Below are 140,103 nucleotides of genomic sequence, written 5' to 3'. Positions count from 1 at the left end.
CCTTTCCTTAGTCCTTGCTGTCCTCTCCCCACCGGCCACGCTCGGTCCCTGGCCTCGCCCCAGCCACGCCGAGCAGGCGAGCCTCCTGGACAAGCCCAGCATTTCTTCGCTGCTCCCCACCTCTCAGCTCTGTCCTGCCTGCCCTGCCTGCCTTCCCTCTCCTGACATCTCCAGTGGACGCTCTCCTTTCCGCAGGCTCTGCCTGTAGCAGCGGCCCCGGGCCCCCGATCTCTGACCTGGCCAACACAGCCTGCGCTTAGAGCTGTTGGTCCATGGCCTGGCTGCCTCTGGACAGGGCCACCCTCTCCTGAATGGTCCTCAACCTGCCACTCTCAGCTTTTTGTCATGCAGAGTGGCCCTCTGCTGTCTTAATAGTCCTACCTACCTGCACGTGGCAGCTGCCACCTTGGGCAGACGCAGACCCAAGCCTGACCCACGTGTGGCACCTCTGTCTCTCCTCCCCTGTGCTTCCGGCCCGGTCTCAGTCGTGCCCTCACCCCACCTTCCCCCAGGCCCCCCGAGGAAGTCCTGTGGGCAGTGAGCAGCCCCTCCTGGCAGCCAGGTGCCGGGAGGCCACGGACCACGTCCAGGACACGTGAAGAGGCCCCTCTAGCAAGGAGGCGAGGGCCCTGGCAGACCCCAGGGTGTGGGCCACAGGACGGCCCTGGGGAAGGAAGAGCACTGTGCTGCTGGTGCCCTTGCCCGCAGCTCCCTAGAGGATGGTCACAGCTGCGCGGCCCCTGCTGGGCCCTGACTGCCCCCTTTCCCTCACAGACGGCGTGCTTTCGAGAAGAGCGCGACGTGCTGGTGAACGGTGACTGCCAGTGGATCACGGCCCTCCACTATGCCTTCCAGGACGAGAACTACCTGGTACGCAGCCTGCGGGGCCTTACCGCATGGTGTTTGATCCTTCGCACTGTCATTAACAAGTGCATAAATCCTGTGCAGTGCACACTTCTTTAACCCTGGGTTTGACTGGATAAAACTGACGAGTTCGTTTTATGTATTTAGTTATTTTATCTTTTATTTATTTTTAATTAATTAATTTAATTTATTTTTAATTTTATTGACAAGGTGATGTACAGAGGGGGTACAGTTACATAATAAGGTAGTGAGTACATTTCTTGTCATATTTATTACACCCTCCCTCATTTTTCTTTCCCTTCCCTAGTTCAGGTAAGCATATATACAATATCCAGTGTATCAAAGTCACAAGCAGTAACCATATGGGGTATGCCTGACGAGTTCATTTTAATGTACCCGCAGGTAGAGTTTTTGTTTGTTTTGTGGGTCCTGGGGCTTGAACTTGGGGCCTGGGGTGCTGTCCCTGAACTGTTCAGTTCAAGGCTAGCGCTGTACCATAGAGCCACTTCCAGTTTTCTGGTGGTTAATTGGAGATAAGAGTTTCATAGACTTTTCTTGCCCAGGCTGGCTTTGAATCATGATCCTCGGCTCACAGCCTTCTGAGTAGCTACGATTACAGGCGTGAGCCACTGGTGCAGGTAGAGTTTTTATCAAGACTTGTGCAAGTGTGTGCATTGTGCAAACTCAGAGCCTCGCACGCTAGGCAAGCACTCTCACACTTGGGCCGACCTGGCCCAGCCCTGTGGTTCTGAGACAGATGAAGTGTCAGCCACCATGCCCAACTTGTATGGTGCGTTTCTCTAATCACTAGATTGTTGGATTACTTTGTTCTCTGGAGGTATAGCATTTAAACACACTGGAATTTGAACTTCTTGCTAACTCAAGCTGCATTTCCAGAGGCCCTAGATGGGTTGTGGTGTTTATGAGCATTTTTAGGGCGGGGCTGTGGCGCCCAGGGGATGTCTCTGTGGCTTCACTGCTGTGTACCCGCGAGGTCCCTGGCCCCCGCACGGCCACACGCCCGCTGAGGTCCTGGCCCACTGTGGTCGTGGCCCACTGCCCTGGCGTGAATGACAGCAGCCTGGCCACGGTCTGTGCCCGGGATGCCTGCCACTGGCTGGCACTCTCAGGTCCTGGCACACCGTGCCCTAGGGCCATGTGTGCCCTCTCCAGTTCCTCTGCGTAGAGCGGAAGGCCCCGCGCAGGGCACCCGCCATCGCGGGTCTGCGGAGAGTGGAAGGCCCCGCGCAGGGCACCCGCCATCGCGGGTCTGCGGAGAGTGGAAGGCCCCGCGCAGGGCACCCGCCATCGCGGGTCTGCGGAGAGTGGAAGGCCCCGCGCAGGGCACCCGCCATCGCGGGTCTGCGGTAGAGCGGAAGGCCCCGCGCAGGGCACCCGCCATCGCGGGTCTGCGGTTCCTCCCTCTGCGGAGAGCGGAAGGCCCCGCGCAGGGCACCCGCCATCGCGGGTCTGCGGAGAGCGGAAGGCCCCGCGCAGGGCACCCGCCATCGCGGGTCTGCGGAGAGCGGAAGGCCCCGCGCAGGGCACCCGCCATCGCGGGTCTGCGGAGAGCGGAAGGCCCCGCGCAGGGCACCCGCCATCGCGGGTCTGCGGAGAGCGGAAGGCCCCGCGCAGGGCACCCGCCATCGCGGGTCTGCGGAGAGTGGAAGGCCCCGCGCAGGGCACCCGCCATCGCGGGTCTGCGGAGAGTGGAAGGCCCCGCGCAGGGCACCCGCCATCGCGGGTCTGCGGAGAGTGGAAGGCCCCGCGCAGGGCACCCGCCATCGCGGGTCTGCGGAGAGTGGAAGGCCCCGCGCAGGGCACCCGCCATCGCGGGTCTGCGGAGAGCGGAAGGCCCCGCGCAGGGCACCCGCCATCGCGGGTCTGCGGAGAGTGGAAGGCCCCGCGCAGGGCACCCGCCATCGCGGGTCTGCTCAGAGGAAGATGGGGAGTTTGGGGTTTTATTTCAATTTTCCCCCTAAATCAGCAGAGTGCTTGTGTATGGAGCGTGAGTGGGCACTACCAAGTGTACTTACTCTACATTCTGAGCCGTCAGTGAGGGAGTAGCAGACGCCATCTTGAGTAGCCCAGTGAAAAACTCCGAGTGCTGAGCTTGGTGGTGTGTGGTGTGCTTGGGCACAGATGGTGCTCGGCCCTCCTCTCGTGAGGTGGCCTAGAGCTGATGGGGTGCACAGCCTGTATTCTTTACGGACGTCCCTTCTCTGCCACATGCATAACTTAAGACGCTGCATGCGCGTGTGGTGACTCATTCCTGTAATCCCAGCTACTTAGTTCAGTCAGCTCAGACACAAAGCTAGTGCCGTCTTTGTCTCAGTCGGTCAGCTGGGGAGCCATAGGCAGGAAGATCACGGTCTGAAGCCGCCTAAGTCTGGGCACTGCAAGGCTGTACCTGAAAACAAGGCTGGGGACATGGCTCAAGTGGTGGAGTGCCTGCCTAGCAAACACGAGCCCCGGAATTCATACCCCAGCATTACCCCCGCCCCAATTCTGTGAGGCGAAGCCATGGTGGCACAGAGCAACTGAGCAAGCGCAGACCTGGATTTGCATCGCGGAAGCCCGGCTTTCACTGCGTGTCTCGTCTGCTCTCTCCCAACTCCAGTACTTGGTCATGGATTACTATGTTGGTGGCGATTTGCTGACCCTGCTCAGCAAGTTCGAAGACAAGCTTCCGGAAGACATGGCACGGTTCTACATTGGGGAGATGGTGCTGGCCATTGACTCGATCCACCAGCTTCATTACGTGCACAGGTGTGTCTTCTCACATGCTTCCGACGTCCAGTGATGGGAGCGCAGGGTCCAGGCTGCCCAGGCCTGCGCCGGCCAGTCCTGATGGCGGGTGATGGAGCGCCTGGCCGCCTGGGGCCACCCATTGCCCTGTGCCCCCTGCTGGACTGTCCCCCACTTCCGCCCCTCTGTTCCCCTTCACCCCAGGCCCCTCTCTGCAGGAGGCTGCCCCCCCCCCCCCGCCCCATCCTCAAAACACATGGAGTCTGGCTGTCTTCTTTGTCTCAGGTTTTGGGCAGCGGTGAAGGGAACTAGTTTACTTGTATCTTTGTCAAAGATTTGACAACATTTATATATATATATAGTTTTTAAATTAACTTTTTGTGGCATTGAAGTTTGAAGCCGGGATTTTGTCTGGAGTTCCTCTGCTGCCCTCGTTCTTTCTCGCATCACTTGTGTTTCACACCGGCTCTTGTAGTTTGGTCCGGGACTGGCCTTGGAGCACAGTCCTCCCTCCCCCCGTGGTCCCCGTTGGTAGGGTCACTGGGTGGTCAGTGCGGTGTTGGACATCACATGGAGTCGTGGCACTTCTCAGGTTGGCTGTGACATCTAGGGTGTCATGATTTCCTGCGCTTGCCATTGGATGTCAGTGTCCCCCAGTACCAGGAGCAGACAGGCAGCCTGAGGCTGACTTCAGCTGTCCCTCGCCTTCTCCTTCGTCTCTGCCTTCTTAGGCTCATGAAATAGGATTAAGTCAGAAGTTGGGGGTGTGACAACAGAGGCACACTTTTCCCTGGCGGCCCCAGGGCTCGGGAAGGGGCTCCCTTGGGCTCCCCAGGTGCTGTGTGGAGACGGCTCACTTGCGGTTTACTCTGCTCACCCACAGAGACATCAAACCCGACAACGTCCTTCTGGACGTGAATGGTCACATCCGCCTGGCTGACTTCGGGTCGTGCTTGAAGATGAGCGATGATGGAACTGTAGGTATTTTTGTTGCGGATTTGTCTTGGGTAGATAGACAGGGCTGACGTCACACATTCCTTTTGAGGTATAATAAGGGCACCAAGTTTATTAATGTGGATTAAGAATTCACTTAGGAGATAACTAGAAATGTTTTTGAAGTTGAAAGGGGTTATTTATTTATGCCAGTCCTGGGGCTTGAACTCAGGGCCTGAGCACTGTCCTTGGCTTCTTTTTTGCTCAAGGCTAGCACTCTGCCACTTGAGCCACAGTGCCACGTCCAGCCTTTTCTATATATGTGGTGCTGAGGAATCGAACCCAGGGCTTCATGTGTACGAGATGAGCACTTTACTACTAGCCCACATTGCCAGCCCCGGGTGTTTTTGTTTTTGTGTGGACGTAGTCATGTCTAGGCCCCCCTCAGCCTTGAGGCAGCTGTAAGTGCTGCAGCAAGTGAGGCCAGCTCCTTCGCAGGAGCACCCCCTGGGCGGCCACCCCCCGGCCTGTGTCCTTGCTGTGCTCAGGCACATCGCTCCCCTCCAGTTGGACTTGCTCTCGTGTGTTCCAAGTCTCGAAGTCGGCCTCTGTGAGCTCCGGCTGTCCCTCCTTGCAGGACCCGGTGGCCTGGCAGTGTGGACTTGATCTCCCTGTGAGCTCACACTCCAGGTCCTCCTGCCTGAGCCTTCTGAGTGCTGGGATGGCGGGAGTGTGCCCTCACACCGCTGAGTCCTTAGGTCCTTCTGTCCTGTGTGGCCACCGCGTTTATCCCATGGTGCATTCCTTTTCTGCGGCGGCGGCGGTGGCTGAGGTCTGCGCTGGGGGTGCTCAGAGCCTCCTTCCCCCCTCCTCCCTCAGGTGCAGTCGTCCGTGGCAGTGGGCACCCCCTGACTACATCTCGCCGGAGATCTTGCAGGCCATGGAGGATGGCATGGGCAGATACGGGCCCGAGTGTGACTGGTGGTCGCTGGGGGTGTGCGTGTACGAGATGCTCTACGGAGAGACGCCCTTCTACGCGGAGTCGCTGGTGGAGACCTACGGGAAGATCATGAACCATGAGGTGAGCCGCCGAGGCTGTTCACGCCCGCCTCTGTGGGGGGGGGGGGGCGGTCGGGCGGACACGGACGGGGTTTGGGCCTGGCGGGGCAGATGGGACGGCAGGCCCTAGGGAGAGCGGGGCCTGAGAGGACCCGAGCCCGGAGACCAGACTCCGTGGAGACGTGACGTGGGCTTGTGGACACGGGAGGAGCCGGGCGGGGCTGTGGGGGTCCAGATTCACCCGTGGATGCCGCTGCGGTCCTCAGGTCTGTCCCCAGCCTTCCTCAGTCCAGTGCTTTCCTCTTCCCATTTTTCACCGAGGTTGCCCATCCTCATCCCCTCCCCCCCCTTTCTTGTGCCAGCTCTGGGGCTCGAACTCAGGGCTTGGAGCACTGTCTGTGAAGTTTATAGCTCAAGGCCAGCATTCTACCACTTCAGCCACAGCTCCACTTTGGCTTTTTGATAATTCACTGGAGATACGAGTGTCACAGACTTTCCTGTTGATGCTGCCTTTGAACCATGATCCTCAGATCTCGACTTCCCTGAGTTGCTAGGATTATAGGCATGAGCCACCAACACCCAGCCTATTTTTCCCTTTTCTATTTTTTTTCTTTTTTTTTAATTCTCCATAACCAAGTATTCCTCCCTCCCTCCCCCCTCCCTCCCTTTCATCGCTGGCTTTGGTTCACATTTAGTAATAATCATGGATAATAAAGACATCGGGACTTGAACCTTAGCTGACCACATCTTCTCATATGCTTATTTTTTACCCAGGAGCGATTTCAGTTCCCCTCCCACGTCACAGATGTCTCTGAGGAAGCGAAAGATCTCATTCAGAGACTGATCTGCAGTAGGGAGCGCCGGCTAGGGCAGAACGGAATAGAGGACTTCAAAAAGCACGCCTTCTTTGAAGGTCTGAATTGGGAAAATATCCGAAACCTGGAGGCACCTTACATTCCCGACGTGAGCAGTCCCTCGGACACGTCCAACTTCGACGTGGACGACGACGTGCTGAGAAACATCGTACGTGCCACGTTCTCCTCAGTGTCCCCTCTTCGCAGGCCGAGTCACCAGCGGGGTCAGGAGGGAGGCGCTCCTTAGCAGGTCCCTACGTTGAAAAACTATCCTGACTTTTGAACTGTGAATTCTTTGTGAGGCAGTGTACCTTTTACAGCAGCCTTCAGCTTGGACTCTAGTGTTGCTTCCCCCGCCCCTCCCTTTTTTTCTATATACGTGGTGCTGGGGAATCAAACCCAGAGCTTCATGTATAGGAGGCAAGCACTCTTGCCACTAGGCCATATTCCCAGTCCGCCCCCCACCTCCTTTTTTTTTTGTCAGTCATGTGGGGCTTGAACTCAGGGACTGGGCACTGTCCTTGAGCTTTTAGCTCAAGGCTAGCACTGTACATCTTTGAGCTATAGCTCTGTTTCTGGTTTTTAGGTGGTCAATTGGAGATAAGAGTCCCCAGACCTTTTTTTGTCAGTTGTGGGGCTTGAACTCAGAGCCTGGGTGCTGTCTCTGAGCTATTTCATTCAAGGCTCGACCATGTGAGCCACAGTGCCACTTCCAGTTTTCTGGTGGCTAAATGGAGAAAAGAGTCACAGCCAAGTGCCAGTGGCTCATGCTGTAATCTCTTGCCACCTAGCTAAGATCTGAGGATCTTGGTTCAAAGCCAGCCCAGGCAGCAAAGTCCCCATGAGAGACTCTTATTTCCAATTAAGCAGTCAAAAACTACAAGTAGCTCGGTGACTTAAGTGGTAGGGCCACTAGCCTTGAACGCAAATAAACTCAGGGACAGCACCTAGGCCCTGAGTTCAAGCCCCATGAAAAACCCCCAAAAAAGTGTCACAGACTTTCCTACCTGGGCTGGCTTTGAACTGTAACCCTCAGATCTCAGTATCCTGAGTAGCGAAGATTACAGGAGTGAGCCACTAGCGCTTGGCTAGAGATAAGAGTCTCTTAGGCTTTTCCTGCCTGAGCTGGCCTTGAACTACGATCCTCAGATCTCAGCCGCCTGAGTAGTTAGTAGGATTACAGGCGTGAACCACCAGTGCCTGGTAATGCTGTTTTGATGTGGAACTTACTGGAAACCCTTTAGCTCCCCCCTCCCCCCTTCTACTTTTCCATGCAGTATCCTATGCTTGATTGTGTAAGAGCTTCTCTTGCCCTGTGGCTACTGTATAGATGTGGGAAGGCTTTAGTAATCTCATCAGGACCCCCCCCCCCCCCGCCACCCCCCCCCCACCCCCCCGCCTTTCGTTCCTGGGTGGTGTTGGGCCTTGGTTTCTGGCCACAGGCACAGGGGCTGTGTTCGTTTCTCTTTATATAGCAGGAGTTCAGATGGATGTTCTGAGTGTAAGGTCAAGGGTCCTGGCCCCCAGGCTTGTCTGGGCTCTGTCTGTCTGCCTTCCTGTGGTAAGCTACAAGATCTCCTTAGTCAAGACCAATTACATGGACACGCGCGCTCCGCGGTGACCTCGCCTCAGCTTCGTGGTCACGTTGTTGCCCATGCAGAAGCGTACTCTGGCCAGCATTCAGCAGCAGCTTACTGTAGATAAGGTTTTCAGAACTTTGCCACAGAGAGGATCTTTCTCTGGTAAAAGATAGAACCAAAGGGCTGGCTCAGTGGCAAAGCACTTGCCTACCAAGTGCAGTGTCCTTGGTTCAATCCCCAATACCAAATAAGAAAAGACACAAAACCCAAACTGAAAAGAAAAAGAAAGAAGCAAAAGTATTTCCCTGGGGATGCAGTATGGAAACCCTTTCTTTGCCGTCTGGGGCCCACCCTCCGCGAGTGCCGTGGGTGCACATTGTCTTTCTCGAGCACCACGCGTGAGCAGACGTCTTGCCCAGTTACAGCCCCCTGTCAACCTTGGAACAGCCAGGAGGTGGTGGCGGGAGGTGGGGGCGGTCGTTGGCGACAGTCATTCAAGGTCGTTTTAAGAGATTGGAGGGATAGAACACACAGTGAATGGCGGTATGTTAGTATGAGAAATTGGGTGGTAGTAGAGATACTCATTTGGTGAAACCTCAGTTTTTCTCACCTCAAACCAAGTCACACGTGTTTGAGGAAACCAAAGAATTGTATAAAATGTAGGAAGAAGGAATACGCAAAGCTTGAAAATCACCAGATCAAGTTTGGCATCACAATGACTGCATTTATCCTCTTTAGCCACAGAGTCCACGTGTGCTGGACTGATCCAGGAGTTAGAAATACAGCTCTTTTGGTGTGGGCTCCCCTGTAAACGACACCCCAGAAAACCTGCCGTGCCCTCCTGCTCCCCACTGAGGGAGTCTTCTTTTCTCCTCGCCTGTTTGGATATAGATGTCATTTGTGCCGTGTGTTCTCACGCAGGAAATATTACCTCCTGGTGCTCACACGGGCTTCTCCGGATTGCACCTGCCCTTCATCGGCTTCACGTTTACCACCGACAGGTGCGTCTGGGCCTGCCCTGCAGCAGTGCGTCCCTAGCACGTACGGCTGAAGGCCTCGCGCGTACCAGTGGGGCTGGGTGGTGTCGCTGAGAGGTTTCCTGTCCTTCAGAAACACACATACAGTTATGGCAGGCGTACTTCTCACTCACTGACCGTGTAATGATTGAGCTCGGACGCACCCTACACCTCAAACTCTTTCCCTGCAAAACCGAGGAGCCCCTGCACCCATTCAAGAATTAGGCAGTGGTGGAAGTGCCTCTGGCTTAAAGGGCAGGCGTGGCCACTGTTAGCTGTTCTGCTTGCCCAGGTCCCGCAGAGAGCAGGAAGATGAGCCCAGAAAGGTGACCCCCCGGTCCAGCCAGCGAACCGCAGAGCGCCTGATGACCTGCACTGCCGGGGCCTGGCCGGCGCTTCAGCCTGCCCACCGGCCCGGCCCACCAGGCCAGGGCCTCGCTTTGCTTTTCTAATCGAACTTCCCTCCCTAGACAGCGGGGCAGTTTGGGTCCATTCAGGCTCCCGGTGGTCCCTCCCGTCAGCCTTGGTCACGGTGGTCTTTTGCAAAGGCTGCCTCTCCCCCCGGGAGTCGCGGGGGGCGGCTCGTGAGCCTGCGGCTCTGCTCCACAGCTGTTTCTCTGACCGGGGCTCTCTGAAGAGCATGATGCAGTCAAACACTCTGACCAAAGACGAAGATGTGCAGCGGGATCTGGAGAACAGCCTGCAGATGGAGGCCTACGAGAGGCGGATCCGGAGGCTGGAGCAGGAGAAGCTGGAGCTGAGCCGCAAGCTGCAGGGTGAGTGGCCGGGCGGCTGCCCCAGGCTGCGCGCGCGTGGAAGGTGCGCCTGGCCGCCGCGCTCACGCGCGCTCTCCTCCAGAGTCCACCCAGACCGTGCAGTCCCTGCACGGTTCCACACGTGCCCTGGTCAGCGCAAGCCGCGACAAGGAAATCAAGAGGCTGAATGAAGAAATCGAGCGCCTGAAGAATAAAATGGCAGGTATGTGTGCGCAGATAGCCGCTCAGTCTGTGTTCTTGGCCATTAGTCTCTCCAAAGGGAAATTTCAGGCTAGGCACGGGGGTTCACACCTGTAATTCCAGTTACTCAGGAAAGCCAAGGCTCGAAGCCAGCTCCAGGGAGAAGGATTGTCGAACCCCATTTCAGTTGTTGGCTACAGTGGCATGCCCTTGTTACCCTAGCTATGGAGAAAGCACAAAGAGGAGGTTTGTGGTTCACTCTGGCCCACACGTAACTGAGACCCCGTCCCCAGGCAGGAAGAGCTGGGGCGTGACTGTGGAGGGGGCGGGCCCGTCCCTCTGGGCTGCACCGGCCCACTAGTATTGCAGGGGGAGGACTGAGCCCTTTCCCCGCCTTGCTTCGCTCTCATCATGGAGGGCTGTGCTCACCAGCTACGGCAGTCCCTATGCTTTCTTTTGTTCTCTCCCTTTTCCTCTGTCTAGCTCTAACAATTAACTTCGCCTTGTGTGTGTACGCGCATGTGTTTGTGTATTGGGTGTGCGTGTGTGTGTGTGCATATGCATGCCAGCCCAGCCATGGGACTTGAACTCAGGGCCTGGGCACTCTTCCTGAGCTTCTTTTTGCCCAAGGTTAGTGCTCTCCCAATTGAGCCATAGCTCCACTTCGGGCTTAATTTGGTAGTTTATTGGAGGAGATGAGAATCTCATAGACTTCCCTGCCTGGGCTGGCTTTGAACCCTGACTGTAAGAGCTCTGCCTCCTGAGCAGCTAGGATTCCCGGCGTAAGCCACTGGTGTATCTGGCTTTGAATGTGGCCTATGGCATCAAGAGCCAGGGCCACCGTGGCTAGAGGCCCAGCCCATTTCACCACCTTCCCTGTGGCTCTTGGTCCTGTGTCACCTTCCTGAAGACTCAGCTGCAGCCCTGCTCCCCACATGGCCCGCTCCCGCTGCACGGGTGTTTCCTGCTTCCCCTGGGGCCCCCGCCCTGATGGGAAAAGACCCAGATCAGCCCGCCCCGCCCCCGCCCGAGTGCACTCCCAGAGGGCCGCACTGTGCAGGCGGGCGTGTGTCCTCGGTGGGCAGAGCCCGGCGTGGGGGCCTGGCTGCTGCGGTGCGGGCGGCTTGTGTGGGACGGGTGGGCCCGGGCCTGAACGCAGGAGAAAGCCTCCGATCAGGTCACTTCCCGTTGGTAGCTAGCCCGAGACCTCAGCACTCCCAGGAAGGCGCTTTGTCTCTTCCAGACTCCAGCCGGCTGGAGCGGCCGCTGGAGGACCCTGCGACACTGCGCCAGGAGCACGAGGACTCTGCGCACCGGCTCAAGACCCTGGAGAAGCAGCACCGCCTGGTGCGCCAGGAAAAGGAGGACCTGCACAAGGTGGCGTGGGGCGGGCGGGGCGGGGCGGGGCCGCCACCAGCAGATGCTGGTCTGCGCCTGCGGGGTCCTGGCTGGCACCACCTGGTCTGTGCCTCAGCCCTGGGAGGGAGCCCCTGACAGCATCCAGTGACAGGACCAACTGGAGGCCAGCGCCCCAGGCCCTGGCTCCCCCAGCACCACCTCCCCCGCCCCCCAGCGCCCCAGGCCCTGGCTCCCCCAGCACCGTCCTCTCCCCCCTTCCCTTTCTGAAGGGGCTTGTTTAAGTTTTAGTCATTTCTTTTGGTCATTGAGTTTTCCTTGTTCTTTTCTGAGAACTTTGTATTTATATTCCCTTATGGAAGTGAAGAGACTAGGGGCTGGGAATGAGGCTCAGTGGTGGAGTGTTTGCCTCGCACGCATGAAGCCCTGGGTCCGACTCCTCAGCACCACATATACAGAAAAAGCCAGAAGTGAGGTGGCGCTGTGGCTTGAGTGGCAGAGTGCTTGAGCAAAAAGAAGCCAGGGACAGTGCTCAGGCCCTGAGTCCAAGGCCCAGGACTGGCAAAAAGAAAAGGAAAAGGTGAAGAGAGTTGGTTCAGGAGGAGTTGTGTTCCAGTGGGGCGGCCTCCCGCGCCTTTGCAGACTGACTTCCAGTGGGTGCAGCAGACAGCGTGCTCCACCCGACTGTGCTGGCACCGCGGTCACAGCCTCGTTTCCTAAGTGATTTCTGGTTGAACGCGTGGTGTGTGGTCAGTGGGTTCTCTGGAATGAGGGGTGCCCTCCCACCGTGATGATGTTTCTAGGTATAGCAGTCACTCCTGAGCTGGCCAGGAGGCCTGGAGCCTCTCTGTCCATGCTGCCTCTCCCTTCGTGTGGTGAGGAGGGGTGGGGGGTCCCGGGGTCTTCTGGTGTGGGCTTGGGGCACAGCATCCCGGCCCAGCGGATTGCGCTCAGGCTGTATGTGCGGCTGGAGGGCCAAGCAAGGGCTTCTTCCAAGAAGTTAGATTTTTAGCCAGGTGCTGGTGGCTCATACCTGTAATCCTAGCTACTCCGATCCGAAGATCTGAGGATTGTGGTTCAAAGCCAGCTCAGGCAGAAAAGTCCGTGATACTCTTGCCTCCATTTAACCACTGAAAAGCCAGAAGCGGAGCTTCCCAAGTGGTAGAGTGCCAGCCTTAAGCAGAAAGCCCCAGGACTGGCACCAAAAATAATAAAAGAAGGTGTGTTCTTTCTTAGCTTTATAATTATAATTTGTAACCAGCATTTCCATCATTTTTAGTGCATTCTCATTTTTGCAGATGTTCCCTGTCAGGGCTGGCTTTGAACAAATCTATCCTCAGATCTCAGCCTCCTGAGTAGCTAGGGTAACAGGCGTGAGCCACTGGCGCCCAACTCTACCGTCTTGTTGAGTGTTTCATATTCTTTAATTCTTCTATCCAGCAATTGGTGGAAGCGTCCGAACGGTTGAGATCCCAGACCAAAGAGCTGAAAGACGCGCACCAGCAGCGGAAGCGGGCCCTGCAGGAGTTCTCGGAGCTGAACGAGCGCATGGCGGAGCTCCGCTCCCAGAAGCAGAAGGTGTCCCGGCAGCTGCGGGACAAGGAGGAGGAGATGGAGGTGGCCATGCAGAAAATCGACTCCATGCGGCAGGACATCCGCAAGTCCGAGAAGTTCAGGAAAGAGGTACTGTCGTAGATGGGTGAGGATGGCTTTGGAAGCTGCTTGTGTTACGTAGATTCCTCTCAGTTCCACGGGAAGCTAAGTGTGTGAGTGTAAGTGTGCGAGCACTCACTTGGTGGATCAGAAGTGTGTGCTCTCGTGTCTTTCAGGTCAGCAGCTGGGTCATTTAGCGCAAAGGGTCTATTTGCTTTCTTCTACAGCTCATTTTGCCACTCGCATATTTGTAGTTGTAGCTGACTGAAACTGCTGAGAATGACAGCCCTGGCTTTGTGTCCTAGACAAAGGCAGCTGGCCTTTAGCAGGCTGCCACCTGCTGAGCCCGGCTCGTGGGTTCTGGATCCCGTCTCTTCTGTTGATGGGGTTGTAACTCGGATTTTAGAAAACAAACCACGTTCCACACGCAACAGGAGGCGGCTCGGTGGCAGAGCGCCTCCCGGCCACACAGCACTGAGCTGCCACTTGCTTTCCCAAGCCAGTGTCTTGAAATCCGTGTCCAGCTGTCCATCCTCCCAGGCCAGGGCCGGCTGGCCCTGCTTCGGTGTCTTGGCCTTCGGCGGGTGGCGCACGGGCCCCTTCCGGAGCCCCGCGCCCAGAGGGCGGCCGCGGGAGAGCCGAGGCGCCACCCCAAGCGGGCGTTGTGTCTTGGTAGCTGGAGTTGCAGCTCGAGGACGCCATCGCCGAGGCCTCCAAGGAGCGCAAGCTCCGGGAGCACAGCGACAGCTTCTGCAAGCAGATGGAGAGCGAGCTGGAAGCCCTCAAGGTGGGTGGCCCGGCCCTGCGCGGGCAGGGTGCTGCCGTGCACACTGCGAAGCCCAGCTCATGGCACTCGCGTGAAGCCTTTCGCTGTGTCCTCAGCGGACACCTTGGTTGCATCCCCATTTTCTAAAAGTGCCCAAGTTGTGGAGAAGCTCTAGCGCCGTCCTGCCACTGGGCACGGCAGAGGCAGCTGGGGGTCTGCTGCACCCCACCGGAGGGCAGGCCGGCGTCTGCTTTGCGGGCCCCCTCTGGAGGAGTGGCCCCCTGCCTGGGGTGTGGCGGGACTCCGAGGGGCTCCACACCGTGCAGGTGCTTCTGCCTGGCCCAGCCACTAGCCTCCCTGTCTGCGGGGCCTCTGTGCCGGACCCGTCCTCCCTCTGCCTGCCCCTCCGCGGTGCCGCCTCCTCACATGTGCCAGCCACGGGTGGCCTGTGGCCTTGAGTGTGCTACTACCCGCCCCACAGCTCCCCCACCCCCGCCCTCCCACCACTCCGCCACACCAGCCTTCTCATGCCCAGCAGGCCCCCCAATCCCCAGTCCCATACACGGTGCCTGTGTGCGCCCCGCATCCTGGAGCTTGCGTCTCCCTGGCCTGCCGTGTACCCGTACCATTGCCGCTCCCCTGGCTCGTGCTGCCGTATTACCAGCCGTCGCTGCTCCTGCGGTCTGCTTTCAGTGCCCATGAACTATCAGGGACTTGGAGTCACCCCAAGATACCAGAATGGCTCATGACCAAAGCCCAGAGAAGGTGGTGTTGGGTTAACGCATGGGGTGTGGCCGGGCGTGAGGTGGCCCATGGCGCCTGCTCCGCTGTGTCTGTAGATGAAGCAAGGTGGTCGTGGGCCCGGGGCCGCGTTGGAACACCAGCAGGAGCTCTCCAAGATCAAGTCGGAGCTGGAGAAGAAAGTGCTGTTCTATGAGGAGGAGCTGGTGCGGCGGGAGGCCTCGCATGTGCTGGAGGTGAAGAACGTGAGGAAGGAGGTGCACGACTCCGAAAGCCAGCAGGTGGCCCTGCAGAAGGAGGTCCTGGTGCTGAAAGACAAGCTGGAGAAGTCGCGGCGAGAGCGGTAGGTGCTGGCGAGCGGGACGCGGGGCGCACGGGGCCTGAGCGCCGGGAGCCCCGGGCCTCACCCCCTCTCGCTCGTCCCCCCCAGGCACAACGAGATGGAGGAGGCCGTGGGCACCGTAAAGGACAAGTACGAGCGGGAAAGGGCAATGCTCTTTGATGAGAACAAGAAACTATCTGCTGAGAACGAAAAGGTAATTTGAAATACCTGAGTTGTTACTGCGGGGAGAATTTGTCGCTTTTTACTCATGAGTCTTTGGTAGCTTTAGTTTTGTTTTAAATGTTTTTTTATCTTTTTTTTTTTTTTTGGTCAGTTGTGTGGCTTGAACTCATGTCCTGCGTTGCTGTTCCTGAGCTTTTTCAGCTCAAGGCTAGTCTACCCTGTTGGTCCACAGTGCCATTTTGGTTTTCTGGTGATTAATTGGAGATAAGAGTCTCACGGCGTTTTCCTGCCCAGGCTGGCTTCAAATCGCGATCCTCAGATCTCAGCCTCCTGAGTAATTAGAATTACAGGCGTGAGCCACCAGCACCCCTTTCTTTTTGGTCTTTTTTAAAAATGGGATGTTTTCATCCAGTGAGAAATGACTAATTAACTGAAGTGACTAGGTCTGTCACTGTAAGGGTTAGGTTTGAATTGAACTGTGACTTGAGTTACACCATCAGAAGTCCCTGTCTTACTTTGGAAAAACAATGACAAAAATCTCCAAACTTCGGTTTCAGTAGTGCCAGTTTACCAAGTGACTTGGTGCACTTGTTTACTTTCAGCTGTGTTCCTTTGTGGATAAGCTCACCGCCCAGAACAGACAGCTGGAGGACGAGCTGCAGGACGTGGCGTCCAAGAAGGAGTCGGTGGCGCACTGGGAGGCGCAGATCGCAGAGATCATTCAGTGGTAGGTGCCGGCCGCCCTGGGCAGTTCTTGCGGCTGTCCCTGTGGACCCCCTCAGGACTGAAGCCGACAGCACTTTCACGTGACCAAGGCGAGCCTCAGCCAGTGCTGGAGCCAGCTGCCATGGCCCCGCCTCCCAGGAGGGTCCTGCAGGGCGGTGGCTGCTCTCAGCATGGCTCTGCCTTAAGCCTGTGCTCCCACCTAGGGTCAGCGACGAGAAAGATGCCCGCGGCTACCTCCAGGCTCTGGCTTCCAAGATGACGGAAGAGCTGGAGGCGCTGAGGAATTCCAGCCTGGGATCCAGAACCCTGGTAGGCCTTTTCCCAATCCAGCGTTCCCACAACTAGCATCCCTAGTGGGTTTGTTCCCAACGTGAACGCGGTACCCATGGGCCACTTGGAATTCCAGTAGAGATAGATTGGGAGGTCAGTCCTACCGCTAGGAGCTTAACCAGGGACCACTGGACACAAGGCTCTCTTGTGGCTCAGGTAGCCACCCCGGGCTCTGCCATGGGAAGCTTTGTTCCCTGACTTGACTCTATAATGGGTAGAGAGTGAAAACGTCGCAAGTGTGCTCAAGGAAGGCTTTGAGGAAAAGCGCACGAGGACAGCCCTTGTGGACTCCAGGACCCTCAAGAGCTCCGTGAGAAAGTTGAAGAAAGAAGTTCTAGAGCTGCTTTGCAATCCCAAGAGTTGGGAGGCTCGGCTGTCTATACCCTGGGCTGTGTAGTGAGATCCTGCCATCAACCCAGTCAATCTGAATTCTGTAGTGTAGAAAAATGAAAAAGAATAGCACTTCCCAAATACAAAATGTAAAGTCGATCTGAGGCTTCAGTATAATCATAAAGGTGTTTAAGACTAGAAAAATATGAGCTGCTTATTTGCTCTCATTTTATGATAGAATAAGTAGCTTTTGATGTATTTTTAATATTTTAACCAACGTCAAAGGATCCCCTTTGGAAAGTCCGCCGGAGTCAGAAGCTGGACATGTCTGCGCGGCTGGAGCTGCAGTCTGCTCTGGAGGCTGAGATCCGGGCCAAGCAGCTTGTGCAGGAAGAGCTGAGGAAGGTCAAGGACACGAACCTCTCCTTTGAAAGGTACTTTGTCCTGTGGCCCGGGGCCCTGACCTGTCAGGCCTGGTAAGGGAGCGTGCAAAGGCAGAAGAGCTCAGAGGAGCAGCAAGGTCTGGCACTTAGTAGGTGCTTGGTGGGGGTTGGCTGGAAGAATGTACGAATGCGTCTGGCCTGTGGGGGAATGGATTAGCATTCTCTAGCATGTGACCGTGGCTCAGACCTATAACTAGCTACTCAGGAGAGTGAAATCGAAGGATCTAGGTCGGAACCCAGCCCAGCCCAGGCAGACAGGAGCTGGAGCTGTGGCACAAATAGTAGAGTGCTGGCTTTGAGTGAAAACACCAAGCAAGAGCACAGACCCTGAGTTAAATCCCCAGTACCAGCATACTACAAACACAAACACTGAAATAGTGGGGAGCTGAGTGTGGAGACACACTCCTGGAGCTTCAACTCTATAGATACAGAGGCAAGAAAACTCGGAGTTCAAGGTCAGCCTGGTCTTTATTTTTTGTATTACTGGCATGAATTATCTGTCTTTGGCTTGGTTTTTTAGTTGAACTGTCATGAATTCAATCCCATGTTTTCAAAATAGAAGACCTCAATAGAGTCAGATATCTCAAGTAATCTGTTAATCTGTTACCTTAATCTGGTGTGAGCCTCCAGCTTCCAGCCTACTTCTTGTTTGTTTGTTTTTGCCAGTCCTGGGGCTTGAACTCAGGGCCTGGGCACTGTTCCTGAGCAGCTCAAAGCTAGCACTCTACCACTTGAGCCACAGTTCCACTTGTGGCTTTTTTGGTATTTAATTGATGGTTAAAGTCTGAAGGATTTTCTTTCATGGTCCGACTTCAAACCCTGTTCCTCCGATCTCAGCCTCCTGAGTAGGTAGGATTACAGGCGTGAACCACTGGTACCTGGCGAGTCCTGACTTTTTTCTTCCATGCTTGCATATTACGATGATGTGGTTCATGACACACTTTCTGGAAAGCCCGGTGTGCCCTGAGCCCCCTGTCTACACCATGCCTTCTTCAGCACGTTTACACCCGTTCATCTTGCGTTTTAGTAAACTAAAGGATTCTGAAGCCAAAAACAGAGAATTAGTCGAAGAAATGGAAATTCTGAAGAAAAAGATGGAAGAAAAGTTCAGAGCAGACACTGGTAATTAAGGACTTGAATTATTGTGAATTATTGAGTAAGAGCCTTTTTGCGTGACTTTCTTTTCTGTTAGATAGGTAAAGCGCTTGGCTAATTTCAGAGTCCCCTGCGGCTGCGGACGTCTTCTGTCCAGCAGTGGAACTCAGTGTTTAACTTCCGTCTCTCCTGCAGGCCTCAAGCTTCCAGATTTCCAAGATTCCATCTTTGAGTATTTCAACACCGCACCTCTGGCACACGATCTGACGTTTAGAGTGAGTAATTAGTGGTTTTTTTTTTTAGCCATAAGAGTTTTCCTGGCCTGCCGGAGGGGCCACGGCAAGTAGCGAGTGCAGGTTTGGTGCTGTGCGGCCACCGTTTGCCGGGCTGTTCCGTGGGAAGCCAGGGACGCGCGTGGTGTTGGGATGTCAGTGCCTTCGGGGTGCGGAGTATTTGGTAACTGGAAAACGTGTCAGTGACAGCAGTCACGTTGGCGCTCGTGCCCCTCGGTGTCCTGCCCTCGGAGCGGGCAGGGTGGCTTGTCAGTGGCGGCCCGGACCTTGGCCCCGGCAGCCCCCGTGGGCAGGCGGTACCCGGGCCAGGCGCTGTCCTCCTCCCTGGCGGTGCGAGGCACGGCGCCCTCCGCCCGGGAGCCGGAAGGCTGACCGCCCGTTCTCAGCGGCCGCTTGGAGCAAGTCGGGAAGTGGTGCCGGTGGCTTCCTCGAGTCCCAGGGAGGGGCCGGCGCTGCCTTTTCAGCTTCACGTAGAAGGCCGTGGGCAGCAGGGGGCAGGGCACGTGCGCTACCGCAGCAGGCTCGCCCTCCCTCCCTGACACGCGTGTCCCGTTGGGAGAAAGGCAGTTCATGGCAGTGCTGAGCACACGTGTCCCTCCCTGCGTCCCCGCCACGTCCTGGGCGGCCCCAAGCCAGGCTTCTCCTGGATCAGATCTGCCAGGGGTTATCTGGGACAGCACCTCCTCCACGGCTCTGCAGGCTCCCCAGCTCCCCGCGGAGGCGGTGCTGCGGGTGAGGGGGTACCTGTGGCATCAAGCACGCTGAGGGAGAGCTGGGCGCTGCCCCTGCCCCCCTCTAGTTCAGCGGTGTCAGCCATTCTTGACCCACACCGCTCTGCCTTCGCTGCTCACAGTTACTGTCTTATCAGGTTGCGATCCTTGTGTTTGTCTTCAAATCCTCCGTATTGTTTCAAGAGACAATGCGAGAGCATGAGTTGCTCCGGCCCTTTGCGGAGCTCCCGCTCCCTGCAGCGCGGACCCCATCCGGGCCAGGAGGACTGATCGATCCCAAAGGCCCCGCGCTGGCCGCCGTTCAGCTCCGGGGCCCGCATTGTCCGGCAGCCTGGCTAGCAGCGGGGTGGCGAGTGCGCTGAGCCCTCACTGTGAAAGCAGGGGGGCCCCAGTGGGGCGGGAGGCCAGGCTACGAGGACTGCGGGGTCTCCTGCACTTCCTCCTGTTAGAGGGGGAGCTGGATGCAGCAGCAGCTCACGACCACTGTCTCCCCCCCCCAACTTCCTCTTCTGCGCCCTTCCTGCTAGTGCTTTGGGGGAAAGCGCCTGCAGACAGCACCCTAAAATTCCTCCCTTCACACCGTTTGATTGCTTAGCCAACTAGTGGGGTTCTGCTCGCCTGAAAGCACTCCGTTTCTCAGATCCTTGTTGGGGGGGACATTTTCCAGCGTTGCTAAGTCACCTGTTGACCATCTTGTCCTTGGTGAATCTGTTTAAACACTGCGGCTCAGTGGCGCTGCGGTCTCTTTCCTGCCAGCACGGGGCTCCTTACTCGTGCAGCCTGATGGAGCCCAGCTCTTGGGGGCTGGGACCTGACGTGGCCTGTGGGATTCTAGTGTGGAACCAGAGCAGGGTAGACAGGTGTCGGGGCCGGAGCCCAGCTCTGCCTCGTTGTGGTGTGTCAGCCGTCGGCGGGGAGGGGTGCAGGTGGCCCTGGGTCAGGTGGGAGGCTGTGGGGTGTCTTCAGAGCGCCAAGTCACGGCAGGGCCGCGAGCCCCGGGCCTAGCCCTCCCCCGGGGGTGTGGTGGCTGCCAGGGGCAGCTGAAGTGGCTTTGGCTGCCCGTTGCTGGTGCTCAGGAGTCTGAGGTCGGAGGATGGGGATGCGGATCGAAGCTAGCTTACGCAGGCACATCTCAGGGACCCTTAGCCCCAAACAGCCGACAAGAAGCGAGACGTGGAGGCGTGGCACAAGTAATAGAGCGCCAGCCTTGAGTGAAAAAGTCACGGGAAAGGGCAAGGCCCTGAGTTCAAGCCCCGGCTTCCGACTGAGGGTCGAAGGGGTTCACGTTTCCCAGTGTCTGCCTCGCGTGGCCAGAGGGCGAGGGTTCATGGCAGACGGTAACAGGCGACACTGTGCCTGCTGTGACAATAATGGCTTACCAGCCCCGCCCCCCCTTGTTCTCTGTCACACCCTTCCAGCACCCGGGGCCGAGGGCACAGGCACATGGTAGCTGAGAATGGCCTGGGGTCAGCACGGGACCGGGGCGCGGAATATGGTTGACCGCAGCCTTCAGGTACGGAATATTGTCCTTTTCCTCACACAGGGCCGCTCGGCTGGTGACCCGGAAGCACAAGCCTCGAAGCTGGAAGTGTCCTCTGCTTCCGTGGCTGCCAGCACAGAACAGCAGGAGGTGAGTGAGGCTGGTGCCCCGTGGGCGCCCGTGGGACACGCTGGCCCGCCCGCCCTGCCCCCCCCCCCCCCCCGTAGCCACACTGACCCCAGCTGGCATGCCCCCCCCCCCCCCAGATCCCCACCTCCTGTCCTCAGAATCCACCAGCACATCAGCCGGTGACGAGGCCGCGGCAGGCGTCCCCACAGTGTAGTCAGTTAAAAATGCGGGGTGTTGACGATTCCTGAAGTCTGGAGGGAGGCGAGCCCCAGGCGGGGCCTGACGGCTAAGAGCAGAGCTGGGGCTCACCTGTCCCGCTTGCCTCCCAGGACGTGGCTCGGGCCCCACAGAGGCCGCCCGCTCTGCCCCTGCCCAACACGCAGCCCCTCACCCTGTCTGGACCAAAGGTACGTGTCCGTTTCAAAGATCACTTTGCAGCGCCCAATTCCAGGTGCACGCCTGAGATCTGAGGACTGGGGTTTGAAACCGGCCGAGGGAGGAGGAAAGTCTGTGAGACTCATCTCCGGTTACCTCCCAAAAAGCTGCAAGTCAGCTGTAATGGTAGAGCCCTAGCCTTGAGCCCTGAGTTAAAGCTCTAGGACTGGCACCAAACAAACAAACAAGATAAGCTTTGTGTGAACAAGGTGTGGTGTTGAGTGTGCACACTGGGGCCTGTTCAGAATGGGGTGTGGCTGTGCTCGCCCAGAGCTGTGTGAGTGCAGCAGCCCTGTAACGTAAGCTGTCCATGCGCGGTCTCCGGCGGGCGTCCCTGTCTGTCTGGCCCTTTCCCGTGTTTATCACTAATTACCTGTCTGCTTGGCGGTGACCCTTTCCCCCAACACACACAGAATGACACAGGATGAGCAGCTAGACCCTTGTGCCTCCGTGTCTCCCGCCTGCGTTGTTTGCCAGCCTCTGGGGGGGGGGGGGGTCCTGGCTCTCTAGGCACTAATGCAGACAACGCTTTGCTGCTGTGTCCAGGCCCTGGGCTGTGCTCTGGGCAGTGCAGATTCAGCCTGCTGGAGCCAGGATGGACACAGGCGCGGATCTGGTCAGAGGAGCATGTGCTTTGGCTTTGGACTTGGGGTCTTGCTGAGCCAGGGGCCCGACTTGGGGTCTTGCTGAGCCAGGGGCCCCGAGGAGACCGTAGGTTGCCAACATCGGCTACTGAGACACAGCTCCAGCTCTGGGTGACACTGGAGCCTCCCTCTCCTCCCACCAAGGCCTTTGCACTCCGCGGTCTCCCTTGTCACCCTGCAGGGACTTCACAAACATTGTCTTTTTCTCCAGCCGGCCTCACCCCTCCCTCTCTACCGATCGGTCACACCTAAAGCCTCCCCTGGCTTTCGCGGTTACAAACTGGCCTGCACTGTGTGTTGGTCCCTTACCCAAGGCTGCTCCAGGTAGACTGGGCTCCCGGAGCCGGCGGGTGCTGGTGCCTGGGTGCCGAGTCTGCCCGGACAGGGCCCTGCTGACACTCGGTCCCGCGGTCCCCCAGCTGTGGGTGACGCGACTCACTGGCGGTAGGCAGCATGTGGCGACAGCCACTGCTCGGCCACCGCAGAGAAATGACACATTTCAAGATTCTGCCACAGTCCTTTATTAAGTTGATCACAAGCAGAAGCATCGCTTCTTGGTTCCTGGTCCAGATTGTGGGGGCGTGTGTGTGCGTGTGCGTGCGTGTGTGCGCGTGCGGTGTGTGTGCATGGTAGTCATGGGGCTTCAGTCCGGGCTTGTGCTCGCAGCCTTTCCAGTCATGGCTGGCGAGCCCTGCCTTTGGCCCAGCTTTTGTGCTGGTTGGTTGGCTGCCGCGTGCCGTGGACCTTGCGCCTTGGCCGGCCTCCGGCCTCCGGCCTCCGCCTGTGCGGAGCTGGGCGCACAGGCTGACGCGTCCTTCTTGCTCTCCGCAGCCCAGAGCTCACCAGTTCACCATCAAGTCCTTCTCCAGCCCCACGCAGTGCAGCCACTGCACCTCCCTGCTGGTGGGGCTCATCCGGCAGGGCTACGCCTGCGAGGGTGAGTGGTGCCCTGGGACTCACGGCTCTACCCGCAGGAGGCCTGCCCACCTCGGCACTGGGCGGGGCCCGGGCACTGGCCTTGAGCTTGAGCCACAGTGCCACTTCCGGCTTTCTCTGTGTATGTGGTGCTGAGGAATCGAACCCAGGGCCACATGGGTGCCGGGCAGGCACTCCACCGCTGAGCCCCATTCCCAGCCCTGTCACACGTGACCTGGTTGGCTCCTGGGACCGGCATACGTGTCCTGGTCTCCACAGCCCAGCCACCGCACAGGTGGTTGTGGGGCAGATTTGGAGACAGGCGTGTGTGGCTGAGGGCGTGCTCTGGATCACAGGAAGTGGGCCCTTAGGCGTGCCCTCCTCCTCTTTGTGAGGGCTGCGTGCGTGTCGAGGTGCAGCCCAGCAAGGGCCCTCTCCCATCCCTGGACGCCCAGGCTTTCCTCGTGGGCGTGGCGGCTGTGCTTGTGGGCAGCACGTTGTAAGCTGGCCTCTCTCTTGCAGTGTGTTCATTTGCCTGCCACGTGGCCTGCAAGGACAGTGCCCCCCAGGTGTGCCCCATCCCTCCGGAGCAGTCCAAGCGGCCCCTCGGCGTGGACGTGCAGAGAGGCATTGGCACAGCCTACAAAGGCTACGTCAAGGTAGGGGAGCGGGCAGCACTGCCCGCAGCCTGGAGGGGTCCTGTGGCGGTGTTGAGGTGGCTCTGGAGCGCGTCCTGGGGGTGATGCCCAGCTCCCCTGCTGCCTCGCACGGCCGGCAGCACCCAGAACCCGGGCCGCATTCCACCCGGGCGTCCCCTCTCCCCTGCCTCGTGGGCTTGGGATCCGACGCCGGCACTGGAGCGGGGGGCCCTCCTGTGCCTGTCCCACTGCCCGGCCGCCTCCCGGTGCCCCGCCTCTCCACGGCGTGCGCAGAACCCTCCCCTCCCCCAGCCTGGCCTCCCAAAGGGGAAGGCTGGTCCCGCCCACAGCTGGAGGTGGGCTGGGTGGGGTGGGGCTGGTCCCCCGCCCTGGAGACACTGCCACCGTGTGTGTGTGTGTGTGTGTGTGTGTGTGTGTGTGTGTGTGTGTGTGTGTGTGTGTCCATCCGTCCGCAGGTGCCCAAGCCCACAGGTGTGAAGAAGGGGTGGCAGCGGGCCTACGCCGTGGTGTGCGACTGCAAGCTCTTCCTGTACGACCTGCCCGAGGGCAAGGCCGCCCAGCCCGGAGTGGTCGCCAGTCAGGTCTTGGACCTCAGGTAGATTTTTTTTTTTTTTTCCCCCCCAGTCCTGGGCCTTGGACTCAGGGCCTGAGCACTGTCCCTGGCTTCTTTTTGCTCAAGGCTAGCACTCTGCCACTTGAGCCACAGCGCCACTTCTGGCCATTTTCTGTGTATGTGGTGCTGGGGAATGGAACCCAGGGCCTCATGTATACAAGGCAAGCACTCTTGCCACTAGGCCATATCCCCAGCCCTCAGGTAGATTTTTTTAAAAAACCTTATTGTCAAGGTGATGTACAGAGGGGTCGCAGTTCCCTGCGTAAGGTCGCGAGTGCATTCCTTGTCAAACTTGTTATCCCCTTCCTCGTTTTTCTCCCACCTTCTGTCCTCCCTCGGGTAGATTTTGTTCTGTGAGTTTTGCTTTACTTATGTAACCTGAGATAATGAGCGTGTAGATGAGCCCGGCCCAACCGAGCCATCGACGTTTACAGCTTCATCTCTTCATAAGTATTGTACTGGGCTGGGAAGGTGGCCTAGTGGTGGAGTGCTTGCCTAGCATGCATGAAGCCCTGGGTTCGAGTCCTCAGCACCATGGAAACAGGAAAAGCCGAAGTGGTGCTGTGGCTCAAGTGGTGGAGTGCCAGCCTTGAGCCTGAGTTCAGGCCCCAGGACCGGCAAAAAACTAAATAAGTATTGTACTGTTTTAGAAGTTAGTACTTAAATACGTCCTATAATGTTCTTGCTTTGAGTATCTCTGTGCAAAAGTTTTGGCAGAGAGGCATTGAACATAAAAATACATGCCCAACAATAAGACACAGTCACAGAAAGCCCCGGGAAACACGGCAGCCGGGGGGGGGGGTCTGTGCTTTTCCACAGAGCGCGCGCGCTCACCGTGACGGGCCCGCCGGCCACGCTGGCACCAGCTGCCCTTCCTGCCGCCCTCCACCTGCTGTCGGGGTCAGCGTGTCTGCCTGCCCCCAGGAGTTGAGGGACAGGCAGTCAGAGGGCATGCTGGGTCCGTGGCACACAAGGCGCGGCGGGCCTGCGCGCCTGGCCGGTGCTGCTCTGGCCCCTCGGGGACGTCCCCGAGCACGGGGCCCAGGGCCAGGGGCACCGGCCGGCCCCTCGCCACGCACGGGCGGGCCCGAGCCGGGGCACTGTCTGAGCCGGAAGTTGGTCTGCGCCAGGCACGGAACCCCGGGTTCTCGAGCACGTCTGCAGCACTGTCCTCGCGTGCTCTGCTCCTGCGCACACGTGGGCAGCGAGTGCCTGCCTGGCGGTGCCAAGGGAGGCGGGCGCAGTGCCCTCGGCCATCCCCGCCGTGGCCACAGCAGCTCAGGTGTCACGCGGGGCCGGGCGAGCCGAGGCTTGTTGCGGGAGGTCTGAGCGCGCGCTCTCTTGTCAGAGATGAAGAGTTTTCCGTGAGCTCCGTCCTGGCCTCAGACGTCATCCACGCCACTCGCCGAGACATTCCTTGCATATTCAGGGTAGGAGTTGCTCTGGTTCTTCCTTTAGTTTCCAGAGCCCGTTTTCCTAGTCGGGAGAGAAGCGCGCGGATTCAGTGGTTCCGAGCAGCTCCATGACAGCCACAGTGCCGGCAGAGGGGCGTCCGCTCTCGGCGCCTGCTCCAGCGGTGCTAGGCTTGGCCGGGCGCTCCCTAAGCCTCCTGCCTCCCCAGCCCCCCACCTTCACAGACGGGCGCTGCCTGCCTGGCTGGGAGGGCCCCTCCCCCTCCCCCTCCCCCTCCCCCCCACTTCACAGACAGAGGCCCCCTTCCTGGCTCGGAGGGCCCCTCCCGCAGGCCCTGGCCTCTTGCCAACCCCCGAGCCGTGGTGGTGGAGGGGCTTCCTGGCGGATCTCTCGTAAGCCGTCTGCTTTAGGAGCGCTCTGAGACCTCCTGACTGGGGGCCCCACGCAGGACCTAGTGCTGGGCGCTGTGGGGTTCTCAGGGTTGTGCGGCGCCTTCCACAGCCCCCCTGCCCACCCCTGGGAAGCCTGTTGCACACTAAGTCATCTCTTGGTACCAACCTTGAGCAAAAACGCCAGAGGAGAGCGTGAGGCCCTGAGTTCGAGCCCTAGCTGCAGCACATACACAGCACGAGCATCGGAGAAAGCAGTGTCAGATGGGCAGGGGTCCGGGGTCTGGAAGCAGATCGCGGGGAGGCCGGGCCGCGGCTGTGGTGACTGACCCTCTGCCGCTTCTCGTTTTCTCTCGTGAAGGTGACGGCCTCTCTCTTAGGTTCTCCCTGTAAGACCAGCTCGCTGCTCATCCTGACGGAGAATGAGAACGAGAAGAGGAAGTGGGTGGGGATTCTGGAGGGCCTGCAGGCCATCCTGCACAAGAACCGGCTCCGGAACCAGGTGGTGCACCTGCCGCAGGAGGCCTACGACAGCTCCCTGCCGCTCATCAAGGGCCTCCTGGCCGCCGCCATCGTGGGTACGTCCGCAGGGGCGCGTGCCACGCCGCCGGGAACCCGGCACGCGTCGCCACGGCCGTGCTGCCCGTCCCGAGGGCGTCCCAGGCGCCCAGCTGGCTCACAGCCCGTCCTTGTCGTCCCCAGATGGAGACAGAGTTGCTGTGGGCCTGGAAGAGGGACTGTACGTCATAGAGCTCGCTCGTGACGGTGAGTGGGGACAGCGAGCCCGGCCCTGCCTGCTGCCGCAGGTGAGCGAGCGTGGGGCTCAGTGACGGACGTCACCGGGGCGCCCGCAGACCGTCCACCGCGGAGCAGGTGTTCTGTGCACGCCCTTCCTGGTGCCTGGGCATGGCGGCTGCGTGGCGACGTGCCTGTGACCCCACGTGAGCCCCTCGTTAGGCCTGCAGGGCAGGGCAGGGTGGGGTTCTTGCAAGGGACGGCCCAGGCCCCCCCCCCCCACTGCAGCCCCAGGCACGGGCCCGAGGCCGGGACTGCCGAGGCCCGCACGTGAGGTGGGGGCCGGGAAGCTGAGGTCTTGGCTTCCTTGGAGGCCTGGGGCGTGGGGGAGGGGGGCCCGCAGGGGCTCGGTGAGGGACGTGAGGCGGCCCCGGCCTGCCGCGGGGGGGGGGGGGCTGCCTGTGGCAGGAGGAGAGCCCCGTCCCCCGCCTGGGCGGCCCGCGCCCCGCCGTCAGCCTCGTCCTCCTTGTCCAGTGATCGTCCGCGCCGCCGACTGTAAGAAGGTGCACCAGATCGAGCTCGCGCCCAAGGAGAAAATCGTCATCCTGCTGTGCGGCCGCAGCCGCCACGTGCACCTCTACCCCTGGGCCTGCCTGGACGGCGCCGAGGGCACCTTCGACATGAAGCTCCCCGAGACGAAGGGCTGCCAGCTCCTGACGACGGCCGCGCTGAGGAAGGGCGCGGCCACCTGCCTGCTGGTGGCCGTGAAGCGGCTGGTGCTGTGCTACGAGCTCCAGAGGACTAAGCCTTTCCATAGGAAGCTGAGCGAGCTGCAGGCTCCGGGGCACGTGCAGTGCATGGCCGTGTTCCAGGACAGGCTCTGTGTCGGCTACCCTTCTGGGTTCTCTCTGTTGAGCATCCAGGGGGACGGGCCGTCGCGCGACCTGGTAAATCCCACTGACCCCTCGCTCGCGTTCCTCTCGCAGCAGTCTTTCGATGCCCTTTGTGCTGTGGAGCTCCAAAGTGAGGAGTACCTGCTTTGCTTCAGCCACATGGGACTGTACGTGGACCCTCAAGGCCGGAGGTCACGCACGCAGGAGCTCATGTGGCCTGCGGCTCCCGTTGCCTGTAGTATGTATATGTTTTCTGTTGCTGCTCTACTTGGCAGTCGGCATGCGTTCTGTGTGCTTTGGTGTGTCTCCCGGTCACTTGCAGGACGACAGCAGCCGGTGCGCCGGTGCCTGGCGCGGGCGGACGCCGCCAGGAGAGCGGAGCCGGGGCCCTGGGCCTCGCCCTGCCCGCCACGGCTCCTCGTGCCCACCCTTGTGGCCCCGGGCACACCTGCTCCGCCACGGGGGCCCAGCGGCCACCGCCGCGCCCTGGACACACGGGGGCGCTGGAAGGAAGTTTTCCATCTGGGAAAGGCATTCCTGACAGCAGACCGACTTACCCCGCCGTGGGTGCGCGGTAGAGGCCCGTGGCCGGGGCCCGCGCCTCGTGTCTAGGTGGCGGCGCCACTGTGCGCCTGCAGGGTGGTTAGAGTGAGCGGCTGTGCGGAGCCAGGCTCATGTCTGCAGTCCTGGCTACTCGGGAAGCTGTGAGCTGAGGGTCGTGGTTCAAAGCCAGCCCCAGCAGCAACGTCTGTGAGACTCTTTATCTCCAGTTAACCACCAAAGGCCAGAAGTGGTGCTGTGGCTCAAGGAGTAGAGCGCTGGCCTTGAGCAAAAGAAGCTCAGGGACAGTGCCCAGGCCCTGAGTCCAAGGCCCACAACTGACCAAAAAAAAAAATCGTGACTGTGCAGATGGTGGCACTGAGAAAAGCTAGACCCCAGTTCTCACGGGGAGGGGTGAAGGTGGGTGGGTCAGGTCCCCCTGGTGTCTGTGCTGCCCACCGGCTCCCCACCATTTTCGAGGGCTTAGAACACCATGGACAGCCATCGGCGGCGAGGGTCGGGAGTGGCCCGTCTTCAGGCGTGCTGGGCTGCCTTTTGGGGGCCTTGCCCGGCGGGTGGTGTGCCCAGCGTTGTTGGGGCCACTCCCGCGCATGCCTTGAGGCAGAGTCGGGGTTCAGGGCCCACAGGAAGGGGACAGCCATTGCTCCGTGTCCCTTGTCCTGACGTCATCCCCCTCCCCTGCTCCCCCCCCCCCATTCTCCAGAGCTGCAGTTTCCTGCCCTGTTCCCAGTGGCCGAGGACGCGGCGCCCTGGGGGTCCTGACCGGGCTGCCTGCCTGGGCGCCTGGCCTTCCTGCCCTTGCTCTTTGTGGTCTTTCCCCTCTGCCCTGTGCACGACAGACGCCAGGGCAGCTCTGGAGCTGGCAAGGACCCGCAGTAACGTGGAAGCCGGTGCTGTCCCCAGGCGGGGCCCGGGCCCCGCGTGCCCTGCGGGGGGGCCGGCCAGGAATGCAGGCCCACACGCAGCGCCCCTAGGGTTCCTGGGTGGGGATTGGTCTTCCGAGTCCACTCGGGGCGGCCTTTGCCCGTGACACTCGAGCGGGGGCCGCCGGGGCTTGGTCCAGTTCTGCTTCGCACCTACAGGCTGGAGCCCACGTCCTTCCTCCAGGGAGCGCCCGCGCCCTGTGGTTGGGGTGTGCTTCCCTGTGGGTAGACGGGCATCAAGAGGCCCTGGGCCGTGCCGGGTGTGGCGGCAGGGCGGGGGCACGGGTGGCGGGGCGGGCCTGCGTGTCCCCGGCCTCGAGGGGCCGCGGGCGCCGGGGGAGCTCGCCGCGCTGAGCCCCCGTCCGCAGCCCGGGCCTGCGCGTGTGCGCAGCCAGCGCCCGCCGCCGCGCGGCCTCGCGAAGCCCCGCCCCGCTCTGGGCGCGCTGCGAGGGGGCCGGCCGCACCCGAGGGGGCCCGAGAGGCCTCCGGCCCGGAGGGAGCCCGGGCGCTTGGTGGGCCTGCTGGGGGAGGCCGTGCCAGGAGGGCATGGAGTCGGCACGAGAGGCGGTGCTGGGGGCGGGCACCCGGCCCCCCCTCACCGCCCGCCCCGCCCCCGCGCAGGCTGCAGCCCCTCCCACGTGACGGTGTACAGTGAGTACGGCGTGGACGTCTTCGACGTGTGCTCCATGGAGTGGGTGCAGACCATCGGCCTGCGCAGGGTAAGGAGGTGGGGTGCCCGGCGCCGCCCCGCCCCGCGCCCAGGGGCGCCCGCCCGCCCCGGCGCCCCCGCGCCCCGCGCCCCGCGCCCACGGCTCCTCTGGTTCCTGCAGATCCGGCCGCTCAACGCCGAGGGCAGCCTCAACCTGCTGGGCTGCGAGCCCGCCCGCCTCATCTACTTCCGGAGCCGGCCCCAGGGTGAGGGAGCGGACTGGGGGAGGGGCGGGGGGGGGAGGGTCCAGGCCCCTCATGCCCCTCTCCCCCGCCCTCCCTCCGCAGGCACAGTCCTCAACGTCCCCGACACCTCGGACGGCAGCAGGAAGCAGATGCTGCGCACACGGAGCAAAAGGCGCTTCGTGTTCAAGGTGCCCGAGGAGGAGCGGCTGCAGCAGCGGAGGTGAGGGCCGGGGAGGGGGGGCAGGGGGAGGGCAGGGCAGGGGAGGGGGGGAGGGCCGGGCCGGAGCCTCCCGCCTGAGCTGCGTCCCGTGCACAGAGAGATGCTCAGAGACCCGGAATTGAGATCCAAGATGATCTCCAACCCCACCAACTTCAACCACGTGGCGCACATGGGGCCGGGGGACGGGATGCAGGTGCTCATGGACTTGCCGCTGGTGCGTGCGGGGCCCCCGGGGGGGGGGATGGGGGAGGGCTGGCGGGGGGGGGGAGGGAGGGGGCGGCGCCCGTCCCCGTCCCCGGCTGGACCCGAGCGCGGGGCGCGGCCCCTTCCCCTGGGCGCTCGCGGGCGGCCCGGCCTCTGCAGGCCTCGGCTCTCCCCGCGGTTCCTCCAGGGGCGTCCTCGCCGCCCCGCCGGGGGCTGATCCGCCCGCCCCTCTCCCGTCAGAGCGCTGCGCCCCCGGCCCAGGAGGAGAGGCCCGGCCCCGGCGCCGCGCGGCCGCCCCCCGCCCGGAGCAAGCCCTACATCTCGTGGCCCTCCTCAGGTACTGGGGGGCGCCCCGGGAGCCCCCGCCCCCACCCCCCCCACCCCCGTCACCCTGAGCGCCCCCCGCCCTCGCCCCGCAGGCGCGCCCGAGCCCGGACTGCCGCTGCGCAGCGTCTCGGACCCCGACCAGGACTTCGACCGGGAGGTGCGGCTCGGCCCTGGGGGGGGCGGGGCGAGGGGGCGGGGGGAGGGCCACCTGCGGGGGGAGGGGACGGTGGCCAGGCGCGGCCTCGCCTCGTGGGAGGAGCCGCAGGGCTGGCGCCCGGTGGGGGCGGGGCGGCGCATGCGCCCCACTCCTGAGCCTTCCTGGGCCGGGCTGCGGCTCTCGGGGGGCGGCTTGCTTCTCGGGGGTCTCAGGCCTCCTGCAGGCTGGGGGAGCAGGGACTGTGGCGAAGCCTGCGAGCGGGTTTTCTTCTCTGGTTTGGGGTTGCATGGAGGTCGCTGGTCCCCTGGTGGGGACGACGCAGGATTGGACTGTGACTTGGTTCCCATCACCCTCGTGGAGAAACTTCCATCCCTCAGGCTCTGTGTGTTGCTGGGGCAGGACCAGGGGCTCACCCCTGGGCTGAGGACCCAGCACCAGGCCCACTTTGGGGGGGGGGCGGTGGGGCGTTGTCCATGGGGCCTGGGTGCTGTTCCTGAGCTCTTTGGCTCAAGGCCAGCGCCGGACCCCGTGAGCCACAGCCCCCCTCCAGTTCTTGGTGGTTCATTGGAGATTAGAGTCTCTTGGGGACCTTACTGCCCAGGCTGACTTTGAACCATGATCCCCACACCTCAGGCTCCTGAGTAGCTGGGATTTTACAGGTGTGCGCCTCCGGCCCCCGCTCTCCATGCCCGCTCCCTGGCTGGGTGGTTAGTGTCGTTCAGTAGGTCATCATTTCACATTCTTGGCAATGCTCTTTGACGTAAAAGTGTCTAATTTTGCTGAAACCCAACTTCTCTGGTTCCATTACTCATCCTTGAGGGCTGGCGCGGTGGCTCAAGTGATGAGCACTTACACAACACAAGACTTGGCGTTCAGAGCTGAAACCTTAGCACACCAAACACTGCACTGTTTTGTGGTTGTGCTTTTGAGGTGAGAACACAGGTTTACGCCTGTGTTTTCTTTCACCCGCGAGTTGTAAGCTTTTGGCTGTTGTGTGGATGTGTGCAGTGTGGAGCGGAGGATGGTGTCAGTCTCTGGATGTGATCTAGTTGTCCATCCTTCCTTCTGATGGCGGCGTTTGAATCAGGCAGAGCTTCATACCCGCTGGGCGGGCGGTCTGCCACCTCAGGCAGTTCTTTTTTAGCTTGGCTTTCCCGTGTGTTCCTGGGCTAGCCTGGACCACAAGCCTCCTGTCTGCACTTCCTCCATAGTTGGGATCACAAGGGTCATTCACAGCTGGCTTGTGGTTTTCGCTTGTCCTGTGGCTTGAACTCAAGGCACGGGTGTTGTCCTTGATCCTCTTTGCTCAAAGCTAACGCTTTACCACTTGAGGAGATAAGTGTCTCCGTGGACTTTGCTTTCTCCGGGCTGGCTTAGAACTCCATCTCAGCCTCCTGAGTAGCTAGGATTACAGGTGTGAGCCACCTCGTGTTTTTACCATACTGGAGTTTTGAACTCAGGGCCTTGTGCGTGCTAGGCTGATGCTCTGCTCCTTGAACCACGCCTCTGGTTGGCTAGTTTGTGTCGAGCTTCCTGTCCAAGCTGGCCTCAAGCTGTGACACTCCAGGTCGTAGCCTCTTGAGGCCCTGCTTGTATTTACAGGCCTGAGCCTCTGGTGCTCTCTGCTCCCCCCCAGCTTCTTTTTGATTGAGATGATCCCTTCCTCCCTCTGTTTCTCCCTTCCTGTGTCCCTGAGCGTAAGTCTGGCACTCTACCACTTGGGCTACGGCTTCCCTTCCAGTTTGGTTTTTTTGTAGTTTATTGGAGATGAGTCTCATGGACTCTTCCTGCTCAGGCTGGCTTTGAACTGCGATCCTCATATCTTAGTCTAAGATGACAGGCTTGAGTCACTGGTGCCCGGCACAGTGGAGGTGGTGTATTACTTTTTGTCCAAGGTGACCTTGAACTACAATCTTTCTTTTTTCTTGGTGCTGGTCTTGGCTTGAACTCACACCCTCAGTGCTATCCAGCTTTATTATATTTTATTTTATTTTTATTTTATTATTAACATATATTAATTAATATATATTAATATATAATATAATATTATATATATTATTTATATTTATTTTATTCTATTTTTCCCTTTACCACTTGAGCCACAGCTGCATGTATGGCTACTTGGAATTTACTGGAGATAAGAGTCTCACAGACCTTCCTGCCTGAGCTGGCGTCAAACCCTGATCCTCACGTCTCAGGCTCCTGAGTAGTTAGGATCCCAGGCGTGAGCCGCCAGTGGCCAGCCGAGTTCTCCATTCTTGGTCTGCATGTCAGTCCTTATATCAGTATCTTGTATTGGTTTGTAGTATCTTTTGAAGTAGTAAAGGTAGAACGTTTGTCCTTCAACTTTGTTTCTCATTGTTCTTTTCAACTACTGCATGAGCTGTTGACTCTCACAATGTAAAGACCATTTTTCTATTTCTTCAGAAGGCCTCTGGATTTTTGGTAGTAATTGGTTCTACTGAACCTGAACCCTATCTGGGAATAATGTCATCATCACAATATGAAGTCTTCCAACTTGCCAGTTCTTTTTATCTGTTTATTGTGTGTGCTGATATAGGGGCTTGAACTCAGAGCCTCAAGCTCTTGTTTATAGCCCATGCTCTACTGCTTGAGCCATACTTCTAGTTCTAGCTTTCTGCTGGTGTACTGGGTAGAAGAGTCTCAAGGATTTGTCTGGGGCTGGGAATACGGCCTAGTGGTAAAGCGCTCGCCTTGTATACATGAAGCCCTGGGTTCGATTCCTCAGCACTACATATATAGAAAACGGCCAGAAGTGGCGCTGTGGCTCAAGTGGCAGAGTGCTAGCCTTGAGCAAAAAGAAGCCAGGGACAGTGCTCAGGCCGTGAGTTCAAGACCACAGGACTGGGAAAAAATTTAAAAAAAAGGGTTTGTCTGTATGAGCTGGCTGAAGCTATCATCCTCAAATCTCAGCCTCCAGAAGTGCTGGGTTACAAGTGTGAGCCACTGTGCCTGGCTAAACCTGGTGTGTGTGTGGTGTGTGTACCAGTCCCGGGGCTTGAACTCAGGGCCTGGGCACTGTGCCTGAGTGTTGGTGGTCAAGACCGGTGCTCTACCCCTTAGCGTCGGCTCCATTTCCAGCTTCTTTGTAAGCGTCTCAGACTTTCCTGCCCAGGCGGTCTTCGAACCACAATCCAGGACCTCGGCCTCCTGAGTAGCTAGGGTTCCGGGCGTGAGACCCCGGCACTCCGCCGATCTTTGAATTTCTTTATGTGTGGCAGTGTACAAGTCTCTCACCTCTTTGGTTAGAATTGTTCCTGGTGTTGCTTCCACTTTCCTCAGAGGTTGTTCCTGTGCATTGGTCGTGAGCCGTGCCTCTGTGCTGAGCTCTGGGGGTTGGGGTTCTGTGGATTCTTTGGGGTTCTGCGCAGATCGGTGGGTTTGCTGGCTTTTCACCTTGGAAGCGTTTTCTAGACGGACTCGCAGGGTGGAGCTGAGCAGCAGGGAAGCAGTGGCCGTTGTCCGTCCCCTCAGCTGTGGGTTCGCATGCTTATGTTCCTGACCCACCTAGACGGGGATGCCAGCTGTGAGCCTTCCGGAAGCGCCCCCCCCCCCCCCCCGGGCCTCGCGGTGGCAGTGACGCGGGACTGCCAGTGGCTGGGCAGCTCGGCTGCCTCCGCGCGTGTTGAGTGCGGAGGGCGGTGGCGTGTGGGCGTCGCTGGGGCTGAGGGAGGACGCGCCGGCGCGGCGTGCCCTGGCGTGCCCTGGCGTGCCCCCGCGTGCCCCCGCGTGCCCCGCAGCCCGAGGGCCTGCTGCTCACGCGCTCCTCTGCGTTCCCAGCCTGACTCCGACTCCACCAAGCACTCGACCCCCTCGAACAGCTCCAACCCCAGCGGCCCGCCCAGCCCCAACTCGCCCCACCGCGGCCAGCTCCCGCTGGAGGGCGCCGAGCCGCCGGCCTGCGACGCCTAGGCCGCCGCCCGTGCCAAGACTGCGCCCCCGCGCCCGCGCCCGCGCCCCGGGCCCAGGATGTGTAGAGTCGTCTGTAGATATGGAGATGAAGAGAGTTTATTATAGTGCCGGCGCCCCACCCACCACGCCTTCCGTTTGCACATGAAGGACCGCGCACCTCTCCCTGCGACGGGCGTGCGGGCCCAGGCCCGGCCTCCGGGGCTCCCTCCCCTCCCGCCCCTTCCCCCGCCCGCTGGACACTGGACGGGACCCTCGGTGCGGCAGAGCCCAGGACAGCGACACCGTGTCCCCGCGAGCCCTGCGCCCTGAGGACCGCTCTCCCCACGCGCCTGCCGGGCGCCCTCCCCCCCTCCCCGCATGGAGCCCCTCAGTGCCCCCGTGTGTCACGTAGAGCCCCTCCCCCTCCCCCTGCCCCGCGGGCACCGGGTGGCCCTCGCCCCGGCGCCCTCCCGGGCGGCCGCTGGTTTCTGAGGCTCTGGTTTTTACTTTTTTAATGTAAGTCTGGGTCTTTGTAATTATTGAGTCGTGAGAACATTTTTGAGCAATTCACCTGTCAATAAAGCAGAAGATGGCGGTTTTAAACTTCCCTGCCTTGTCTGGCTGTGGCGTCCTGGCGGGGGCCAGGCCGGCTGCGGGGGGGGGGGGGGGGGGGGAGGGTCCCTCCGCGGGGCAGGAGGGCGACCCTGAGCCGCGGACGCCGAGGCCCCGGGCCCTGCTGGCCGGGAGGAGGCAGCGGGGCCCTGCACCCACGTTGGGGGGGGGGGCTGCGCGTGGGCCTCGCCGCTCACCGCCCGCCTGCACCCTGGGCGCCCCCGGCCCACCCGGGAGCCCTGCTGCTCCTTCAGCCGCCCGGCAGGCTGGGTAGGGCTGTCCGTGGCTGTAAGGCATGGAAAGGTCCTTCCAGAACGTGGGACTGTGGGAAGGTCAGGTGGGGTGTGGGGGCAGCAAAACAATGTCTGTGGGACTGGGGAAACTGAGTCCACGCCTGGCAAACCACAACAAGAAGAAGAAGGAGAAGAAGACAGCTCCAAAACTGCCCGGATTCCTACAGCCCCAGCGAAGGCCGGGGCTTCCTCTGCTCCTGAGACAGTGAGGAGGGGGCCCTTCCCCTCCCCAGCCCCCCCCCCACTCCTTTCTAACTAAATTCCTTTTTTTGGGGGGGGGGGGCCAGTCCTGGGCTTGGACTCAGGGCCTGAGCACTGTCCCTGGCTTCTTTTTGCTCAAGGCTAGCACTCTGCCACTTGAGCCACAGCGCCACTTCTGGCCGTTTTCTGTATATGTGGTGCTGAGGAATCGAACCCAGGGCTTCATGTATACAAGGTGAGCACTCTGCCACTAGGCCACATCCCCAGCCCCTCATTAAACCCTTGGATCGCTCTCTCCACTCAGCCGGTGCCAGCGCTGCGCCCTCTCCCACCTCCTCCGAGGCCGGGACCAGCGGCCTTGACCGAAGCATGGAGAGCAGCTCCGACCCGCCTCAGGCCCGGGACCCGAGGGCCCCGTGCACGAGCCCGGCACCGCGACGCAGGCAAGGGCAGCCCTCGGCGCCCCGGGCGCCCCACACCCCCAGTCCGCCGCACACGCGCACGCTTGCTTGACCTGAAGCTCGGACGCGGCTTCCTCAGTGCGCGGCGCGGACGCCTTGGCTGCAGGTGGCGGCCACGGCACAGTACCCGAGAAAGCACTCGCCTGCGTGGGCCCGCGAGCGCGAGTGGTCACCGGGGACTCAGACAGGAAAACCGAACAGCAAGACTCACACCAAGTTACCTTGCCAAAACTCAGTTCCGCAAACTGGTTCATTGTAAATGTTACTAAGAACAAATAGTTTGCTTTGAACAGTTTTGAATGAATGTGTTATTTGAATAAATACGTTGCTTTGGACATAAGGAATTAATAAGATTCCAGGGTCTTTTTTTTGTTTGTGTTTTGGTGCTAGTCCTGGGGCTTGAACTTAGAGCCTGGGTACTGTCCCTGAGCTTTTTTGTTCTTTTTTGCCTTAAACTTATTTACTGTTACTGTAAAGGTGACATACAGGAAGTTACAGTTACAAATGTCAGATAAAGAGTAACTTGTTCTTTATTTTTTTAATTCTGTCAAGGTGATACGCAGAGAGGTTAGTTACAGTTACTCACGTCAGATCATACGTTTCTTGGCGAACTTGTTAACTCTGTCCCTGCGCTTTCCAGCTGACTGCCCCACTTCCAGCCGGGGGGGGGGGGGGGTTCATGGACTTTCCTACCAGGGCTGGTCTTGAACCTTGATCCTCGGATCTCAGCCTCCTGAGTAGCTAGGATGTCAGGCTCTGTGTGTGTGTGTGTGCGAGCACACGCGTGCATGTGCAGACCCACGTGCTCGTTGCCAGCACAGGACTTGAACTCAGGGTCTCAAATACTTGGGGCTTGCTTGCTGTTGGCTTGCACTCTACTACTTGAAGCACGCCTCCACTGTGCCATTTTACTATTTAATTGGGCTGGCTTTGAACTGTGGTCCTCCAGGTCTCTGCCTACTGAGTATCTAGGATTACAGTTATGAGCCACAGGTGCCTAGTGACACTGCATTTTTACATATCAGTACATTAAATTTGAGTTTAGAAAATTCTGTAAAAATGTATCCATCTGGGCCCCAGTGGCTCCCGCCTGTCATCCTAGCGACTGAGGGGCTGAGAGCTGGGCATCGCGCTTCAAAGCCAGCCTGCGCGCGGAAGTCTGGCACTCCAGTGCCCAGTGAGCCGCCGGAAAACCAGAAGAGGCGCTGTGTGTGGCTCAAGTAGTAGAACCTTCGTCTTGAGCTGAAGAGCTCGGGGACAGCGCCTCGGCCCGAGTTCAAGCCCCACAACCACCACCACCAATAACAATAAGCCAGCCAGGAGGCAGGGTGAGAAGCAGGGAAGACCACGCAGTAACAGGAGCGGCTGAGATTCTGAAGGGAGACTGAGCTGGGCGCCATGGAAGAGACTGAGGCAGAAAAGCACAGAGCCCAAGCCTGGGAGAGCGCGGCGGGCTGCGCGGGGGCAAGACGGGCGCGGGCCCACCCAGGGGAGCAGCCTGGAGCCCAGCACAGGGACTCAGCCTGGAGCCCGGCACAGGGACTCAGCTCCAGAGGCGGGGGGGGGGGGGGGGGCGCGGCTCCCTTGGTCTCCAGGGCAGTGAAACACCACCACCCTTTCAAAACACCCTTTTGTTCAGTTCTGGGGTTTGAAATCCGGGCTCTGCCTGCTGGCCTGGCAGAAACCAGGGCGCCCTGCGGGGCTGCCCCTCTGGCGGCTGTGGGTAGGACAGGATCCCCTGACCAGCTCCTGCCCGCGGCCATCTCCTCCCGCCCCCCATACCCCCTCCCCCCCCCGCTCTGCGGGTGGACCAGCCTGGGCACTGTCGCTGAGCTCTCTGCTCAAGGCTGGCGCTCGGCCACTTTGAGCCACAGCGCCACTTCTGGTCTGTGGTGAGTTACTTGGAGAGAGGAATCTCACGGACTTTCCTGCCCAGGCTGGTTTCGAACTGCGATCCCCAGCTCTCAGCCTCCCGAGAAGCTAGGATTACAGGTGTGAGCCGCTGGTGCCCAATGCAAGACCCAGTGCCTGGTCTCAAGACGCCACCTTGAGTGCTTGCTGTTGGGACGGCGGGACAGTCCCGGCCTCCGGACACAGGCTGCCCTGCCCTCGTCATCACGTGTGAGCTGCTCACAAGAGTGGCTGGGGAGACACTACGGGGACTTCCACAGCCCTGCCGTCCACAGAGCCAGCTGGTAAGGAGCGCGGGGCAGAGGCTCGGGGCCCCACGGAGGCAGGAGCACCCAGCACCCAGCACCCGTGTGGTCGTGGTGACACACAGGCTGCTCAAAATGCCGGGCAGAGGCACCACTAGAGGCAGCTGGGACACCGGAGCCTTAGGAACCGACGTTAATTAAAAACCTTCCATGATTAAAAAGAGCAAAAGAGCTAGACTTCGCGACCACAGCGCCAGTTCTGCAGGCGATGCTTAAAGGACGCGACGGAAGTACAGGGACGAGAAATCCTGTCCAATGAGGTTAAACATTCTAGAAACAAAACAGAGCCGACCGGTCCTATCTCAAAGCAATGCTGGGCAGAAAAGTTCCTAACGCCCCAACAAAAACCAACAGAGACAGCGCTGGCGGCCGGCAATGGTCACACGCGGGAGGCCCTGCTGCCGCTCCTCAGCCCCGCATGCATGGAAAAGGCCGGAAAGTGGCGTAGCCGTAGCTGGAGTACAGAGAGGCTCAGGGAGGGGGCCCGGCCCCGAGGTCAGGCCTCAAACTGTCAATAAACAAATGATAGTGCCGACAGTGTGCTCAAATACAGACACCTAGCCTCCAAAGCCTGAGGCCCCGAGTTCAAACCCCAGTAACCATCCCTCCAAAAAGAACCAGGATGTTAAGTTAGATTAAAAATCAACCCTGAGGGGCTGGGCTCAAGGCTAGGGCTCCATCAGCTCACCACAGGGCCGCTTCGGGGAGCGTCTCCAGGACTTTCTAGCCCCACCTGGCTTTGGAACACTTCCGAAGCTCTCAGCCTCCTGACATCTAGGGTCACAGGAATGAGCTATGGATGTCAGGAATGAGCTACGGATGTCAGGAATGAGCTACGGACGTCCCACGATCCTAATTTAAGGCATTGTACAGAGGTGTTATCAGTAAGTCAGAGGATACAGCAAATTTGTTTTTGGACAATGTCAACCCCTTCCTCCCCCCCATCCAAGACAAAAAAGAACAAACCAAACCAAAAAGAGGTGGTGAGGGTGTTTATTTTTGCTTTGGGATTTGTTCTCTCTTTTGGGGGGAGGCAAAAGGGAGGCATGGAAAGGGAGGGACGGAGGATGAACAACTGCTATCACGCTATTCCGTGCACTCCACGCGGAAAATGACCTAACTTGTGGGCAGGGATGCAAAGGGGAAACTGAGAAACTGAGGGAAAGTGAAGTAATATACTCACTACCTGACTTAGGAAACAGTAATCCCTCTACACCACCCTAATCATAACAATAAAATTGCATTAAAAAAAAACAACCCTATGTTTCCATTTCCTGAGGCTTGTCTCCAAAGAGCCAGGCGCTCGAGGCTCACGCCTGTAACCCTAGCTACTCAGGAAGCTGAGATCTGAGGATCCTGGTTCAAAGCCAGTCAGGGAGGAAAGTCCGAGAGACTCTCACCTCCAACGAGCCACCGGGAAAGCCCAAGTGGCAGAGCGCTGGCCGCGAGCTGAAGGGCTCAGGGACCACGCCCAGGCCCAGAGTTCAAGCCCCACACTGCAGACCTCCCCCCCCCCCCCCCCCCGCCTAATCTGACCTCCCACAGGGGGGCCCTTGGCTGCTCTGCCTTAGGCCAGGCGGGCTTTGACCCCAGGCTTGAAATAAGCTGACCCCGCACGGCCTGAGAACTTGTGAATTAGCAACATGGATGTGACTAGTGAATGTGCTAAGACACCGCAGAGGGGCGGCGGGACGGCAGGTCCGTCCTCACACCAGGACCCTGGGTTTAGGTCCAGAGTGCGCGGGAACCCAGCGGGACGCCGGTGTGTCCGGCCAGACCCTGCAGGCAGCCAGCGCGGGGTCAGCACAGAAGGGGCCTGCGCGGGTGGCGGGGGGCAGGGGGTCCCCGGCCCGGGCCTGCGGACGGCCAGGGCTGCTGAGCACGAGGAGGCGGGCGCGGGGCGAGGAGCAGCTCCCGAGGGCGGCGCCCGCTCCTCCGGACAGAGGGGCGCAGAGCCAGCAGCCGCGTCCACGCCGGGCACGGAGGCCCTTTCTTGGCTCCCGGCTCCCAAGGCGCGCGGGGGGTTCGGGGCGCGGAGGCCGGGCGCCCCGGGGTGGGGCCCGCGGCGGTCAGGCCTCGGCCTCGGCCTGGGCGGCGAAGAGCGGGTTAGCGAAGTAGCTCTGGCGGGCGTCGATGTCCAGCTCCAGGGCCAGGGGGGGCGGCTGCGGGCAAGGACGAGGGTCAGGGGGCGCCGGCTGCCGGGGCGAGGCCCTGGGGCTCCCCCACCCCCCCCGCCCCCCCGCCCCTCACCAGCTCCGGGGAGGTCTCCTGGCCGAAGATGGGGTTGCGAAAGCCCAGGGGCAGCTCCGTGGGCGCGGACTCGGGGCCCTGGCGGCTCATCCACCTGGGGGCACGGGTGGAGGTGAGGGGGAGGCCGCGGGGGGGGGGAGAGGGGTCCCCCGCCGTCCCCGCCATACCTGAGCCGCCCCGCGCGGTGCAGCAGCAGCAGGGCCCCCAGCAGCACCAGCAGCACGGCGACCCCCACGCCGACCGCCAGCCCCGCGCGGGACCCCAGTCCTTCCGGTCCCGCGGAGTCGCCTCCTCCCACGGGCGCGCCCGAATGCCGCAGGGTCGCGGACAGGACCCCCAGGGCCTCACCTGCCGGCGGCCCCGCCCCGCTCAGCGGGCGTCCCGGGGGAGGGGGCGGGGCCTCGGCGTGACGGGGCGGGGCCAGTGCCAGGACGCAGGGGGCGGGGCAAGTCCCAGCCGGGGTCACGGCCCTCCGGGGGGCGTGGCCGGGGCATGGCCCGTCCAGGACAAGGGGCGTCCTGTCACGGCCGGGGTAGTGGGGCGGGGGCGGGTCCGCGGAGGGGCGGGTCCCGGCGGGGGGCGTGGCCGCGGAGGGGCGGGTCCCGACGGGGGCGTGGCCGCGGAGGGGCGGGTCCCCGCTCTCACCGTGCTCAGTCGCGTCGGCCACCAGGGCCCGGGCCAGGCGCTCCGCCCCGCCCGCCCCGTCCCGCGCCGTCTCCACCACCACCAGCTGGATCTCGGCGTCGGCGGTGCGGGCCTCGGGGGCGCGCGGCACCTTGGACGCCGCCACCTGCAGCCCCTGGTTCTCGGGCTGGGGAGGGGGGGGGGCGGGTTGGCGGGAGCGCGGGGGAGTGGGAGCGGCCTGGGTCGGGACGCCCCTCCCCGCGCCCCGCCCGCGCCCCGCCCGCGCCGTTACCAGGGCCAGGAAAAGGTCCTGCAGGCGGGCTCGGTACCGCTCCAGGTCAAAGGTGGGGCCGTGGGCCAAGGATACGATGGCTCCTGGGGCAGAGGGGCGGCGGGGTCAGCGGCGCGGTCAGCGGCAGGCGGGGCGGGGGGGGGGAGGGGGCGCGGGCGCTCACCGCACAGGTCGCAGCACTGGCCGAGGGGCCGCAGGGCGGAGTGGCAGGCGGCGGGTGGGCAGCGGCCGCCCACGGGCCGGAGCAGCGCGGCGCAGATCCACGGCAGCGCCTGGGGGCGGCTCGAGGTGAGCGGGGGCCCAAGGCGGGGATCCCGGCCCCCCCACGCACACCACGCAGGCCCCGCTCACCTCCGCGTTGCCGCAGACGCAGCCCGACCGGTCGGCGCAGGCCTCGGAGTCCAAGCTCAGCGCGCCCGGCCCGTGGAAGCGCAGGCGGCCCTCGCGCGACGCCAGGAAGGCCGCCAGGTCCCCGTCGCGCGTGAACGTCTGCGGGCCGGCACGGGGGTCTCCGCTGGGTGCTCAGGAGCACCGCGCGGACGGGGGAGGACCCGAACCCCAGCCCCGCTCACCTGACCGAGCGCGGAGAGGGTGCGGATGCGCGCGGGGCTGGCGCCCGGCCCGAGCTCCACGCGGAAGGAGGCATTGGGCGGGAACAGGACGTCGTCGTGGCGGCAGGGCACGCGCTCGGCATCCACAGAGAAGAGGCCTCGCGCCTCGTCCCGGGTGTGCCACGAGTGCGGGTCCAACCACGAGAAGCGGTCGGGGTTGCGGAAGAGCCAGGGGCCGCCTGCAGGTGCGGGTCCCGGTCGCTGAGGCCCCGCCCCCGGCCCGCCGAGGCCCACAGACTCCTTAGACACTGTTAGGCCCCGCCCACCGCTGCCCACGCCACGCCCTCCACACTGCTGGGCCCCGCCCCCGGCCCGCCGAGGCCCCGCCCCCGCCGCGCAGGCCGCGCTCTCAGGGGCTCCCGGGCCCCGGCCCCGCGTCTCACCCGCGTTACAGTCCGGGTGCGGGCCGTCGCCCGCCGCGCTAAAGCCCGCTCCGGAGGCCAGGACCAGCTCTCCATCCAGCGGCAGGAGCTGCGGAAGACGCGGACTGAGGCGGGCGGTGCCCCAGGCCCCCGGACTGAAGCGGGGACGGGAGCCAGGGGTGCGGGAGGCGCGGGCTGCTCCCGAGGCGGGCGCGTGCCGGGCCCGGGGCGCGAACTCGGGGCCCACGCTGGATCGACACGACCCCAAGCGCGGCGCCTTAGGTCTTGCGGCCCGCGTCCGAGCCCGCGCGGTCTCCGCCCGGCCACCTCGGCCCGGGGGCCGTCCGCCGTGAGCTCGTGGGGCGACAGGTGCGGGGTGAGGAGGGCCCGGGACGGGGGAGAGGGGCCCTCGTTCCCGCCGTTCCCGGAAACCAGCGGGGGGGGAGAAGGGGCGCCAGGGCCCGCCGAGCCTTCAGGGCGCACGAGGGCAGGGGTCGGGGCCCGCGGCGGGCACGTGCGGGCGGGCGGGGCCCAGGGCGCTTCCGGGACCGGCCGTCCCGGGTCTCCCCCCACCTCGCCCCGGCCGCCCCGGGCCCCCCAGCCCGCCCCAGGCCCGGCGCCCCTCCCTGCCCCGCCCCCCCCGCCCCAGGCCCTACCACTTGGGAGACGGCGTGACTCTCGCGCACCAGGACGGACGCGGCCTGCGGGAGACGCGGGTCAGCGCGCGAGGGGACCGCCGCCCCCGCCGCTCCCCCCCGCCGGCCCCGCCGCCCCCCCCCCGCCGGCCCCGCCGCCCCCCCCCCGCCCCCCCCCCCGCCGCCCCTGGCCCGGGACCCGGGCACCTTGTCCGCGGGGAACTGGACGGCGCCCCCCGCGCACGGAGTGCGGTTCTGGTTCCAGTTGGCGGCGGTCTCGAAGTCGGTGTTGGGGAGCCAGACTTTGTAGGCGGCCCGGGTGAGCGCTGAGGACGGGGCGCCTGAGTGCGGCCGGGGGGGGGGGGGGCGCCCATCCCGGCCCCGCCCGAGCGCGCGCGTCCCCCCTCCCCGGGACGGGGAAACCGAGGCAGGCTGAGGACCACGACCCTGTCCCCGCCGGCCGGGCTGGAGCCGGCCCCCCAAGCCCGCCTCCCTCCCCACCGGGGTCCCCGCCCGGGGCCCCCGCCCCCACGAGGGTCCCCACCCGGAGCCCCGGCCCGGGCCTACCGCAGAGCTGAAGCCACAGCAGGAGCCGGCCCGCAGCGCCCATCTCGCCCGCCCGCGCCGTCCGCGCCGCCTGGGAGACTTTGCCCGTGGGGCCACGAGACCCGGGCGGGGCGGGGCGGGGCCGGGGGGGAGGGGAGGAGGGAGGGGAGGGGCGGGCGGCGCGCTCTCGGCCTCGGCGCCAGGTGCGCCGGAAGGGCGTCGGGTCCGGCCACCGTGGGAGCCGGGGCGGCGGGTTCGGGGCTGGGGGGGTGGCAGCCCGACGCGGAGCGGGCCGGGCGGCTCCGGGGCGGGGGGTGGCCGGTGACGGGGGCTGGCGGGCGGGCCGCTGCCTCGAGCGGGGAGCGGGGGGGGCTCGTGGGGACGGGGTGGGTGAGCGCGGGGTGGGTGCGGGTCACGGCGGGAGGGGCCGTGGGGGGGGAGCGGGCTGGGGGCGCTGCGGGGGCCACGCGGGTAGGGGAGGTGGGGGCTTTCTTGTCCGCTTAGGCAGCAGGGAAGTGGAGGACGGAGGCCCGGGTAGGGAGGCAGGAAGCGAGCCGAAGGGGCTGCGGGCTACCGACGGGGCGGTGCACAGCCCGGGGGCGTGCGCCGCCCGCCATCCGCCTTTTTTGCATTCCCAGCTCCTTATCTGCAGGCCTCCCCGCCCTTCCCGTTTAGGGAGGCGCTAACCACTGGAGAACCCTAGTGTCTGTCTCTCTCTGTCCCTCTCTCCCTCCCTCCCTCTCTCCTCTCTGTCCCTCCTCTTTTTTTGCCAGTCCTGGGTCTTGAACTCAGGGCCTGAGCACTGTCCCTGGTTCTTCTTGCTCAAGGCTAGCACTCTGCCACTTGAGCCACAACACCACTTCTGGCGTTTTCTATATACGTGGTGCTGAGGAATCGAACCCAGGGCTTCATGTATAGGAGGCGAGTGCTCTACCACTGTGGGGAGCCGAGCTAGCAGCTAAATTCTTCCTGATCTCTGGCTGTGTTCAAGGACGTTCAAGGACATGGCTTAATGGAAAATCGGAAATGTTTTACTATGTCTGCCATGAGTCCATTCTTATGTTAACCAACCTCACCCTGTCTTAGCTATCATCGGGTATTGCTAACTCCAAGCCTTTTTGTGTTCTGGAATTTTAAGCCTATGCTGTTTCCTGGTTTTCTAACTGCATGTAAGCTGGGAGTTAAGAATAAACTTGGCTGCAGTCTGAGGTTCAACCCTATGGCTGCAGACCTCCCGGACCCCATCTTTGCCTCTTGTCTTTTTTCTCTTGCCTTATCTTTCCTTTTCCTTAATCCTCGCCGCCCTCAGTCAGGATTCGCGTTCACCGCTGGCTGGCTCGGCAGGCCGCTAGGCCATGTTCCCAGTCCTCTAGTCTCTTTTTTTGGTGCTGGTCCTGGGGCTTGGACTCAGGCCCTGAGCTTCTTTTGCTCAAGGCTGGCGCTCGACCACTGGAGCCACCGCGCCACTTCTGGCTTTTTGTGGTTAATTGGAGCTAAGTTTCTCAGACTTCTCCTGCCCACGCTGGGTTTGAACTAGGATCCTCAGATCTCAGCTCCGGAGTAGCTGGGATGCCAGGTGTGACTGAGGAAGCACAGCTCCAGGTACCTCTGCGCTCCGCAGTTCCGGGGCCAGGGCTGCTGGAAGGGCGCAGGAAGCCGCGACCCCGTGGTGTTGCTGTTCTCGCGCTCCCTGGTGGAGAGGCGGCGGTTTCATGGCCCGGGCAGTGGTTCTGAGGGCAGAGCCGCTGTGCGGGGCCGGGCAGGGGGGCAGGGGCTTCAGAACCTCCGGAGCAGCGCCGAGGGCCGGGCAGGGGGCGCGAGGGTGGATGGCTGCCCCGGCGGGATGGACCCTCCCTGTGCCGCGGCCCATTCCCCACGAGGCCGACAGGGCGCTGGGCGCGGGGGTGGGGGTGGGGGGAGGAGGCGGCAGCGAGGAGGCCGCCGCAGCCGCAGGGCGTGGGAATGGACACTGAATGCCCGCTGCCCGCGCGCTGGCGGAGGCGGAGGCCGAGCCCAGCGCGGGGCGCGGCCTCCTCGAGCGTCTGGTGTGTGGAGCGCGGGCACTCACGGTGGGGCTGCACGGGAAGGCCGGGCGCGGGGTCTCAGCAGTGTCCCCGGCTCGGCCTCCACACAGCTCCCTTCCAGCTGGAAGCGTGGCGCGGGACAGAGCCCGCGCTGGGGGGGGGGAGCAGATCCAGGAAGGGCTTCCGGGTCGGGGAGGGGAAGGAGGAAAGGAGCCCACGAGGGCGGATGGAGTCCGGCTCCTTGGCCTGCGTGGGGCCGAGCTGGTTACCCCTTTCCGGGGTGGAGAGGCTGTGTGGGGCCAGGCCCAGCGCCCCCTTCTGCTGCCCCTGGCCGCGGCAGGGCGCGGAGGGCTCAGGAAGACCGAGGGGCGCGGCGGCAGGAGCGGCGGAGGCCTGGGCTGGCTCGCCCCGCTTCTCCTCGGCCCGGCCCTGGGCGCAGGCACGGCCACGCTGTCACTAGGGGTAGAGCTAAGGGGAGCTTCCCAGTGGCGTGCTTCACCCGGGAGACCCCCCCCAAGTCCCAGACAGCCCCGGGGCTCCCCACTCCACGAGCCAGGCCACCAGGACGGCAGGAGCCCAGTGCCCTGGCCAGTGTGCTCGGGGAGGCACACCGGCCATGGCCGCCCCAGGCCTGGGAGGGGACAGCGGGGACTGGAGCCGCGCCCCACTGTGCTCGCCCCGCAGGCCAGCTCCCTCCCGGCCACGCTCACACCCAGCCCGGGGCGTCCCCGGGCTGGGACAGGGCCACCCTCTGCAGAACCTGGGCGCCGGGCTCAGGGCACCGCAGCCGCTCCCTCGGGCTGTGCCCGGCCGCCATCATGGGCCATGTAGGGCGGACCCGGTCCCAGGCGGCTCTGGCTCCCACGCCTGGGGATGAAGAGCACTTGTGGGGAGTTGCCCCCCCATCCGGGGCCTCCTGGGGGCTCAGCACATCTCTGGGTCTGGCCTTCAGCCTCGGGGGGTGGTTGTGGCTGAGCGGGTGCTGTGGTGGCTTCCAGTGGCCCCTCGGGGGAGCAGGACAGAGGTGGGCTGGGCACCCCAAAGGTCCCTCTGGGGAGATGGAGGCCAAGCCTGCGGGTGGCGCGGGCCTTACCCCACCCTGGCAGGGCAGCCATCTGCCATGGGGACGCGGGGCACAGCAGGAGCCTGCGCGGCACACGTGCCGGGAGGTCAGGGCTGCGCTGCTCCGGGTCACGGCACCCACGTGGCGGGAGGTCAGGGCTGCGCTGCTCCGGGTCACGGCGCCCACGTGGCGGGAGGTCAGGGCTGCGCTGCTCCACACCACGGCACCCACGTGGCGGGAGGTCAGGGCTGCGCTGCTCCACGCCACGGCGCCCACGTGGCGGGAGGTCAAGGCTGCGCTGCTCCACACCACGGCGCCCACGTGGCGGGAGGTCAGGGCTGCGCTGCTCCGTGTCACGGCGCCCACGTGGCGGGAGGTCAGGACTGCGCTGCTCCACGCCACGGCGCCCACGTGGTGGGAGGTCAGGGCTGCGCTGCTCCACGCCACGGCACCCACGTGGCGGGAGGTCAGGGCTGCGCTGCTCCGTGTCACGGCGCCCACGTGGCGGGAGGTCAGGGCTGCGCTGCTCCGTGTCACGGCGCCCAGCCGCCCAGCCCTGCAGGCGGCACCGGGAGCCAGAGGCCTCGCTCCCAACTCCAGCACCGATTGAGCAAAGAGGGGGGCGCCAGCCCCAAAGGGCAGCCAGGACTGGGGGGACCAAGAGCGAAAGCCTCTCCCCCAAGGCCCAGGTGACAGGAAGGCAAGCAATGAGGAACCGCAGTGGGACAGCAGCCGCCCCCACCTGTCCTCTTACTGAGAAGCCTGAGCTCTGAGGACCGTGGTTCTACGTCAGCCCAGGCTTCCAGGAAAGTCCATGGGGCTCTAACCGACCACCAAAAAGCCAGGGTGGCGGTGTGGCTCGCGTGGTAGAATGCTAGCCTTGAGCACAAGGGCAAAGGGACAAGAAGGAACAGGAAGCACCTAGGCCTTGAGTTCAAGCCCCAGGACTGGCACACACACACAGAAAAAGAAACCAAGATTCTTAATCAGATTTATTTTCTTCTAATAAGACAGTTTAGCATTTCAAAGTTTCGCATTCTACAATCTTACAAACTTTAGTTATTAGCATCGGAAACACAAAAACGTTGCAAGACCTCAAAACAAATAAATACCAAATAAAACCACACACAATATACAGTAAACAAAAGTATGGAACATAATAATGCTTCAGGAATCAGATATGTTGCTAACTCCTAGTAACAACGATTATTGCTGAGCAATAACTCACACCATCCTTGTTTTCTTAGAAGAGCAGAGGAACGCGGGACTTGAATCACTGGTCGCCATCACTTGGACTGTCAAGATGGGTCCTCGCAGCCAGCCTGCCACAGACGGCACTTGGTAAAACAGGCAGATTAAAAATACACAGTCAAATGAGAGATTGGCCTTCTTTGGTCTTTGTTTTTTGGGTAATAGAACTGAACGTAAGAGGTGTACCGTCAGAGAAAAGAATGCAACTCTAAACGTACCACAGTCTACACCGACTTGCACACTTCCTTCATCACAGAGGTTCTAGGTGTTTCTTACGGAAATCCTTGGCAATAAGGCCGGCTTTGGGGTTTCCAATTAAGTTTAGTTTGCTCTTGAAGGTTATCTTGTCTAAGGGGACGAAGGTAGAAAACCAACCACCGCTAGTTACAGGAGTGGCGCAGAGACTGAACCTTTCACAATGAGCTCACAAGACAGACTCCAGACACGGGGCGGCAGGGGGCGGGGGGCCGCTGTGCCCGGCCACGGGGCGCTCACCACGCCACTGCCCCCCGCAGGTGGCGCCTTGCCCACCGGCCTGGCACACCTCCACAAGTGGGTGGCACCTTGGGGCGCGCCCCAGCTTTGGGGACTGGCTGGGCCCCCGGAAGCCCCGCGGTCTCAGCACACAGCGCCAGCTGGGGTGGCAGTCAGGGCCAGGCCACCCGCGGACACCGACCTCAGTCGGCCCGCACCCTCGGGGACGCGCGCCACTCTGGGAGGAACACAAAGACACAATGCACACGGAAGACAGAACCATGATCTCGGGCCGGGGAGCGGGCTTGGGTGACAGGCTCCCCGTCCCCCGCGGAGGCCCGGGCGCCTGCAGCCTCGGGAGCCAAGATCTGGACGCGCCTCGCGCTCGGCCCGGCCCTCTCCACGCGCTGGCCGCCGCCCTCCGCAGCGCTTACCTGGGGCAGGGCCTCGACCGCGTGCGTGAGCCAGGCTCGCGACAGCCCCGGGCCGCAGTGTGGACGCGGAGGAAGGAGTGGGAGCCGGGACGGGGTCCACGCGCTGCCGCTCGCCCCAGGTGCCGGCTGCCGGGGCTGGGCCCTGCCCGCGCACAGGGCGAGGCCCGAATGGCAGACGCGGGGCGCGGGGACAGCAGGGCCATGGCCCCCGGGTGCAGCGGGCTGCCCGAGCGAAGCCGGGGCGGCAGGAACCCCAGTGGGCAGGGGCTGTGCGGGCCCTGGGGGAGGGCGCCCCGCAAGGGGGAGCCCCAGCTCCCCGGTGTCACAGGCCAAGGCAGGAACGGGGGCGGACAGAGGAAGGGGGCTCGGAGATGCCGCGGGCCAAGGTCCATCTTTGGCTGGTGTGGTGCCCAGGGCAGAGGCGGCTCGGGAGGGGGAGGGGAGGGGAGGGGGAGGGGCGAGACCAAGGCGCCAGCCCTCCCCTCCGCTCCCCGCCAGTCTGCCAGGGGCACGCAGCGGTGTGCCCAGGCTTGGTCCCAGGCTCCTAAGAGCTGGCGCGGGGGGGGGGGGGCTGCCCTGCACGCTGACTCACCGCGGTCCCTTACCTCCCCCCCCACTGCAGCGTCCCGCACTGGCCGCCCCCACGCGGAGCCCGGCCCTCCTTCCTCTCCCGCACCCCGGGCCTCTGGCCGGCGGAGACGGGCAGTTGCGCCCGCTCCCCTCAGAGCGAAAGCCTTAGCTTCTTCCCAAGCCGGCGGTTCCGCCGCTGCGATGGAAGCCGGCACGCAGACGCGCGCGCGCGGGCAGCCGAGGCCCGGCGGCTCCGGCGGGGCCGCCCCGCCCGCCCCGCCACACCCGCCACAGCGCGGGCACCGGAGCTCCACGCGGCCCGGCGCGGTCACCAGGTCCCACGGCGGGCGGCTGCCGGGACCGCCGCCACCCAGGCCCCGCATCCCCGGGAGACACCTCGGCTGAGTCCGGGGAGGGGAGGTGCCGGCCCCCGCAGTCGAGGGCAGAAGCCACGGGGCGTCCCGAGGCTGACCCCCCCCCCAGGCTGCATTCGGGGGGTCTTTCTCCATCCAGCCCCAGGGGAGAGTCAGGAGCCAGAGCCGTGGGGGGGGGGGCAGTGGACTGTGCAGCTTCTGCGCAAGTCCTTTCCCACGGGCGAGGGGAGCAGAGCCCGGGCCCAGCCCACAGCGTGCGGGAGAGCGGACGGACAGACGGACGGACAGACGGATGGATGGGCGGCAGCTGCGGAGCGGTGGGGTCACGGGGGTCACGGGGGCTGGGAACGGAGGAGGGGGCTCATGGAAGCGCGGGGACGAGCGTGCGAGGGGGGCACTTCCAGCAGGCACTGGGGCAAAGGCACACCCAGGATGGATGGCAGCACCAGAGACAAGATGGGCCACCGGGCACCAACCCAGCAGTCCCCGCGCGACCATGGGAGAGCCCGGAGACAGGCAGTCGGAGCGCGCAGCCCAGCTGGCCAACTGCGGGCGCGCCCTGTGGGCAGGGGCGCGGGTGCGGTGGTCTGCACACCTTGGTTTTGCCTAAGAAGCACCCGTCACGTGTAGCACCCGTCAGTGTAAGAGCACCATGGCGCCTGGTGCATAGAAGGGGCGCAGGGCAGGGCTCCGGGCTCCGCGGACCATCGGGCGGCACCGCTCCTCCGGGGTGGGGAGGCCCGAGCTGGGGCCGGCGACACCACTGGGTTCTGCTGGGTTGGGCTGGGTGGGGACGGGGAGGGGCGAGTGCTGCTCACACCAGCCCCCCTGGGTGGCCGGGGTGGAGGGGGGTGACGACGGTTAAGCGGTGAGGCCTGGGGGGGCGGGGGGTGGGGGGAGGGAGGGAGGCCGGGAAGCGATCGCGTCCGGAGCCCGGCCCGGCCGCAGGCGGGCCGCACACCCCCGCTCGGGAAGCAGCAGGTCACAACTAAGGCACATGGGCCGCGCCACCCTCGCAGCGCCGCCCGGCGGGCGACGCCGGCCCCCACCCGCCGCGGAGCTTGTTAGACATGGGGCAGAAGCTTAAAAACCTACAGGATTTTGTTTAGAACTCCAAAGTTCAACGAACGCCCTATTTTAGGGTGAAAACAATTATAAGTCTGCGAATGATGCACAGCATCCATGAGCAATGTCCCTTTCGTCTTGATTTTGAAGTAGTGTCATCAACTACGACAGAGAGTGAAGGTTTGCATTTCTAACGAGAAATAAGGACAGGTTGAATATTCTCTCTCCTATCACAAGTGATAACCAGTGTTTGATAGTTACATTTCCTTCCAAGATAGATCAGTCCTTCAACATTTTAAAATAAAATGTTTGCAGTAACAATTATTTATAGAACTTTAAATTAAAAAATGATTTCTGAATTTAGAGACTTAAAAAAAAACAAAGACCTGGGTATACTTCAAGGTCTTCTGACAAGCAAATTATTAAAATGGAGACCAGATGAGGCCTGAAAAATAGACAATATACTGTATTTGAAACAAGATTGCACTCTGAATTTTAGAATGAATATATCGGAACTGTGTTATTATTTCATAAATTCTCCTTTTACTTCACATGCTGACATGTCCAGCCATCCCCATGTGTGTTTTCTTTGTTTGATGTTCAAGTTTAAGGAAGAAAAATCATGTTTCTTTTGTTTAGCATATATGTTTTCCGCCTTAATGAACTAGAACTGTGGAAATGAAGATGAATCTTCTCTGACAGCAGTATTGATCTTGCTGAAGGGTGAGTGGTTCTTCAGAGTGGAGTGTGGCTGAGTCTAGTAGAAAACGCATCGGGGTCTGTGTTCACGTGTGGCGCCTCCCGCCGCCTCCTTCCCCTCAAGGTCCCTTTCCGAGAGAGCGCGAGGACCTCAGTGAAGACAGACCGGCTCCGCCCCCCAGAGGAGTTACCTTCCGCGAAATCCACCGCCCCGCTGCCGGTCAGGGGTCAGGCAGATCCGAAGTATCCACTATGACTTTAATAAAAATGGTATCATCTTTAATATACGTCCCGTTTTCCAGAACGGTTTGGGCCACGAAGACGGGGCAGCCGGAGGCAATGTTCATCTCCCCGGTGGGCTTCTTGAAGCTGCTGCTGTTGGGGTCCGGCTTGAAGGCGTCGCCCAGGTGGCGCCGGGAGGAGCCCTGATCCATCAGCATGAGCGTCACTTTCTGCTTAAACGGCCAAGGCAGCAAAGCGTCATATTCTCCACGCATAATGACAAAAAACAGCGACAGGTGAGTCCCTTTCCCCATCCCATCCCCGTTCAGGTAGACGCGGGCACACATTTTATAGCCAAAGTAGCCGGTGTAGAAGGGCTGGCTGTAGAGAGACAGGGTCTTCCCCATGACGGCCTCCTGCTTCCGGCGCTTATAATCCCGGATCTTCCAGATGAGCACGCCATTGTAGCTGGCGGTCTCCAGGACCTGGAAGCGAAGGTCCATGTCGGCCAGGCGGATGTCATGAACACTCAGCATCTGGTCATGCCTGCTCAGCTGGGACTCCAGCAAGCCTGCCGCCGGCGGGGACAGATGTGGTGATGAGACTCGTGAACATCAAAGGGGTTAGGAAAGCAAATCAGCACCATCAAGCCCCTCAGCAGCCACGCCCAAGCCACTGTGGCAGGGGGCTGCCCCTGGACATGACACCCAGCTCCTCCCTCCCCTGGGGAGCAGGCCACACCTGCTGAGGTGGCTGAGGTGGCACCCTCCCTCCGCGTGGACCGCCCGGGGCCCCGCGGTGGTCAGGCTCTCCGTGTGAGCTGTCACCTCCTCCATCCCCACCCTTCGTCTCAGGCCTGAACCCGACTCCATGTGCACCGCAGCACGCCCATTCCCCACGGGAGCCGTCCCAGCACCCATCCAGGCCCAGAGCTACAGGACACACCTGCTCTCAAGGGCGTAGCTGCTCACGCAGTGCCGCTCCGGCCCCGTCTGCTCGGGCCCCGACCTAAGGCTCCTCTGCCAGGCTGGGCGGAGCGCGGAGGAACCAATCACCAACTCCAAGGGCAAAGCCCTGCCGCCTGGGAGGCCGCAGAGGCCGCTCACCTGTGTTCCGCGCCGCCTGCCCCGCGCTCTTGTCCACGCTCTCCAGCTCCGTCACGCGGTTCTGCAGGGACTCCACGCTGCTCTTCATGCTGTCGGCTTCCTCCCAGTTCTGCCGGAAGGGGCGGATCTCCTTGTCCAGCTCTTTCAGTTTCTCCGCTTGGCTGTCAATGACTCGCTTCCAGACCAAAGGTGTTCAAAAGGCAAAAATCAGTCAGATTTCTCGGAAAACACTGTGCTGCCCGCCGCTAACCCCAGCCTGGACAGAGCCACGAAGGCCCGGTGTGGTTCCTGCGCGGCCAAGCCCCATCTCAAGATGAGAACCGTGAGGCGTGGCGCAGGACGCGGGGCTGGCGTCCGCTGTGTGCGGTCCCGCGAACGGGCTCGGCCTCGTGTGCGTGGAGATGGCGTCTCCACACCGGGAAACAAAATGCACGCTTCACACGCAGCCTCCCATTGGTACAGAGCAGAAGCGGAACCTCACCAAGCTTTCTCTGTCAAGAGCAAAAATGGTTTCTCTCCGGAAGTGCCTTGGTCCACCCCAGGCCCCGGCAGTGCTCCCGTCAGGACGCACCCTCAACACAGCAGGAAGCATCCAGAAGCTGGAGCCCAGCCGAGCTGCGCCAAGGAACAGCCGCTGCCCACAGGCTGGGGGCGCTGCTCCTCGCCGTCCCTTCTCTTGGAGCCAGCCAGCAGCACGAGGGTGGCCGGGGTGCTCCCGTGAGCTGGGGACAGAGCGCTCCTGGCGGCTGCCTGCGGGCGGGCCTTGGAGGCTCACGGGCAGGAAGCAGTGAGGAGGGCAGGGGTCGGCGCATGCGCTCTCACCGCCCGGCCTCCACCCTCGGGGTCCGCAGCGCAGCCAGTCAAGGAGACTGAGGTGTGTACCCGGACTCCGCTGTTTGCTGTTTTTACTCTTGTTTTTGTTTTGTAGTGATTACTGGGGATAGAACCCGGGGCCTCAGACATACTAGACCGCTGCTCTACCACCGAGCTTGACCACAGTCCCTTGAAAATGTGTTGAGACAGGACGTGAGCAGGCAGCTCTGGCTGGCCTGGAACACACAATCCTTTGCCTTATGGTATGACACCACGAATGGCTGGAGCTGTGTTTTTCTTTTAGGCAGCACTAGGATTTGAACTCAGGGCCTGGAGCTTGCTAGGCTGGTGTCTACCCTTTGAGTCACCTTCCAACTTTGCTCTTTGCTGGTATTTTAGAGATGGGGTTTAGCAAACTCTTCTGCTTAGGCTGCCTGGCTATAGCCACGTTGTTGATTAAAAGAAGACGATCTGGGATCCTCTTAAACACAACCCTTTCTGGGTCAGCCAAACTACACGCACTCTCCAACCTTTCTCCATGATCATTATATTTAGTTATTTATTTTTGCCAATTCTAGGGCGTGAAGTCAGGAACTCAGGGGCCTGGGCGCTGCTGTCCCTGAGCCTCTCTGTGCTCAAGGCTAGTGCTCTACTACTCCAGCCACAACACCACTTCCGGCTTTTCTGAACAGCTTGTATTGGAGAGCTCACATTTTATGGAGTTTTATTGGAGTCTCGTGCCAGGCACCAGTGGCTCACACCTGTAATATCCTAGCTACTCAGAGAGAGGGCTGAGACCTGAGGATCACAGTTTGAAGCCAGTCCAGGCAGAAAAAAAACAACCTTGTGAGACTCTGATCTCCAATTAGCCACTCAAAAACCAGAAGTGGCGCCGTGGTGAGTACTAGCCTTGAGCACTGAGGCTCAAGGACAGAGCATAGACCCTAGGTTCAAGCCCCACAACAGACAAGTCTCAAGGACCTTCCTTCCCGGGGTTGAATTGTGACCCTCATATCTCGGTCCCTCAGTAGCTAGGATGACAGGCATGAGCCACCAGCATCTGCCCGAACCCTCTCCTTTAACAATATCCTCAAATGCGCTCCTGTCTGCCAGTCTGAACATGAGGTCCTGAAGTCTGACCCCACTCCTCCTCCTACTGTTGGGAGTTTAGTGTCCATTAGTAGAGAATCAGCCAACAAAGGAGAGAACCCGGAGGCCACAGAGGGGTTCACACAAGGCAAGAGGGCAAGAGTCGTGCGTGTCCACACCTTAGAAGACACACAAGCCACAGTGAACTCCCATCACCAGGCACGCAGCCAGCCCCACAGGTTCCACAGGTAGAACTGAGCCTCACGTTTCCAACAGCACCAGCTGCCCAAGCCAGGCAGAGCCGCTACCAACCAGGGCCTCCTCGGGAGCTCTCTGCACCGGTCTGCCCCTGATTTCTGCACTCAAGGAAACTGTAAGCCATAAGTCTGGCGTGAGTCCGTTTGAACAAAAAAAATCTGGTCTTGGCCAGGTGCCAATGGCTCATGCCTGTGATCCCAGTTACTCAGGATGCCAAGATCTGAGGATCACAGTTCAAACCCAGCCTGGGCAGTAAAGTCTGTGGGATGCTTTTTTTGTTTTGTTGTTGGTTGTGGGGCTTGAACTCAGGGCCAGGGCTCTTTCGCTCAAGGCTAGCACTCAACCACTTTGAACCACAGTTTCACTTTTAGTTTTTGAGTGGTTAATTGGAGATAAGAGTCTCAAGGATGGGCTGGGGATATAGACTAGTGGCAAGAGTGCCTGCCTCGGATACACGAGGCCCTAGGTTCGATTCCCCAGCACCACATATACAGAAAACGGCCAGAAGCGGCGCTGTGGCTCAAGTGGCAGAGTGCTAGCCTTGAGCGGGAAGAAGCCAGGGACAGTGCTCGGGCCCTGAGTTCAAGGCCCAGGACTGGCCAAAAAAAAAAAAGAGTCTCAAGGACTTTCCTGCCTGGACCAGCTTGATCCTCAGATCTCAGCCTCGTGAATAGCCAGGATGACAGGCCCAGGCCACCAATGACCAGCAGCTGAGAGACTCTTATTTCTAATCACCAAAAAAGCTGGAAGTGGAGCTGTGCCTCAAGGGGTACAGCCAAAAAAAAGCTCAGGGACAGCACTCAGGTCCTGAGTTCAAGCCCCAGGGCCAGAAGAAAAATTAACTGAAGTAAGATCTGCCTGTGTCTCCTCTGTGTGCCTCTGGTTAACCTCCCGCTTTCTCACTGGTCCAGGGAAACTCAACCACGTTTCCCCCATCTTCACTTCTCTGGTTCCATGCCACTCGCTCTCACTTCCCTCATTCATTTGTTCAACTGCAAAAAGTTTTTTTAAAAATCACAGGCTGGGGCTGGGAATGTGACTTAGTGGTAGAGTGGTAGAGCGCTCGCCTAGCATGCATGAAGCCCTGGGTTCCATTCCTCAGCACCACACATACAGAAAAAGCCAGGAGTGGCGCTGTGGCTCAAGTGGTAGAGTGCTAGCCTTGAGCAAAAAAACAGCAGCCAGGGACAGACAGTGCTTAGCCCCAAGTCCAAGCCCCAGGACTGGCAAAAAATAAAACTAAAATAAATCACGGGCTGTAGAGTATGAAACTCTACTAAAAATCAGCATAAATGAAAACTTCTGATGGGAGAAGGGAGAAGAATGCATGGAAAATCTCAGGTTTTGGACAAGGGTTCGCTAAATCATTTTCCTAATTTTGCCATAAATGGCGATGTTATAAATCAATCTACTGCCTATTTATTCTCTGTCGTGACCTTTTATTTTAATTTTTTTTGTTAGTACTAGGGGCGTCTGAACTCAGGGCCTCACTCTTGCTTAGCGTGCACTTTGGGCTATACCTCCAGCCCAGCTTTGCCTTTTGCTGGCTATTTTGGCGATGGAGTCTGGTAAACTTTTCTTTCCAAGCTGGCTTCAAGTATGGTCTTCTGGGCCTCAGCCTCCTCTGTAACTAGGATTACAGGTGTGAACTACATTTGTGGACATTTTCATAGGTCATTTTCCACCAGTTAATTTCTTATCATCAGCCTGGCACAGTAACTCCACTGCTACAGCTGCCCCTCAAGCAGCATGGACAAGGTGGGGCCACATGCTGGACAGCTTCCTGCGGCAGGGCCTTGCCTAGCCAGCGACCTTCACCAGTGAGCCCCGAGCAGAACACCAGGGACTTACCAGGAAGCTCGTCGGTATTAGAGAAAATAGACTCTTGGAGCTTGATTCAATACTAATAACTTGCCATTTTTCTAATATAATCTCAAGTTTCATTGTGTGTTTTTTTTCCCTTTGCCTCTCTGGGCAACAACAGAATTTAATATAAATGTATTAATTTAACAAATCCCTACACGATTCGGGAAGCTATGAGTAATCTCCAATATGAAAACGGGAGGAAAGGCATTCTCAAAGATGCTACACCTGCATTATTAGAAACACTTAGAACCAGGGGCTGGGAATGTGGCCTAGAGGTAGAGTGCTTGCCTTGCATACATGAAGCCCTGGATTCGATTCCCCAGCACCACATACATAGAAAATGACCAAAAGTGGCGCTGTGGCTCAAGTGGCAGAGTGCTAGCCTTGAGCAAAAAGAAGCCAGGGATAGTGCTCAGGCCCTGAGTTCAAGCCCCAGGACTGGCAATAATAAAAAAAAGAAATACTTAGAACCAGGCACCAGTAGCTCATGCCTATATCCCAGCTACTGAGAGGCTGAGATCTGAGGATAGTGGTCAAAGCCTGGGCAGGAAAATCCATGAGACTCTTAGCTAGCCTTGCAGGGGCAGCACCCAGGCCCAGAGTTCAAGCCCCATCACACACACACACACACACACACACACACGTGCGCACACGCACGCACACAGGCTATTCTTAGAAGTATGTTCTTTCCTCACAATTTAGGGAAATGCACCATGACATGTCGGCCCTGAAGCCCCTTGGTAACGCGAGTGGGCTCTTCCCCGGATGGTGGTGGCCCGGGAGCCCCTGCAGCGGGGACCCCCACACAAGGCAGGCCCCTGTGCAGTGAGGTGTCTGAGCGCAACGACGGTGCCAACAGAATCTTCATCGCACCCATCTTTAAAGTCATCCTAGTTCACAAGGGCAAAGGTTTACTTGCTGGTTATTCTGGGGGTGCCCATGAATTACCGTGGTGAAACAAAGCCGGGGAAGCGTGGGTAAAACTCAGAATGAGCAGTTGGCTTCGTTTCACACTGGGAAGTGGAAGTGCATACAAAGATTCATGACCTATAGATCTTAAGTAATAATACAGTGACTTTTTTTCTCTATTGCGGTCCCGGGGACAGAACATGGATGGTCTTTCTTTGCCCATGCTAAGCATGTACTCTACCACCTGGCTACACCCCAGCCACAACAAATTGTCTTTTGGCCCAGCTCGGCCCCGTGCAGACTCAGATTGCCCCCAAGTCTTCATTTCAGCAGGACAGCAAAGGGAACACCGGGCTGGCCTCCAGGTCGGTCCAAGGCCAGCCAGTCCTCAGCTTCTACAGTGCTGAGGGGCCCCGAGGGAGGCACAGATAGCTCCACTGCCCTTTGACCCTGCTAGTCCTAGCTGCTTACCTGTAAATGAAGTATTTTGGATTCATTATTCCGCAACATTTCCTTTTGTCTCTCGATTTCAATTTCAAAGCTACATATCTGATTGTGCAAACTTTGTATGCTCTTGTTTTTTTCTACACTTTCATTCTGCAGCAAGGAAACCTGAAAAAGAGATTCTTCAATTAGCTTAGCAAATGTGGTTTTGAAACTGATTAAACAGCATGATAGCAAACATAACAAGACAAATCTTTTACTAGTTCACTGAAATTCAGGACGTCCTGTCAGCCATCTTGACAGGACAAATCCCTATAGGTGTGGTCTCTCAGATCTTCCTTATCAGACAAGCAGAGCACAAGAAGCAGTGGACACAAGTGCACAAGAGAGCTGCCTTTTAAGTGTTTGCTGAAAAAAAGATCTTTTACCAGAATAGCTTCCAAATCTTTATCAGGAAACATAACAAAAAGATATTTCACAATTTGCAGAACCACTGTGTAAGTGTAGTTGGAAAACAGGTTTCACAAAACCCTACTTGCACTTAACTTAGAATGGACCCTACTATTTTATATTTATTTGGTTTAACTTTAAAAACTGCTGGTCTCTGAAGGGCATTGTGCAAGGTGAAGCAGACCAGACGCAGGAGGAAACTCCTCACCATTTCAATGATGTGTGCAGTCTAAAAGTCTGCCAGAAATAGCGTGAGAAGGGTAGTTGGAGGTGCTGGTCAAAGGCACGAGATTTCATCAGACAGAGAATGTGTTTTTGAGGTCTATTGCACACAGTGACCATTGTTAATAGTATCGCATATTCCAAAGTTGTCAGGAGCAGATTTTAAATGTTTATATCATGAAAAATAAGCAACATAATTGATGGTACCTAGATGTAATCATTTCACTGTGTGAGTATGTGTGTATATGTACATGAAAACATGACACTGAACTCTTTAGCTAACAGCTGCTGTCCCAGCTCTGGCAAGAAGAAAGGGAAGTAGGAGGATGAGAATTTGGGTCAGCCCGATCTAAGAACTGTGTGTACATTATTACTTGTCATTCACAACTTGCTCAATGCTGTTTCATGTTCCAGCAGTCACATCCTGCAGTTGAAAAGTCCCTGATACCAAAAGCATAGTGACAATAACGTCAGGTGCTCCTGCGCCCCTCTGGGGCCAACCTACTAACCTCTCAGGGAAAAGCAGGAGCTGCCACCGGAGGGACCAAGTGAGCCACTGACCGTCAGAGGAAGGAGCCTGAAGATATGTCCAAGCCCACCTTGGACCTATGCTTTCTGAAAAGTAAGTAGTTCCTGTCCAGGCACAGTGATACATGCCTGCAATCCCAGCTACCTGGGAGGTAGAGTAAGAGGACAGTGGTCTGAAACAGGCCTGGGTGACAGTACGAGCCCCTACCTGAAAGGACTGGGGATGTTGACCAATCACAAGAGCATTTGCCTAGCAAGTTTGAGGACCTGAGTTCCATCCCCAGTAATGCCAAGTGTACACCTATGTGAAAAGCCCCTGAGATGAGGAGTTCAAAGCCAGCTCCCCCAGGAAGCTGAGGTTTCCATGAGGGGCATCCGACACTGGAGTTCTACCACCGTCCTGAGCTCTACAGCTTGCTCCTGCCTGGCTCTGAAGCCACGGAGGCTTAAGGACCAGCACAGCCAGTAGTCACCAAGATGACTACTACCTGCAATCACCTCAACAAAACTAGGCGTGAGATGGGGGTGGCCTATCCGTGGCAGTGTATGGAAATGGGAGGCTCACAGCTCAGGCCAACCCAGGGAAAGAGCAAGACCTAGAGCGATAACTAGAGTGTGCAGCACTCAAGGCATGGCTCAAGTAGTAGAGAATTTGCTTGACAAGGAAGTGCAAAGCCCTGAGTTCAAACTCCACTACTTCCAAAACAAAGCAAAACAAAACAAAAATAAGATGTAATAAGAACTGAATCCTGAGGCTATCCATTTAAAAACAGATAACTAAAGACCAATGGCCATAGCTACTCAGCATGTTTAATCCTAGCTACTCAGGAAGCTGAGATCTGAGGATCATGATTCCAAGCCACCCTGAACAGCAAAGTCCATGAGACTCTTATCTCAACGACTGACAAAGCCAGAAGTGGATCTGTGGCTCAAGTAGTAGAGCACTGGCCTTGAGCAAAAAAGCCCATGGATAGCACCCGAGCCCTGAGTTCAAGCCCCGGGACTAGCATGTGCATGCGTGCACACGTGTGTGCACGCATGCACACCCCCACCCCTACCCCCACCAGCTTTCCTTCCAAGTGATGAAGCCTAAGGTTATGAACTTTATTTAGACTACGGAGGAGAGGAGCATCGGCCGTGCCACATAGCAGCTTTGCCTGTTACGGGGTTCGAGGGAGGGGTTCCCCGCCCCTCCAAGAGTCCACCACTCATGGGCTGGGGATATAGCCTAGTGGCAAGAGTGCCTGCCTCGGATACACGAGGCCCTAGGTTCGATTCCCCAGCACCACATATACAGAAAACGGCCAGAAGTGGCACTGTGGCTCAAGTGGCAGAGTGCTAGCCTTGAGCGGGAAGAAGCCAGGGACAGTGCTCAGGCCCTGAGTCCAAGGCCCAGGACTGGCCAAAAAAAAAAAAGAGTCCACCACTCAGAGACAGTCTCAAGCAAAAAGATGGATTTATTGGGGAAGCAAAAAGCAAACTGACTAGCCAGGGATGCAGCAGCACAGACTCGGGAGCTGAACTGTGACAGTGAAAAGCGGGCTGACGGGCCAAGGACACAGCGCAGACTTGGGAGCTGCCACCGTGACCCCGAGCAGTCCTCAAATTGGGGTTTATAAAGGTGAAGGTGTAGCACAGATGTAGGAGGTTGACACAGGGGGTAGAGAAAGCAAGAAACAAGTTATGCGAGCCATTTACAAAAACAAAAATAAAAAAATAAGAAAACAAAACTAAATATTTCCTAAACATCAACTTTTCTGCCACAAACCAAGTATGAGCAGAAGCAACTCCCAGTAATGAGCATACATCATGCTAACTAAACTCTTAATGTCTTTCATTTAAGGATTCCCCAGTAGAACTTTGAATGCACATCTGTTCGTCTGAAACATCACCCCAGCCCCGAGTGCTGCAGGCTGGCTTCATCCGCCTCGTAAGCGGCTGCTGTCTGTGTAGATCTAGCTGGCAAGTGTGCGCGTAAGCAGCACAGTGTAATCTCTACACAGCCAATGAGAATGGCTCCCCTTCTCCTCTTCACCCCTCCATCCTCTACCTTAGCCTCTTTCGGTGAAAGCATTCTACCTTTATTTATCTCTGATTTTACCTAAAATACAACATAGGTGTTTCTAATAAAATCCACATTTTTTACATAACTCTCCTCAACCAACACAAATGCTCTGTTTTCTATTATGATCAACAAAATAACAGGATATTCCAATAGAATAATTGTTTTGTTTGTTTTTTTGGCCAGTCCTGGGGCTTGGACTCAGGGCCTGAGCACTGTCCCTGGCTTCTTTTTGCTCAAGGCTAGCACTCTGCCACTTGAGCCACAGCGCCACTTCTGGCCATTTTCTATACATGTGGTGTTGGGAAATCGAACCCAGGGCTTCATGTATACGAGGCAAGCACTCTTGCCACTAGGCCACATCCCCAGCCCTCAATAGAATAATTCTATAATGAGAAATCAATTCCCAGTCTAAGAAAGCGTGAGTGTGTCCCCTGCTGGCCACCCTTTGCTGCTGGGTACAGGGCGGGCAGGCACGCACCCTTGTCAGCACAAACGAGGCTCAGCTCCTGGACGGTGGGGCCAAGTCTCAATTTTGATGGGCAGCCACAGACATACAGTCCTGAGCAACAGTCAAGAGGGTGAATATCCCAGACAGCTCAGCAGCTATGCAATCGAATGCATCTCACGCCTGGGGACCCATCCCTGACCCAGCAGGTGGCAGTCTAAGTGAGAAGCTGTGGCCACAGTGCAGGCAGGCAGGCTACCCTGCTTATCAAGTCCTGTGGTTTCCAATGATGCAAACTGCTTGCCCTGGGGAAACCTCTGCCCACCAGGCGCATGGGAGGAGAGCATGTCCCCACAGAACCCAGCCTGGGGGCAGAGGGGTGACAGCACCACAACTTCCCAATTGTCCCCGCTACATAACCACACACCACAGAGCCACTAAATTAAATTACCATGTAGCCAGTACAGGGGTCACAACAGTAATTCCTACAACGAAAGGAAGCGCCTTTTAAATGAGAAAGAGCATCTATGGGAAGGAAGATGCCTTGAGATCTTCAAAAAGAGGAAACAGATCTGTAGTTAGGCCATCAATGAATGCAGTGCAGACCTTAGGGGCTCGTGTGAAAACCGCCACCACCTCTGCCACCATGAGCTTCATTCACTGCTGAGCAAAGCACCCTTGCCGCACTACATGCACGTGTGGCGTTGGCTTCTTAGTGCTTCAGGTTTATCTTATACGCTTAAGCTAGCAATCTCTGCCATGCCAGCTTTCGCGAACACCTGTACTTTAAGGGTTTAGACCCAGGGCCAGGATGTGGCTCAAGTGCGAGAGCACTTGCCTGTCTGGGAAGCATGAGGGCATGAGTTCAAAGCCGGGTAATGGTGGCTCGTGTCTGTAATCCTAACTACACCGAGGCTGAGATCTGAGGATCACAGTCCAAAATCAGCCTGGGCAGCAAAGTCAGAGATTATCTCCAGCTGAACACCAGAAAACCAGAAGTGGCTCTGTGGCTCAAAGTGGCAGAGCGCTGGCCTTGAGCACTAAGCTTAGGGACAGCAGCACCCAGGTCCTGAGTTCAAGCCCCACAACCAAAAAAGAAAAAATTTAGACTCTTAAAAGAATATTGATGCTTAACATTTAGCCAGGCATATAGTGTGCAGTGTACACCTGTAATCCCAGACGCTGTCCCCTGTGTAGGGGGCAGAGGTGGGAGGACTGAGTTCAAGACTGGTGAGGGGAAAGGTAGCAAGACCCCATCTCAAAAACAAACACAAGGGGCTGGGAATATAGCCTAGTGGCAAGAGAGCTCGCCTCCTATACATGAAGCCCTGGGTTCGATTCTCCAGCACCACATATCTAGAAAATGGCCAGAAGTGGCGCTGTGGCTCAAGTGGCAGAGTGCTAGCCTTGAGCAAAAAGAAGCCAGGGACAGTGCTCAGGCCCTGAGTCCAAGGCCCAGGACTGGCAAAAAAAAAAAAAAAGAAAGAAAAGAACTCCATGGAGCTGGGGATATGGCCTAGTGGCAAGAGTGCTTGTCTTGTATACATTAGGCCCTGGGTTCAATTCCCCAGCACCACATATGCAGAAAATGGCCAGAAGTGGCGCTGTGGCTCAAGTGGCAGAGTGCTAGCCTTGAGCAAAAAGAAGCCAGGGACAGTGCTCAGGCCCTGAGTCCAAGGCCCAGGACTGGCAAAAAAAAAAACCCCACAAACACTTGGGACAAGATGTTCACATCTTTTAATTTTTGAAAACTCAAATGTCAAATCCATTGGCTATTTCAACTAATCTTGTTACCTTCCTGCTACAGATTCTCAATAGGTGCTGCAGCATATTTAATTAATTATGCATTTTTGTAAATAAGCCACCAGGAAGAATTCAGGGCTCTGGCAGGGATTCATCTTGTCCTGAGAGGCAGAGCCAGCAGTGTGGAGGGGTCCTGCTGACAGCAGGGGGCGGGGTGAGGGCAAAGCCCTAGGGCAGCCGTGGCTCTACAGTTAGCAGCCGGCTTTTCAATCTCCCACACATGGGATAGGGAGAGGTTTGTACTACCCACCTCTCCTAAGACATCTGATACAATCAGTCACGTCAGGGGCTGGCAAACTTCTTGTTCTGTAAGGAGCCAGGAAGCAAGAATTTGGGGCTACAGAGTATGTTCTGCTCATCTCAGCACCCTACTGGGCTGTTAAGAGCCAAAGCAGCAATGTGCCTGGAGGGGGGCGGGTTGTGGCCTGGAGGGGGGGCAGATTGTGGCCTGGAGGGGGGGGCGGATTGTGGCCTGGAGGGGGGGGCGGGTTGTGGCCTGGAGGGGGGGCGGGTTGTGGCCTGGAGGGGGGAGCGGGTGTGGCCTGGAGGGGGGCAGTGGGCTGTGGCCTGGAGGGTGGGAGAGGGTTGCATGCCTGGAGGGGGGGCGGGTTGTGGCCTGGAGGGGGGGAGAGGGTTGCATGCCTGGAGGGAGCAGTGGGTTGTGGGTTGTGTGCCTGGAGGAGGAGCGATTGCCCTTCACAAAGTGATGGGGTGTGCATTGGGGGGGGGGGGGGGTGGGAGTCTGACCGCCTCAGATTTATGCCCGATAACCACAAAGTGACTGGGAAAAAGAAAACACCAGGGGCTGGGGATATGGCCTAGTGGTAGAGTGCTTGCCTCGTATACATGAAGCCCTGGGTTCGATTCCTCAGCACCACATATATAGAAAAAGCCAGACGTGGCGCTGTGGCTCAAGTGGCAGAGTGCTAGCCTTGAGCAAAAAGAGGCCAGGGACAGTGCTCAGGCCCTGAGTTCAAGCCCCAGGACTGACAACAAAAACAAAACCAAACAAAAGAAAACACCACTGTATTCTTGCTTGACAACCAAAAAAACCCCCAAGAACAATGAAACCTCTTCATTTATAGTCCAAGATCATACAAAAAGGCTTAGCTGATAATCCTTGGTGGTTTCTTTTATCTCCAAACTATTAATAACTATGAAAAGACTCTTTCTTTAAATAAATAATGTGTGTAACTAGAAAGCCCTGGAAAAGCCAGAGCCGGGATCCTGTACCTTCTTCTCCAGGGAGCTGCTCCACTCCTTCAGCAGGTTGACATGCTGCACCGCAGAGCTGGCCTCGTGCGCCTTGATCTGCTGGTTCGTCCCCTGAGAGAGCAAAGGCAGGTCCCAGTAAGCAAGTCCCTCCACCTCCCAGTAAGCAAGTCCCTCCACCTCCCAGTAAGCAAGTCCCTCCACCTCCCAGTAAGCAAGTCCCTCCACCTCCCAGTAAGCAAGTCCCTCCACCTCCCGCCGCACCACACCCGCACCGCACGGGAGGGAAGTGTCTCCATGCGCGGTCCCACTGGGCCCCTAGCCTATGGCCGTGCTGACCACACCAAGGGAAAGCACCCGGCTGCTGCTGGGCAGCTCCAGGCTGAGCTCCTCCCTCCTCCAGCGGAGTCACTCCCCAGCAACACTTCCCATGAGCAACGTCAAGAAATGACATTTTACAATCATTCCTGTTCCTCTATAAATGATTCTCATCAAGTCTAATTATGATATGTCCAGGAACTGCAGCAGCGGCTGGGTGCTGGGACAGTAGTCCAGCGGACGCACAGCACGGAGGATTCTGAGCAACTGACTGAGAATTAACTGACTACCTCAAATACACGGCATCCATAAAGCTGCTGATCTTCCCGAGTATACTGAGAAAATTACATACAAAACATAAACAATCTACAGAGTACATAAGATGGAGACCATTAAGGAGTCGAGAACAATCACATTAAATAGTACTTCCTATGTTTAACTCAAGAATGTAATTTGTTTTGATACTGGAAAATTAAGAAGCCAGAAGAAGCATTTTATGATCTCCAAAACATGTACTCTGTACATAGAATGCCCATATATGTATGGTGATATAAGTGCTGCTTCATATCAGCATACACATACACATACACAGAGGATGGATGGCACTACGTACGACATAACAGGGCTCCGCCTCATCCCAGACTACAGCAAGGGGGAGCTATGCTCCTACTTGTAGGTTGTACTTCTCAGACAATACCATGATCCTGGCTGTCTGTACTGACTTCATGATAATGTACGAGCGATACTTAAAATTAAATAGGCAATGCTTTCGTGATGATATATTTTGTCTTTTGGTAGCTGAAAGGTTAAGATGTACAATTAAATGAAAACTCAGTCCTAACTCACTAGCCATTTCAGATAAGCTAACGAAACAATGAAAATGCAGAAGTAGGCTTCTTCTGCTCCGTAAGCAGCAACCCCAGCTTGCCCGGGAGGTGTGGTTTCTATGCACTGTGCTCCGTCTGGCGCAGAGTTAGTGCAGCTGAGTAAACAAAACACCTTTATGGACCTGTGTGTGGCGCTTACAGCCGAGTGCTGACACACTGTGTCCAGTTGCTGAGTCGCTTGTAGTCAAGTAGCAGCCAATGCTTCTGCAGAAACGCCACCAAGAGCATCACTGCCCACCACCTGCCCCACCCTTCCGAGCTGGCTTCGCTGTTGCGCTCCATATGTCCTGGCTTCCTCCTCAGCACAGGGTCGCAAAACACCCCCAGCCTGGCAAGCAAGTGCCACGCCTGCTGCACGTGCAGCCTGCATCCATGCAGCAGGTGTGCCAGTTTCACAATCAAGACTAAAAAGTCCAGCATGTGCGTGTTAACATGTTAACATGAGAACTTTCTCTCACGGTAGTACGGCAGGGACTGGGAAGGGCAGATGTTGGATACTGACCTGAAAAACGCAGCCATAGCGCTTAAAACTACAGGTGCTGGGGGCATTGACACACTCTGACAAGTGTGCACTCAACTGCAACGGGAAAGAGACATGAGTTGTGGCACAAACGTTTGCATGAAAATGTTCAAACACATCAGGGCACAGAGAGCATCTGGGCTATACTGTTAAGGGTGTTTATCAAATCCAGGCGTGTGTACACATCATCTGCCTGTTACACTTAGAGGCAGTCACTATAGTTTCATCATGTGTACACACATACACACCAATATACAGAGATACATTTACTATAACATTTCTTACACTTGCAGTTTCTTTAGAACAAATTGTTCAAAATGTGACATGCAATCTGAAGTGCCAGAATTAAAAAAGAAAGAAAAGGAAACATAAACTGAACACACATTTAAAGACTATAAACAAAAGTTACATGAAACACAAAAAATAGAAAGCATTAGGGATGTAACTGGGTCACACACCTAAATACAATAGACAAAAATAACCAATTTTCAAAGCAAGCACACATGCTACGCCAGTTCTCCAAGTACTCAAGATTACTGAAGTTAAGTTTTTCTTTCACATGAAAAGGCTGGAGGGGAAACTCGAGGACAGGTAGATACTCAAAAGCTTTTCAAAGACCTCTATGGCCATTCTAACACAAACCTGATGACTCTTCTAATTGGTTAGGAGGGATTGGCAACAGATACTTTATCCCATAAGGAAAACCTCTCATTCACCTCCAGTGTTGGTGAGTCAGCTAGCAAAACTACTTATGATGCCCCAGGAAGGGAAATGAAACTAAAAAAAAAACCCTGTATTTTAAAGACATGGAATTGGGGCTGGGAACATGGCCTAGTGGTAGAATGCTCGCCTCATATGCATGGAGCCCTGAGTTCGATTCCCCAGCACCACATATATAGAAAATGGCCAGAAGTGGTGCTGTGGCTCAAGTGGTAGAGTGCTAGCCTTGAGCAAAAAGAAGCCAGGGACAGTGCTCAGGCCCTGAGTACAAGGCCCAGGACTGGCAAAATAAAATAAAGACATGGAATTATGCACTAGGCTAATTCAAACAGAGACCTAGAATGTGCTTTTGCTGTCTTGTCCCCAGAGGCTTAAATATGGGGCAACACCTGGGTAAGGCTGGAACCTGGGACTTCTTGTCTACCACAGGTGAGGCAGTCATCCCTCCAGGCTGTTGTCTAGAAAAGGGGACCCCCAGCCACCTCTGCTTTGGCTCTATTTCAGTAAGAAGAGGCTGGTGCAGAACAATGCCGGAGGGACCTGGCCAGCCTTTGAGAATGGTCTGTGAACCAGCCAGAATGGTGCTAGTTGAGGATCAGCAGCCTACTGAGCTTGCCAGTTCCCTGAACCTGGTCAGGAAGTCCTGAGCTATACATGGAGGAAATCACGCAAAGGCTCCCAGCAAGGGGTCAGCCCTGGACCTCAGGGACAAGGCTCCGAGCAAAGCCAATTTACATTCTTTCAAGCCCATGAATAGCATTGTCACAAACCTAAATAGTGTCCAAATCAAGCACAGACTGAGTTTTACATGGCAGTTTCATAAACTTTTTGTCCTACCTCCTCCTAACCTGTTTTTTATCAGCCTTCTCTAATACTTACAGAATTTACAGGAGCCTCACCATAGAGGCAAGACTAATCTACAGCCAAACAGCTCTTTTCGCTGTAAGAAAGATGCAGTTTAAAGATCTTATTTTGAAATAAAAACTCTGAAGCAAAAATAAAGACATCTGTGATCCTACTTCAGAGACCTCTGAGTGGAGAGGCATTCAAGAGAGTGTGTCTAAGATCCTGGAAATTCTTCCAACAGTACAGACCTGGCTGCGCCTTACCTCGCTCCTCAGGAGAGTCTGGACGCTGCACTTGTGAGGGCAGGACACCACCACACAAGGACACTCTGTGTCTTCGTGTTTCTACAGAGAAAAAGGAAGTGCGTCAACACTAAACACACACCAGTCCCCGCAGACGCCGTCAGCAGCGTTTGAAACGGCAGCACGCACGTCCCACGTGGGTGAGTCGTGAAGGGTGCTGAATCAAGTCTGAACAAGTAGGCAGTGTGTCGAGGACACACTGCCGGGCAGGGGCACCTAACAATGACCTGCTCAAGACTATCTTCAGCACCTTGGCTGCTTCTAACCAGTGGCTCAGGCACCCGCGCTCTCTGGGCTTTCTCTAGTCTCTCTCAGTGTGTGGTCAGCACAGGATGCTTCCCAAATATGTGAAAACAGCATATGAGCATTTATGTTTGTCCTGTGCTGGGACTGGGGCTTGAACTCAGGGCCTGGGTGCTGTCCCTTAGCTTTTCTGCTCAAGGCTGGTGCTATGCAGCTGGGCCACATCTCCATTTCTGGCTTTTTGGTGGTTACATGGAGATAAGAGTCTCACTTATTTGTCTGCCCAGGTGGCTCCAAACCTTAACCCTCAGGTCTCAGGGTTACAGGTATGAGCCACCAGACCAGCACTGGGCTTTCTACCAGGTATTTAAGTCATCTTCCTGATGCCTTCTCTAGATTGTACAGTACATGGGAGATAGGGATAGGCACAAATGTCATCTTTGCAGAGTCAGAAGATGGCAACCGTTAAACTCAATGCCGGGGGCGGGGGGGGGGGCCTTGCTGGGCACCTGTCCAGTGCATCTGCCCACAAGCAAAGCAAGGAAAGCAATTCGGGGCAAACACAATGGCTCTGTAAAGCAGTAGCACCAGCTAGGCACCAGGGCAGTAGCAGAGGGGCATGTGATGAACAACCGCCACTGAGCAGAGAGGATCCCTGGCAGGGTTCTCTGCGGTGGCCTGGGGTGCTGCCATGTCTTGCCAGGTTTTCTGGCTCTGCTGCTGAAGTGATACACGGAGGTGAAGGACAGTGTTCCACAGCAGAGAAGCACGGGCTGGGGGCCCGACGCTGCTCTCTGGGGAGGAGCCTGGTTTGCTGGTTTTGAAAGCCCTTGAGTCTGGGAATACACAGTGGGTCTGCAACACAGAGGCAACACTTACAAGGTGGAGGTTGTTCTGCTCTCCCAATGGGGCCCACGGGTCTACAAAGCTCACAGAAGGCAAGTCCACTGCCACCCAAGCTGACCGGAGGCCCGGACAGGGCAGCTCCTGTCCACACAGGCCTCCCTTGATGGGAACACTGCTGGGAACCCCAGGATGTGGGACGCACCCAGGTCCCAAGCTCCCAGGCACTGCAGGGTACGGCTGCATACACCAGTGAGAAACCTCTGTGAGAACCCTACCTCTCCACCTGACTCCACCCGTGAGCCAGGAGCGCCCAGACCCCCGCCCCTCCAGAGGGCTGGAGAGCTGACCCAGGGCTGGCTGCTCTGCCCTCTGAACCCACCCACTCCCACCTTCATCTACCCAGCCACTGCCCAGATCAGCACAGTGAGCCCTCACCTATCGTGGGAGCCGTGTTCCCAAGACCCCAGCAATAGGTGAACACCCACGAAGCAGCAAAGTTATAACAATCGTCCCACACTTACTGCTACTTCACGGGCATAATTAAGGCAAAACAGGGCTGAGAGACAGAGCAGAGGCCACAGGGCAGGGCAGGGCTTTAGGCACGGCTGGGAAGGCTAGAGGGAGTGTTGATATATCTTTCCAAAACTGTATGAGGATGTCTAAGTGATGCTTGCTAGAACCAGGTTTTGTAGGACCCATATATTTTAAGTTGGATTTTGATAGGTGTTGCCCAACGTCCCTCCAGTAACCTGCTACCAGTCCACTACCATCATCCTGAGAGTGTATGCCCACACCCCTTTGCCAGTTCGACACCTTTCAGTATTTGCAAATGGGCTTGCAGTTCTTGGGTAATTTTTAAAATTTCCTGTGACCTGTCTCCCTCCCAGGCTCTGCCCACTGTAGGGGAATGAATAGCTGAATGGTGTCTTCTTAGCGTAGGATTATGTCCATTTACAGCCTCAAAGACATGTCTCTGAAGGTGTAATTCATGCCGCATTAGGCCGGACCCTAAACTTGATGACTGGCATCTGGAGAAGAGGCAAGGGCTTGTTCAGAACGAGTGCCATGTGAACACAGGCAGAGAAGAGTAAGTAGCGACAAGCTAAGGGTTGCTGGCACCCAGCAGGAGCTAGGAAGAGATGAGTCTCCCTCAGAGTTTACAAAGGAAAGATGTTGCTTTCTGATTTCTGGACGCAGAAAGGTGAGAGTATACATTTCTACTATTTTCTGCCACCAACTTAGTTTGTTATAATGAATAGCTAGAATACACTACACTGATTCACAATACATGGATTTAATCTCTTGGTTTGTAAGAATTCTGCATATTAATAAACTAGCCTCTCATCTATAAATAAAAACTGTTTTTATGAGACCATGTCTCACCATGTAGCTCAGGCTGGTCTTGAACGCACAATCCTTCTGCCTTAGCCTCCCACGTGCTAGGATTACAGGTATGTACTGCCATGGAGTTTAAATGTAAATCTGATATACATACAGCACATGTGCAAGGCATAAAGTGTCACTACATGGTAAGCCACCACCATACCTGTCCTTCCTATCCTATTCTCACTCCCGTTTTACTTCAAGAAAACCATCACTAAGATAATCCTCAATTTATTATTTTATTTTTTGTTGCTGGCCTGGGAACTTTGAACTCCGGGCCTGGCACTCTACGACAGTGGAGCCACAGCTCCACTTCTTGGAGCTCCATCTTTTAGGTGGTTCACTGGGGATAAGACTCTCATGGACATCCCTGCTCGGGCCGGCTTCACACTGCAGTCTCAGATTTCAGCCTCCTAAGTAGCTAGGATTATAGGTGTGAGCCACTGGTGCCCAGCTCTCAATTTCCCCCAAAATTTCTACTTCTTTTGCTTAAAAATGTTTCATTACATATTTTTTGTAGCTGACACTATTACTTCATCCTGACTGTTTTGAATTTTATGACAGTGGAATGTAGGAATCCAGCGTGATCTGGCCAGCACCATGCCTCTTAAGCTAACCCAGGTGCTCTGTCAGCCGGCAGGTCCTAACAGGCATTGCTGTACAGTGCTTCACTGCTGGCTTTTCAGACATGCTGTAATTCAGTTTTTGTGTGCCATATCTCATCCAGTGGTGGTGAGGAGACCCACACAGAGGTCTCAAAAGTCTGATAATGTGGCACAAGCTTCCAATCTTTTGAGAGAGGGTATTAAACTCTGATCCTCCTGCCTTAGTCTCCGCAGTGCTGGGAGGGATTATGGATGTCCACCACCAGTTCCAGACATTCCATTCTTGAAAGTACTGTGTGAATGATGCGTCTTTCTCATACTATGAAGAAATTCTGCTTTTCAAATACATTTCTCATTAGAAGCCATGGTTCAAAGGCAGCCCAGGGAGAAAAGTCCGTGGGGCTCTTATCTCCAATTAACTAACAGAAAACTCCTCAAGTGGTGCTAGGGCTCCAACTGGCAGAGCACTAGCCTTGAGTGAAAAAGCTCAGGGACAGCGTCCAGGCCCTGAGCTCAAGCCCCACAACCATCACCACTAACAAAAAATTCTTAGTGACTAGAATAACAGACTTCTAACTCGTGAACTACAAAGTACACGAGGAATTCAATGGCTACATTGAGTGCTGGCCGCATTCCCACTGTCCCCTCCCTCCCTCCCTTCCGAACCCCCTAGGCACTACCTGCCAAGTCAGTCCCCTTGCTCAACATCTCAGCAGCACTTTGCCATCCTGACTCCCCGGGGCCTGAACACCTCCCTCGTAGCCACCGTTAAGCAGCCTGCTCCCAGGCTTCTGTGAACTCTAACTTCCTCTCCTCTTGCTCCAGCCCCTGGCCACAAAATTACCAGTTCAAATATGTCCATGGCAAAGACTGGTCCTCTTCCTCCCTCCACTCTGTAATCTCCCACCAAGCTCCACCACGACAGCCACTCTGGTTCATGTCCCCAGTGCTGGCATCACCCCAATTCACACCCCTCTGATCATCAGCCACTCCCTTGCCCTGCCCCACAACTGCTCTCTTCCTCCTGCATCCCCTGCACCCCTCCCTGCCAGCTGGTGCATGACCTTTACCCTCACGTCTCTCTGGAGTCTGCTCCCATCTTGGAACCCTGGGCTCCCCCGTCTCACAGCCCTCTGTGAAAATCTCCCTGAAGCTAGCCCTGATCTCTAACCCTCCCGGAAACCGGGTGGTTTTCTTCACGGCGCATACCGGCTCCTGACACTGTCCTTGTGGGTACCACACAGTGGCTACAGTCTTTGTCCTCCACCGTCCAGCTCCACCTCTCCTCTCTTTCCTCTTCCTTTATACAGAAGCGGAAACGATCCCAACACACACACAGTACAGAGCCACACCAAAATGAACGAGGTAGGCAGACAACTCCAATCCTCATCTTTCTCCAAGACAGACAGCTGCACTTCCACGCTGCAGGATAAATTAGCTTATTTTAAGAGATGGTTATGACGAACAGCTATGAAAAGATAAGCAATCTATCAAAATTTTGAGGCCATTCTCTGGGACAAGTCACTAATTCTACCTTTTTAAAAATAATCATTCTTCATTTTTTGACACCCCAAATGATATTCAATCAAGGCAATGGAAAATGTTAATTATATAAATCAAAATAGGCAAAACAAATACAGCTTTACTCTGAAATAAAGTTAGATGAAAATTGCTATTTAGTCCCATCTTTCTCTTTATTCTCACTAGAGTCATCACTTGAAAGCCGCTCGGTGGAGGAGCGAGGAAGCATCAAGCTGAGCGGAGGGGGAGGGGGCTGGGGGGGGCGCGATACCGCACCTGCAGCGTGATCATCGGGACTTGGCTCTTGCAGTGATTACACGTGGCCTCGCGGTATTTGCAGGCCTTCTCCACGTGATCACGCAGGTCTCTCCTCTGCACTTTTTCTTTGCAGGCTGCGCGCACACAGGGAAGCTCCTCAAACTGGCATTCATTTTTCAGGTGCACCTGCAGAGGAAACCAAGAGTTCTTAACTGGCATACCAAAAAAGTCTCAACTGCCAGACCCTAGCCTTTATGCAATGAGGTCCTACAGTATGTTTCCGGTTTGCCAGGAGACCAGCTCTTCACAACAGAGTGGCGGGCACAGAACACCACACATTAGTGGCCACAGAGCCATACTCTGGCCAACAAGTTGAGTCAATTCTTCCACATTAAGACAATGGTGGATCTCTACAAGAACTTTGTTTCACTCTAATTCAAACACTCTACCAGGATAAAATATGATACTAATAAATCTAGCTCCAATTTCCCTCTATTCTAACTAGGTGTCTGTGAATGATGTTATGAAAATGAAACTGCACATCTGGAGATTGGGCCAACTTCTTGTAGGGCTATGTTCAGAAAGAATACAGCAAAGACTCCTTAGGGTACCATTCTGGCTGGCCAGGTGGTTAGCTGGATGAAAGGCTCTGGTGACTGTTGGGTCTTACCAGCAGATGTCCCAGCATTAACTGCTCTGCACAGCCTCTGCTTTCGTTCCGACAATAGATCTGGAGAGCCAGAATTTCTCTCTTGCAGCAGTTATCCTTAAACACCTGTAATGGAAAGATAGTTTCTTCACTTCTGTCCTATTCACCACATGCTGCTATGTTGCATAAGGCAAAACCACTTTATAAAGATCTGAAGTCCAGAGTGGGCCTCAGAAAACATTAGAACCATCTTTATTTCTACAAGAAGAATGAAGGCATTGTTCCCACTGAGATATAATTTAAATCATACAATATTAACTACTATCTCTTATTAGATAAACTCCAAACAAATGAATTATGCCAAACTGGTGACCATGACTTTGGATTACCTAGGTTCCCAGGGCACTGTAACCTGAGGACAAGGCAGGCCTAAGCTCCCAGTGCATGCTGAGACACAGGAGTCAGAAGCCAGCAGGAGGCCATGGTGGGCGGTCCACCTCCTACCACAGGAATGGGCCACATTCTCACTGGGTGCTTACTGAATCAGACTGTGATCTGGGGATGATTTGTAAACACTGATTTTGTTTCCTTCTCCTGAGATTATGCTGCTTACAACTCATTTTTTCACCAGAGAGGAAGTTTTAAAATACATATTGCGAAGGTTAAGTTCCTAAGTAAAATGGTTCTCCTTGAAAATAAAAACTTGTCTGGGCTTTACAATTAAACCCTGCTCTTTCTGACAACATAGTGCACAGCACCTTAGTCCTTAGGCATTGCCCAATTCCACAGACAGAAATGAAATCAACAGCTGTCAGAGTTAAAAACAAAACCTGTCAGGGCATCAGTGGCTCACATCTGTAATCCTAACTATTCAGGAGGCTGAGCTCTGAGGATTACAATTAAAGGGGGCAGGAAGCCCATGAGGTTTATATCTCAAATTAACTACTCACCTCCCCCAAAGAAAGGCAAAAGCAGAGCTGTGACTCAAGTGGTAGAGGCACTAGCCTTGAGCAAATAAGCTCAGGGACAGTACCCAGGCCCCGAGTTTAAGCCCCAGGACCTGCACCAAATAAATAAATAAACCAACGAATTTGGAGCTAAGCCTAATCCTTCATAAACACAATTGTTTAAAGGCCATGAGTTAAGGTATGAAGTCAATAAAACACTATTTTTACTAGGAAAGAAATAAAGTTTCCTTTCTGTACCACCAATTCCTTAACTCATTTGAGTTTAACATTACAATAAGAAAACACTGATTGAAACGCCAGAGTAACTAAAGTATAGAACTTGGGAGCTGATGAGGCTCTCAGATTATTTACTGCAAATGTCTGTTTTCCAGAGGAGACCTGAGAGGCCACTGGGCGCACCTGAGTCTCCTGGTGGTCCAAAGGGCTCTGCTCTGCCCACGAGGCTCTACAGCGTCAGACTATCTCATTAATGGTTCTCCAATAAAACAAATCATTTTTCCTTAGTTACCAATTTGGTAGAAAAACAGGACCCGAATTATGGATAATGAAACAAGACATACTAAAACCTTAGGTTGAGGCTTCAACTTTCCCTCACCCAGTTCGCCTGGTCAGATACATGTGAACAAATTAACATGTTAATCATGTTAAAATAAGTAGTGGAGTTGAACCATTTTTTTCTTGTAGTAATTAACTAGAGTCTCAAGCAGCAAATACATACTAGGAAGAGCACATAGAGAGTTGGACAATTTCCATCTCTACAACTTCGAGAGCACATTCTATCAGATGCCCCTATTCCTGGCAGTTCAGGGGCCCCTACAGCCAGCAGCCTTATATGGGTGCCCTTACCTGAGCAGTCTTAGCCAACAAACCCAACATCAGCAAGAGCTCTGGACATTACCCAGTGCAAGTGTCTTACCAGGGAAAATAATGACCTTCATTAAAAAAAGCTGTTAGGTTCATTAATCAAAATATTGGAAACACACACATTTTTATTGCTACTTAAGTTCTTTAAGAATGAAGCCGGGCACCAGTGGCTCATACCTGTAATCTTAGCTACTTCAGGAGGCTGAGATATGAGGATTGTGGTTTGAAACCAGCCCAGACAGGAGCGTCCCTGAGACGCTTATCTCCAATAAACTACTCAAAAAAGCCGGAAGCGGTGCTGTGGCTCAACTGCCAGAGTGCTGTCTTGAGCAAAAGAAGCTTAAGAAACAGCACCCAGCCCAGATCCAGAGTCCAAGCCCTAGGACCGGCAAAAAAAAAAAAAGAGTAAGTTATTTCAGAGGACAAGCGTGCCTGGCAGGGATGAGCAGAGGGCGAATGACCACTAGTAGAGAGACAGTCTTGGGAAAGCTGGAAGACCAGTCAGGTGACCATCTGCCTGAGTATACAAAAACACCTGTGGGCTCCAGCTAGCTAAACATGGATGTCACTGATGTCTAATAATTTCAAGACACTGTCATCCTAGCTACTCAAGAGCCTGAGATCTGAGGATCATGGTTCAAAGCCGGCCTGGACAGGAAAAGTCCATGAAACTCTTATCTCCAATTAACCATCAGGAAACCTGAAGTGGTACTGTGGCTCACAGTGGTAGAGTGCTAGCCTTGTGTGAAAGAGCTCAGGGACACCACCCAGGCTGAGTTCAAGGCTCACTACTGGAAAAAAAAAAAAAAAAAGATACTGGGGCAATGTAGAGAAAATTTCAAAGGACCCCTTTAGGCTAGTAAGGTTGAGCAAAAGATCTTGTGAAAGAGCTGAGTATAAGCTGCCTGGAATAGAGACCTCCATCAGTAGTGGTCGGACTGTGACCCTGCCAATGACAAGCACTGCAGCACCTGACCCAACCAAACCCCTCATTCCTTCCACATCCTAGAGAGCCTTAGCAAGTGATAACGGTACTGCTATGGGCTCTGAGGCCAAAGCGCCTTGTAGGAGTCACACAGTGTAGACAGAAACTCTCCCTACCTCCAAAGTCTGTCCTCATACACGTCTGGGCCAAACCATCAAAACCAAGATAAAACAAGTTCCATAGCACTGAATGCAAGCTATGTGAGATGTTTAAAATGCTTGACAAAACAATGTATCAGCAAGCTAAGGATACCTTGTCTTTCATGATGCTTTCTTGACACGCAGTACATTTTGGACTAGAGCTGCTGAAGGAAACAAGGAACCAGGTTAGAGCAGCAATTCCACTCCCACGCCCCCCCACAGTCACCCCCTTTGTGGCCAGGCCTGCTGTAGCTCATGGCAGCACACAGAATCTAGTTTAAATAAGAAGTCACAGGAGAAAAGGTCTGAACTAGTTTTAAAAGGCAGTTTTCCCAAAGGCATCTATATAGTACAGTAGCCTAGTCCAGTCCTACTTGGAAAACGCGGTCTATGCACATGGAAGTGATGTGTTCTACCAGATGCCACGCTGGAGGACCGGGAGCTCAGGGGGCCTCTGCCACGTGTGCTCCCCAGCAAGCCACCTTCACGGTGTATTAGTCTACTGCCAACTGCCTACTCCCCGCCAGCCTCCCTTCCCTGGGCCACCTGCAGGCCTCTCTTGGGCCTAAGACACGGATGACTAGGGAGAAATCAGGAGCGGAGTCGACTGTGCCAGCACTAAGCCTGCTTCACATGGTCTCTTCCTCAAGTGCACACAGCCAAGTCAGATGTTTGGCTAAGAGCTAAGATCACAGCAGGAAGACCGAGGTGGAGGTGAATGATGGAGGAGGAGCCAGACTGCCATGATCAGCCTAGGGCTTGAGGCAGCCCAAGGGGGCGCGGCCGGCGGGGGAGGAGCTGGAGGGCCTCCCTGGCCATGAAAAGTGCCCCCAGCGTGACGCCCGCCCAACAAGTATGCAGGACCTGGGCAATGAGGAAGCTGCTTCCTTAGCCTGTGCTAGTTCCGTCAGCACAGTTCAAGTGGCCTCTGTGATCATGGCAGCATCAGTGCTCGGCTGGTGAGGGATGCCTGCTCTACGTGCAGCTGCTCCGTGAGCACGCAGTCTGAATTCTGCGTAGGTGAGAGACCTGCCACACCTGCGAGCTGACCATGAGCATGGCCCAGCAGAGCGCTTAGATTTTAATGGCTTACTGTCACCTCCCAACGGTACTGTGGGCTACTCGAGCCGTCGACAGTAACGCGTGGAGACCACCGCGGCTTCACGGTCAGCATGGCAGCACCACTGGGAGAGACGTTCTGGGAGCAGCTTGAGGAAGCAAGTCGTGGTGTGGGGAGGCAGGGCCCACCGAGTCTCAGGAAAGGCGCTGCACATCCCACTGAGCCTCCCAGGGTTACTGATTTCTTTTTTGTGCTAGTCCTGGGGCTTGAACTCAGGGCCTAGGTGCTATCCCTGAGCATTTGTGCTCAAGGCTAGCACTCTATCACTTGAGTCACAGTTTCACTTGTGGCTTTTCTGGTAATCAACTGTAGATGAGAGTCTCACAGACTTTCCTGCCCAGGCTGCCTCTGAACCACAATCCTCAGATCTCAGCCTCCTGAGAAGGGATTATAGGTATGAGCCACCAGCACCAGGCTTAGGGTTTACTTCTGCGAGGAATAAGCAAGCAGTGGGAGGAGGGCAGGCCAGGGAGCTGGTCCAGCAGCAAGGGCCTGCGGGCACCCACCTGAGCAAGGCGGCCATGCAGCTCTCACAGAAGCGGTGTCCACACTCGGTCTGCCTGGGGTTGCACAGTACCAGGCGGCACTTCTCACACTTGTACTTGTCCTCCACTGGCTTCACGAACTTCTCCTTGTAGCCTCCCTGGTCGGGGACGAACACAGACCCGGGGCCACGGTCAGACTGCAGCTTTAGTGGTGGGTTGGGTTGCAGGGCGCCAGCAGAGTCCATTTTTTTACTTGATTCCATTTTGTGGAAAATTCTGCCAGGAGAAAAATAGCAATAAATAGAGTGCCAAGCTAGGCACTGGTACTGTACACCTACACCTATAATCCTAGCTACTCAGGAGACTGAGATCTGAGGATTGCAGTTCAAAGCCAGCCAGGGAAGGAAAGGCTATGAAACTCTTATTTCCAACTAACCAGAAAAAAAAGTCAGAAGCGGGGCTGTGGCTCAAGTGGCAGAGTGCTAGCCTTGAGCAAAAAAAGCTCAGGGATCAAGCCCTAGGATCAGCACACAGGCAAAAAAAGGACAGACAGACAGACAGACAGAGTAAATGGAGTACCATCCTGTTATCCCATGCAAAAAAAAAAAAATAGCATAGTTTGCTCAGGCAAAAGTGCCTAAACAGCAGGCTTTCGGCTTTAACATAAAGATAAGACCCTCTTTCCCACCCTTGTGATGGAAGTAGACATGACTACGCAGCTACCTTACTTCTACTGTTAACGCGACTATTCAAAATACTTTCTAAAATGTACACACTTAATTAACTGTTTTCAAGGTTCTTTAAGATACACATACTAGCTGGGTGCTGGTGCTCATGTTTGTAATCCTAACTACTCAGGAGGCTGCAATTTAAGGATCGCAGTTCAAAATAAGCTTGGGCAGGAAAATCTGGGAGGCTTTTATCTCAAAGCTACCAAAAAGGCAAAAGTAGAGCAATGGCTAAAGTGGCAGAGTGCTAGCCTTGAGTAAAGGAAGCTCAGGGATAGCGCCCACGCCCTGAGTTCAGGCCCCATAATTGACACACACACACACAGACACACAGACACACACACACGATACACATAACACTTTGCTCTGTGGTAACTTCAAATATTACATGTCATTCACAGGATCTCAGCCAGAGCAATCGCCAGTCTCCATCAGTTTGACTTCTGAGTGAGCTTCCTGCCCGCTCAGGTGGCCCTACAGCACAGAGAAGAGTGGGCCAGGCCCACGATGTGCCTCCGGTTTCCACCACTTGCAGCTGACATGCTTCCAGACCACAGCACCACCTCCCTGTGGGCGTGGTAAAGCCTCAGGAGAACGTGCCCACAGGACCCACAGTGCCTGTCTCTGCCCCCACACCCATAAACCAAGCCCTGAATCCTCCCCTCCCCCGCCCCCGACTCAACTGCACACAGAACCATGGCCTGCAGGATGCTGTCACACCAAGCCCTGAGAAGCACAGGGTGGAGGCAGGCACTGAGGGGCCCAGGGACAGGGCCAGCACGTGTGCAGCTCGCATCCTGTACCTGAGGACCCGGCTTTGTAAGGATGGCTTCTGCCCACCTCTGAGGCTCACTGATGGACAAACAGACACTCGCAATGTGAGTCGCAAGGGCCCCGGCCCAGGGCGGTTATCAGCTGAGCCATGCAGTCACGAGCTGGGTTTGATCCCCAGTACCAAAAAAAGGACCAAAAAAAATACACTTAATAGGCTGGGAATATGGCCTAGTGGTAAAGTGCTCACCTCGTATACATGAAGCCCTGGGTTCGATTCCTCAGCACCACATATACAGAAAAAGCCGAAGTGGCGCTGTGGCTCAAGTGGTAGAGTGCTAGCCTTGAGCAAAAGGAACAGGGACAGTGCCCAGGTCCTGAGTTCAAGCCCCAGCACTGGCAAAAAAAAAACAAAACACCAACAAAACAAAATATACTTAATTAAAAAAAAATTAAGATAGAAAGCAGTAACAAGTTTCCTGAATATTAGATTTAATTAAAATTATACCTCCATTGATAAATATGCAATAATAATGGACTCATCATTCTTAGTATTTGCCAACGTATCTAAATTGTGTATTAAATGATTTCAGATAATGGTATAATGGCTGGTTTCTCTTTAGCTTCTGGATATTATTCAGTAAGTATGTACTTTTATTTTTTTAATTTATGTTTTTCGGTCAGTCCTGGGGCTTGAACTCAGGACTTGGGCACTGTCCCTGTTCCTTTTGGCTCAATGCTAGCACTCTGCCACTTGAGCCACAGCATCACTTCTGGCCATTTTCTATATATGTGGTGCTGAGGAATTGAACCCAGAGCTTCATGCGTGCAAGGCAAACACTCTACCGCTAAGCCTCATTCCCAGCCCTGAGTATGTACTTTTATAATAAGGAATTTTGAATGCCAGGCAGAGTCAAGATCAATTCATACATGGTCAAATTTTCAGCCAGGCTCTTGTGCCCCCTTTGAGAAGGCCTCTCAACTGAGTACCCAGGACCTGCCCATCTCTGGGCCCAGCCACCTCTGCTCTGACGCCTGCTTCAGTAAAGTCTGGTGACCAAATGTGGACCAGACATGGTGGCCTCATGCATCTGCTGCTCCAGATGCCTGCAGTGGCCTCCGCACTGAGATGTGCTTCCCTTCTGTCTCCCTCTGTCCTTTCTCACACCATGCCATCCGTTCATTAAAGGGACTAAACCAACTCCCTTGCCAGGCACTGTTAGTTCATACCTGTAATCCTAGCCCATCAGGGAAGCTAAGATCTGAGAAGAGCAGTTTGAAGCCAGCTCAAGCAAAAGTCTATAAAATTCTAATCTCCAATAACCCACCAAAAAAACCTGGAAGTAAATATGCCAGCCCTGAGCAAAAAAGCTAAGGGGCAGTGCCACAGCCCTGAGTTCAAGCCCCAGTACTGCTCCAGCTCCCTCAAATATACACTGTACTCTTGTCCAATCTATGTTTTTGTTTGTTGGCTGTTTTTGTTTTTTTTTCTCCAGTACTGGGGCTTGAACTCAGGGACTGAGCACCATCCCTGGCTTCTTTTTGCTCAAGGCTAGGTCTCTACCACTTCTGGCTTTTTCTGTGTATGTGGTGCTGAGGAATTGAACCCAGGGTTCCGTGCATGCTAGGCAAGCACTCTATAGCTAAGCCCCATTCCCAGCCCCCAATCTATACTTGTTATTTAAAAATATGTATTCTAGGGGTGTGGCTCAAGTGGTAGAATGCTAGAAAAGCAAGGGCAAGGCCCTGAGTTGAGAACCTTAGTACTGCTAAAAATAGGGGGCGGGGCTTTCCACTTGGTGTACCTCAGACCCCCAGGTCTCAACCTTCTTCCTATAGTATGAAACATGAAGCCAACAGCCAGTGCTCCAGTCTTTCACCCACCCCGATGCCCAGGGGAAGGCCCAGGTACTGGAGGTGGACTGGGCACAGCTCTGGCTTCTTCTGCCCTGAGTCTGGTTCTGCAGTCAAAAGAATTGTTTGCCTCATGGCTAGGGGCATCTAAAAATGACCTCCAGTAGCAGAACACCTGACAGATTAAGAACTGATATTCTGACCACACTTGGATTAACTTTAATGTACAGAATGTTCTTGTGGCAATGTCATGGAAACGTGTGGAATCTGTTGGTTTGTAAAAATAAAAACTTTCAAGATAACCTCAACAGGTCAGTTACTGCTTGCAACCCTGCCCTTTGGAACCTGGTTCATAAAGATGGCAGCCAAATGCTGTTAGAAGGATCAGCCCGGAGCCCTCTGACTGCCACCACCTTCTCTGTGTCCCCCGCACAGGCTCTAGCCGCCCCTGTGAGCCTCAACTCTGTGGTGCCTCCCCTCCTCCAAGGAGCCGGCTGGCTCCATCCTGCTCTGCGCCTGCTCCAGGCACTTCTGGCCTTGAGGAGGGCAAACGTAGGTGTCTCTCCATTTTGCAGAACATACCTAAGTTTTTGTTTGTTTTTTGAACTCAGGGCCTGGGCACTGTTCCTGAGCCTCACTCTATCAACGGAGCCACAGAGCCAACTCCAGCTTTTTCCATGTATGTGGTACTAAGGAATCAACCCTGGGCATGCTAGCACGCACTCTACCACTAGGCCACATTCCTAGCCCTCACATGAGCCTTTGAGGACTCAGATTCTGATCTGCTTTGCTGACTTTTCAAGCCCAGGTATATAGAATAGAACCTGACAAGAAGTTAGTGCTTAATACCTATTTGCTGAGTTAATAAACAGATAGAAAGGTAAGATAGCAGGGAGTCAGCCCAAATTCTTTCTTTGATAAACCTACTCCTTCCTGGAACAGAAAACTAACTTTTGGCGCTGATCTTTCAGCTTTATGCCCTGAAAAGTCCTGCCAGGATTAGAAGCTACTTACTACAACCATTTGCTATTTTACTCTATAGTGCCTGGGAAGCTTTGTGATCAGTAAAGAGTTAGTGATGAGAAACACTGGCTCCTGGAAGATGAATTCACATTTACTTTTTATTGTTATTATAAAGGTGGTATACAGAGGGTTACAGTTACCTAAGTTGGGTAATGCGTTCATGTCCTTCGGGGCAATGTCATCCCTTCCCTCGCTCTCTCCTGCCACACCCAGTTATGTAGTTCATTGTCAACATGATGCCTACTGAGTACCACTGCTGCATTGTTTACTATTTGTCCCTCCACCCGGTGCCCCCTCTGAGTTGACACTTCTAGTCTGAAAGGGACAATTTAAGGGCTGGGCTAATGGTAGGTGTTGTGACAGGTGTTCCTTTTGTAGCAGCATGTCATACTCTACTTAAGCAAGTAAAGATGACAATCTAATGTCTTTGTTTCCATAGACTACTGAGGAAAATGGAACAGATGCAAATGGTATTCCAAGGGCATCCATGAGCAGCCTCAGAGTGGCCCCCATCCCCATGGCACAGGAAAGCCCGAAGCCGAGGCACGTGGCGCGACTCGCCCGGAGTGCAGGGCTCCCACAAAGACGCCTCTGTTGGTGGGCCTTGAGGGGCCGCTGACAGCCCTAACCTGGCACCCTGACACGGGCCATTCCCAAGCTCAGCTGCTGTCAGGGGAAAGTCTTCAGGAAGGAGGGAAGCGGACTGCGGGCATAGGAAAACATCAGCTCTCCTCTGCTGAGCATGGACACGGTCTGAGGAGACAGCACTTGAAAGCCATCTCCACACATTCCTAGGCAGGCAGAGACAGACACGCACGGCAAAGGGGTGCCTGGCAGGCTCGGGGCTGAAGGGAACAGCGAGGGCAACAGCTAAGAGGTGTGGGGTTTCTTACTGAGAAGGAAAGAATGTTCTGGAATCACTCAGGGGTGACAGCTGTACTACTTGGTAAATAGACTAAAAACCACCAACTTGTATACTCTAAACGAATGGATTTTAAGACATGTTAATTATGTCTCAATTTAAAATTTAAACGAAGATTCTTTTTTTTTATGCCAATCCCTAGGGTTTGAACTTGGGGCCTTGATGCTGTCCCTGAGCTTCTTTTGCTCAAGGCTGGCGCCCTACCACTTGAGAGACATAACTCCACTGCTGGTTTTTGTTTTGTTTGTCTCTGTAGTTTATTAGAGATAAGAGTCTCTGGGACTTTCCTGCCTGGGCTGGCTTTGAATTGCGATCCTCAGATCTCAGCCTCCAGAGTTGCTAGAATATTACAGGTGTGAGCCACCAGTGCCCAGCTAAACAAAGGCTTCCCCTGCGTTCCCCCTCCAGTCCTGGGGCTTGAACTTAGGGCTTGGGCACTGTCCCTAACCTAAGCCTCTTTGTCTTTAAGGCTAGTGCTCTACCACTTAAGCCACAATGCTCCTTCCAGCTTTTTCTGAGTAGTTTTTGTTGGAGATAAGAGTCTCACAGACTTTTCTGCCCCAGCTGGCTTTGAACCACAATCCTCAGAGCTCAGCCTCCTGAGTTGCTAGGATTACAGGTAGCAACAAAGATTCTTTCTTCCTTTTTTGGGGGGCAGTCCTGGGGCTTCAACTCAGGGCCTGGACAGTGTCCCTGGCTTCTTTTTGCACAAGGTTAGCACTCTACCACTTGAGCCACAGCGCCACTTCTGGCTTTTTCTGTGTGTGATACTTCTTTCTTTGTGTCCGCATCCCAGTATGCTGCTCCGGTTACAGTTCACAACAGAAGTCCAGAACAGTTGCCTATGTGTATGATCACAATTGATTTTTGATGAGCGTTCCCAGAACAGTCAAGGGGAAGGAAGAAGGATGCGCACGCCATGTGAGACCCCTGCGGTTACAGGAGGGCAGGCTCGGCTCCTGGGCTTTCTCCTCGGTTGCTAAAGGCTGCCCTGCTTGTTGCTCCTCAGCTAGTGTTTCCACCTTACCTCTACAAGCTCTGCTGCAGAAAATACCATTTGGAGGAGGGCAAGAAGTAGGCTCCAAGACCTCTCTGATGAGATCTTTCTTTACATTTCAAAAACTAAATTTGGCACTATGTGATGCAAGCAATTAAGTGCAATGCTCGGGGAGCATACGAAACAGGAGCTTCTGGCCACCGCTGTGTGTGATCCTGCCTCAGCCCACTCCTGTCTGCTCAAAGGTAAACACCACCTGAGCGCTCTCTCTTTATAAATTCTACTAGCATATTTCTTCTTAGGCAATATAATTTTTTTGCCTATTTTGAATTTCAAAAATATCTTACCACATGTGGTGTTCTGCCACAGCAATATAAACTTATGTCCGTTTATGTTTGCGGCTACATTGACGGTACGCTTCTCAGGATGTCCCCAGTTTTTGAACAGTTTATTCTGCACATCCTGCCACATTTCTTGGGCTACTTGGACAATTTTTGTAAGACAAACGCCCTTAGGTCAAGATAACTACATTCATGTGGATAAAATCAAGCCAATAGTCTAGTAGCATCAGCTAAGACTAAAAATGATTTTTTTACGGGTATTTTTTTCTTCTTTCTTTTTTTGTTAGTTGTGGGGCTTGAACTCTGAGCCTAGGTGTTGTTCTCGGCTCTTCAGCTCAAAGCTAGCGCTCTACCACTTGAGCCACAGCACCACTTCTGGTTTTCTGGTGGTTAACTGCAGGTAAGTGGCTCAGGGACTTTCTTGCTCTGGCTGGCTTTGTATTTTCTTAAAAGGCATAGATGAACCTTGAAAATATTAGGGTAAGAAAAATATACCAGATACAAAAGGTCATGTCATTTGAAGCCCGATGCCAGTGGCTCACAACTGTAATCCTAGTACTTAGGAGGTTGAGGCAGGAGAATCTTGAGTTCAAGTCCAGCCTGATGATAGTCAGAGTGAGACCCTGTCACAAAACAAAATAAAACAGAACAAAAAGGCAAGTGGGCTATGATTCCATTCATAAAAAAGGTACAGAATAAGTAATCCACAGAGACAAAAGCTGATTGGTGGTTGTAAGTGGTTGAGGGGAGGGATAGTGGAGGCTTTTTAAAGGGTAAAGGCTTTCCTTTTGGGGTTATGAAAATGTTTTTGAATGGGAAAGAGGTTGTGGTTGCACCACACTGTGATTATACTATATGCCACTGATGCTTTACAACAGTGCAAGTTAAGCTGAGTGCTGGTGGCTCACAACTGTGATCCTACCTACTTGGGACCTTGAGATTGGGAGGATGATGGTAGTTCCTTGAGACTCCCTCTCAACCAATGGCTGGGCATGGTAGTACATGTCTGACATTCTAGCTACATAGGAAGCTGAGACTGGGAGGACCACAGTTTCAAGCCAACCTTATTAAAAAATGAGATCCTGGGTTGGGAATGTGGCTTAGTGGTAGAGGGCTTGGCCTAGCATGCATGAGCCCTGGGTTTGATTTTCAGCACCACATATACAGCCTAGGACTGGGGGAAAAAAAAAAAAAAGCTTCATCTTTAGAACCTCTACCAACTGTCTACCAACTGAAAATTATGGAAGTCTCTGGTTAGATTTCTTTATATGAACGTAAATATGCTTCACTTACTTATAAATAGGTATAGAGTCTAATGGACTTTTCTCACAGGGCTGGCTGCAAACTGTGATCCTCAGATCTCAGCCTCCTGAATACCTAGGGTTACAGGCGTGAGCCACCAGTGTCTGCCACATCCTGAATTCTTTTGTTGTTGTTGGTTGTGGGGCTTGAACTCAGGGCCTGGGTGCTGTCCCTAGGCTCCTTCACTTGAGCCACATCACCACTTCGTTTTCTGGAGGTTAATTGGAGATGAGTCTCACAGACTTTCTTGCAAGGGCTGGCTTTGAACCACGATCCTCCCATCTCTGCCTCCTGAGTAGCTAGGATGACAGGCGTGATGGCCCTAGGACCCGGCTTGGCATTCTTAATTCTGGAACTAATTCTGGAGTTTCCCTCAAGCAAAATTGTTTCTCCATCTGTTTACTGTTCGTTACATATTTGGGTATGAATTTATTACATTTTAAGGTTTTACTCAATGAAAGACATCTCCAATTCTCTGGGGAGATATCAAAATTTAGTTTCCAGTTAGCTGCTCTAGAAGCCTTGGCTATCCACACAAAGCACCCAGCTCTGTAATGGCATAGCTATGTTCCCTATTTCTGTGATTTAAGTTGGGCTACACTTTAATTCCAGAGCTTAGAAAATGGAAACCAAAGTATATATGCTGACAAAAGGATGTTCTTAGAACTGGAAAGCCCGGGGAAAACCAAAAAAGGGAAACACAGATAAAGAAAATGGCTCCCACCAGCAGGAAAAGACAAAACAGTACACATAAAGTAAACAAGCTCAACATCAAGCCCAGAGGGGAAATGTGAAGTGTCATGCAAATGCTGTCAATACTAAAGAGGCAGGAGAAGTTAGTTCAGAAACACACAGGCATGCCTGATGGTAAAGATGTCTTCTGGAACCCATCTTTATGCAAACATTTCAACACACTGACTCCTTTCATGATTCCTAAGCCAAATGTTCCACTGTGGGATGGGCCTGGCCAAGTGGGGGGAGGGGGAAAGAGGGCGAGAGGAAACTAGACAACTCCAAACAAACAGGCAGCACATAGCCACTTAGTAAAAGCCCTGTTAACAGGGAGGGAGGGAGGGAAACAAAGATCAAAACCACCCAGGCCAACAACTGGAAAAGAGCTTGATCTACCACAGGATAAAGCATGGTCTTACAAACTCTAAGAAAACAAGAACCCTGAGGCCCTGCATTGTCAAGGAAACTGTGCTCATGGATTTTAAGTTCTGAGCCCTTGTTTGGCCCTTGCTGTGTGCAGATCTGTGCCTCTCCTGGCCATAGCGAGAGTCTTGCCATCTACTCAGGAGCAAGGGTGTGCAGCTCTGACAACAGGTCCACCCAACAGGTCCCGACAACAGGAAACCAGAGTCGCTTAGAGAAACAGGCAATTTCGGTCTTGGGCAGAAAAGGTAGGAAAGGAGTGTGGAACATCAAGCTGACAGGCATGTCCAGGAACCAGGCAGCTCAAGGAGATGGCTGGCTTGAGGCACCACAAGGTGAACACTAAGATTAACTGGGATGAAGTGTAACATACTTCAATTCACAAGTCTTTAACGCTACTTAGCACAATCACTGGTCACTTTTGTAGTCATACGGAACCATCTTACTGATAATTGATACAAATGAAGAATCGGGTATTTATGTATCCTGTGTTTTCTGTTTGAATTGTTCCTTAGGGTAAGTAAATATCCAGTGAAGGAAATACTGGGGGGTAATAACTTAAGTATTTCAGTTGGTCAGGAAAAATACAAACATCCTTTTGCACCCTCTAATGACCATGAGTCCAGACACTGAGCAGTAGGAAGCAGACTCAGAGTCCCCGAGGAAGGTGCGTGGCAGTGCTCTAAACGCCTGTCCTGAGGGCTGAGCCGGCCTGTGGATCCACCACCTGCCACAGGAAACACAGAGGAAGAGCCACGCGTGCTCAATGCAAACCACCAAAGGAGGACTGGGAAATCTCTAACTAAAGGATAATCAGTCTCAACATTCCAAGAAACAAACTCAAAGAAAACAAGGGTAGGAAGAAGGACTGTAATGATGAAGAGACTCGAGGGAATCAGCACCCAACTGTTTAGACCTTGCCTCTAAACAACAGTAACAAAAATGGGACTGTGCTTGGGAAAACTGAGTGCTACTATGATTATAAATAAAAAACTTATTTAATTTTTCAGCTTATCAAAAATAGCTCAAGGGGGCTGGGAATATGGCCTAGTGGTAGAGTGCTTGCCTCGTATATATGAAGCCCTGGGTTCAATTCCTCAGCACCACATATATGGAAAAAGCTGGAAGTGGTGCTGTGGCTCAAGTGGCAGTGTGCTAGCCTTGAGCAAAAAGAAGCCAGGGACAGTGCTCAGGCTCGGAGTTCAGTCCCCAGGACTGGAAAAACAATATAAATAAAATAGCTCAAGGGCTGGGAATGTGGCCTAGCGGTAGAGTGCTTGCATACTGTGCATGAAGCTCTGGGTTTGATTCTCAGCACCACATATACATATATATAACTGGAAATGGCACTGTGGCTCAAGTGGTAGAGTGTTAGCCTTGAGCACAAAGAAGCCAGGGTCAGTTGAAGGGTGAGTTGAAGCCCCAGGACTAGCAAGAAAATAAAATAAAAAGGCTGGGTGCTATTGGCTCACACCTGTCATCCTAGCTACTCAGGAGGCTGAGATCTGAGGATTGTGGTTCAAAGCCAGTCCTAGCAGGAAAATCTTTTTTTTTTTCTTTTGTTGGTTGTGGTTGCCAGGACTGGCAAAAAAAAAAAAGCATCCTTCTTTAGAATGGTAAACAGGCATTCCCAGATTTGGCCTCTAAGTACAGGCCATTATTCTAATTTCCAAACTCATTAAATCACCCCCCCCTACCATAGGGGTCCTGTCTGCTACTCTTACAACTTAATGGGGGTTAAAATAGTTAAAAAGTAACAGCAGACACAAACCAAAACACAGTGCCACATCTGCAGTAGAGTCTCAAAACATCTGCTGAAGAAGGAAACTGATCTAGCTAAAAAATGAGTGCATGCTCAAAAAAATGAAAGGATGCTTTGGAATTATTTTTATGCAAAGCAAAAAAAATGAGCTGAAGAAATTAAACTTATGTAGCATACCTGTGTGTCCCAGGCTGCAAGGAGATGGAGGGAAGGGTGACCAGGGAGTAGCCAAGCCTCCACAAGCAAGAAGCACAGCTGTGAAAACCTTATCCCTCTTCAACTGGAGTGGCGTCCCTTACCTGGAAAGTAAGAGGAGTTCTTGATCATCTCTTAGATGAGTAACTTTAAAGGCTTTAAAAATTGAATTTCAGGGCTGGGGATATAGCCTAGTGGCAAGAGTGCCTGCCTCGGATACACGAGGCCCTAGGTTCGATTCCCCAGTACCACATATGCAGAAAACGGCCAGAAGCGGCGCTGTGGCTCAAGTGGCAGAGTGCTAGCCTTGAGCGGGAAGAAGCCAGGGACAGTGCTCAGGCCCTGAGTCCAAGGCCCAGGACTGGCCAAAAAAAATTGAATTTGAGGGCTGGGAATATGGCCTAGTGGCAAGAGTGCTTGCCTTGTATACATGAAGCCCCAGGTTCGATTCCCCAGCACCACATATACAGAAAATGGCCAGAAGTGGCCCTGTGGCTCAAGAGGTAGAGTGCTAGCCTTGAGCAAAAATAAGAAGACAGGGATAGTGTGCTCAGTCCCTGAGTCCAAGGTCCAGGACTGGCAAAAAAAAAAAAATGAATTTCACTGTATTCACAAACTGCTTTCTTAAATGGCAACTCCTTTGAACAACTAAAGATAGAATTTCAGAAGTATACATTTCTATAAAGTATTAAGTTTAAAATAAATGTTTTCAACCACTCTGCATGGAAATACATGCTATGTTTTCTACATTCTTTTTCTTTATTTTGTGCTGGTAGTAGGGCTTGAAATGACAGGGCCTATGCACTGTCATTTACTTTTTTGCTCAAGGATGGTGATTTACCAACTGAGCAACACCCCCATTTAACTTTTTTCAGTGACTAAAATGGAAAAAAGCAGTGTCACAGCCATCCCTATTTAGGCTGGCTTTGAACTGCAATCCTCAGATTTTAGCCTCCTGAATAGGGAAGATTACAGGTGTGAGCCACCAGTGCCCAGCTTTTACATTCTTTTTTGAATAGAATTTATACTACAAAACCTGAATCATTTTTCCTTCTGAGTCCCTTTTATCACAAAGTATTACACACAGAAAAACACAGCACGTGCAACATCATTATGCTGTTATAGTCCAGCTGCCACCCAGGCTGGGGCACAGGGCAGCACGGAACTCTAGAAAGGCTGTGCGCCTCTCTAGTCCAACCCCTTTCACCTCTTTCTCAAAAACTACTCCTTAAGCTTTCCTCAGTTTTCTTACAGATTAATCACACAGCTGAGCAGTGCTAACATGTACTGGGGTTTCTGTTGTTGTTTATTTGCTTTAGAATTTTTTATCAGAAGAATCACTTGGTATATTCTTTGGTTCAAGATTGTTGCTGTTCTACTATAGTTAATTTTCCTTTCTAAGTATTTCATTGAGTAAATATGAGAGTTTTCATCTGACAATCACTTCCACAGAGGTCCGATTTTGTGACTAAGCATTTGTTCACTTTTCCTATGGTTCCTGCACCGATTTTCCACCAGGTATAACTTCCCACTGCGAGCCCACCAGCTTTCAGAGAGTACTGCTATGTTGAGTCCGGGAAGTCACAGGGCTTGTCCATTCAGAGGCCCCCTGGCCAGAGGTGACCGCCTTCCCTGAACATAAAACCCAGGTCAGAATTAATGAACATGTTACTTTCCCAAAGAACATGAACATCCCACAGCCTGGGCAGGTGCTGCTACTTGCCACCTGTGAGTCGTTTGCTGTAAGTCAAAGCAAACTTGGAAAAAAGGTAGAGGAAGAGCCTTACCAATCAAGGCATCTCCACAGCCCACCTCAGGTTTTCTAAGTGGGTGGTCAGCAAATCACTTAACATTTTTTCAGAAAGATACAACGGCATGTCCAAAACACAGACTTTAATCTTCTACTCAAGGAACACTCGCTAGATCAATTAAGATAATACCATATGGATACAGGTATGTATGCATGTGTGCATACACACAGTCCCAGTATTCCTTCATTCACACTTCTGTTGACATGAAAAAAAAATTGGGGGAACCATGATCTCACTCTACAGACCAGACTACCCTGCAATTCACTATTCAGCCTAGGCCGCCCCCAAACTCACAACTTGACTCACAGTCTCTACAGCATTGGGGCACTGGCAGGCCCAGCTTTTAATCTAAATGTTTTTAATGGCGATAGGAATAACATTTTTATTTCTCTCTTTTTTTTTTTTTTTTTTGGCCAGTCCCGGTGCTTGAACTCAGGGCCTGAGCACTGTCCCTGGCTTCTTCTTGCTCAAGGCTAGCACTCTGCCACTTGAGCCACAGCGCCACTTCTGGCCATTTTCTGTATATGGGGTGCTGGGGAATCGAACCCAGGGCCTCATGTATACGAGGCAAGCACTCTTGCCACTAGGCCATATTCCCAGCCCACATTTTTATTTCTTATGCTGCTTTTAATAAGTTACATTTTCCCAAGAACTCCTTCTGTGTCTTTCAAATTTGTTAGCATGATGCTATTTCTTGTATCGATGTGATATATCTTCTTTTTTCATTTTTTGCCAGTCCTGGGGCTTGAACTCATGGCCTGAGCACTGTCCCTGGATTCTTTTTGCTCAAGGCCAGCACTCTATCTCTTGGGCCACAGTGCCACTTCTGGCTTTTTCTATGTATGTGGTGCTGAGGAATCGAACCCAGAGCTTCATGTATACCAGGCAAGCACTCTACCACTGGGCTATATATTCCCAGCCCTATTTTTTCCCTTTCAATATGGTATTTTCATATAATGTACTTTGATCATATTTACCACTCCTTTTTTGTCCCCCCCCAAATAGGGCCCCTTGTATGTTCATATCTTTTTATTTGTTTTTGGATCTAGATTCAAAAGTCTAGATTTGTCTTTCCTTCTCTCTTTCTCGCTCCCTTCCTTGTGCCCTGCCCCCCCTTGCTCTCTTTCTTTCTGTTGTAGGGCTTGAACTCAGGGCCTAGGCACTGTCTCTGAGCTTCTTCATGCTCAAGGCTAGCACTCTACCATTTGAGTCACAGCACCATTTTTTTTTGCCAGTCCTGGGGCTTGAACTCATGGCTTGAGCACTGTCCCTGGCTTTGTTTTGCTCTTGGCTAGCACTCTGCCACTTGAGCCACAGCTCCACTCTTGCTTTATATATATATGGTGCTGAGGAATCGAACCCAGGGCTTCAAGTATGCAAGGCAAGCACTTTACTACTAGGCCATATTCCCAGCCCCCCACTTTTGGTTTTTAAGTGGTTAACTGGAGATAAGTGTCACACGGACTTTTCTGCCTGGGCTGGCTTTGAACCACAATCTTCAGATCTCAGCCTCCTGAGTAGCAAGGATTACAGCTGTGAGCTCCTAGATTTATCTTTCTGAGTCTGACCTATTTCTCTTAACATGACTCTCTCCAGTTCTATCCATTTTTCCTATAAATGTTATAACTTCATTCTTCTTCATGGCTAAATAATACTATACAGTATATATAATCCGTAACATAGGCTAATTCCATAGCTTGGCAGTTGACACAGTTGTACAGGTATCTCTACTGACTTTGATTCCTTTGGATATATGCCCAGAAGCGGCACAGCAGGATCATAGAGTAGTTTTATTTGCTGAGGAACTTGAATACTGATTTCCATAAATGGCCAGACTAATTTACATTTCCAACAATGTAAAAAGTTCCTCTTTCTTCCTTATGTCTTTACCAGCTAAAAGCTAGTTTAAAGTTCACATCTACCTAAACCTACACATGAGCCCATACTTCATGTAACCAATGATTTAGAAATGTTGCAGCCAAAGCTACCTTCAACCTTCAGTTTGCTATTTTCTGTCTTAGACCTAGAGGGCTCAAGACATGTAGGACTACAAGTATACATAATGTAGAGTGAAGCTATATTTTCATTTTCGTCCACTGAGTAAATTAACAGTCTGTCATTTCAGGGCAAAGAAAATATTCTAAATGAAATGGTAGTGATGCTGCACAACATGAATATACTAAAATCTAAGTAACTTGACCAGTACGGTGGAGTTTATGATATGCAAATTATCTCAAAGTTTTCAAAAACATACTTTTTGTTTTAACCAATTTTGGAGCTTGAACTCAGGCCCTGGGTGCTACTTATGATGGGTTTTATTGCTTAAGCCTAGTACTCCAGGTCAGAGCTGGTGGCTTACGCCTGTAATCCTAGCTACTCTGAAGATCACAGTTCAAAGTCAGCTTAGGGGCTGGGGATATGGCCTAGCAACAAGAGTGCTTGCATCCTATACATGAAGCCCTGGGTTCGATTCCACAGCACCACATATACAGAAAATGGCTAGAAATGGCGCTGTGGCTCAAGTGGCAGAGTGCTAGCCTTGAGCAAAAAGAAGCCAGGGACAGTGCCCAGGCCCTGAGTCCAAGGCCCAGGACTGACCAAAACCAAAACAAAAACAAACAAACAATCAAAGTCAGCTTAGGCCGGAATGTCCATGAGACTCTTTATTTCCAATTAACCACCAGAAAACCAGGAGCAGCACTGTGGCTCAAGTGGTAGAGTGCTAGCCTTGAGCAAAAAACTTAGGGACAGTGCCCAGACCCTGAGTTCAAGCCCATGACCAATTTAAAATAATAATAATAATAATATCTCAATCTTCTCTAAACACTGGAAAATTATGATCCAGGGTTAACCAGAATTTGGCTAGAAAATCAATTAGCATCCCAAACATTTGTAAGCTAACATAATAAGCCAGTTGAGATTTGTAAGCAAATCTACAGTCACTGTGTTGTCCTGCTTTGCTAAGTACAGTATTGTGACCTTGATTTAATAGGTGGTGAATCAGGTTTGCCTGGGGACTGCTGGGCACTGCAGCTTCTCTACAGAGTACAGAGTACTACAAACAGGCAGACCACACGCTGGTGTGCACGGCTCTCTAACACACACCATGTGGCCTGAAGGCCGAGGTCATGTTCTTTACTTTCTCTTACAGGTGCTTCCAGCATATTGATAAAAGTTTGATAAATGACCCAAGGAAGAAGGGAAGGTTGGGGTTTGCAAAATTCTAAATCAGAGAGCTCTAAGTCAGAGGCCTATTATGATAGGCCTCTTTCTGACAAAAGGAAAACCAAAAACAATGAGCCAAGAACAAACCTTGCCAGTGAGGAGAGCGATCCTCAGGAGACTAGAGAGCCAGGCGCCGGGTTTCTGATCCTGAATCTGGTTCTGACGTGCTTTGGGATCTTAACCAAGCGGCATGACTTCTTTGGGCCTGTTTCTTCATCTGTAAAATAAAGGGCGAGGAGTAAGCAACAATTCCTTCCTTTTTTCAAGAGGACGAGAGTTTGAATTCAGGGCCTCCCGATTGCCAGGCAGGAGTGCTTCAACTTACTTAAGTCACACTCCCAGCTGTTCTTTGCTTTGGGTATTTTAAAAATAGGACCTTGTATTTTTGCTCAGGGCTGACCTAGGAACTCAATCTTCCTACCTACCAAACCACCAGGCCCAGCTTATTTGGGATGAAGTCTCACTTTTTGCCTAGGTTCACCGGACCAGATCCCCTCCATCACCTCTTCCCAAGCCGCTATGATTTTAGGCATGAGTCATAGCACCTGGCCTAGGCCTGAAAGACCAGCCTACCTTCAATCCTATCTATATGAGCTGAGCACTGACCAACAAAAAGAGTGAACTATCACCAGACGCTCATGCTTGTCATTCTAGCTAATCAGGAAGTTGAAATCTGAGAACTGTGGTTCAAAGCCTGCTTGGGCAGGCAAGTGTGCGAGACTGTTATCTCCAATTAAGCACCAAAAATCCAGCAGTTGAGCTGTGGCTCAAGTGGTAGAGCACTAATCTTGAGTAAAAACACAACTCAGAGACAGCACCCAGGCCCTGAGGTTCCAAGTTCCAGTACCGGCAAGAATCCCACATAAATGTGAAAATGTCCCAGACTGGCCAAGCACTCTCTTAGGAATCACCACCTTGGCAGTCATCATTCTCCTAACTCCAGGTTACTGACCTCAGCCTTCTAAAAGAAGTTTCCATTTGGTAATGTCAATATAGTTTAAATATTCAATAGGAACTAATTTCAAAGAAACTAAGCAACAAACAGAAAACAGTCCTTTGATAATAAAAACACTAGGCCCTGTTCATTATATTTGTTTTGTTTTTTGTATTTGTGTTTCTGTGTGTGTGTGTGTGCATGTGTCAGTCCTGGGTCTTGAACTCAGGGTATGGGCACTGTCCCTGAGAGTTCTGGCTTAAAACTAGCATGCTACCACTTGACACACAGCACCACTTCTGGCTTTTTGGTGGTTAATTGGAGATAATAATCTCACAGATTTCTGTGCCCTGGCTGGCTTCAAACCATGATCCTCATTCAGTTCTCAGCCTCCCGAGAATCTCATGGACTTTCCTGCCTGAGCTGGCTTCGAAACACAATCCTCAGATTCAGCCTCCTGAGTAGCTAGGATTACAGGCATGAGCCACCAGTGCCTGGCTTAAGTTTGGTGTTTTGAACCTATTTTTAAAGACTTTTTTCTATCAGCATACATTAATTGTACAAAGGGAAGTTCATTGTGACATTTCCATCCATGCATACAACGTACCCTATTAACTGTACCTCTGCTATCACTCTCCCTTATCCACCACCTTCTTAAAATAATTTCAATGGTTTCATTGTTCTCTTTTCACAGAATTTTTTTTGTTTGTTTGCCAGTCCTGGGGCTTGAACTCGGACTGAGCACCATCCCTGGCTTCTTTTTGCTCAAGGCTAGCACTCTACCACTTGAGCCACAGCACCAACTGTTTCCTATATATGTGGTGCTGGGGAATCGAACCTAGGGCTTCATGTATACGAGGCAAGCACTCTACCACTGGGCCATATCCCCAGCCCTCATTGTTCTCTTTTCTTAAATACATAAGAACTCTTTGACCATATTCACTACCCCCCCATACCTACCCCCTCCTCCACCTAAGAGCTTGTGGGGTGTTTTTTTTTTTGCCTGGGCCTTGGACTCAGGGCCTGAGCACTGTCCCTGGCATCTTTTTGCTCAAGGCTAGCACTCTGCCACCTGAGCCACAGCACCACTTCTGGCTGTTTTCTATATATGTGGTGCTGGGGAATTGAACCCAGGGCTTCATGTATACAAACGAGGCAAGCACTCTTGCCACTAGGCCATATTCCCAGCCTCTCTTCTATCATTTTTCTAGTGTATATTAATTGTACCAAGGAATTTCACTAGGCCATGTTCTTTCTAACTTGAGTCTCCACCCCCTAAACCAATGGTGATGACATCCTAGACATGAGCAGGCAGGGCTGCCTCCCAGAAAGTCAGGGTCTCTGGAGCTTTGGGGACGCTGCTGTGTGACAGTAGCTCTTCAGATAGACAGGAAGCCCCATGAGAATCACAGCACAGCAACACAGGGCTGCCCAATCCTTTGTGGGCACGGGGTGCTGCCAGCCCTATGGAGGAACAGACATGCCAGGCCCAACCGAAAGCTCAAAACCACCTCTAGACCGTAATCTGCTATAGGAACCAAGAGTCAAGATGTCACCAGAGAAAACACTGAGCTGAACGGCCAGCTCTGGTAAGCAAAGGGAAAGGATGTGCTGTCCATGAACAACCAAATTTATTTACACTAATTATGAATGCAGGCTATCAGCTGGAAAAAATCTCACTTGAAATGCCAGAAGGTTCAGAACCCATTCACAGGCTTTTCAAAATTCCTGCAGTTGCCATGGTAACCGTGACATTGTATTTTTTGGCGTTGGACATGTAGAATTACTACCCATAATGCATTTAATACAGTTTGGGGCCACCAATTCATAGCAAAATAAATCTGAGTTCAGACTCTTCCCCTCCCTCTTAGATAAACAAAAAGGACCAGCTGGAGGTAGTACCCCATGGACAAGCTCCGAGGCCCACACTTCACAAAATGCTCAACTGAAGGTACAATAAGCACTATGGGAATTGGACTTCCTCACCCATTACCATATGGCTGAAACTTATAAAAATGAAATGTTCCCCACCACATTAATGAAATTGTCACTGTTTAAAAGAACAAATTTATTAAAATTTATATCTCCATCACTGAAATGCAATTCTGTACAGAAAGACAAAGAAAAAAAAACAGAGCTACTCAAAGAATACCTTTACTAATCCTTTGAGGACACTGTCCACACTAAATAAGATAATCCTTCAAATGTCACAATTATTACTAAAATAACAAAAATAAGGCTTTATTTCTCAGGTTTAGAAGGGACCTATTTAATCATAATTCTTTGCCCTGGAATATTCCTCAACATTTAAAATACATGCATGATTTTAAAAGTCCCTTACCTTTGTATAATCTGCCATCTGAACACAGAAATGGAAAAAATTACCGGGCACCAACTGCAAAGCCATACCCAACACACAGCAAGGCCCCTGCACCAGCACCTCGGGGCTGCAGGGCTCCCACCAGGGGCTAGCCTGCATCTGCCTGGTGAACCGCAGGGCCAGGGCAGCGCTGCCTCCCTCCCTCGGCTCCTCCTTCAGATCCCAGGCAGCAGTGTGAAGGGAAGCAAAAGACTCCACCACGGGCGGTTTCCATATTCACAGAGACTTTGGTAACCGCTGCATTGCAGTCTTTCTGAAAGCTACTAACCTTAGAGGCAACGGCGCAGACGAGAGACTCCCCAGCAGAGCAAGCTGACTCTGGAATCACAAAGATTTTTTAAGGATCTTTTTTGAAGTGTTACCAACTCCTACAGATATTTCTGGATTTCCAATCTGTTTCCTACAGGTTGATTGGTTTGTCGCTTTTCCTGGAGGACAGCTGTGACAGTTGGTCGTACTGGGTGAGAATGCCGGAATGGATGTAATGAGCATTGTGACACATACTCATTAATGCTTGAGCACTCCCTGCACATCTGCCTAACTCCAGCTTCACAGCCCCTGCTGAGAGCTCTCAGGAGTAAACCACAGTTTTCAATACAGGAAAAATGCAAGCACAGCAAGCGTGTCTAGCTCAGATGCAGGCAGCTTTCACCTAGCCACCCAGCTACCTTCCCAGTATGGTAAAAACCATTATGTGCTCAGAGCACTTGAAATATTAAACCTATCAGATTCATAACAAGACTTCTGAAATAGCAACACATTCACTAAACAACCTCCATTCATTTGTTCATTCATTCATGCATTTACTCATTCAGTGAGCACTCGCCAGTTGCTCTATGTAAAAAGGTATGTGAGTTCGTGGTTTGCAGGTCCTCTAGTGAGACAACTGGAGAAGAGTGAGGACAAGTGCTACAGACAGGGCCAGCATCCCACAGGAGGGGGAGCTACAGCCGCTCTGGGGATCCCGTCAAGAGTTAGGACCAGCCAGGTCCTACAAGGAAGGAGCCCTGGTGGGTGTGAAAGGATATTCATGTCCTTTCCATGGGGCTGGGAAAGGGGAGGAGGAGGGAAAGCATCCTTTTCAGGGTGTACCAGTGGATCCTCGGCAATCGTGCACAGGCTCTCTTCTGACTGTCTGGGGCATGAGCCGTCCAGACCTCACAGCAGCTCTGCACGCTCACAACCGACACACCCCTGAGCCACACGCATGCCCGAGGCACGAGGGGATTGGAAGGAGGTGCAGAATCTGAAGGTGGCAGCAGCGTGTGCCAGCGATCCCACCACACTGCCCTCAGCAGAGGACAGCAGCCTGGCTTCCGGTGATCCTGGTGACTGATTCCTGGCAGGGATCCACTTCCTGTTCACACTGCCTCTCTACTGGACCTAGTGCCCGCACTGACCATGATGGAGCACCAGAAATGGATGAGCAAACATTCCTTCATCACACTAACTTGAGGTGGCCAGTAGCAGACCTGCAGGCATGGCGCTGTGCTCTACGTGAGAACACCCTTCTTGGCTGTCCCCATCCACTAACGCCACGTGACACCCGATGCTCCGGAATCCTCCCCTCCAGGGAATCTTCACACTTCCCATCCCGAGCCACAAGGCCCCTGGCTCTGGGCTCCTGTCATCCCCAGAGTCATCACCCTGCTCTGACCCGTCAATCAGCTGTACTAACAGTCAATTTTGTACCTGCATGTGTAAGGCACTACTGCGGGCTGTGGTTGTGTCCACGGAAGACACAAGTAGGCAGCCACTCCGAACCAGCCCTCACCACCAGCACCATCTCCAAACTGACTAGAGAGGGAGGGCGAGGCACAGGGGAGCTAAGTCACAATCGAAGTAGAGGAGCCGGGACCCAAACCCAGGCTCTGCCTCCATAAGCCACCCCCTACTGGCCATCTTCTGCATTCAGGGGCAGCTGCAAAGGCTTCAGCCACAAGGACCGGAAAAAGAAAAAGACAATACAGAGGTCATGGGAGTGGGACGGAGGGGGCTTATGGGAACTTGAAAGGAAAGCCTACAATCTTCTGACCCTCATCCTTCTGAATCTTCAAGGTAAGATGAATAAGTGGGTAGTTACACTGCATATTGGCATTCTGGTCAACAAGGGACTGCCTTAACATTATACTGCCTGATGCCTCTGGGCAAAGTACTCTGTGATGTTCCCATCATGACAAAACAGCTAATGATGCACTTCTCTGAATGTATCCCCATCATCTCATGATGCGTGACTGAATATCAGACCATAGTAGACACACCTTGCATAAATTCCTGACTGGGAAAAATCTCACAGCACGTGGTGAAAGAGCCGACAAAGAACACAGGGGTGGCATGAGGAAATTCCTTTTTCCCATCACTGCTTCATAAACTCACTAGAGCAGTTTAAAGCCTCAGAGGAACTTTTATCAGATGCCGCTGGGCACATGCCGGTGCTACTCTGGGCATTCGCACGAGAGAGAGCCCTGCCTTTCAAGTCAGGAGTCAAAGCTTACTCTCTGTGGCAGGTCCATTCCTGCCACTGCCGCGCAGTACAACGACTTCCCCACGGGGCCCACGCAGCCAGCCCCTGGGTCCAGGGGGAAGCAGATACAGGTCTCACATCAAGACTCTGTCTCCTGGGACAGACACAGAGGGTGGGCTGACGGTTGGACCAGTGAGCAGCGCCTGCAGGTGGAGAGGCCTGAAGAGAACACAAGCAGCCTCCCAGGGCCAGTGCCTGAGGAACAGAGGAGGAGTTCACCATGCAGTCCTCCTCCTCCAAACCACCTATCAGCCTGACTCTATGAGGGCCAACCACGGGGAAGCTCAGCGGGCAAGAGCCAGAACCTTACACTGTGAAGGCAGCTTCAGCTCCCTCTTCTCTACAGATGGGGAGGGGGCAAGAGAGAAACAGCGTTCCAGCCGAGAGGGTCCTTCCCCTCTGACTCCTCCAACCAATCACACCCTTAGAATTCCAGGAACCTACACTACAAATCTTACAGGGCTGATTTGATTTTCAGCTAAGCTAAGGGCTGTGAAACTCTCCTGAAAGACCAGGATACCTCAAAAGGTTTGCACAGGAAGTTGAGCTGTGGCTCAAAGTGGTAGCGCCAAAGAGCTCAGGGACAGTGCCTAGGCCTAGAGTTCAAGCCCCATGACCGACAGAAAATTGCACAAACATTTACAAAATGTAGCACAAAGCATTCAGTAATCTTTCCAATCTTTTTTTTTTTTTTTTGGGGGGTGGTCTTGGGACTTGAACTCTGGGCCTGGGCACTGTCCCTGAGCTCTTCAGCTCAAGGCTAGCATTCTAACACTTGAGCCAGAGAGCCATTTCTAGTTTTCTGGTGGATAAATGGAGATAAGAGTCTCACAGACTTTCCTGCGCAGGCTGACCTTTAACTATGATCCTCAGATCTCAGCCTCCTCAGTAGCTAGGATTATAGGTGTGAACCACTGACGCCCAGCTTAATTTTTCCAATTTTAACTCACTTTAAATATATGGTGAGAGCTAAAGGACTCTCACTATTAATTGGAGTAATCATGGCAAACCTGCCCCTTTATTAAATAGCAGGAACAAAAATTAATAATCTAATTAAGACAAATTAGCTAATATTATTAATGGACACTTACATAGATTGGATATAATTATGAAAGCATCTCCATAGGTTTCACTAGGATACATAACAAAATGCTCAAGAACACCACTACTATCCTAAGGTGCTTATTACCACTTCAAAAATACAACCCAGGGCTGGAATGTGGCTTAGTGGTAGAGTACTTGCCTGGCATGCAAGAAACTCTGGGTTCCATTCCTCAGTACCACATAAACAGAAAAGGCTAGAAGTAGTGTTGTGGCTCAAATGGCAGAGTGCTAGGCTTAAACAAAAAGAAGCTCAGAGGGGCTGGGAATATGGCCTAGTGGCAAGAGTGCTTGCCTCGTATACATGAGGCCCTGGGTTCGATTCCCCAGCATCACATATACAGAAAACGGCCAGAAGTGGCGCTGTGGCTCAAGTGGCAGAGTGCTAGCCTTGAGCAAAAAGAAGCCAGGGACAGTGCTCAGGCCCTGAGTTCAGGCCCCAGGACTGGTAAAAACAAAACAAACAAACAAAAAATACCTAGTATCTAAATTAATATGAAAAAATACTAAAGGAGCAAGTGGAACACCTTCTGAAGGGAAAACACATAATAATTTCTAGTCACTCTTAGCATTGTTGGAGCTGAAGAACAAAGGATGTCCCCAAGAAGAAATAGGAAAAGAAAAAAAAAGAACAAAATGTACACTAAAACACAGGCAAAATTTAGTTGACTAGAATATATATTCTTAATTTTTTCCCCAAAATCTAACAGGATACTTTATTTGATAGGACCATTTCATGACCATCAGATTTGATTCGGTTTCAGGAAATAAGGGCAATGTAATTTTGCTTCCTTGAGCAACAGTGGGTCCCAGAGGCTTCAAGCATAAAAAAGAAAGCCACTGCGTGATCCAGATAGGTCAAACAAGCCCCAATTACAAGCAGCATGGCCTCTTCACACATATAAATGGGAATCAGAACAGTAACTAAAAGGAGCATCAAAATGACATATATGTATGTAAGCGCATATGTATATGTGTGTATAGGTATATACGTATGCATTATATTCATAGAAACACTAGTAGGTGAATGAATGAATGTTCTCAGTAACTTGACTCATAGCAGCCAAAAAGCCACAACGCCAATGTTTATGAACAGGACTGGTGAGTACCTCAAAGTGTCCATACAGTGGAATACTAGCTGACATTAACAACAACCTGTGTTAAACACTGACTGACTACCACAACACTGATAAACCTTGGAAACATCATGCCTGTTTTACTTAGGTCACACCTATAATCCCAGCTACTCAGAGGATAGAGTTATGTATAAGGACTGTGGTCCCAAGTCAGTCCCAGCAAAATTAGCAAGGTTCTAGGAAAACAAAACAAAACTAACTAAAAACACAAGGCCTAGGAGTGTGGCACAAGTGGTAGAGTGCCTGCCTAGCAGATGTGCAATCCCCAGTACTGAAAACAGAAAGAGAAAGGGGAAAGGAAAGCAGAGAAACATGAGCATCTGCTTTTTTTTTTTTGGCCAGTCCTGGGCTTGGACTCAGGACCTGAGCACTGTCCCTGGCTTCTTTTGGCTCAAGGCTAGCACTCTGCCACCTGAGCCACAGCGCCACTTCTGGCCGTTTTTGGTATATGCGGTGCTAGGGAATCGAACCCAGGGCTTCATGCATGGGAGGCAAGCACTCTACCACTAGGACATATTCCCAGCCCCAAGCATCTACATTTTTAAGACCCAGAAGAATATCTGAGCTTCGAGGTTTAAAAGAAATTAATTCTCCATAAAGCTCACAAGAACAAAAATAAACCTGTGCATAAAATGAACAACCAATGGCAGCAAAACCACATTCTCTGAACTTAAGTTCCCACCTGGCCCTCTCTCTACCTAGAAGTTTTCAACAATCTGACTCACAGAAAGTACCTAGATCAACGGGGGGTGACCAGAGCAGAATTCGATAATTGGCTGATATTGTCATCACAAAGTCACATCTCTTCCACAGGAAGAGAAGCACATCTACTCACAATTCACAATGACTCAGCCAGTGTGCAAAATGTTTTACATAATGGGAAAATCTATTATGACTACAAAGTTCAGTATGTTCTCATTAAATTACCAGAAATTACAAATGTGATCATGCCTCTGTTAAGTGAATCAAAATGAAAACAAGAAACAAGTTTAGGTATAAACACACTTTTGGTCTGGCTGATCACAGCTTTTAATGCCACCATTTTTAATCACTCAGGTTGATAAAGTCATAGTTCAAATACTAAATAAAGAAAATCTGCATGTCGGCAATATAAGTAATTAGATTCAGACTGGGAATGTGGCTTAGTGGCAAGAGTGCTTGCCTAGCATGCACGAAGCCCTGGGTTCAATTTCTCAGTACCACATAAAAGGAAAAGGCCAGAAGTGAAGTTGCTGCTCAAGTGGTAGAGTGCTAGCCTTGAGCAAAAGCTCAGGGACATGGAGCTGGGAATATGGCCTAATGCAAGAGTGCTTGCCTCGTACACATGAAGCCCTGGGTTCAATTCCCCAGCACCACATATATAGAAAAGGCCAGAGGTGGCGCTGTGGCTCAGGTGGCAGAGTGCTAGCCTTGAGCAAAAAGAAGCCAGGGACAATGCTCAGGCCCTGAGTCCAAGCCCAGGACTGGCCATAAAAAAAAAAAAAAAAAGTAATTAGATTCTATGTTACTACAAAGTTTACAGAGGTTTTGTAAACAGCTGCATGGTAAAATAGTGTCTCCAAATTTACAATACCATCTAATGTGCTAATGAACCCTATTGTGTTTCATTGTTTAAAAAAACCACATTTCTGTAGAACACCTTACAATGTTGCAATCCACTTAGGATTTTTCCACATGCTATATTCAGTGTTTTTGTAAATCCCAGTACAAGAAGATATGTAAAGAATTCAAACATGTTAAGACTTTTCTTTTATGGCTTTTAGAAAAAGGCCTATCTTCTAAAGACTATACTTGTAGACTAACATGCTATACACATTATACAGATGTACATATTCTAAACTATATAACTTATCAATGTGTATTGATAGATTTAAGAAGTCAAGCATTCCAACTCTAAACAAAATCATCAGGGATTTTTTTTGGTTTAGGATTTTTTTTTTTTTTTTTTTTTTGCCAGTCCTGGGCCTTAGACTCAGGGCCTGAGCACTGTCCCTGGCTTCTTTTTGCTCAAGGCTAGCACTTTACCACTTGAGTCACAGCGCCACTTCTGGCCGTTTTCTGTATATGTGGTGCTGGGGAATCGAACCCAGGTCTTCAAGTATATGAGGCAAGCACTCTTGCCACTAGGCTATATCCCCAGTCCCTGGTTTAGGATTTTTACGTGTGTGCCAGTCCTGGGCTTTGAACTCCTGGATGCAATCCCTGAGCTTCTTTTTACTCAAGGCTATCTATCTAGCACACTACAACTTGAGCCAAAGCTCCACTTTTGGCTTTTGGGGGATAGTTTATTGGAGATAAGTCTCACAGACTTTCCTGACCAGGCTGGCTTCAAATCACCATCCTCAGATCTCAGCCTCCTGTGCAGTGAAAATTACAGTCCTGAGCTACCGGCATCCGGCTTCATCAGACATTTTTTACTTTACAAGTTGGTTCCCAGAAGAGAGTAACTGTAAAGCACAAGAGGGAGTCTCTTTTTGACCGCATTAAATAAACCATTTGGAAATATTAACTATAAAACCACTTGGTGATGCCTCCCTGTCTTGGTATTATTACTCATTTTAAAACCCAGAATATCTCAAAGTAAGAACTTGCAGTGCAAATGCTATTCTTAACTATCCATTGCAAGACACTATTCCCTGTATTTCTTTTAAATAAAATCTGAAACTTTTTTTTTTTCTCTGTATGTGGTACTGAGGAATTAAACTCAGGGCTTCATGTATGCTAGGCAAACACTCTATCACTAAGCCACATTCCCAGACCAGACAATTGTAATTTTATGACATCTAACCTATTTCTCCATGCAGGGCAGTCTATGCTTTTGGTAAGAAACCACTACCTAATACAAGGTGATGAAGATTCTTATCTATATGCTCATTTCAGAGTTTTTTAGGCCTTTGGTTCATTGTCTATGAACTTGCATATATGATATGAGACAGGGATACAATTTCAGTCTTTTCTGTGTGGTTAGTCGGTATAGTATCATTTTTTAAATTTTCTATTGTTATTATAAAGATGATATACAAAGGCCACACCACTTCTTGGGCATCTACCTAGATCATTACAAGTCAGTATACAGTAAAGACACTTGTACATCCATGTTCATTGCTGCACTATTCACAGTAGCCAAGTTGTGGAAACAGCCAGATGCCCTACAATAGGTGACTGGATCAATAAAATGTGATACCTGTATGCAATGCAATTTTCCTCATCCATTAGGAAGAATAAGATTATGTCATTTGCAGTGAAATGGATGGGCCTAGAACAAATCATGCAAAACCTATGCAGGATGGGCATTCACCCACAGTGAGACTAAAGGAGGGTACCCGAAGAGGAGGAGCCCAAACGGTGACTTCTTTAAACACTGAAAATACTACTGAAATGAATTCCAGAAAAATGGAAATGATTTTTTATTGGTGGTTATTTTTGTTGGTTGTAGTGATGGTGTTTGTTTCTGGTTTTCGTGTTTCCCTTCTTGTGGGGAAGGGGTGGGCACAGAGAGGGAGAGAGGAAGGGTGAACAAATGCTGTCATACTATTCCTCATAGTATTTCCACACAAGTATACACTACGTGGAACTAGCTATGTAGCTTGTGGGAAGGGAGGGGAGGGGCAACAGGGGGACAGCAGAGGAAGACGGGACACTGTCCACCAAAAAAAAAAAAAAATGTACTCAATACCTGACTTATGAAATGGTAAGCCCTCTGTAAAACACCTAGTAACAATAAAATTATATTTAAAACACAACAAAAACATTAAAACTATACTATATTTAGGAAGGAACTTCCTGAATAGAGTCCCAGGGGCACAACAAATAGCGGAAAGACTCAACAAATGGGACTACTACAAATTAAAAAGTTTCTGCACAGCTAAGGTCATAGCCACCAAAATAGAAAGACAGCCAACGATATGGGAAAGGATATTTACCAGCACAGCAACAGACAAAGGCCTGATATCAGTCATCTACAGAGAACTCAAAAAACTAAGCTCCTCCAAGCCCAATAAACCTATTAGGAAATGGGCAAAAGAGCTAAAGAGAGACTTCACAAGAGAAGACATAAAAATGGCAAAGAAACACATGAGGAAATGCTCAACATCCCTGCTAGTAAAGGAAATGCAAATAAAAACAACCCTGAGATACCACTTCACCCCAGTTAGAATGGCCTATACTCTGAACTCAGGCAACAACAAATGCTGGAGGGGCTGTGGGGAAAGAGGAACCCTTCTCCATTGTTGGCAGGAGTGCAAATTAGTACAACCACTTTGGAGAACAGTATGGAGGTTTCTCAAAAAGCTCAATATAGACCTACCCTATGACCCAGCCATACCACTCCTAGGCATCTATCCTAAACAGCAAAACCCAAGATATCAAAAAGACATTTGTACTTCCATGTTTATCGCGGCACAATTCACAATAGCCAAAATATGGAAACAACCCAGATGCCCCTCCACAGACGAATGGATCCAAAAAATATGGTACTTATACACAATGGAATACTACATAGCGATTAGGAATGGTGAAATATTGTTATTCGCAGGGAAATGGTCAGAACTCGAACAAATAATGTTGAGCGAGACAAGCCTAGAACACAGAAAACAAAGGGGCATGATCTCCCTGATATATGACTGTTAACAAAGGGAGACGGAGAGACAGTAGAGACCAAGTCTGTGAACACTGTATATGTGCTTGATACATTGTATATTGCATATGTGTCTACCTGACCTAGACAAGGGATGGAAAAACAGGTTGTAAGATATCACAAGAAATGTACACACTGCCCTACTATGTAACTGCACCCTCTTTGCACAACACCTTGTAAAAAAATTTATGTTCAATTAATAAAATAAATAAATAAATAAATATACTATTCAGCGAAAAAAAAACTATACTATATTTAAAGATTCAAGGAAAATGTTTTGTCCCAAGTGCCCACAGACATGTCTGAGCTGGCTGGGGTTTCAGAGAGCTCATCATGCCTCTAGTCCTATTTGCTTTCAGTGCAGGAGAGAAGTACAGGCATAGGGGCAAGAACCCCACGTGGTGAGCATTAGCTTGAACCACTCTCTCCATCTTCAACCCACTCAGCTGGGCCCGAGGGGTAGGAATCTGGGAGAATCTGAACAGCTGTTTCCTATACCTAAGGGCCACAGGCCTGGCACAACCATGGCTGCATCACAATAAAGGCCCCAGCTCTGTGTGCCTCATCCGAAACCGTCACACCTACAGGATACCCCTTCAAAAGAATAAGAGGGGCAGGGCATGGGTGGCTCAGGACTTTAATCTTAGGAAGTTGACTTAGGAAGTTCATCTCTGAGGATCATAGTTCAAAAGGCAGCCTGGGCAGGAAAGTCCAGGAGACTCTTATCTACAACTAACCACCAAAAAGCTGGAAGTGGAGATGTGGCTCAAGTGGTAGAGTGTTAGCCTCGAGCAAAAAAGGCTCAGGAACAGCACCCAGACTGAGTTCAAATCCCAGGACTGGTGGGGGGAAAAAAAAGGAAGGAAGAAAAAGGAAAGGAAAGGAAGGAGGGAGGCAGGGGAAGAGGGATGGGAGGAGGGAGGGAGGGAGAAAGATGGAGAAAGGAAATGCCAACAATGTCTGTCTAGAACATGCTATATCAATCTCCATAAGATGATAGCCCATCTCCTATGTGTGGAAAGGCAGGTGCCACGTTTTCTTTCCTAGTTCTGTCACAGCATAATGCCTGACAAACAAGCCTAGAAAAGAGGCCCATAATCCCTTATCCACAATTCTACAACCCAGTAAGCTCTGACAGTGAAGACATGTTCACAGCTCACCTAGTGGCAGGGCTGACAAAAGGTTTGCCTATTTACTGCAAATATTCACCCACTCTACTACGAAAGTATGATGCGTTTGATGACATGGTACTGCCTAAGTTGTTCCACAAAGTGCACTACATTCACTAATTTTGTTCTACCATATCAAAAATTCCACATTCCAGAATCTTCCCTGGCTCCAGGATGGAGAGAGATATAACCCTATGGCTGTTAAGTGACAGCACGACAAGCAATGGTAGAGATGGCAACAGACCAAAGATACCAATGGACAAGAGAAGGAAAATGCCTGCCCGCACTGGCAGTCTGGATCAGGCAATTTTCGTTCCCTGTGAGGCTCTGCTGGGCGGACGGACACCCTCGTGACGGAGGAGTACTGTCTTGACCTTGAGGAGCAGGGACTGTCATGGACATGAGAAGTCTGAGGGCGGCGCACACCTTCTCTTTGGAGCCCAGCCCTACATGACAGCACAAGCCAGCACAGGGCCCTGGGGGTGGAGAAGCATTGGATGCCAGTCTGGAAGCTGGTGGAAGAGTCAGGATTTTTTTAGTATCTAGAATATACAGGCAACTCGAAAAACTGCACAGCAGGAGTACAAGTAGCCCTATCAACAAATGGGCAAATGAACTGAATAGACAGTTCTCACAAGAAGTACCAATGGCTAATAGTTACATGAAGACCTTTTCAATACCCTTAGCCTTAAAGGAAAGAAATTAAAACTACACTAAGGCGGGGCACTGGTGGCTCACACCTGTAATCCTAGCTACTTAAGAGGCTGAGATCCGAGGATCGAGGTTCAGAGGTGCCCTCAGCAGGAAAAATCCAGGAGACTCTTATATCCAAGTAACCATGAGAAAACCAGAAGTGGAGTTGTGGCTCAAAGAGGTACAGTGCTTAGCCTTGCACCCAAAAAAAGCTCAGGGACAGCATCCAGGCTCTTAGTCCAATCCCTAGGACTGACCAAAAATAAACAATAACTAAGATTCCATCTCATCCAGTCAAGAGCAGCAGCCATCAAGAAAACAAACAGGCTGGGAACGCGGCTGAGTGGTAGAGCGCTTGCCTGGCATGCATGAAGCATGAAGCCCTGGATTCGATTCCTCAGCACCACATACACAGAAAAAGCCAGAAGTGGCGCTGTGGCTCAAGTGATAAGAGTGCTAGCCTTGGGGCTGGGGATATGGCCTAGTGGCAAGAATGCTTGCCTCAAATACATGAGGCCCTGGGTTCAATTCCCCAGCACCACATATACAGAAAATGGCCAGAAGTGGCACTGTGGCTCAAGTGGCAGAGTGCTAGCCTTGAGCAAAAAGAAGCCAGGCCCTGAGTTCAAGGCCCAGGACTGGCAAAAAAAAAAAAAAAAAAAAAGAAGCTCAAGGACAGTGCCCAGCTGTCTGAGTTCAAGTCCCAGGTCTGGCAGAGAAAAAAAGAAAAGAGAAGAAAAGAAACAACCAATGCTGGTGAGGCTGCAGGGAAAGAGGATCCCTGATACACTGCGGGGGCACATAAACGAGTGCAGCCTTCGTGGAAACCAGTGTGGAGGGGCCTCAAAAGCCTAAAAGTAGACCTTCCTTCCTTCTAACCCTACCACACCACTACTGAGTATATATCCGAAGCAGACTAAATCAATATACCAGAAAGACACATAGCCATCATATCGCTGCTCACAAAATCCAAACAATAGAATCAACTGATGCCTAACAACAAATGCATGGATAAAGAAGATGTAGGAACACACACACACACACACACACACATTATGGAATATCAACACAGTCATAACGCAAAATGAATCATGATATTTGCCAGAAAATGGATACAACTATAGGGTATCATACTGAGCGAGACAAGAACAGCTCTAAAACAAAATACCACTTTTCCACTATAAATGGAAACTAGACCTAAAAGACATACATATTCATGGACATCTATATAGATATATATCCATACATGTAATTAGGAGTATACTTAAATATAAGCCATGAATCAAGCTAGGAGACTACTCAAGTGAAGAAAGAGATGGGAGAATAGAAAAAGACAGCAAATGATTTTATAAAGATTGCAAGTATATCTGGGGACAGTATAGAGTAGCGTAATGAAATTGGTGATCAACAGGGGATGGTGGAGGAGATATCCACTCTAGTTGGGAGGGATCAATGGGAGGGGACTGGAATGGCAGGGAGGATAAAAGAGGTCAAATCAGGAATGGGGACAGAGAGCCTGCCTGGTAAGAGAGGATGAGACTGGAACACATGCAAACATAGATGAAGATGTGACACCTCCATAGAACTAATATATAAGTGATACTTTTAACAGATCTATCTTTTTAGAAATTTCAAATGGACATTGTTATTATAGTTATGGTCATGGATAAACCTGGGGGACATTATGCTGAATGAAAGTCTCCAGACACAATAACAAATAATGTATGACCTTATTCACATGTGAAACCTAATAAAGTTGAACCTGAAGAAACAGAGGAACTAGGGGACAGGAGAGGAGGGTCAAGGGATATGGAGATTGGGTAGAGCTAGAAGTGATAGGAAGAAAAGGGCTACACAGTACAGTCACGCGTATAAACTACGAATTACAAAAGCAAGCTCCCTCCAGGCCCCAGCCATCTATCAAGAAGAAGAGACAATGGGGCTGGGGATATAGCCTAGTGGCAAGAGTGCCTGCCTCGGATACACGAGGCCCTAGGTTCGATTCCCCAGCACCACATATACAGAAAACGGCCAGAAGCGGCGCTGTGGCTCAAGTGGCAGAGTGCTAGCCTTGAGCGGGAAGAAGCCAGGGACAGTGCTTAGGCCCTGAGTTCAAGGCCCAGGACTGGCCAAAAAAAAAAAAGAAGAAGAGACAAGCCTTCTGCCTCCTCAAATGCCTCCATTCAGGGAAGTTACTTCCATGAAGGAATCAAACTGTCCACAGTCAGGCGCTGGTGGCTCACGCCTGTAATCCTAGCTCCTCTGGAGGCTGGGATGAGAGGCTTGTGGTTCAAAGCCAACCCACAAAGGAAAGTCCATGAGACCCTTATCTCCAACTAATCACTTGAAAACCAGAAGTGGTGCTGTGGCTCAAAGTACTAGCCGTACACAAAAGAGCTCAGGGACAGCCATCCAGTCTCTGAGTTCAAGCCCCAGGACTGACCAAACAAAACAAAAATGTCCACAACACTTTCTAATGAAAAGGTTGGGGGAAAAAACTAGGCGGGGGGGGGGGGGGTGGGGGGGCGGGTGTCGTTTGTGGGGCTTGAACTCAGGGCCTGGGCGCTGTCCCTGAGCTTTTTCGCCCAATGCCAGCACTCTGCCACTTTGCGCCTCAGCACCACTTCCAGTTTTTGAGTTGTTAATTGGAGTTAAGAGTCTCATGGACTTTTCTGCCTGGGGTGGCTTCTAACCGTGATCCTCAGAGCTCAGCCTCCTGAGTAACTAGGATGACAGGCGTGAGCCACTGGAGCCTAGCTGAGCTTGAACTCAAGGTCTGGGCCCTGTCCCTGAGCTTTTTCCACTCAAGGCTAGGGATCTACCACTTGTAGCCATAGTGCTACAGCTGGTTTTCTGGTGGTAATTGGAGATAAGAGCCTCACAGACTTTCCTGTCTGGACTGACTTTCAACTTCGATCCTCAAATGTTAGCCTCCTGAGGAGCTAGGATTATAGGCATGAGCCATCAGCACTGAGCCAACTTTTTCTTTTTTTTTTTTTTTTTTTGGCCAGTCCTGGGGCTTGGACTCAGGGCCTGAGCACTGTCCCTGGCTTCCTTTTTGCTCAAGGCTAGCACTCTGCCACTTGAGCCACAGCGCCACTTCTGGCCGTTTTCTATGTATGTGGTGCTGGGGAATCGAACCCAGGGCTTCAGGTATACGAGGCAAGCACTCTTGCCACTAGGCCTTATTCCCAGCCCAACTTTTTCTTTTTGATAGAGACTCTCACTATGTAGCACAGGCTGGTATTAAACTGGAAATCCTCTGTATTCCACCTCTGGAGTACTGGGTTTACAGGTATGCACTACCAAGCCATGGCTAGGTTAAAGAATTTTAATAGTGGGAAAGACTTAATCATACCAAAACTGTACAGAAAAAAAAGCAGGCAATGTAATAAACAGGAGCAATGACAAGTAACTTCTAATTACTGCTAATTAGTGTAAATGGTATTAACACTACATTCAGCTCATTCAAATTGTCCTGCCAAAACTAAGCGAAGTGCAGAGTATTTATTAACAGCTATGAACACAGGAAAAAAGGTCACTGAAAAGTCCCCCAGGGCTCTGTATTCTAGCCTGGTCTCTTCCACCCTCACCTCTGAAATGATGAGGTGCTCCCCTTCTGCATGCAGCATCCACATGCAGGCTTCCCCAGTGCAGCAGGAAGTGGCTCACCAGACAACTATTAAGATGCATAAACGGAGGGATATTTGGAGCAGCTGCGAAAACTCTATTAGGAATAACAAAATGGGTAAGTGAATCCCAAACTCTTTAAGGTTAAATACTCACTTGGGTGAGGTTTAACAACATAACAATAGCCTACAATAATGAAATGGCTTTTCAAACTTTTCCGCCAAAGCACCCCCCAAAGGCACAGGAAAGAGAACGCTGAGGGTAAGCACTCTGAAGCAACTCAATGGATGTGAAGCATTGTGTGCTGTGCTAAAACTTCACGCATGCTTTACATTAAACCTGGAAACATATCCTCCCCCCCATCACTCTTACCCAGTTTCTTTTGGAAACTGAGGCAGTGGGGATGCTCTGCTTCCCCTTCCAGTCCTGACAGTGAGTCCCTCCCACACGTCTCTCTTCTCTCCCTCTGGGCACAAGTAAGTGGTACTATGTCCCCAAGTTCCCCCCACTCCCCCCATCATTCTCTGCACTTTAGAGCAAACTTTCCCCCATCAGCTAACACACTTTCGCCCACCATGCCTACTGACCCCTCTTGCTGAAGTCCTTGAGACCTCCGCATTGCCATAAGCAAGCGTCAGTACATGCTTAGCTGCTTGTTGAACAACTCCACCTCCCCCATCCTTTCCAGACTGCTATCTGACCACCAACTCAGAATCTCTACTTGAGCACCCAAAAGGCACTCCAACTTAGCAGGTCCCTCTTACCTAACTAACAATTCCTGGGCTCAGTAGCTGGCACCCAACTACTCAGGACACAAAGGAACATCCTTCTTCACACAGCCTCATCTGGTCCAGCAACGAAACTTGTCGGAGCTCCACCTTCAAATACTTCCCAAATCCAGATACTTCTCACCACGTACCGGCTACACTGGCCTCTTGCTGCTCCTCAAACATGGAAAACATAGTCCCACTCAGGTCTTTCTGCTTCCTGATCCTCTGCCTAAAACATTTGGCCAGGCCTTACCTTTACCTGGCTCCATCTCTCAACTTAAATATCGCCTGCTCAGAAAGACCTTTCCTGGAAAATTTATCAGGGAAAAAAACTCAGTCCACATTTGCCATGAGCCTGTTTCCCCTTTCCTTCCTAATACTGCTCTTCAGTATTAACTGATACAATGACTGGTTGGTTGACTGAGTCCCTCTCCTCCATTAAAATAAACTTCAAGAGTGCCAGAATTTGGATTCACCACTACCATGTCCATTCTCTTCCCTTGGAAAAGACTTTTTAGAGAAATGCAATTCTTTGTTGAGTAGGTCTGTTCAGTCTTAATTTATCACCTGATGCTTTGTCAAAATGAGACTTCAAACACAAGAATCTGCATGGTAATAAACTTCAAGGTAAGCAAACATTATTAAACACTATTGTGTGGCCTATCCTGGCAGCAGTCACACAAGTTCAAGGTGATTCATCACAACAGAGTGTAAAACAGAAAAAAAAAAAAAAAAGGAAACCTAAGTGTCCAACAATAAAGAACTGAACCAAGGGCTGGGAATATGGCCTAGTGGCAACAGTGCTTGCCTCGTATACATGAAGCCCTGGGTTCAATTCCCCAGCACCACATATACAGAAAATGGCCAGAAGGGGCGCTGTGGCTCAGGTGGCAGAGTGTTAGCCTTGAGCAAAAAGAAGCCAGGGACAGTGCTCAGGCCCTGAGTCCAACCCCAGGACTGGCCAAAAAAAAAAAAAAAAAAAAAAAAAGAACTGAACCAAGAAACTCTGATGGGCACGGGTGGTTCACTCCTATAACCCCAGCTTCTTAGGAGGCTGAAATCAAAGGACCACAGTACAAAAACAGCACAGGCAGTAAATCAATGAAAACTCTCCTAATTCATTAATCAATAATCTCTAATTAATCAACAAAAAGCTGCAAGTGGAACTGTTGCTCAAGTGGTAGAGTGCTAGCTTTGAGCACAAAAGCTCAGGGATAGTGCCCAGACCCTGAGTTCAGGCCCCACGAGTGGCACAAAAAGAAATTCAGGCATACGATTATGGCATAATGGTGCTATTAAGAAATACCTTGAAGCCTGGTGCTGGTTGCTCACACCTGTAATCCTAGCTACTCAAGAGGCTGAGATCTGAGAATTGTAGTTCATAGCCATCCCAGGCAGAAAAATTCATGAGACTCTTATTGCCAGTTAACCACCAGAAAAGCACAAGTGTCGCTGTGGCTCAAAGTGGTAGAGCACTAGGCTTGAGCAGCTCAGGGACAGCCAGCACCTAGGACCTGAGTTCAAGCCCCACCACAAAAAGAAAAGAAACAAAGAGAGAGAGGGAGGGATGGAGGGGAAAAATTACCTTGAACCAATAGAAATATGAAAATATAACAATTTAGATGGTCTATTAGTAATATAAAAAAGCAAAGAGAAACAGGTAATTTAATGTCTATTATTTAATACAACATAAAATGGGTTTTTTTGGCCAGTCCTGGGGCTTGGACTCAGGGCCTGAGCACCGTCCCTGGCTTCTTCTTGCTCAAGGCTAGCACTCTGCCACTTGAGCCACAGCGCCACTTCTGGCCGTTTTCTGTATATGTGGTGCTGGGGAATTGAACCCAGGGCCTCATGTATATGAGGCAAGCACTCTTGCCACTAGGCCATATTCCCAGCCCCATAAAATGTTATTTCTTGTTGCTCTTGGTTTTTTTTTTTTGACACAGTATCTCACTATGTAGCCTAGAATGGCCTCAAAGTCACCCTCAACCTTCTGGGTTATAGATTATAGATGTGTAACACCTTTTTAAAAACAATGTTTTTAAACCAGTCCTGGAGCTTAAACTAGGCCTGGGTGCTGTTCTTGAGCTTCTTTGTGCTCAAGGCTAGCCCTCTACCACTTGAGCCACAGCACTACTTCTGGCTTTCTCTGAATAGTTTATTGGAAATAAGAGTTTCATGGACTTTCATGCCCAGGCTGGCTTTGAACCATGATACTCAGATGTTAGCCTTCTGGGTAGCTAGGATTATAGGCATGAGCTACCAGCACACAGCTAAAACAATTTTTTAATTGTTGTTATAACGGTGATGTACAGAGTAGTTACAGTTATATGTTAGGTAAAGTACACTTTTTCTTCTGGACAATGTCACTCTTTCCATGCTCTCTCTCTTCTTAGTGCTGATACTGGAGCTTCTTGAACTCTGGGCCTCATGCTCTTACTTGGCATGTGCTCATAACTGGTGCAATAGCACTTGAGTCATGCCTCCACCCTCAGCTTTCGCTAGCTACTTGGAAATAAAAGTCTTGAGGTTCTGTCTAGACAGAATGACTTTGATCTTTGATCTTTAGATCTCAGCTTCCTCAGTAGCCAGAATCATAGGTGTGATCCACTAGCACCTGGCTGGCAATACTTTTTGATACTAAATACACACTGAAACCATAAAACTTCAACAGGACATAATGGGACATGCTTGTAATACCAATATTTGGAAGGCTGAGGCAGGAGGATCTCAAGTTCAAAGACAGCCTGGGCGATATATTATTAAATAAACTGGTATGTGGCTCAAGTGGTAGAGTGTTGGCCTGGCAAATGCCAGATCCTGAGTTTAAATGTCAGTACTACCAAAAAAAGTGTGAATTAAAATGTTTTAGGGGCTGGGAATGAGGCTTAGTGGTAGAGTGCTTGCCTTGCATGCACGAAGCCTGGGTTTGATTTCTCAGTACCACATACACAGAAAAAAGCTGCAAGTGGTGCTGTGGCTCAAATGGTAAAGTACTGGCCTTGAGTACAGAGAGGCTCAGGGACAGAACCTCGGCCCTGGGTTCAAGCCCCAGGACTGGCAAAAGAAAAAGTTTTAGGAACTGGAGGCATGGCTTAAGTGGCAAAGTGTTGTCTGTGAAAGCATAAGTTCAAGCCCTGTGACTGGCATAAACAACAACAACAACAAAAGAAACTGTTATCATGAGATCATTTGCTTTATTTTTTTCATACTAAGTCTTCAAAGTTGAGTTTGCAGGGCTGGGAATGTAGCTTAGTGGCAGAGTGCTCACCTAGCATGCACAAAGCCCTGGGGTCGGTTCCTCAACACCACATAAACAGAAAAGGCTGGAAGTGGCACTGTGGCTCAAGAGGTAGAGCGAAAAGAAGCCAAGGACAGGGATCAGAGGGCCCTGAGTCCAAACCCCAGGATTGCCCCCCCGCAAAAAAAAACCAAGTTGCTGGCTGTACTTCAAGGGCTCACCATGTCAGCTCATACATACTAGAACAGTACAGTTACCAATTAAGAAGAGAAAAATGTTCATGGTACAAATGAAACAAACAAATTATGTTTTTCAGAAACTGTAAAACATATATAAAAATGTTAAGGCTGCAAAAGAGACAAAATAATCTTCAAAAAAATAAATTTGGACTCGAAATTACCAATATCAAAACTTACTATAAAGCTGGATGCAATGGCTCACACTAAGAATCCTAGCTACTCAGGAGGGAAAGATCCGGAAGATTAAAGCTCAAGGCCAGCCAGTAGAAGAAGTTTACAAGACTCCCATCTTAATCTTATAAAATAGGTCTCCTTTGGGTTGGGAGGGGTGAGGGGTGACATCAATCAAGATACATTGTACTTAGAAAGTGGTTTATTGGGCTGGGAATATGGCCTAGTGGCAAGAGTGCTTGCCTTGTATACATGAAGCCCTGGGTTCGATTCCCCAGCACCACATATATAGAAAATGGCCAGAAGTGGTGCTGTGGCTCAAGTGGCAGAGTGCTAGCCTTGAGCAAAAGGAAGCCAGGGACAGTGCTCAGGCCCTGAGTCCAAGGCCCAGGACTGGCAAAAAAAAAAAAAAAAAAAAGTGGTTTATTGAGTGGTAACTTACCTCTTTGTACAACTACTTAACGATGAATTAAAAAAAATAAGTCACCATCCAAGACCTGCTTCCTAGAGCAATTTGGAAATTCTCTGTCTTTAAAATTCTCAGGCAGTCCCTTCTCTCGGGTTATCTCAGAACCCCTCTAACACCTGACTAGCACAGTCCTTCTACACTGAGTTTTCATAAATACAGAAACTTTAGAATTCTCCAGCATCAGTCTGAGAAAGTAAACATGTGCCCCCCCTTCCCACATCCTGTTCATCCAGCACACCAAGCAACAAATGAGTGCAACTGCTGTTTAAATATCAATACCTGGTCCATGCATTCTTCCGTATCTATCAGAGACTTCATGGATCTCAAACATGACTTACAGACTCGAAGGGCGCATGGGCGCACTGCCTAAACTTCCTTCCAGCACTGATTTGCATGCTGTTGTAATTATGCCAAAACAGTTGTACAAGTTTTCCATTTCCTTTTTTTTTTTTAATGAGAAAAGCCCAGACACCATGTTTTACTTCAAAAGCTTTCTGACAACAACAATATGTGGCTCTTTTTCTGAAGGTAGACAGGCCAGAGAAACCCCAGGAGGTGCAATCACTGCCCCCACCCCTCCCCACTTTGGCCTCAGTTCTTTTCATACTCCAAAAGGTGAAGAAAAAATAGCTGACAGAAAAATCCCCTATGCAAAAACCCCAACTCTGGGGGAAGGAGGGTGGGTCCTTGTGAATCATCCCTGCCTCTTCCACGTGAAAGGGAGCACAGGTGAGCAGGCTCTCATCCCAACAGGCCAGAGCAAGGGCACAGCCCTGGGGTCTGAGGGCACCAGTAGGAAATGGGTTAGCAGGACTGGCCGGTACAGGCCCACTGCAGGCAGATGACAAACTGGCACGAGAGCAGGCAGGCATCCAGAGGAAGACGGTTATAGCCCTTTAGGGGAGGGCTGCACATTAGGGAACACCACAGGGCAGGATGAAGGGGAGACAGCATCTGGAACACCAGCCTGGAAGAAGTGCTGGCCTGGGCTGGGGAACCAAGCTATGGGAAAAGCAGCAGGAAACAAATGCAGCAGTGGTACTCACTGGACACTATGCTGAAAACGAACTACACACCCTGTGGGTAGGGACAGGAGGTAAAAGCTGGGAGAGAGCAAGTGAAGGGTGACACTGTCCAGACAGAAATGAACTCATTACCTGACAATGAACCATAATGCCTCTGTACATCACCTCTATATTAACAATAAAAAAAAAAGTAAAGCAGTAGAAACAACTGAGCACCAGGGACCAATGTGAGGGAGAGGGGTCAATGAATGACTCTCCCCTTAGACCTCCTATCTGTCTGGTAGCAGGAAGGAAACAAAAAGTTCTAGCTGAAGTATCATAATTTGCCATCTCTTGTCACCCAGAGAACAAAGATGAATGAAAATGAACAAACCAGCTATTTAACCCAACAGTGGCAACTTGCTTATGAGAACAATATTCATCACATTAAATTATGTTTCTCATTAAAATGCTAATTATTTTGGTGGCTTTTATATTTTAGTGCATGCTTTTATGATTACATGAAGATTATATTTATGTCTAGTATATATTTGTAGTGTATAAATAGCACAATAAAAATAAAGCAAAAGAAAAAGTTCTAGCTGAAGATCAAGTTAAAAAAATAAGACAAGGGACTGGGAATATGGCCATGGGTAGAGTGCTTGCCTCACATACATGAAGCCCTGGGTTCGATTCCTCAGCACCACCTATATAGAAAAAGCCAGAAGTGGTGCCGTGGCTCACGTGGTAGAGTGCTAGCCTTGCATGAAAATAAGCTCTGGGACAGTGCCCAACCCTGATTTCAAGCCCCAGCACTGGCACAAACACAGAGAGGGGAGGGATCTAGCTATAGGTCTATGGGACCCTGAGTGGGTTTTTTTTGGTTGTTGTTTTGTTGTTTTTGTTTTCTGCTATTTCTAGTGTCACTAATGAGGGAAAACTCCAAGAAGGCACCCTACAAGCCCCTTCCTGAGTTCTCCCAGAACCCCTCTTCCCAGCACGGTCTGGAAGGCTTCCTATGGTGACGACATATTATCAAATTCCTGAGTGATGGAATGCCCCCATGCAGGACTCCGTGGACTGCACCACTTTCCCTTGCTCTGAACACCACACTGAGGGTCAAGTCCTGGTAGACCACCCCATAAACGTGAACTAAGACACAGCGCTGCTTGGCAGCAAACAGAAATATGCAGCAGAAGTGAAAAAAAGTTGGAACATTTACACGGTAGCTACATTGTGCCTGTGGGTTCACTAGCTGAGGTGCGACTGCACACACTGTCCAAGTATAGATTTTTAAATTGTGCTCCCAAAATCCTAGCTCATCCCGCTGCTCCTTCAGTGTGTAAAGTCTGTGGAGCCTCCCATGTCTACCTGCTGGCGGCCTTCCAAACCCCACCCCCAGTGCTGGCACCCAAACTCCTAATTCTCCTTCTAGTGCTCCTCCACATTAGCCACTACCTCCCACATCTGGTGTCAGCGTGTTCCTGCCATGACCTATTGTACGTCCTCTAGCCCAGGTCCTGCCCTAATGAAGGTTCTGGAGGGGAGCTTCTTTGGGAAAATCCCTCCTGTCGTCAGAACAGAGAAGTATTCTGGCCTAAGCATTAGCTTACTGACCTAATCATCTTGTGACCTGGCCTTTTAGTTTCTGTTCTACAGCCTCTTCCATGAAGCACAATGTTCCAGATTAAAGTTTCTGGGCTGAGTTGTTTCTGTTTTGTTTTTGGTGATAGTCCTGAGGTTTGAACTCAAGGTCTGGGCGCTGTCCCTGAGCTTTCCTGCTCAAGGCTGGCGCTCTACCATTTGAGCCACAGCTCCACTTCTAGCTTTTTGGTGGTTACTTGGAGAAAAGAGCGTTGTGGACTTTCCTTCCCGGACTGGCTTCAAACTGAGACCTTAGCCTTCTAAGTAGATACAGGCGTGAGCTACCAGCCCTCATCATGGTATTTTTCTTTGTATACTTAGAACAGAAAAACATAGTCCAAGCCTAGACAGGCATACAGTAGATAAATATGGGCTAATTGGATGGGTAAATGTTTGGTGGACATCCTGTCTTTTCTTTCTTTAACTTTAGATGTAATTTGTCATTTTTATGGTGAATTCATTTATGCTGAGTTCACTGTATTTTGACAGCTCTGACACTCATCTAGACATACCACATGCTGGTCCCTTATCAGGAAATGAGGGTTTCCACAAGAGGAATTTTTGCTTACCAAAAATCGGCTGTGGCTCCTGACTGACCACTGTGTCTCTGTCACTGGACCTTGACAAGAAGCCACCTGTCCTTCTACCCTCCTTTCCAACTTCTGCCCTCCCAGACACTGTCCATGTGCCCAAAATTATGTGGAGACAAAGATGAGTTAATTGAAAATGTCACACTTAGCCAGGTGCTGGTGGCTCCCACTTGTAATCCCACATACTCAAGAGAAAAGGATGAGATCTGAGGATCAAGATTCAAAGCCACCCAGCACAGAAAAGTTTGTGAGACTCTTATCTCCAATAAATTACTCAGAAAAAGCCAGACATGGTATTGTGGTCCAAGAGCTAGTGCCAACTAAAACCAAACAACTACTCAACATATAAAGGTCAAAAATTGACCTCTCAGTGGAATACAATAGCTCAAAAGCTATTATGTACGTTCATATACGACTACTGTCGACATATTGTCTAATGTCGACATTACATTTAAAGCCCTAGGCGAATTTTCTTTGGCATAGGCCACTGTATATGTTCTTTTTTTTTTATTAATTAAATTTTGTTGACAAGGTGTTGTGCAAAAGGGGTACAGTTACATAATAGGGCAGTGAATACATTTCTTGTGATAGCTTATACCCTCGTTTTTCTTAAATTTCATTTTCTTTTCTTTTCTTTTTTTTTTTTTGCCAGTTCTGGCGCTTGGACTCAGGGCCCGAGCACTGTCCCTGGCTTCTTTTTTTTTTTTTTGCTCAAGGCTTGCACTCTAGCACTTGAGCCACAGCGCCACTTCTGGCCATTTTCTATATATGTGGTGCTGGGGAATCGAACCCTGGATTTCAGGTATAATGAGGCAAGCACTCTTGCCCCTAGGCCATATTCCCAGGCCCTATATATGTTCTTGGTACATTGTGTATTGTATATATGTCTACCTGACCTAGGGAAGGGAAAGAAAAACAGGGTGTAAGATATCACAAGAAATGCACACACTGCCCTACTATGTAACTGTACCCTTTTTTGCACAACACCTTGTCAAAAATTTTCGTTTAATTAATAAATAAATAACAAAAAAAAGAGCTAGTGCCTTATGCCAAAGAAGCTCAGGAAGAGGCCCTGAGTTTAAGCCCCAGGACTGGCAAAAAAAAAAAAAAAATATATATATATATATATATACATACATACATACATACACACACACACACACACACACACACACACACACACATATATATATATATATATATATATATATATATATATATCACATCTAGAGAAACAGACCTAGAGCTATCATGTGCAGAGCTGAGGTCTTAATGGAGAAGCCTATCAGTCAACTTTTCTGAGATTGAACCACAGCTCACGGTTCACTGTAAGCACGAAGCATTCCCTAAGAACCCTAGACAAATTGGAAAGCAACTACATTAATTTATCTGAAAGCAAAGTAAGACCTATTTCATAATAAAACACAGGAAAACAGGCTGCGTGCATGTCATCAACTGTAAGAAACGCTTACCCTTTCCTCGGCCCCCATGCTGCACAACCCCAGGACATAGTCACTGTCCTGTGCCACAGAGAACCCTAAAGGGAATTATGGACCCGAAAGACAAGTGATAGCAAGAGAAGCAGTCACAGAAAACAGTGATTTTATCCCTTATGGTATGTCAAAGACCACAAAACTTTGGGGATTTCAAAAAGAAAGGACAATAAAAAGCAGACACTCTTGCTCAAAATATTCAAACATAACATTATTGTGGGCAGAGACTTCAGACCGTGTAGAGCAGAAGCTCTTGACTTCATTCAGGAATCAAGGAAGGGAAAAGAAGGGAGACGAGGATGGAAGGAAGGAGTGCCCAGGGCTCCTCAAATTCCCCTGGGGCCCAGTGGTTTCCCTGTAGGGCGGCCAGGGTTCTCTGTGCAGCTGGAGGCAAAGGTGCCCACAGGACCCAGGCAGAAATGACTTCCCTCACTAATGTCCACACAGGTTGCTGCTCTGGAGCCAAGGAGCCAACTTCTGGTTTCATTATTTAAATCTGTTCGCTCCCCCCCCCCCCCGACCTCATCACATCTGCTCTGACTCAGTGGAGCCAGGCTGAAAAGTGAGGGGGAAAAGAAAATGAGATTTCTTTGTTAGCCAATATGCACACATACCTCTGCACATGCAAACTATCCCTTTTATACATAAGTAACCAGAAGTGTATTCTAACTAGACCCCAAGGAATCTAGGATGATTTAGGTAAAGAAAAGGAGATTCAGGATATGTAGGCTCACTAACATTTCCTCAATAAAGATTTAAGGTGGGGGGGGACAGAAAAAAATACAGGGCTGGGAATGTGGCTTAGTGGTAGAGTGCTCACCTAGCATGCATGAAGCCCTGGGTTGGATTCCTCAGCACCACATATCTAGAAAAGGCCACAAGTGGCGCTGTGGCTCAAGTGGTAGAGTGCTACCCGTAAGCAAAAAAGAAGCCAGGGGAGATAGGAATATGGCCTAGTGGCAAGAGTTCTTGCCTCGTATACATGAAGCTCTGGGTTCGATTCCCCAGCACCACATATATAGAAAACGGCCAGAAATGGCACTATGGCTCAAGTGGTAGAGTGCTAGCCTTGAGCAAAAAGAAGCCAGGGATAGGGGCTGAGGATATGGCCTAGTGGCAAGAGTGCTTGCCTTGTATACATGAGGCCCTGGGTTCGATTCCCCAGCACCACATATACAGAAAATGACCAGAAGTGGTGGTGTGGCTCATGTGGCAGAGTGCTAGCCTTGAGCAAGAAGAAGCCAGGGACAGTGCTCAGGCCCTGAGTCCAAGGCCCAGGACTGGCCACTAAAAAAAAAAAAAAAAGAAGCCAGGGATAGTGCTCAGGCCCTGAGTTCAAGCCCTAGGACTGGCAAAAAAAAACAAAAAGAAGCCAGGGACAGTGCCCAGGCCCTGAGGTTCAAGCCCCATGACTGACCAAGAAAATAAAAACAAACCTAATGAAGTACAACAAGTATCTACATTTTATATAACAATTTCATTTCATAAATGACTATATTCTAGAAACTTATTCATAAATTCCTTATTCAGAGCACCTAAAACACTTTCTCACAGAGAGCAGAAGTTGTGGTTCTATTTCAAAAGCAAATACGACACATATTCCTAAGAGCACTGTAGAATCTAGCCATTTGCATGTGGATTAAAGATGGTCACAAATCTTTCACATTTCCCTCATCAAGACAGAGGGCCCATTCCTCCTTCCTTGAAGAAGCCCTGTGGCTTCTCTGGCCAACAAAACATGGCAGACTAATGCTACACTGACTCCCAGACACACACTTAAAGGGCAGGCAGCTTCCGTTCTCTCCTGGTACACCCACTCTAGAAGTCCTGCACTGATATGCAGTCTGGCATTCAAACAATGAGAGTACATGGTGGTATCTGAAATCCAGGAACTGGTGGTTCACATCTGACATCCTAGCTACTCAGGAGGCTGACATCTGAGGATAATGGTTCGAAGCCAGCCTAGGTAGAAAAGTTCATAAGACTTTTTTTTTTTTTTTGGTCAGTTGTGGGGCTTGAACTCAGGGCCTGGATGCAGTTCCTGAACTCTTTTTGCTCAAGGCTCACACTATAACCACTTGAGCCACAGCTCCACTTCTAGTTTTCTGGTTGTTATTTGGAGGTAAGAGTCTCACAGGCTTTCTTGCTTGGGCTGGCTTTGAACTGTGATCCTCAGATCTCAGCCTGCTGAGTAGCTAGGATTACAGGTGTGAGCTACCAGTGTGGACCTATGAGACCCTTATCTCTAACTACCAAAAAGCCACAAGTAGAACTGTGGTTAAATGGCAAGAGTGCTAGCCTTGAGCAAAAAAACTAAGGAATAGCATCCAGGCTCTGAGTTCAAGCCCCAGTATATGAACAGGCACATAGGTCACATATAATGAGCACCCGCGGGTGTGTGTCGCGTGCGCGTACGCACGCACACACACACACACACACACACACACACACACAGAGCCCTGAAACTTCATGGAGAAAGAAGCCACCAAGAAGGAGCCACTGAACTGGCCATCTGACCATTTAAGCATGTGAGTGCGGATATTCTGTACCCTCAAGACCAGACCCGCCACTAGATGAATACCAGTGAGTGACTTCAGGCAATGTAACTGGGACAGAAGGACCACCAGGTATTAGAGCACGAGTGTGTACTGGGAAACAAGAAGTATGTGGCGCCATAGAAACCCTCATAGAGTTTCCTATGTGCGCTGAGTTAGGGGAGGGAAAGCAACAAAATTATGGAGAAATATGATGTATAGCCAGGCACCAGTGGCTCACACCTGTAATCCTAATTACTCACAAGGTTGAGATCTGAGGATTGTGGTTCAAAGCTAGCTCAGGCAGGAAAGTCCATGAGATTCTTTCCTCCAATTAACTACCAAAAGCCCAAAGTAGGGCTGGGGATATAGCCTAGTAGTAGAGTGCTTGCCTCATATACATGAAGCCCTGGGTTCGATTCCTCAGCACCACACATATAGAAAAAGCCAGAAGTGGTGCTGTGGCTCAAGTGGCAGAGCGCTAGCCTTGAGCAAAAAGAAGCCAGGGACAGTGCTCAGGCCCTGAGTCCAAGGCCCAAGACTGGAAAAAAAAAAAAAAAAGCAGAGACTTGAAAAGAATTCAATATAATTAGTCATTAAGCAACTACAAATCAAAACCACAGTGAGATTAACACTTCACACTCACTAGAATAGCTTTAATCAGAAAAAAAAAAAAACCACAAGAAAAACAGGGCTGGGACTGGCATAGCGGTAGAGTGCTTACTTAGCATCCATGAAGCCTGGGTTCGATTGCTCGGTACCACATAAACAGAAAAAGCTGGAAGTGGTGCTGTGACTCAAGTGGTAGAGTGCTAGCCTTAAGCAAAAACAAAAACTCAGGGACAGTGCCCAGGCCCTGAGTCCAAGATCCAGGACTGGCCCCAAAAAAAGCAGTGTTAATGAGACATACAATATTCCAGTTTCTATACTAGAACACTGCTGGGGGCAGTAAGTTAAACACAGGCTTACAGTATTCCTAGATATAAAATAGAGAGGCTAAAAACACATCTACAGCTGGGTGCAGATGGCTCACACCTGTCATCCTACCTACTCAGGAGGCTGAGATCTGAGGATCACAATCCAAAGCTAGCCTGGACAGGAAAGTCTGTGAGACTCATCTCCAATGAACCACCAGAAAGGCAGAATGGTGCTGTGGCTCAAAGTGGTAGAGTGCTAGCCTTTACCGAAAGAGCCCAGGGACAGCACCAGGCCCTGAATTTCAAGCCCCACGTCCAACAAAAGAAAAAAAAAGTTTCATAATCTTTCCTGCCAGGACTGGTTTCAAGCCACAATCCTCAGATCTCAGCCTCCTGAGTAGCTAGGATTACAGGCATATAAGCCCACAGTGCCCAGCCCTGAGCTATTTTTGATAAGCTGAAAAGTAACAAGAAAAATTAAAATTTTTTGCCAGTCTTGAGGCTTGAACTCAGGGCCTGAGCACTGTCCATGGCTTCTTTTTGCTCAAGGCTAGCACTTTATCACTTGAGCCACAGCGCCCCTTCTAGCTTTTTCTATGTATGTGGCACTGAGGAATCAAACCCAGGGCTTCATATATACGAGGCAAGCACTCTACCACTAGGCCATATTCCCAGCCCTAAATTTTTCATTTATAATCACAGTACCAATCAATTTTCCTAAGCCCAGTCCCTATCTTAGATAAACCAGAACATTCCTCAACCTAGACAAAGCTACCGAAACCATAAGGCCCTTGCTATCATACAACTGCTTCTACCTAGAAGGGCTAGCTTGTCTAACAAAACCATTACCTTCCATTACCCTAAGGAGAATCAGTATCAAGAACTCAGAATTCTCAGCACTTCCTGGAGCAGGAGGACCAGAGAGCCATGAAACAAGCCTCACGCCTTTGGCCCAGCAACTACCAGCACTTCCTAGATTCAAGTTCAAAGACATCTCAGTGGTTCTACAAAAATCTCTAAAATGGCCGGCGGCAGCATGTCCCCACTAACTGTGGAGAAGGCTTCTTTGCCTTTAACTTGTATTCTCCTAAGTCATTTACAGTTATAATTGAACTCAAGATGAATGGGTGCTGGGCTCTCTACAGAGTGCCAGGCCTCAGAGACTTGTTCACCACTAATAAGCTAATGTTTATAAAACTCTATAGACATAAAGACTAAACACTATCATTATTACAGACTACCAGTTTAAATGTAAATTAAAAGAGATAAAGGGGAAAGAAACACATTAGTAAATCACGTTAGGGACCACTACTCAGCAAGATGTAAACAACATCTGAACCACAGGGGTAAAAGCATCTTAAAATTTTTTTAATTTAGTTTTTGCAGTGCTGGAGATGGAACCCAAGCCTTTACATGATAGGCAAAGGCCGTACTCTTACTACAGAGCTATTCCCTATGTCCTAACTGGATTCCCAAAGGACACTGAATGCAATGACACTGCTTACAAGACTCTAACCCAAAATATAGAAAGCGATGTATAAGCCAATACAGGTAAAGCACGTTAGAGGAAAGGGAAAGACTGAGCTGGGTGCTGGGGGCTCACGCCTGTAATCCCAGCTACTCAGGAGGCTGAGATCTGAGGACCAAAGCCAGCCCAGGCAGAAATGTCCCTGAGACTCTTATCTCCAATTCACCAACAGAAAACTGGGAGTAGAGCTGTGGCTCAGTGATAGAGCACAAGGTTTAAGTGAAAAAGCCCATGGACAGTGTCCAGGCCCTGAATTCAAGACCCATGACCAACACACCACACCCCCCACAAAGAAAAAGGGGAAGACTACATGAAAAATGTCTGGAACAATAAAATTTGTTTTAAAACACTATGTAGGAGCTAACCAAAAGTTCGGGATCTGAACAAAATCTAAAACTGGATTGTGATTCAGCTCTAAATGCCCACAGGGCAATCGTTAAAAAAAAAAAAATTCTCAGGCTGGGAATGTGACTTAGTGGTGGAGTACTTGCCTACCATGCATGAAGCCCTGGGTTCAATTCCTCAGTACCACATAACCAGAAAAGGCTGGAAGTGGCGCTGTAACTCAAATGGTAGAGTGCTATCCTTGAGCAAAAGAAGCTAAGGGACAGTGTCCAGTTTTTTGCCAGGACTGGCAAAAAAGTTCTTTCTGGAGTCCAGCAGACTGTTCTCCTTCACCTGTCTAGGATAAGCAGCTGTTCATACCTCAACAAGTAGCCAGTCCTCTTTCCTGGCACCCTCTTCAAACCCAGGAGTCCCCTGTGATCTGAATCTCTGCCAGCCCATGCCTCCCATTCTTTCTATTGCCTTGCTGGCCTCATCATCCTGAGTTTCTCCATAGGAAACACCTCTCACTACCACACAACACTTCTGTTCTCTGTTTGTGACACCTACTGCATTGTGCTCAGCCATGACTCCAAAGTTCCCTCCGGACATGGATCATGTAGCATCTTCTTTCTAGCTTTAGCAATCAGCATAGCTCCTTGGCACACAATCAGTTCTCACAGAAAGGAAAAGTATTGATTAACTGCACACTGAGACACACAGGACTACAAGTTTTCAACGTACGCATTCACTGATGTTTCATCTACATCTGATAATTTCACACAAAACCTGAGTATTCATCCTGTGTTTGCCTGTGACCAGCCATGAGGTCAGGTATAGAATTTCCATTCATGGTGTCATGACGGTGCTCAAGAAGCTGTAGACTTGAGAGCATTTTAGACTCGGAATTTTTGGATTAGTAATGTTCAACCTGTAATCCTCAACCCTAGTTGGAGTTAGAGGCCAGTTTCCCTGGGATAAATCTTGAGAACATATAAAAATGCAGAAAGAAAAAAAAACTATTGTGAGGGCCCTGCTCTTGCTTTGTCATTATTTGATACAGAAGTCACTTACCTGTGTACACTCTGAGCCCAGCGACCTCCCATACAGGAAACAGTTCCTGCCAAGCTCTGTCATACCAAAGGTACACACTAAGACTGTAACACCCTCCCTCTACAACGGCTCAGTCCTCACTGCTGTGAGATATCCCATCTGCCAAAGGCTTTCTCACAAACCCCACTCATAACACAGGGTGACGCCCACTTCACCAGTGGGAAGGCCACTCAGAGGCCAGTCATTCTCTCACAGGCAAGCAGGGCAGGACTTCAGATCCTCAAAGGCCACACCCGCCACAGCACAAAGTGGGACACCGGAGGGCCCCTGAGAGGTCCCAAGGGCCACGGATAAACACAGTGCATCTTTTGGAGCATTAACTTGCTAGAAGATTGGTGGCAAAAGTGTTTCTATTAAAACAGACGCATGACTAAGTATAACATGAAATTTGTATTAAATTTTAGGATACAACATAATGGGCTTGCCCTCATTCCCACTGAGGGGAAACTCACACAGAAAAGCCTCCTGAAACCTGTACATTTCATTTACCCTATAATAAGATTTCAAAGAACAAGCTCCATTAATCTAAAAGGCAGAGAATTTAATTTCCAGTAGAAAGTTATGACTTCTGGGAATTAGTGGTCAAGGAAGGGCTCAAGAGAACTAATCTCCCTATTCTTCCAAGAAAGTTAAAACTTACAGTATTAGCCAGGCACCAGTGATTCCTACCTGTAATGTGAGCTACACAGAAAGTTGAGATTATGGTTCAAAGTCAGCCTAGGAAGGAAAGTCCACAAGTCCCCACCTTCAAAATAGCCACCAAAAAGCCAGGACTGGAGATGTGGCTCAGTGGTAAAGTTCCAACTAAGCATGAAAGCTGAGCAAATACAAAGCTGAATTCAAACTCTAGTATTACACACACACACACACACACACACACACACACACACACACACACACACAGTGTCAAATGAAGTTTCCAATAATGCACGCCTCCTAATCTACCAGAACAGAATGACGATGCTACCTTCCAGAACAGTCACAGGAGGCCCTACAGGACCATGTGCCTAGCTGTAGGGGAAAGAGAAAAGGAAAGCCCTACGAGCACGCCCTTACCTACCTCATGTGTGCCAATGTCTCCTAATGGGCAATAGGCATTATAATGGGCATTAGGCATTGACCTTCCTGGTGAAAATTAATCTATGAAAAATTCCATTGGGGGGCTGGGAATATGGCCTAATGGTAAAGTACTCTCCTTACATATAGGAAGCCCTGGGTTCGATTCCCCAGCACCACATATATAGAAAAAGCCAGATGTGGTGCTGTGGCTCAAGTGGTAGAGTGCTAACCTTCAGCAAGAAGAAGCCAGGGACAGTGCTCAGGCCCTGAGTCCAAGCCCCAGGACTGGCCAAAAACAAAACAAAACAAAACAAAAAAAACCTTCACTGGGCCAGGGGGTATAGATCAAGGAGTAGAATGCTTAGCTAGCAAGTAGAAGCCCAGAGGGCAGGCCAGCGCCAGTGGCTCACGCCTGTAATCCTAGTTCCTCAGGAGGCTAAGATCTGAGGATCGTGGTTTGAACCAGCCTGAATAGGAAAGTTCATGAGACTCCAATTAACCACAAAAAGCGGGAAGTGGAGCTGTGGCTCAAGTGGTAAAGCACTACTAGCCTTGAGCACGAAAGCTCACTGTCAGCACAAAGGCCCAGAGTTCAAGCCCCAGAGCCAGGAAAAACAAAAGTAGAAGTCCTGAGTTCAAACCCTAGAACTTTCAAAAAAATTATCAAGCCAGGCACCAGTAATCCTAGCTACACCTGTAACCCTAGCTACTCAGGAGGCTGAGATCTGAGGATCTCAGTTCAAAGCCAGCCCAAGCAGGAAAATCGATTAGACTCTTATCTCCAGTTAACCACTGGAAGTGGTGCTGTGCCTCAAGTGGTAGAGTGCTTGCCTTGAGCTAAAGAGCTCAGGGAGAGCGCCCAGGCCCAGAGTTCAAGCCCCTTGACAAGAAAAAAAAAAATTACCATGGCTGACTAGGCATAATGGAGCATACCTACTGCTCAGAAAGTTGTGGCAATGGGCTGGGGATATGGCCTAGTGGCAAGAGTGCCTGCCTCATATACATGAGGCCCTGGGTTCGATTCCCCAGCACCACATATACAGAAAATGGCCAGAAGCGGCGCTGTGGCTCAAGTGGCCGAGTGCTAGCCTTGAGCAAAAAGAAGCCAGGGACAGTGCTCAGGCCCTGAGTCCAAGCCCCAGGACTGGCAAAAAAAAAAAAAAAAAAAAAGAAAGTTGTGGCAAGAAGATCCACAGAGTTCAGACCCACCTGGACTACATATCAAGACCATGCCTCTAAAAGAAAGGGTGTCCTGACTCCCTAAAGATACATTTCATCATGTCACCACTACTTTCATACTACCCTTCTTGGTTGATCCGTTTAGCATTTATCTCCGTAAAGATGTCAAGTTTCAGGCTGGGAATGTGGCTTAGCGGTAGAGTGCTTGCCTTGGGTTTGATTGCTCAGCACCACATATACAGACAAAGCTGGAAGTGATGCTGTGGCTCAAGTGGTAGAGTGTTAGCCTTGAGCAAAAAGAAGCCAGGGACAGGGCTCAGGCCCTGAGGTCAAGCCTCAGGACTGGGGGAAAAAAAAAAAAGATGTCGTTTCTAAAGAGCATGGTTTTATCACTGAAGCAGTGTTCCAACTAAAAGGAAATCAAAACAGTAGAACACCAGGTCCCACCGTCTTCCTTGGTTACCATCTAACAATTATGTTTATTATTTTATCTTGTGCCGGTCCTGGGGCTAGAATCCAGGGTCAAGGAGCTGTCCCTTAGCCAGTCAACACTAGCATGCTATCACTTGAGCCACAGTTCTACTCTTGCTTTTTTTTTTGTTGTTTGTTTTTTTGTTTTTTTGGCCAGTCCTGGGCCTTGGACTCAGGGCCTGAGCACTGTCCCTGGCTTCTTCCCGCTCAAGGCTAGCACTCTGCCACCTGAGCCACAGCGCCCTTTTTGGCCGTTTTCCATATATGTGGTGCTGGGGAATCGAACAGAGAGCTTCATGTGTTGGAGGCCACTAGGCCATATTCCCAGCCCTACTCTTGCTTTTATGAAGGTTAACTAGAGATAAGAATCTTACTGACTTCCCTGCCCAGGCTGGTTTCAAACCATGACCCTTAAATCCAGGCTTCCTAAGGAGCGAGGATGACAGACGTGAGCCACCTGCACCAGCTATATTTATTTTAACTGTTTGTTGTTGTTGTTGCTGCTGCTGTTTTGTCAGTGGGGCTTGAACTCAGAGCCTGGGCACTGACCCTGAGCCTCTCTATGCTCAAGGCTAGCCCTCTACCACTTGAGCCGCTGCACCACTTCCAGCTCTTGAACGGTTTATTGGATGTAAGAGTTTCATTGGGACTTTTCTGCCCAGGCTGTCTTCAAAAGATGCTCCTCAGATCTCAGCCTCTGGAGTAGCTAGGTTTACAAGCACGAGCTAGTACCTGGCGGTATTTGTTTTTTTCTTTTCTTTTTTGGAACTGGGGATCAAACCTAGGATATTGCACTTGCTAGGCAAACACTTTGTCACTAAGCTACAACCTAGCCCTATTTTTTTGTTCTTTTTGCCAGTCCTGGGGCTTGAACTCAAGCCCTGTGGTACTGTTCCTGAGCTTCTTTTTGCTCAAGGTTAGTAAGCCACAACTTGAGCCATAGTGCCACTTCTGGCTTTTTCTAAGTAGTTTATTGGCGATGAGTCTCATAGACCTTCCTGCCCAGGATTTGAACCATGATCCTCGGCTCTCAGCCTCCTGAGAAGCTAGGATTACAAGAAAGAGCCACCAGCTCAAGGCTAAGATGTCTACTCTTCCATGGTGAATTCCAACCACACTTCTACTTACCTAACACAAACCAATAATTCACATATTGTGCCTTCTCAGATTTTCAGAACAAGTCTTTACTTTCAGCCAAATGGTCAGCTCCCCAAGGGAAGAATGGTAACTTCTCATTTTCTTCATCATTCTTGCACTAGCTCCTGTCCTCATGGCTCAAATTTCTGTGGGGCTCTGGCGTCCTCTGTCATGAAGCACAGGGCCGGACAACGTCCCAGATTTCTGCAGATCACACCTCCAAAAACAGATGTTGCATCTCACTCATCCTAGTACAGTAACTAGAATATTATGGGAACTCAGGGCACATTAACTGAACATTAATTAAGTGAGAAAAAGACTCCCAAGTTCCAGTTAATGATCTGCTTATCTGAAGGTATACCGAATGTAAGAATTCTAACCTGACATCTTAAGCCAAGTCACCTTCATTTTATGACACCCACTAGCTGCCGGCAATTTTCCATCAAAAAATTGAAAACAAAAAAATGTTGGAAACATCACCTTTTCCTTTCTAGGCTAGTCTGTCTCCCCACTCCTTTCCTGGAATAGGTGTGTATGTGTGTGTGTTTGAACTCAGGGACCGGGCACTGTCCCTGAGCTTTTGTGCTCAAGGTTAACACTCTACTACTTGAACCACAGCTCCACTTCTGGCTTTTTGGTGGTTAACTGGAGACACAAGCGTCTCAGGGACTTTCTTGCTCAGGTTGGCTTTGAACCGCAATCCTCAGATCTTAACCTCCTGAGTTGCTAGGATTATAGGCATTAGCCACCAGTGCCCAACTTCCTAGAATATTTTATGTAGAATTTAGTCAATAAAAGCTTTCCAGAATTGAATGGCATTTTGCATTTTTGCTAATTATGAATAGAAATTATATACATACATTTCTTATACTTTTTCTTTTCTGTTCAACTGAATTTGTCTTTTTATTAGCTACTCGGGAACACACCACACCAATCCTTGCTCTAAACCCTCATGTCTACAGTCCTCCAATCTCCCTCAACGTTGGCTCCATTCCTCCTGCTTAAGACTAAGCAAGCATCATCCCACATTCAGGCCTGGACGCCTCTCTCTGTTCACATTCTAAATCCCCTGGCCTTGCCTCCTATCTCAAATTCTCTGGCCTCAACAGCTTTTCCAAATCCTCTGGCCTTGCTTCTTTTCTCACTGTAGCTCTCTTCTGTTTTCCGCTGTATCCCTAAATCATGGGCAGATGCCAATGGTTCACACCTGTAATCTTACCCAGAAAGTTGAGATCTGAGGAACACAGTTCAAAGCCAGCTCAGGCAGAAAAGTCCATAAGGCTCTTACCCACAATTAGCCACCAAAAACAAACAAACAAACAAAAAAGCCAGAAGTGGGGCTGGGGATATGGCCTAGTGGCAAGAGTGCTTGCCTCGTATACATGAGGCCCTGGGTTCGATTCCCCAGCACCACATATACAGAAAATGGCCAGAATTGGCGCTGTGGCTCAAGTGGCAGAGTGCTAGCAAAAAGAAGCCAGGGACAGTGCTCAGGCCCTGAGTTCAAGCCCCAGGACTGGCCAAAAAAAAAAAAAAGCCAGAAGTAACGATGTCATTCAAATGAGAGAGCACCAGCCCTGAGTGCAAAAGCTAAGGAAGACCCTGAGATCAAGCCCCAGGACTAGCAGAAATAAGAAAAATAAAAATCAAGCATGCTGTGGATGCACACAACTGTAACTGCAGCTATTTAGCAGGTAGAGGAAGGGCTGAGTGTGCAAGGGTAGCCACAACAGAGTGAGGGGCTGTCTCCAAAACAACGATGGGGGATGGGAGCATGGCTCAAGCGGTAGAGTGCTGTCTGCCTAGCCTGCACGCTGACCTGGGTTCAATCCCTGAATCCAAAAACATAGAAAATAAAGAAATTTTTCTTCCTCTCTGAAGAATGTAAGGGGTCCTGATTCTAAAGAATCGACAGTGAGGGCCTTGGTCATGAGACTTCTCTGTTAATGGTGCTGGGATTGACCATTCAGATGTTATTGCATAACATTTGATAGGTTAGATCACTTGCTGTTTGAAGAGCCTTGCAAGACAAGATGAGAAAACAGATGGGCAAATTTAATGCAATTTCCTTTGTGTGCTTGAGCTACCTTGGGCTTGCAACATAACACTGACAGCTTGATCTTTCTGGAGGCATAGCTTCAGTATCCTAAGAAGGATTTTAAAGGAATTGTACATCATTTTCATCTTTTGGCTCATTATCATATTTATCCTGACAATACCCTAGAAACACCTTCTTGGTTTGCACACTGGAAAAAATGAAAGGGCTTCTAGCAGAGATGTTTAGGGAAAATTTCCAACATAAGGAAAACAAGCTGCAGTTTGGATGTTTCAGTTAAATGGAAGGACTTTCTTCAAAGCACAAACAAGAGTATGGAGATTTTGGTGTTATTGGCAGAATCAAGTGGCCACTACTGGTGCCTGATTCTAGTGGAATGTCTTTGCAGTCTTCTTGAGTGAGGCCATCTTATTAATTCCAAAAGGAATGGAGAGCATCCAAGAAAAAATTGGTCTTTGCTCCCCTCACAGAAAAATTCACATGAATGTCTAAAAAAAAAAAAAATCCTCAAAAAGGCTAGAATTCTCCCTGGCTAGCTCTGCCTCCCTGGCTTCTGCATTGTGACAGCTGGAACAGATGGCGTCTGGGTAAGACACCTTACATCTTACACCGTAGCTGAGATCCAGCCTGACTATAACCAGGGATGGAGGGCTCCCAGGGCCGCCCGGGTTTCTGTGGGCTCCTACTCACTGAGTTTTCTGATCCAGCTTCCGATTTCCCTGTTTTGACACTGACAAGGCTTATTTTGCTTCACCCAAACAATTCGCACCCTTAAAAGTCGTTCTTACAATTCTGAATGTCACTATACAGTGAGAGGAGAAACATTTCCTCTCTTTTAAATAGAGAATGGCTGTCGAGTATTTTGTCAGGCATCCTGCATATGATGCAGTCTTTTTAACAGGCCATTTTCCAAGCCCTGAAAGGCACTAGGTGATTTTTAGCCCACCTGATGGTCGCCTGAGCATGTCTTTCAAAAAAAAAAAAGGATTTTACAGACACCTGCAAGATGACAGCAGGCAGCATTTCCAAAGGCTTCCCCAGTGTGCGCTCGCGAAAACGCTAAGAGAAAAAGAGCATGGCTCCTCCTCGGTGTGTGCTGTGAATGTAAATGAAGCCAGGCCGCGACGAGGCTCCGCGATGCAGCCCCTGTGACTCCACGGGAATAAACAGATCGATATCATATGGACATGCACGCGCGCGCGCGCACACACACACGCACACACACACACACACACACACACACACTCGCGCGCGCGCGCCCCTCCGGCTCCTTCAGGCTGCATGCACCGAAAGACCGTGCACTGCCCCGGCTCGGTCCGCAGACCCGGCTCCGGAGGCGGCGGGCGTCCCCGGGCCCGTCCACCACCCCTCCCCGGCGGCCCCTCGGCGGGGGCGGCCGACCCAAGGCCCCCGCACGCTCGGTCCCCTCCGAAGGTCCGACTGCGAGGCCGTGTCCCCACGCGCGGGGGCGCGGTGGGCGGGCGGCGTGGAACGGGGCGCGCGGCGCGCGAGCGACCTGGGGCGCCCGGGCGGGGGGGGGGGGGACGCGGCCCCCGCCGCCCCGCGCCCACCCCGACCTCCGGGGCGCCCGAAGGTGACCGGGCGCCGGGCGCCAGCCGCGGCCTCCGCGGCCGTGAGTCACTCATTCATCCGCAGAGGGATGACTCAGGAGAAACTTTTAAATAATGGCTAAAACCCCGACTCCGCGGGCGGCGGGCGCCCCCGGGGGGCCCGCGGGAGGCCCGGGCGCCCGGCCCCAGCCCCGGCCCCGGCGCCGGCCTTCCGCACAAAGTTTCTCAAGTTGAGGCGAACGCCCGCGCGAGCGAACCGGGCCCGAGAGGCGCCGGGCCCCGCGCCGTCCCCCGGCCGCCGCCGCCGCCGAGGGTGCCCGGGGCCTCGCCGCGACGGAGCCCGGCCCGCCCGGGCCCACCCGCCGCGGCCCGCCCTGCCGCCCGCCCGGCCGCCCGCGCGGCCCTTACCCCGCGGTCCGCCCGCTCGGCCGGCTCAGGGGCGCCGGGCGCATCCTCCGCCGCCGTCCGCAGAGTCCAGCTCCCCGGGCATCCCCATGTCGGGGGGCGGGGAAGGGCCGGCGGCCGCCGCGCCGCGCCGCCGCCGGCTGGAAAGTCCCTGCTGGGCTGCAACCCGGCTCGCGCACGCGGCGGCCGCCGCGCCGCGCCGCCTCGCGCACCCTCGCGCTGGTACTTCCTCCCACCGGCTGGAAATCCCCGCCGGCCGCCCGCGCGCGCCCGGCGCCCCGCCCCCGAGCGCGCGCCGCCCCGCCCCGCCCCCGAGCGCGCGCCGCCCCGCCCCGCCCCCGAGCGCGCGCCCGGCTGTCGCTAAGGGCCCTGGGCTCCGCGCTCACCGCCGGCCTTAGCAACGGCACCGCGGGCGCGCGCGGCCCCCCGGGGACCCGCGCCCCTCCCCCGCCCGCTCCGCCCCGCCCCTGCCCGCCTCCCCGCCTTTCCGGGTCAAAAGAGCCACGGAGCCTGCGTGGCGCCCGGCGTGGCGGCCAGGTCCCCTCGGTCCCCCGTCCCCGTGGACACGCGCGCGCCGCGCGGAGACTCAGGCGGGCGGGCGCGCGCGCCCCTGCGTGCCCACCCCGCGGGCTCGGTCCCGCCGCTCCCCCGGCGTGCGAGCGCCCGCTCCCGCGCGCTCCCGCGGAGCCCGGGCTGGGCTGCCGCCGGGCCCCGCTCTCTCTCCAGTGGGCGCCGACGTCTCCTGGCGCCCTCCCCGGGGCCCAGGCTCTGCAGCCGGCCGGCGCCCGGGTGGGGGCCCCGCTTCCTCGCCCGGCAGGCAGGCGTCTGGGACCCCGGAGGACACGCACGCGCGCGCGCTCCCCGCCCCGGCCGTCCCGGAGCCCACATTCGGTGGAGGAGACCGGCGGACCCCTGGGCGCTCGGAGCCGGTCCGCGTCCTTGCGTTTCTCCAGGGACTCCTGCATCTCCCGCACGGCTTCGCCCGGTGGAATGTTCCAGAACCTCGGGTGATGGGACCCGCATCTGTGGCTGCGTTAGCCCAACAGGTGCGCGTGCCGCAGCCGTGGGAGTGGGGCCTGGCTAGCCGGGCTGTCGGCGCCCCCACCTGGGCACGCGAGAGGTGAGCGGGCTCCCGAGGCGCCCGCGTGGGCTCGGGGGCCGGGGCTCGACCCCGGTGCTCGGGGGGGCTCGCCCCGCCCCGCCCCGCCGGCCGGGCCCGGGCTGCCGGTGCGGTAGGCGCGGTGACCTCGCTCCCACGGCGCGGGGGGCGCGCCGCCCTCCCCGCCCTCCTTCCCGCCCGGGCCCGGCTCCCGCGCACCTGCCGCCCTGCTCCGGACCTACCGGGGAGCTCCCGGGACCGGGAGGATTCCCCACGCCGGCCGGGGTGGGCCGTTCGGACCCCGGGGAAGGCGGAGCCCCGCCGCCGCCGCCGCCACCGGCCGGGAAAGGTGCCTTGCATGTTCCGCCGGGGCGCCGCGTTCGGGAGTCGGTGCGAGGCGTCCCGCCGGGCCGGGCGCCGCCGAGCCCGGCTCCTGACCGTTCTCCCCGCGCCCTCCCCGCGCCCTTCTTTCTCTCCTCGGACCGCGCCGCGCTGAGAACCCCGCAAAGCGGGGCGGGGAGGGGGGAGGGAGGCAGCGCCCCCGAAGTTTGCCCCCCAGCGGGGCCGGGGCTTGGGCGGGCGGGCGTTCTAGCCGCTGCCGTTCCAGTGGCTGGGCGGCAGTGACGGACGGCCCGAGCAGCCAATCAGAGCGCTCTCCTCCGGGCATTTCGAGGGCGGAGCTGGCCGTTCCCCCTAGCAACGCGGAACCACGCGCGGGCCGGGTCTCCGGACGGAGCCGTTTCTCACCGGCGGTGGCGTGGCGTGACACGCTCCTTTCGCGGCGTTTTGCGGAGCAGTGCGTGCGGGCGTGACAGTGACTCGCCCGAAGGCAGCCATCCACGCAGCCAACGAGGGAAGAAAGGGGGCTCCGGGCCTAGGAGTCCCAGGATGGTGGCGAGGCCTCGAGTGACCGCGGGCCCCGTGGCCTAACCCGGGCCGAGCTGAACCCACACTTTGCCTGTCACTGAAACATTAATGCCGCCTCCAAGGAAAACAGGGTAACTATCCCAACAAGCTCACGTTATCCATGTGCTCACCTGGCTAACGGTTCTTAATCCCAAACACGTGGTATACTCTGATGTGTTCTCTTCATGCGTTCGTTTACTTAGATACCACATCTGGATGTGTAGCGCGAGCTGGCTTTGAACTGGGAAATCCTCTTGCCTCAGCCTCCTGAGTACAGGCCCGTACCACCATGCCAAGCTTTGTTGTTGGTTGGTTTTCCTGTTACTATAGAGGAAGATGTACAGATTACAGGGCTTCGGTACTCCCAGCCCCTCCCTCCCGTCTCTACCCGAAAGTTTTATACTTCACTTTCAACAGTGCCCAGTGAGCACCACTGCTGCATTTGTTCACCGTTTTCCTTCAGGTTCCGGGCCCCCTGCTACCCTCCCAAAGACAGACACACGAACAAACCAGACAGAAAAGAAAACAGGAACGACAGAGAAAAGAGCTCTTGTTTCCGTTCTTTTGGAGTTCATTTCAGAAGCACACAGGCATTGAGGCTTTGTGGGGTTTTTCTTTAAAACTTTTTATTGTCATAAAGGTGATATACAGAGGGGTTACAGTTACATAAGGTAGGTAAAGAGTACATTTCTTTTTGGACACTCTCACCCCTTCTTGCACCTGTGTGTTTCTCCCCTCACAGTATCCTCCTTTTGTTTCACTGTGTGAATGCCTTCAGTCCGATATAATTTATCATGCCCCAATGTACTTTGGATTTGGCTTCCACCTATGAGAGGAAGCAGGCATCATTTGTCTCTCTGAGCTTGGGTTACTTCACTTAATATGATTTGTTCTAGGTCCATCCATTTCCTGCAAATGATAGTGTTACCGCTTTTTTTTCCTCCTTGCCAGTCCTGGGACTTGAACTCAGAGCCTAAGCACTGTTCCTGGCTTCTTTTTGCTCAAGGCCAGCACTCTATCACTTGAGCCACAGCGCCACTTCTGGCTTTTTCTATATATGTGGTGCTGAGTAATTGAACCCAGGGCTTCATGTGTACGAGGCAAACACTCTACCACTAAGCCACATTCCCAGCCCCCATAGTATTATTCTTTCTAATGGATGAGCAAAATTCCATTATGTCTAGATACCACATTTTTTGGATCCACTCATCTGTTGTAGGGTATCTGGGCTGTTTCTATTAGGTACTGTGAATAGTGCAGCAG

The 140,103-nt window shown here is 52.8% G+C and overlaps 3 protein-coding genes across 5 annotated transcripts in view; 1 reads left to right on the top strand and 2 right to left on the bottom strand.

Moving 5' to 3' along the window:
- Positions 1-44,249, top strand: part of Cdc42bpb (CDC42 binding protein kinase beta) — a 76,335-nt gene extending 32,086 nt beyond the window's left edge. Inside the window, 37 exon segments of the mRNA XM_048362400.1 lie at positions 775-870; positions 3,485-3,633; positions 4,496-4,589; positions 5,425-5,451; positions 5,453-5,626; positions 6,379-6,627; positions 8,960-9,039; positions 9,664-9,830; positions 9,913-10,032; positions 11,254-11,387; positions 12,807-13,049; positions 13,696-13,806; positions 14,625-14,869; positions 14,957-15,062; positions 15,634-15,758; positions 15,961-16,066; positions 16,703-16,851; positions 17,888-17,982; positions 18,151-18,230; positions 20,523-20,609; positions 20,918-20,995; positions 22,499-22,604; positions 23,105-23,241; positions 23,697-23,836; positions 25,203-25,284; positions 26,018-26,234; positions 26,359-26,421; positions 26,926-27,522; positions 29,390-29,487; positions 29,599-29,683; positions 29,765-29,882; positions 29,979-30,096; positions 30,327-30,423; positions 30,506-30,570; positions 34,372-34,509; positions 35,999-36,004; positions 44,238-44,249. Coding sequence (XP_048218357.1) covers positions 775-870; positions 3,485-3,633; positions 4,496-4,589; positions 5,425-5,451; positions 5,453-5,626; positions 6,379-6,627; positions 8,960-9,039; positions 9,664-9,830; positions 9,913-10,032; positions 11,254-11,387; positions 12,807-13,049; positions 13,696-13,806; positions 14,625-14,869; positions 14,957-15,062; positions 15,634-15,758; positions 15,961-16,066; positions 16,703-16,851; positions 17,888-17,982; positions 18,151-18,230; positions 20,523-20,609; positions 20,918-20,995; positions 22,499-22,604; positions 23,105-23,241; positions 23,697-23,836; positions 25,203-25,284; positions 26,018-26,234; positions 26,359-26,421; positions 26,926-27,522; positions 29,390-29,487; positions 29,599-29,683; positions 29,765-29,882; positions 29,979-30,096; positions 30,327-30,423; positions 30,506-30,570; positions 34,372-34,503 — 4,770 coding nt within the window. The 3' untranslated portion in view covers positions 34,504-34,509; positions 35,999-36,004; positions 44,238-44,249.
- Amn (amnion associated transmembrane protein) lies at positions 13,824-43,713 on the bottom strand. The gene is made up of 14 exons (XM_048362422.1): positions 43,607-43,713; positions 43,247-43,365; positions 43,061-43,105; positions 42,426-42,513; positions 42,004-42,221; positions 41,783-41,920; positions 41,595-41,703; positions 41,432-41,514; positions 41,161-41,326; positions 40,683-40,863; positions 40,516-40,609; positions 40,313-40,427; positions 26,783-26,794; positions 13,824-13,834 (listed from the first exon to the last, which is right to left on the bottom strand). The coding sequence occupies exons 1-12, from the start codon at positions 43,647-43,649 to the stop codon at positions 40,335-40,337; spliced, it is 1,377 nt and encodes a 458-aa protein (XP_048218379.1). The 5' UTR covers positions 43,650-43,713; the 3' UTR covers positions 13,824-13,834; positions 26,783-26,794; positions 40,313-40,334.
- Positions 44,250-50,817: 6,568 nt separating the features above from the next.
- Traf3 (TNF receptor associated factor 3) lies at positions 50,818-136,964 on the bottom strand. 3 transcript variants are annotated; one of them, XM_048362417.1, is made up of 13 exons: positions 136,839-136,964; positions 94,805-94,934; positions 89,664-89,785; positions 78,653-78,907; positions 77,139-77,190; positions 74,091-74,195; positions 73,439-73,606; positions 68,526-68,606; positions 66,679-66,753; positions 64,993-65,085; positions 58,274-58,414; positions 52,868-53,042; positions 50,818-52,332 (listed from the first exon to the last, which is right to left on the bottom strand). In XM_048362417.1, exons 4-13 carry the CDS (start codon positions 78,892-78,894, stop codon positions 51,761-51,763), a joined length of 1,704 nt encoding a protein of 567 aa, XP_048218374.1. In that variant the 5' UTR covers positions 78,895-78,907; positions 89,664-89,785; positions 94,805-94,934; positions 136,839-136,964; the 3' UTR covers positions 50,818-51,760. The 3 variants fall into 3 exon arrangements, with proteins under 3 accessions (XP_048218374.1, XP_048218375.1, XP_048218376.1); XM_048362418.1 differs by lacking the exon at positions 136,839-136,964 and adding an exon at positions 97,993-98,013; XM_048362419.1 differs by lacking the exon at positions 89,664-89,785.
- Positions 136,965-140,103: the final 3,139 nt, after the last annotated feature.

The sequence above is a fragment of the Perognathus longimembris genome, chromosome 14 (genome assembly GCF_023159225.1).
Source record: "Perognathus longimembris pacificus isolate PPM17 chromosome 14, ASM2315922v1, whole genome shotgun sequence".
Classification (NCBI taxonomy): Eukaryota; Metazoa; Chordata; class Mammalia; order Rodentia; family Heteromyidae; genus Perognathus; species Perognathus longimembris.
The sequence above is the reverse complement of the archived record's forward strand: the minus strand, read 5'-3'. Positions and strand labels throughout refer to the sequence as shown.

Coding starts and splice junctions, on each gene's coding strand:
- Amn (XM_048362422.1), bottom strand. CDS start 43,649: ATGGGCGCTGCGGGCCGGCTCCTGCTGTGGCTTCAGCTCTGCG. Junction 43,106..43,246: donor TCCAGTTCCCCGCGGACAAG/GTGCCCGGGTCC, acceptor CGTCTCCCGCAG/GCCGCGTCCGTCCTGGTGCG. Junction 42,514..43,060: donor GTCACGCCGTCTCCCAAGTG/GTAGGGCCTGGG, acceptor CGTCTTCCGCAG/CTCCTGCCGCTGGATGGAGA.
- Traf3 (XM_048362417.1), bottom strand. CDS start 78,894: ATGGAATCAAGTAAAAAAATGGACTCTGCTGGCGCCCTGCAACCCAAC. Junction 74,196..77,138: donor AAAGCATCATGAAAGACAAG/GTATCCTTAGCT, acceptor TTTCCATTACAG/GTGTTTAAGGATAACTGCTG. Junction 58,415..64,992: donor GCAGCTCCCTGGAGAAGAAG/GTACAGGATCCC, acceptor TCTCTTTTTCAG/GTTTCCTTGCTGCAGAATGA.